We start from the raw sequence: 144,179 nt of genomic DNA on the forward strand, positions 1-144,179 counted from the left end.
TCATCATTTCACAGCTACTTATTATAACACAGCTAATTATTATAAATATGTCTCTGAGCAAAGCTCACTCACCTGGTATCTTAGTTAGGATTTTACTGCTGTGAAGAGACACCATGACCACAACAACTCTTATAAAGGAAAACATTAAATTGGGGCTGGCTTACAGTTCAGAGGCGGCGTGCAGGCATGGTGTTGGAGAAGGAGTTGAGAGTTTTACATCTTGATTAGCAGGCAGCAGAAGCAACTGTGTGTCACACTGGGCATAGCTTGAACATTTATGAGACCTCAAAGCCTGTCTCCACAGTGACACACTTCTGCCAACAAGACCACACCTCCTAACAGTGCCACTCCCTATGTGCCAAGCATTTAAACACATTAAGTCTATGGGAACCATACCTATTCAAACCACCACACCTGGACTGCCCAAATCAGAGGCATTATAAACACACACACACACACACACACACACACACACACACACACACACACACACACAATATCCCTGTAAACAACATGAGTTGATACCTATCTTCATTGAGTCAAGACTCTGGGTTGAGGAGATGGCTTGCTATACAAGCCTGACAACCTAAGTCTAACCCCCAGATTGCACAAGGGGACAGAACCAATTCCCGAAAGTTGTCCTCTGACCTCTGCATATGCACACGTGTACATATACATCATTCATATAGACATATGCAATAAATATTAATTTTTTAATTTAGAAATTTTAAAATAGAAAATTTAAAAGAGGAATTATTGCAGAAGTCAAGCAGAGCTCCTAAACAGCAGGAGAGTTGCAGAGAAGATTAAGACTCCAGGATATAATGGGAAGGTTGGGGGCTTGTCTAGAGGCTTTTTATAGAACTTATTGCAAAAATTGAACAGATGCCTTCCACTGAGAGGCTGATTAATTCCCTGGGCATACTATATGCCAAACCAATGCAGGTCTGCATGGTACTGACATGTCCCCTTAGCCTAGCCAGGGAGATGACCATGTAGCTCACCCAGTAGCATGTCCATCTCTGGTTCGCCCCTTCACTGATAACCCTGGCTGTTGTCAGTGGCTGGCCTTGCAGGTGTTGCTGGTCCTCAACCTTGGCAAGTCTGCCAGCTGTTAATTAGACCAGAAGTCAACTTGGATTTACCCTTGTGTACACTGCTCTTACCATTACTACCAAGGAGGAGCTGCAGGTTTGTTTGTTTGTTTGTTTACTTTGTATGTAGCTCTACCTGCAGGACAGTCTAAGGTGGTCTCATTCCTGAAATGGGTAAAGGCTTTTTAGAAGCCATGCCTACCCACCATTGAGAGTACAAGAAAGGCAACATCTTCCCTATGTTTCTCAAGAGGGGCTTCACGGGAAACAGCTGGATGCTGCCAAGGGCTTGGTTTTTCTGACAGCCCCATCCTTTTCTCACCTACTTAGTCAGCCAGGCTCTCTCACATCCAACAGCAAGCACTCATGTACCCCCACAGCAATCCCAAACTCACCATTTCAGCCCTAAATTCCATAAGATGTTTTTACTGTAACACCATCGCACCCTGTATAGAGCAGATTGATTCAGACACTGTTCAACTGTCTATGTTGATGTTGAACGGTTCACTTTACTTTCGTCCAGTAAGCATTAGTCTTTCAGGATATTCTCCATATTAGTCCCCTGAACTGCACTCTGTCACATCTTACATATTTGCATTCACTGACTGCTAAGTGTCCTCACTTCACCTACATCAGCAAGAGTACTATTCAACTGATAACTGAGTATGTTCCCTTGTTTGATTCCTGTGATGCTGACTTGTGAATTCCACACTAAGATCAAATAAGTCACACAGATACCAATGCCTCAAAGTTTTAGTCAATCTCTCAGAATAGTGAGCTAAGAAGGAGAAATGATTAGACTACATCCAGCTTGTGATCCCACATAATTTGCAATTATAAAATCCCAATTTCATACAGACAACAGTACCCTTATTTAGGATACAAACAACAGAACCCCAGTTTAAGAGCTCACCCCTGCAGCAGAGCAGCAGGAGAGCTGTGGTCAACTGCGGGTGGCCAGATTCTTAAACTATCCTGTTGTCATTTTTTATTCTTTTTTTGGGGGCCCCACCCAGCTCCCAAATAAATCACACACAGAGGTTTATCATTACTTATGAATGCCCAGCCTTAGCTTGGCTTAGTTTCCAGCCAGTTTTCCTTAACTTATCCCGTTTACCTTTTGCCTCTGGGCTTTTCCTGTTCTCTTATTCTTACTCGGTGGCTTGCTATGTAGATGGGTGGCTCCTAGATCTCTCTCCTCCCAGATTTCTCCTTCTATATATTATCTCTGCCTGCCAGCCCCACCTATCCGTTTCCCTGCCTTGCTATTGGCCGTTCAGCTTTTTATTAGACCATCAGGTGTTTTAGACAGGCAAAGTAACACAGCTTCACAGAGTTAAACAAACGTAATATGCCAGGTGGTGGTGGCGCACACCTTTAATCCCAGCACTCGGGAGGCAGAGCCAGACAGATCTCTATGAGTTCGAGGCCAGCCTGGTCTACAGAGCAAGATCCAGGACAGACACCAAAACTACACATAGAAACTCTGTCTCGAAAAAACAAAATGCAACATAAACAAAAGTAACACACTTTAAAATAACAGTCTACAACATTATTCCACACAGTAAATGCAGAGTTGTAAGGAATGAGTACTTCTACCTCATTTCTGGTTCCAACCAGAGCATCATGTAGAAACCACACCAGAGCTGTTGGTCTATGTCCTGGTGCTGAGAACTGCTGGATTTTAGAATCACAAGTCAATTACAGTCTCAAAAGCTAGGTCTGTTATAATGTTCTTTTAACAAGGTAGTGGCCTTTTCTGTAATTAGAAAAAATAAAGTATTTGAATCTTAATTTTAGAGCTACTTGTAAGTTTAAGAAATTTCCTTTTAATGCAAAGTTATTTTCTTATATTAAAAAAATAAAAAAGACCCCAAATGATACATTTTTTTGTGTGAATTTTGGGTTTTAATTTACTACTTTCAATGTATCTCTCTCAAATATCACTGCGCAAATAACACTGGCTGCTCATGTGAGAAATTGATGCTGCCAGGTCTTTTATGTGTTCCCAGTCAGAGTTCTAGACATCAGAAACATCTGCACCATCTCATCTGTATGTGTGTTCCTACCCCCACTTCAGGTCAGGCTACTACTACTCATGCTCTAACTGGGCCAGTGTGTCTTTTCCAAAACGCCCATCCACAGATATCACTTAAACATAGCATTTTAACCATATAAGCAAACTTAAGAAAATATTTCATATTTAAATTATAATCTGCACCTTATATTACTTCTTCAAATGTGTCATCAAGCTTAGATCAAATAATGAAGAGAAATATAATAAATATATTTTAGTTTTATTTTCATTATAAATTAAGGCATAAGAAAAACTGATACCACACACTATATATACATGAAACTGAGCACAGAAAGATGCAAACAATTCATATAGTATAAGCTTTAATGTATAAATTAGATGTCACTTTATCCAGTTAGTCACACCAGTCTAAATTTAACATCATATATCAAAATACTAAAAAGCTAATTAACAACAAAAAATAAAACCCATTGCAATATAGGTATAGTGTGGGAAAAATACATATTTGTGGCTTTACACAATCTAAATTAATCCATTCTATACAATAGTTTTCCAAAATATAAATGGTACTTTACATGCAATAGAACAAACCCGCCGGATGGCCTCCTATAATATGCAGAAAATACCCTTTAAACGAGACAGGTTCACAGCAAAGGTGGAATGTAGAAAAAGATTTTGCCTTAATACAGTTTTGGATAAGATTAAAGAAACTTTAAAAAAAAGTTTCTACTTCCAATTAGCATTTTTTAAAAAGAAGTCTACTATGATTCTAATTATATATTCTAATTATAACACAAACAGAGAAAAACAAAGCAGGGAAAAGAAATATAAAGTAGAAAACCCGATCCTTTATGAATTTTAAACAGAGCTCTGACTGCGGGTTGCACTGAGGCTCCTTTTCTGTTGACAGTTCCCTAACAGACTCCTGGCACTCCGGCCTGCGCACCAGTGTCGGGTGAGTTCTCCAGACGTCATCATGCCATCGTATAACCATAGCTGCCACAATGCAGTGCCACGAGGAGTCTGTCCTTGAGGATTTCTTTACTTGGGTATTCAGGTAACTTGAGCATATTGATGCTTAAAAAAAAAAAAAAAAAGAGCCCCATTAAACAGAGAATCTCTGACATTTCTTGTTGTTTTATCTAGCAGTAAAAACACTGCTCATAATTAACATAAAACCACTCTCTCAAATTTGCATTGAAATTGGAAAGCCCTGAAGTGGTATTTAAAAAGGAAGGAGAAACTGCTGCAGAGCAGCTCCTCCCAGAATGCAAATGCACTGCATGGAAACCCATTTCCACTTACAACAAGTACCAGGGCGGTCTCCATGAAAGTGCTGATGCAACTGATACGGCATTTTAACTTCAGCCATATTCAATTAAGTTTCAGGTAGTCTGTGCCTCCCTCCCGAACTTTCCCTACTAGAAGAGGAGCAAAACTACGAAACCACTGATTCATTTGCAGGCCCAAAATCCCGAGGAGAGATGATGGGTGAAATCTTCCTCTCATTCTAGGATTACAGCAGGCCACGTGTGGCAGGCAGCCAGGTTCCCGTGGTCCTGCCACCATTGGGAGTCACTGAGACCCTAGACCTTGTTTCTACCAGGAACCACAGCCAACACACGTGGCACAGACACAGGTAAGTGAGGACCTTAGAAGATGGAGACCATTACAGAAAGCCACTAGTCAAAGTGCAGGGAACTGACTGGGCGATGTTCAGCCCCAAGTGATGCATCTACTGCACAACTCCTACGCCTAGGACTCAGGGAACATCAAGGAAGAGGGCGTACAAAGACTAAGAGACAGAGGAACCAGGAGATCTGCTGTACGACTGTGACACAGAGCTATGACAAGGAAGCAGCCTGTTACGAATCTCAACAACATGGCTGCCTAAACAAGACCAGAACAATTCCACCAACAGCTGGCATCCCAAGTAGACGGAGGACATCTCACAGGGCCCTGCCCCTAGATGAAGAGCTACAAGCAAATAACAATTGCTGAGAGGGGGAATTAGTCTTCCCCAGGGAAGCGCTCCCTGGGTGGTTTTCCAATACCAATAGTCAACCCCAGAAACATACATAAAATCAATACTGAGCAGACCCAGTAGGTTGTAGTCTTATATTTATTCATTTCTATGTGTACACAACAACATTAAAGAGGCTCCATGAATTTGGGAGGGAAGGGGGAGTATATGAGAGGAATAGGAGGAAGAGGAAGGGGGAAATTATGCATTTTATATTTGAATGAAGTAAAAAAAAAATACCTTCTCAAGGATAATGGCATAACAAAGCAACGGGCTGTAACTACTGAAGGCTTTGGTCATTTCTTTTTTTCTATTATAGTAAAATATACATAAATTTAACATTTCAACTATCAAAAAGAAAATACAACAATTACCTTTATCATTTAAAATTAATAACAACATTTCATAATTTATTTAAATAAGTTAGCTTAACTTACCATGTGCTGGACGTTGGTAAAAGATTTGGAGTATATGGAACAGCAGCAATGGTGAAGTTCTGCAAACCACTTCCACCCATAATATTGGCAAAACCACCATGCGGGACCCTGGAACTAAGAGTGTGTGTCATCAGCTGTGATCATGAAGAAAATCTTAGTCTGACAGACGCATGCTAAGTTCTGTGTTAGGGTAAGAATAACAGTCAACTCAAAACAACGACCGAATGACATGTTTTAGTCTGAAAACTCCCACCTCATTCTTAGCTGCCGCTTTACGGTCAGTTAGTAAGCATGCAAGAAGAAACCTCTCTATTCTTCCATCAGCTAAACTATACTTTTAACTGGCTACACGCTGTGTTTACGGTAATGTGCTAGCTAGTTTTGGGTCAATTTGACACAGCGAGAGTCATTTTGGAAGGACTCTCAATTGAGAATATGTCCCCACCACACTGTCCTGTAGACAAGGCTGTGACGCGTTTTCTTGATTAGTGATTAATGTGGGAGGGCCCGCTCACTGTGGGCAGTGCCACCCCTTGGCTGGCGGTACAGGGTGCTCTAAGGCGGCAGGCTAAGCAAGCAGGGCTCCTCTATGGCCTCTGCATCAGCTCCTGCCTCCAGGTTCCTGCACTGACTTCTTCACTGACAGACTCAAATGTGGACGTGTAAGCAAAATAAACCCTTTCCTCTCCAAGTTGGTTAAGGTCATGGTGATTTATCTCAACAATAGAAACCCTAAGAAAAAAGGTTTAGTTTTGTGTGCCTCCCTATTCAACTACGACTCTCAAGCACATCCTATTTTACATCCGCATCAGTGGGATTTATATCCTTGAGATTAACAAAACTGCCTGTCAACTCATAGCTGCTAAATGTTTCTGAATAAATGGATTGTTGTTGTTTGAATGTGCAATGTCCTCTATAAACTCATGTGGTTGAACACTTGGTCCCCAGCTGGCATTACTATTTGGGAGTGTTGTGGACCTTTAGGACAGTGGTTCTCAACCTGTGAGTCACAGGGTTCACCTAAGACCTTCCGAAAACAGAGATATTTACACTACGATTCCTAACAGGAGCAAAATTACAGTTATGAAGTAGCAGTGAAATCATTTTATGGTGGGGGTCACCACAACATGAGGAACTGTATTAAGTCACAGCATTAGGAAGGTTGAGAACCACCGCTTTAGGAGGTAGAGGCTTGCTGGGGAAAGTCTGTCGGTGAGGGTCAGTCTTGATGTTTTATAACCTGGCCCTGCTTCCTGCTCCTGTCCCAGTCCTCCTCCGTTTGCTGCTATGCACATCCCCCCCACCATGAGGGACGGTCTCCCTCCTGGAACTGTGGGAGAAAATAAACCCTTTCTCCTTACATGTTGTCATCCAGTGATTTCCTTCTTTGTGAAAAATACCCAGGCACAAAGCATTTGGCATTCATCTTTCCAGATACGGAGAAGAGCGAACATACAATGTGTGTCGTTCGTGTGTGTGCTCACCCTGTGCATGCATGTGTAGATACACAGATGTGACTTCAGGCATCTCCTCTATTCTTTCCACCTTATTTTCTGAGACAGTCTCCCACTGAACCTGAAGCTCACCACTTCCGCTGCACTGGTTGCCTCTGCCCACTGCTGCCAGGCTTATGTGCACACGCCACCACATCCAGCTTTTACATGGGTTCTGAGGATCCAAACTCAGGTACTCACACTTGTATAGGAAGCAGTTTACCACAAACCATCTTCCTTGCCCTCAAATATTATTTTTTAACTGTTGTGTAAAAAATTTAAGACCACAGAAGGCCAAAATTTAAGGCATAATACACCAACTAAAGTTTTTAATCCTGGGTACACAGCTATACAAAGTATAATTACAACTTTTCAAGTTCTATGCATTTTAAAATAAATTATTTCAAATTACTCTATGTATGTGTCGTGTTTAAACAAATTAATCTTGGAGCTGGGGGTGTAGCCAATGGAAATGTACTTGCTCAGAAGACACAAGACCGAGTGAGAGCTATAGCATGACAAAAAATAATGGAAAAAATGACTCAATTACAATGGCAGCTGCTACAGTACCTCTAGAGGAAATTAGAATAGGATACACATTTAACGTATAAATATTAAATGTGTACTTTTCCACATCTTTTAATTGTTATCATACAAAGTCACTGGGCTTCATTACAGCATTTTCATACACATCTCATTATATTTTGTTCTTACTCACCCTCCTCATAGTCCTTTTCCCCAATACCCCCTCCTCCTTGCTGGTCCCCTTCATTTCCCCAACAGCCCTGCCTCCCACTTCCATGTTACATGTAAATTTTACTGCCTTCTCTTGCTTTCCTTCTCCTCTCCTTGCAGACCTCTTCTCCTCCCATAGTACTCTTTAATTTCATGGCCAACATACATACATGTTTATACATAATTTAAATCTAGATTCTGCATATGACAGAAGTCATGTGATAATTTCTTTTTGTCACTGATTCATTTTCTTTCTTTGTAGCTGAATAAAATTTCATTTTACACACACAAAATTTTTTAAAATTATTTTTAATAGACATCTAGGGTGAGCCAAATGTGACCATACTTAAAAGGTTTTCTGATACACAAATCACAGCATACAGGTGGCTGTGCATGCTACTTGAGTCCTTGCTGTTCAGGAGCATAAGACATAAGGCAAAAGAAACTTAAGCTCAAGATCAGCCTGGTCCTCATAGCACCAATATAATTCAGCACAATTTGAAAAAATGTTGATTGGAAACACAGTTTGATTTTAAATTTATCATGGAAGTATAGTCATAAGAATGTTATGACAGACATATAGATAAATAAATAAAACAACCCAGAAATATGCCCCTTCAAACATCGTCTAGTCATTTTTGACAAGAATGCCAAGAACATGCAATAGGCATGCAGGAGACCCTTGTTTAAGCCTCAGTACTGAACATAACCAGGCATAGTGGCTGAAATCCCAGTTCTCTGGATGTGAAGACAAGAATCAGGAAGTTCAAGGTCATCCTTACCTACACAGTGAATTCAAAGGCAGCCTGGTTTCCAAGAGAACCTGTCTCAATGCCCACTCTCATTCTCAAAAAAAAAAAAAAAAAAAAAAATTCAATGGGGAAAGCCTCATTCAACAAGATGTGTTGGAACAGCTAGATTATTTGCTATAATAATTTTAATTGAAGTTGGACTATTACTCATACCTCATAGAAAGATTAGCTAAAGACAGATCAAAGACTTAAACATCCTTATAATTAGAACTATAAAAACATGAGAAGAAAATACAGAGGAACATCTGCTGAGAATAAGAACAGGTAAGGACTGATACCCAGAATCCCTAAAGAATGCCTAACAACAAAACCCAGGCTGCTTAACATTATCAAGGGGCTGGACTAGGTCCTCCAGAGATATATGGCTAGTTCAGCACATGAAAGAAGTTCAGCATCATTAATCTTCAGGGAAATGGGAATCCAAGCTACAAAAGAACATCAGTTCATGCTCAGTAAGATGATCGTTTACATTTTAAACAAAGTACTAGTAAAAATGTGGAGACCTCTCAGGTGACATCACTTCAATCCCTGTAAGAAACAGTTTGACAATTCCTCAAAATTATAAACAGAACCAGAGCTGGGGATGGAGCTCGCTTGGTAAGGTGCTTGTTAAAAGCATGAGTAAAGCTCTGAGCTAGATCTTAGAACCACATAAAACTAGGCATGCAGTGCATGCCTACATTCCCAGCACTCAGGAAGTAGAGACAGGAAGATCAAGTAGAGACTTCAAGATCACTACCCTCGGATACACCGTCTCAGAAAGGGAGGCAAGGCTACAATATGATTCAGCAGTTCCATTTTTAAGCTTATATTCAAAAGAACTATAGACAAAGACTCAAAGAAATATTTCTATATCCATGTTCACAGACACAATTTTTACCAAGGCTAAAATGTAGAGGCAATACTGGCATCCACAGATAAATGCAGTGTTTAATAGGTAAAGTTTCAGTTGAAGACCCACCCCCCACAAAAAAAATTTAAAAATGGGGTACAATCATGAAATTTGCAGGCAAATGGATGGAACTAGAAAATGCCATCCTGAGTGAGGTAATGCAGACTCAGAAAGATAAACACAGTATGTACTCACGTAAGTGGATACTAGATGTGAAGCAAAGGATAACCAGACTACAATCCACAGCTCCAGAGAAGCTAGGAAACAAGGAGAACCCTAAGAGGGACACGTGGATCACCTTGGGAAGGGGAAATAGAGGAGATCTCCATGAGTGTACTGGGGACAAGAGGGGTAATAGAGGGTAAGGGATGGGGATGAGAATATAAGGGAACAGGATGGTTGAGCTGGAACAGAGATGGAGTAGGAGAGCAATGAAAGAGATATTTTGACAAAGGGAGACATTATGGGGTAAGTGAGAAACCTGGTGATAGGGAAATTCCCAGGAATCCACAAGGATGACCCCAGCTTAGACTACTAGCAATAGTGGAGAGGGTGCCTGAACTGGCCTACCCCAGTATTCAGATTGGTGAATACCTAACTGTCATCATAGAGCCTTCATCCAGTAACTGATGGAAGCGGATGCAGAGCATCACAGCCAAGTACTAGGCTGAGCTCTGGGAGTTCAGTCGAAGAGAGGAAAGAGGGATTATATGAGCAAGGGAGGTCAAGATCACGATGAGGAAATCTACAGAGACAACTGAACCAAGCTCATAGGAACTCACGAACTTTAGGCGGACAGTTGTGGAACCTGCATGGTCCTGCCTCAACTGAATGTAACAGGCTCTGCTGACTCCCCATGGGAGGCCTTACCCTTCTGGAGGAGGGGTGAGAGCTGGGGAGAGGGAGGCTGAGGGAAAGTGGAAGGAGGGATGAGAGGAGGATCTGTGGTTGGTATGTAAAATGAATAAAAAAAATTCTTAAAAAAATAAAAATAAAAGTGGGGTATAGATGTAAACAGAATTTTCAAAAGAAGAAACACAAATTGCTGAGTTACACTGAAAGAAATATTCAAAACTCTTAGTCATCAGGGAAATGCAAATCAAAACTACTTTTAGATTTCATGTTAGAATGGCCAAGATGAATAAAACAAATGGCAGGTCATACTGTTAAGGATGTGGGTAAGGGGAGCTCTCATCTGCTGTCTGTGGTAGTGCACACTTGTACACCCTCTATGGTGATCAGTGTGGTGGTTCCTCAGGAAGCTGGAAACAAATCTACCTCCAGATCTAACTTGACCATTCTCAGGCATATGTCCAAAGGACTCTGCATCCTATTACACAGACACCTGCACAACCATGTTCACTGTTGCTCTATTCATAACAGCCAGAACCTGGAAAACAACCTGGGTGTTCATCAAAGGATGAACGAATAAAGAAAATGTGGTACATTTATACAATGGACTATTGCTCAACTGTTAAAAAAATGAAATTTGCAGATAAACAGATGTGTATCAGGCTTTCTTTTGGGCCACCAACCAGTTCCCAAATCATGACACAGACTTACTAGTTATGAATGCTCAGTCTTATCTTATGACTGTCCCACTAGCTCTTATAGCTTAAATTAACCTGATTTTTTTCATTTATGTTTTGCCTCAGGGCTTTTTACCTTTTTTTCATTCTATATGTCCTACTCCATGCCTGGCTGGCCCTGGGCATCTCTCTCATTCTCCCCTTCTCTTGTTCTCTCTTGAGCCTAGATTCCTCCTCCTATTTATTCTCTCTGTCTGCCAGCCCTGACTATCCCTGTACTGCTTAGCTATTGGCTGTTCAGTTTTTTATTAGACCAATCAGCTGCCTTAGGCAGGCAAGGTAAAACAGCAGCACACCTTTACGTAATTAAATAAATGCGGCATAAACAAATGTAACAAACCTTTACACAGTTAAAGTAATATCCCACAATATGGATGGGGCTAGAAAATACCATCCTGAGTGATGTAATAGACCCAAAAAGACAAATAAGGTATGTATTTGCTTATATGTTGATGTTAGCTGTTGAGTCTTCCTCAATAAGCAGGCTCCAATCCATATAACCACAGAAGTTAGATGTAGAGCAGTGGTTCTCAACCTTTGGGTTGCGACCCCTTTGGAGTCCAAATGACCCTTTTGCAGGGGTCACCTAAGACCATCAGAAAATACAGATATTTACATTATGGTTCATAACAGTAGCAAATTTAGTTATAAAGTAGCAATGAAAACAATGTTATGGTGGGGAGGGGTCACCACAACATGAAGAACTGCATTAAATGGTCACAGCATGAAGAAGGTTAAGAATCACTGGTATAGAGTAAGGGACTGTGGAGGCGTGAATCTCCCTAGTAATGGGAAAAAGAATAGACAGCTATGGATGGATGGGGTAGGAGATCAAATGGAATGATCAAATGGGGAGGGGGAAGAAGGGAGGATACGAGGAGAGAAAAGTAAAACTAAGGGCTATTTGAAGGGTCATATGGAAATGTAATACAGTGGAACTTAAAGTATACTCATATGTGAAAGAAATCTAAATGGGATTACCAAATAACACGGAGACTAAGCCCCTACTAGACAGCTCTCACCACCAAATGAAATCTCCATTTCCACATCTAATCAGGCTGTTGGCCAAAGGGTCCCATGGGAACACTCAAACAACCCAGGCTATTGCCAAGGCATACTGGCTGCTCTCCAGAAACTGACGGTAAGGGGACACCAACCCAACAGCTTGACCACGGACAAGCTGAGCCGGTGCCTACCTAAAGCCTTCATCCCTACTGACTAGTATTTATGGTATTGAAAGGGACTCTGCACACTACCAGAGGAGAAGGGTAGACACTAACCATGCTACAACCTCTGGATCTGTAACCTGCCTGCACAATACACTGGGGCAATGGCGGCACAAACGTTGTGAGTACCGAGTCACTGACTGGACTTAAGGTCCAGTCCCTAGGATAGAACCCATGGCCAACACTGCTCAGGGCACCAATAACCTCAAACCAAGAGGTCATGCACCTAGAAGAAACCCAACCACTACAGTTCTGCCAAAGGAACATAGTAGTTCAATGACTCCTAACAACATTCTGCTAGATTCATAGATCAGTGTCTTACTCAGCCACCATCAGATAAGCTTCCATCTGCAGTAGATGGGAACAAATACAGAGACCCATAATGGGACAATGTGCAGAGAGTGAGAGACCTTGGAACATTCAGTCCTAACCATCAACTCCCTCCGTTTAGGGTTTAGGGAACTGCAGAAGAGGAGGCACAAAGACTGTAAGAGTCAGTGAGAATGAAGAACACCAAGGAAACAAGGTCTTCTAGACATAACATTCTAGACACATAGGAACTCAGAGACTGATGTCACATGCACAAGGCCTGCACAGGTCTATGCCAGATGGGGTCCCAGTGCTGCAGGAGTAAGTAGACACAATCCCCATCCCAAACCCAGAAGCTATTTTCAATTGACAACCACATGCAAAGGGAAAATTAGTTTTCTCTAATGGAGTCTCACTGGGTATACAAACCACACTGAAGGGTATATCCCATGGCCAATTCAATAATATTTTATACATTCTTTGTCTTATATTATCAGGTCTTTTTAACCTGTAAGGTTATATATCATGGTTTCCAGTTCTGTTTCTATGGATTGTCTGTGTGTGGGATTGTCTGTTTCTTGTGCTTTTCTATGGATCTTTTCCCCGTTTGTTCTGTCCTGCTTCAGGTCTGGTGTTCTTTTTTCCTTTAGAAGCCTCTGTTTTCTAACAGAGGAACTAAAGCGTGTGGATTTGGAGAGGGGAAAGACCTGGGAAGAGTTTGGGGAGGGAGACCATAATCAGAATACATTGTCTGAAAAAATCTATTTTCAACTTAAAAAAAGATAAAGTAAACAGGGGGCTCTACGATGTGGCTCCGTGGTAAAGCACTTGGCCTAGCATACTTGAGGCCCTGGGTTCAATCCCCAGTCATATAGGGAGCAAAGATCTGGAACTTGTTAATAAATCACAAATGCATGAGCATTCTTCCTTTGGATAATAGAATAGACAGATATATCTTTTACAATTAAAAACACAATATTAATTAGTCTATGTGTTATCACTTTTATCTATAAAATTAACAGAGTGACCAGGAATAAAATGTTAAACTGTTCTAATTATTTATAAAGGCAAAATTCAAGAGTATCATCACTTTACTAAGACAGGACGAGAAAAGAAGTGCTGTCACTGACCCTTACACAAATGGTACCATAGTATTTCAGTGTCTGGATAAACAGTCTACTACTGTTCTTCACACAACCGAATTTAAAAGACAAATTAAACAAACAAACAAATAAACAGGCTGAGGATGAGCTCGGTGCAAGCTTGCCTGCCTAACACACAGGAGTGAGTCCTGAACTCAGTCCTTGGCATAAATGAATAAGTGAATACCAGAAGGTCTCCCACTATTAACATCGAAGTTGAATTAGTCTTTAAGCTTTATGGCACAAAGCACCCCTAAAGCCCTACTATTCTGTATACTGTGAACAAAAGTCCACACAAGTGACAGCTCATGCTGGAGAGGACGTGGAGCAAGGGGAACACTCCTCCACTGCTGGTGGGAGTACAAACTTGTACAGCCACTTTGGAAGTCAATATGGCAGTTTCTCAGAAAATTGGGAATCAATCTACCTCAAGACCCAAATGATACTACTCTTAGGCATATACCCAAAGGATGCTCAATCATACCACAAGGACACTTACTCAACTATGTTCATAGAAGCATTATTTATAATAGCCAGAACCTGGAAAAACCTAGATGTCCCTCAACCAATAAATGAATAAAGAGAATGTGGTACATTTACACAATGGAATACTACTCAGCAGTAAAAAACAATGACATCATGAAATTTGCAGGCAAATAGATGGAATTAGAAAAAAATCATCTTGAGTGAGGTAACCCAGATCTAGAAAGACAAAAATAGTATATAGTCACTTATAAGTGGATATTAGCTATAAGGCAAAGGATAACCAGGCTATAATCCACAGCCCCAGAGAGGCTAGATAACAAGGAGGGCCCAAAGAGGGATGCATGGATTTCCCTGGGAAGGGGAAATGGAAGAGATCTCCTGAGTAAACTGGGGGTGGTGGGGGAGTCGGGGGCCAGGGAGGAGGGGGGGTATAGGAACATGAGGTTGGGTGGGTTGGGGACTGTTGTAGAATATTATTTTAAGGTGTGTTACTTTTGTTTATGTTGCATTTGTTTAACTTTGTGAAGCTATGTTACTGTGCCTGTCTAAAAAACCTGATGGTCTAATAAAGAACTGAATAGCCAATAGTAAGGCAGGATAAAGGATGGGTGGGCAGGTAGGCAGAGAACAGATAGAAAGAGAAATCTGGGAGGAAAGAAGAAGTAGCCAGAGAAGGAGGAAGACTCCAGGGGCCAGACACCCAGCTACACAGCCAGCCACAGAGTAAGAGTAAGATTTACAGAAGTAAGAGAATGGGCAAAGCCCAGGGGCAAAAGGGATAATTTAAGTTAAGGAAAGCTGGCAAGAAACAAGTCAAGCTAAGGCCAGGCATTTATAATTAAGAATAAGTCTCCATGTGTGACTTATTTGGGAGCTGGGTAGTGGGCCCCCTAAAAAGAGCAAAAACAACCAACAGGGGGCAGGACAGAGGAAGAGAGTAATGAAAGAGATGAGCCATCAGGGGTTAGGAAGAAACCTGAAAAAAAAATTAAATTTAAAAAAAAAAGGGGGGGGATGTAAAAATTAAACAGCTAACAAAAAATGTCGATGGGGGTGGGGAGGTGGCTTAGTTGATAAGAGTGCTTGCTGCCTGCCTAAGCATGAGGACCAATGTGCAAATTCCTGGCATTCACATAAAAGCAGGGAACAGTGGCACATCTGTAATGCTGGTGCTGTGGAAGTGGAGACAGGCTGATCCCCTGAGCTCACTACCAATCAGTGCCCTCCAGGCTCACTGGGAAAGCATGGCAAGAAAATAAGATGAAGAACAATAAAAGAAGGAAGCTGCTGTTGGCTTCTGATCTCCACACATGAATGCTGATGTGAATGTGTGCCTGTACAAAGAAGTGCACACAGAACACACACATATATACACAACACACATATATATACACACATTTAAAAATATAATCTTGAGAATAAAGGATTTATATAAAGTACTGATAATTTGCTAACAGTAATTTAAGGTTTTCAGTTTATAAAATTAAATTCTTTAAGACCCTGTATGTTAAAGTCAAAAGAAAAATGATAAATTCACAAAAACATATGCACAACTAATGTCAATATATTAAAAAGAAGCTTAATGCTAATTTTTTAATGACTGGAGTAATGGGCAAAAATAAGACAGGAATTGAAATTATACAAAAAAGTATACAATAAAAAAGTTCAAATGAACACATATTGTGTTGATTTAAAAACAAAAAAGTTTGAGCTGGGCAGTGGTGGGCACACCTTTAATCCCAGTACTTGGGAGACAAGAGGCAGGTGGATCTCTGTGAGTTTGAGACCAGCCTGGCCTATAGAGTGAGTTCCAGGGTAGCAACAGCTACACAGTGGAAGCCTGTCTCAAATAAAAGAAGGGAGGGATGAAGGGAGGGGGGAGGGAGGGAGGAAGTTCAATCTCCTGCCTAGCCAAGGGGAAAAGGGGGAACTGAGTTTTCATTCCCCAACAACATCAACGTCACACCTTTCTGAAAGGTAAATGAACTATTACAGAGACTGAGGTATAAAAATGAATATCCTCTTGTTTTCTGTAGTGTTGTGCTGAGGACTTTCTATGTGCTCACTGGACATTCCTATCATTCAGCTACATTCCCAGTCCAACATAATCTTACACCAATCTTCCCATATTAATGTCACACATATTAGAATTTCTTAATTTTTATAGCATTATATGAAACAGGAAGCTTTACTAATAAAGTTTAAGACCTAAGAACACACAAGCTATTGAAACTGAATAAATCTATATAAGGAACACTGAAAATTTCAAAAAGTTATAAAACAAGAAACATGGTTTAAAAAATTAAAATTTACATATATAGAATGGTAACATAAAAATTAACTGGTTATCTTTAGGGATTGAGATTAGAGGTGATTAGGTTGTTTATTTTGTCTGTTTTTTTGGTTTATCTATATAAATTATCTAGCCTTAAAAAATATAATGCTTAAAAATCTCTGAATATTTAATACTCAAAGGCAAAAAAAATTAACAAGGCTTTCTTTCATATCTTTAGTCTATAATCTGTCAACTGTCATGTCTTACTAATTTAATAAAACCTGATTACAGAATGATTTCAACTAGTTTTCATTTATATGGCTTAAAGATGGAGCATGGGACAAATGGATCAGTGTGGCCGCCTCTGGATGGTGAGATTACCTGATGGGAACTTCATTTTCTTTCATGTTCTCCATTTTCCAATTGTCTAAAATGGTTGTATAATACTTTTAAAACAAGAAAATAACGGTCTTTTAAAAACTACATATATACTATATAGATTCACACTTGTGCTGGTTGTTTTTTATCAATTTGAGCAGAAGTTAGGTCATCTGTGAAGAGGGAACTTCAATTAAGAAAATGTCTCCATCAAATTGGCCTGTAGGCAAGTCTGTGGGCTATTTCCTTGATTAATGATGGATGTTGGAGAGCACAGCCCACTTTGAGGGTAGGAAGGTAGATCTGGGCTGTATAGAAAGCAGGCTGAGAGAGCCATGTGGAGCAAGGGCAGCCCCCTCAAGGCCTCTGCATCTGCTCCTGCCTCTGGGTTCATGCCCTCTTTGAGTTCCTGTCCTGACTTCCTTCAATGATGGACTACAATGTAGACATTTCAGCCAAATAAACCCTTTCCTCCCCATCTTGCTTTCTGGTCATGGTATTTTGTCACACAACAGAAATCCAAACTAAGACAGTGTGAATCAGAGAGACTGTGTGTGTTCATGTGTGACTGCACAAACTGAGTGCCTTTACTGTTAAATTAACCAAGAACATAAAATATATTAAAAATTAAAGTTTCTGAAATATATTAGAGATTTAGTACTACTATAAATGATTTCTACTTTCAATATGTAAATAATCACTTGTTTGATACCTAAAATATGGACAGAGGTGTAAGAAACAAATTCAGAGTATTGGTTCTTCATTTTGGTTGTTTTTCTGTGATTACTGTCTTGGTCATTAGAAATGCAATACAATAACTCTCTCAATGTTATCATAAAAGCACTTCTTACCTGCCAGTAACAAACTGCAAAAGAAGAACTCGCTCTTCTTGAGTGATGTCTTCCACAACTTCCCAGAACCACTACCAAGAATAACCACAATTTAGTTATTTCAGGGCAAATGTAGACTTATTAGAAACAGAAATGCAATATTCATAAAGCACATTTCATTCTCTGAAACTCATTTATCAAAGATGACTTCACATAAGACTTTCATATGCAATATCCCCCAAAGAAGAATTTATGCAAAATCTTTATTTTGTTAATGGATATGTATTCCCATCCAACAGAACTAAGAGCTTACAAAATTAAACGGCAAACCTAACTTCATTCTAAGCTCCAGAGGGGTGTTACCTGAATGACTGGATCTTCTCTTTCATAGCCACTTGTGTATTCTGTATTTTTTATCCAATCATTCACATCAATTTCTGGCATGCCAGAAAGCAGTAGCTCCTTGGGGGAAGAAGAGAAATATTTCATTAATCTTCTTTGGGGAAAAAAAGTCATTCCATTTAAACAGTAAATTTGCCTTAATTAGAAACTAATCCCATATAAACCCGGTTCATTTCTGTGACCATTTCTACATGTCATCAATAATAAGTACTACATAAGGAAGAACCCTCCATGGTGATATTTTAAATGTGACATGAGGGGATGGATCCACTTGATACAATATAAAACATAAAAAGGGTGGTAGCTTGGATATTTAGAGTAAACATACACAACAAAATTTCTATGTGCAACGATTCTGTAAGTATTGCCTCTGGTTCACTTTATTTTTATATTCTTTACAAATATGTTAAATTCCACTAGATCATATTCTCAACATGAAAGTGACAACAAAAGCCTGAATAGTAAACAAATAGAAAGTTCATCAACAAACAATCATTTTTTCTTCTTTAATAAAAAAAGGATTTAGCCTCATGTGAATTCTATTTGGAGTAATTCGTATCTTCTGAAGTCAATTTTCTCCAACGTAGTAAAAAAAAAAAAAATGACTATTTTCTAAGTGGCTTTGTTTGCAGTGCTAGGCATGGATCCTGGGGGCCTTGTATACACTAGGCAAGCACACAACCACAAAGAAACATCCTCAGTCCTCCTAAGTATCTTCAAACACACAAATCTACACCATACAACTGAAGTTAATCAAGAAAGCCCAAATACTCATCAAGTGTTCCATGGGGAAGGGAACCAAGAGAGCACCTATGTATGTGAACCAGCCCACGTTCCACAGTTGGAAACCTCAGTGAGGTGAGGGAAAGAATTCAAAGTCATGACTTGTAAGAACTAGAGCAGTCTATGCTCTATAAACTAACAATGTCTGAGAACCTTGAGGAGTTTTGAAATCTATTCAATAGGTCAGTAAGAGTCTCTTTGATGCTTTCCATGTGAAACTGGATTTTCTTCATCTACTTCAACCAAATAACGAAGTGCAACTGATAGTAATGGAAGCAGACATGAGAACCTATGGTTTATTTAGCCAGGCATCACAAATTTACAAAACCAGGGTCACTTTTCTCACTATTTTTGTTCTTTCTTGGAATAGTTTTCATTTCTTAATTTCTAAATAAATATGTTATTTGTGTTAATATAATTAATAAAGCACTTCTCACTTCTAATTTAATTTCAAATGCAGCAATTAGCCACTGGTATAATAGCCCACATAAACAAAGGCCCTTGTATAAGAGCTCATCCCAAGACCACATGATTTAGAACTGTCGGTGAGTATCCACCGTCCTCCTTGCCAGTTGCATGAGTGCTTCTTTTGGGCACTCCTAATACACTCTCTAGGCTCCTCTCTGCAGACTGGCTCTCTTCCTTACTAACTTCAGGGAAGAGTCTGACCACTGAAAAGCAGGTAGGCCCACAGGTTAGGAGATCTCTGTTCCCTTCTTGCTTCAGCACTATAGTTTTGTAGTAACCCTGTCTCTCAGACTGTAACTAGTACCACAGAGCCTCTCCTTGGCAATTCACTCTCACACAGGGCCCTTCACTACAATTCTTCTACCTGTCTCTTTCAACAGCAGCCACAAAGGCTTCCTACTATTGCCAGGTCTTCTTTATTCCTTATAAGCACTGCTATAATAGTCCCTTTGTTAAGGGACTCCTTTACTTGAACCCCCTGAGAAAACTCTGCTCCCTGGTAGGCTGACACAGATCTGCAAAAGAGCATGGAAATGAATTTTACATGTTTCTTAGAATTCATGAGTTTAATCATCTTCCCTTTCAGACTAAAGATAAGCTTTTAATATCATTATTCTTTTATAATAATTATGAATAAAATTCCAAAATTATTATGAATAAAATTATGAAATAATTATTACAACTGCACTCTTAAAAAAATTCGAACTCTTTTATGAATATCACATTTGTTGTAATTTAAGGAGAGAAATTTTTTTTTTTTTTTTTTTTTTTTTTGTGAGACAGAGTCTCACTGTGTAGACCAGACTGGCCTGGAACTCACAGAAATCCACTGGCCTCTTGTCTCCATGCAAGAATTAAACGTAGCATGGGTTTTTTGTTTTGTTCTGTTTTTGTTTTACACTCTTAATAGACATTGCTTGATTATTTTATTGTCAGAACACAGTCTAAGAAGAGAGCTATATATGGAGATTTCTGAATGCTTGTGAGAAAACTCCAAGAAACCAAGACAAGAGTCTTGTGACGTCAGTTTCTTCAAAACCACAGATGTTCTTGGCATGTATTTTCATGGTCCTCCCAGGTGTATCGAAAAGGAGTGAATTTACTTCAGCTTATCTGTTCCAACTGCCTACTGGTACTTGTTTATATGCCTTTATGGAAAAGTTTTTGCTGCATGTCGCTTATCTACCACATGCAACTTACCTGCCACGTGTGATTTGTGACTGCACACTTTACTCATGTACACTTAAGCCTCAGACTATAAATCGTCTGATGCTGCGAATCAAACTGGCTATTGCACCAGAGTTATCCACCTCATATGGGGGCTCCATTCTCCCAGCTCCCACCACCTCTAGAGCGGTGACATTTAATGATTTATTTTTTAATTCCTAAGAACTAAGTTTAAAAGTTAAGATGACAAATAACAAAAGAGAAATTCACAATAAAGTTCATATAGCAAAAGTACTGTAAGTTCCAATTAATCTCTCTCTCTCTTTTTTTTTTTTTTTAACAAGATTGTTTTGAGGGTTTTTTTTGGGGGGGGAGGCAGGGAGTAAGACCAGGTCTTACTGTGTAGCCCTAGCTGGCCTTGAACTCACAGAGATCTGCTTGTCTCTGCCCCCTTGAATGCTAGGATTAAAAGACATGCACCACCACACCTAGGCAATAATTTATTTTTAATACAATAAAAAAAATTGAACGTTTTAAGATACAACAAAGTGGACTACATCTGTAATCCTAGCTCTTTGGAGGTAGAGGCAGGATGATTTAGAAGTTCAAAGTCATCCTCAGCTAAATAGCAACTTTGACACCAGCTTGGGCTACATGAAACCCTGTCTCTAAACACAAATAAAAACTACAAATGTATGTGAATATTCACAGATACACATACAAAACAACTGTTAGAACAAGATGTAATCTACACATTATAAAGGCTACACTAATGGAACATGAGTCATAGAAATTAGATTGCCTAAAATTCCTCTGACTCCGAGTTTTGATATTCAGGTATGATAGAGGCAGCACAATATGGCAGGATGGCCGTGCCAACATCTGGCATGAGGCTTCTAAGTGGAACTCTGTTACATATGTCCTAGGGATAACCTGTTATTACTTTCGATCTGACATTCATCTCTACTTGGACTCTCTACCCACAGGGACTGATAGGATATTGGAGCTACTATGTGCTTTCTCCTCACTAAAACTCTAGAATCAAATCTGAATCCTTAAGTAAGTACACAAAATTATAAAAGTTTCCTTTCTTGGTGTAGCATGACCCTGTTCTATGATGAGAACTCCATGTACACAGAACATATGCACATACTCTCATCAAGAGAAACTACAATAGTTACAGCACAACTAGTTGAAACAGTCTTGAACTGTAAAGACCCCATCAATGTTCAAGAGTATGAACGACAAAAGGAAGCTGACTTAATAAAGTACTGTTCAGTGAATTATAATTATGTACAACAATACATATGAGTTTCACCAAAAAAGGCTGAGGTATTTTTTGTTTGTTTTCCACTTATTTTCAAAACAGGTAAACCTGCCAAACGCAACAGAGCAGGAAACATTCAGGAACACTTGGCCAAAGGCACAAGAAAGTAAGCTGGGGAAAAGTGGGGTGTGGGGGAGACAGTAGAAAAGCAAGGGACATTCTAAACAGCTAAGGAAAAAGAGCCCCACTCAGGGCAACAGCAGAAAGGGAAAAAGGAAAACTCTCCCCTGGGGCTGGGTATGTAGCACTGCTATCAACAGAGCAGAAGCACACCAGAAACATTAGAATCACATGACATCATAGAGCAAGTGGACTACAGAACATGTGTCCAACACTGACTGAGGCATACACAGTCTTCTCAGCAGTCCACTCAACTTTCTCTAAGGTAGATGATGTTAGGACACAAAGCAAGTCTCAACAAATACACACAAAACTAAATTAACTTCTTGCATTCTATCTGACCACAACAGAATAAAGCTGCAAGGGAAACTATACAAACTCAGGGAGATTAAACAACGCACTACTAAATAATGAATGAATCATTAAAGAAAAAAACTTCCTAGAATTGAAAGAAAAAGAACACACAGCACACCAAAACCTGCAAGATAAATTAAAGCAGTCCTAAGGGAGAAGTTGACAGCTATAAATACCTACATTTACGACAGAAATTTGGAGAGATAGCTGAGCAGGTAAAGGCACCTGTCACCACACCTCATGACCTGATTAGAACCCAGAAGCCCACATGGCCAAAGGAGAGAACCGACTACTTCAAGTTGTCCTTTGGTCCCTACATGCAATCACATGCATGCCACAGCAAGCAGAAAGACAGACGGCCCCACAATTTTTAAAGTTAAAAATAATAAAAAATAACAGGTCTCAAATCATGGTAGAAATTACTGAAATAGAAACCTTAAAAATACAAAAACCAATGAAACAAAGAGTTGATTCTTTGAAAATATAAACAAATAAAGAAACCTATGGCAAAACTAAGAGAAGATTCAAGCTCACAGAATCAGAGATGAAAGTGAAGGCATCAACAGTTACCAATACAATCCAGAAAACCATAGACATTCCCTGAAACCGTATTACACTGAACTGGATACTCCAGGAGAAATATCTAGACTTGTAGAACTTACCGAAATTAAAACAAAATGAGATAAAAAATTTAATAGATCTATAGCAAGCAACAAGAGGGAAGAAACATTAAAAATCATCCAAGTCAAAAAGTGTCCAGGCCTACATGGATTCTCTGCAGAATTCTCCCATGCTTTAAAGAGCTAACACAATCCTTGTCCAGTTATTCCACTGTAAGGCCCCTACTCTCAGCCAAATCTGTCTCTGGGTCTTTCCTCCCTGGTCTGCTGAGATGTGAACAAGCGTCCTTAATGCCCTTGCTCCCACAGCGAGAGGCAGGCCTGCTCTATGCCTTCGCCACCATAATGAACTATATCAATCAGTTCCCACCTTCCTCCCTCAGGCTCGTTCCTCTCAGACACCTGTCACAGTAGTAGAGCAGTAACTACCACAGCAGCTGTGCTCTCTTTAAAATACTGTGTCTTGTTAAGGTTTTAGACTACTCAACAAGTTTGACAGTAATTTATTAACAACAACAAAAAGGAAGCAGACAAAAATCAGACTCAGATAATATAAAAGTATAAATTCTATTAGGTCACAGTAAAAGGCAGGCAAATTGAAGAACAAAACAAAACATCCATTGGGGACTCAAATGAAGAAAGTAGACCACTCAAAGGATGGAAATAAAGAATTATAAAATTATATATATGATAATGGTGTAAATACACACACACACACACACACACACACACATTAAAATAACGAAGTAGAGAAGATACACAAATACAAGAAAAGCCCCTTTTAACTCTTTAAATACGGGGCTAGGAATAGCCACCTTTACCTCCATGTAACCAAGCTACAGTTTCAGAAACAACATGGAATACATAGCTTCTGGAATGACAGGCCTTCCACATCTTCCATATCAAAGACATCAAAAACTTCTTTCATTTTTCTCTTTATCCTACCTCACGACATTTCACATTAAGAACTGTTAATATTGTTAATAAATTCTAAACAATAATGCTTCATTAAATAAATTCCACTCAGTACTCCAAAATTACTCCTGCTTTTATTTTCTATGGTTCTGGGGATGAAGCCCCTTCCTTGTATATGTTAGGCAAGTATCCTACCAGTAGATTACATCCTTAAGCCTCAAGGGGTTTCTGAATTGCATTAAATGGGAGTTGTACTCTACTGTAACAAGAAAGAACGTGTTCTTCCTTACCAATTCATACTCATCAAACAGTTGTATGAGGGACGGTGGGATGAACATATGAAAACCCTGTAAAAAAGCATTGATCTGAGGCTGAATGGCTCTTGTCATTCGGAGCTCAGTAACAAGCTGGACATACTCCGCCTATAAAAAAGAAAGTTTTGTGATGATTACATTTTAAATTTCATACAGCTAAGCCAGTAGTGATACAGCTGTTTCTCATGTAAGAGACAAGGGTTTAGAACTAACTTGGCACCAGTACTCACCCCTCAGCAAACCAGTAAACACATCTGCTGAGCCATCAGGCCCAAATCTTTGCAACTATCCCCATGACTCCTTGCACACCAAGCATAAGCACTCTCGATCTGGCTCTGCTGCAGGAACTCCACTCTAGCACACCAACAGATTATTGTACATGTCATCCCTGTTCCCATCTGCACCTCTGAACTGCTGCTCCTCCACACCACAGCCACAGTGGACTGAAGATACATAAATTACATACATTAAAGTCATAGTGCTCTTTTCCTTACTGACTTTCTGGGAGTTGAAAACAAAATCCAAATATACTTTCTAGTCTTTAAGGCCATAAATAATCTTGACTCTACCTTGCTGCTAACAACATCCCATTCCACTCCTGTTTCCTTGGCCTTATGGCTATTCCCCAAGTGAAGCCTGCTTAGGTCTCCTTTGAGGCTTGAGGATGTAATCTACTGGTAGAACATCTGTTTAACATATACAAGGAGGGGGTTTCATCCCCAGAACCACAGAAAATAAAAGCAGAAGTAATTTTGGAGTACTGAGTGGGAGTACTTCCAGTTCTTTGGAACAAAATACCTCATTAGAATGTAGTATCTCTGAAGGCAAAGGCTTTCTTTATGAACATATATTCCAAGATGCAAAAACAGGAGCTGCTACCTTACTGCTACCTTATTGAATAATAATACGTTATAAAACAAATGTATATATCTATCAAATACACTTTGTGCATACTTTGAATCTGACTAATTTTTACCATAGTCAATTCAATTCTGAGTTAAAACAGCTTACTTAAAACTGGGCACAGTGGTCCATGCCTTTAATCCCAGCAATTCAGAGGCAGAGGCAGGTAGATCTCTGAGTTCAAAGCCAGCCTGGTCTACAGAATCAGTTCCAGGGCAGCCAGGGACACAAAGAGAAACGCTGTCTCGAGAAAAAAAAAAAAAAAAAAAAACAAAAAACAAAAAACAAACGAAAAAAGCTTACTTTATCTACTGTTTAAAAATTTTTACTTTCTTTCTCTTTTGAAACAGATCTCATTATGTAGCCTAGGACTGCTTTAAACTTAGAAACCTTCTGCTTCAATTTCCTAAACATTAGAATTATAATGCATTTTATCTTAAACCATATTTTCCTCATAGGAAGCTGAATCACTTAAAATTCAGCAAGTAATAAAAAATGTATTTGGCACAGAATTATCACATGTGTACATAAACTCTATCAGATGTTAGATCACTTACGTCTTTTTTTAAAATGCTTCCAAGAGTTAAAAACTATGGTGCAAATACTATACATACTCCTCACCCGCAGGAATGAAGAAAGCCTGCTGTGGTGATGACACGGCCAGATCATCTGGGAAGAGACCTCACTGAGAATGTCTCCATCCAATAGCCAAGTTTGTGGGGCATTTTCTTGATTAACCACTGATGTGTGAGAGCCCAGCCTACTGTGAGTGGAGCCACTCCTGGGCAGGCTGAGCAAGCCAGTAAGCAGCACTCCTCTGTGATCTCTGCTCAGACTTTCCTCCACGCCAGCCTGTGATCCCCAAACTGCAGAGGGAAGCAAACTGGGATGCCTGCTTCCCTTTCCTTCTACTGTTCTGGCACTGATCTCACACTGTTCAAGGCACTGAGCCAGTATGTTATATACAGCTGCAAACCAGGATTTCTCCCTAACTCTGAGGCTACACAACTGTCACAGTCGATGCCTCATGAGTCCCCCACACCTCATCTGGCACAAGGAAAGCAGCCACTTCTATTTTCAACCCTCCACCTTCTCTGAATCCTACTTGCCCACCACTCAAAAGTATTTTCCTACAACAGGGACTTATCAGTTATTACCAATTACATTCAGGCACTTATTTGAGAGATCGACATGTGTACCAGACAATCAAACAGTAATATATACTAAATTTCCAGGATTTGACCTCAGGAAGTGTGTGTATACACACACCTACACAACAGCAGAACTGCCCATTTGTTACTAGCATCCATCACCTTCTAGTTCTATGTCTACTCTCACTAAAACTATATTTATAGTAATATGTTTAAGATATAGGAACCCTGCAGAAGAGGAGGGGATGGAGGACACCAGGAGAACAAGGTCCTCTAAATCAACCGAGCAAGGCTCATATGAGCTCACAGAGAACAAAGCAGCAAGCCCAGGGCCTACACCAGTTCACCAGGCCCTCTGCATATATAATATGGCTATGACTCCTGACTGTGAGGACAAGTGGGTCTCTGACTCTTGTGCCTGCTCTTGGGGCTCTTTTCCTTCTGTTGGATTGCCTTGTCCAATTTCAATGTGATTTTTTTTATCTTATTATATTTTATTATGTTCTGTTATCTCTTAGAAACCCGTTCTTTTCTAAGGAGAGACAGAAAGGGAGTGGATCTGGAAGGGAGGGAAAGTGGAGAGGAACCAGGAAGAGGAAAGGGAGAGGAAACTGTAATCAGGATATATTGTATGAACAAAGAATCTATTTTTAATAAAAGGGGGAAATATGCTTAAAGTGCTATATAAGATCCTACTTTCCCTAAACAAAAATTGCTTTCTTGTTAAGGTTTTGATTTTATGAAGTATTATTGATAACTACTGTCTGAGATCATATCCAATGACAAAGCATTCAGGTCTGAGAAGTGGTAGCTTGGTGGGTGAATGCTCGCTGGACAATAGGACCTGACCCCAGCACACGGGTCCACAACCCCTAGCACTGGGGACTCAGACAGAACCATCACTAGGGCCAACTCCTGGTTCAGTTAGAGACCCTGTCTCAGGGGACTAGGGCAACCATTCACATATACTCCACACATATGCATGTACATACGAAATATCCATACACTTATACACAAAAATCTTCATGTGAAGCCTGAACATATTCTCACTACTCAACTGAACTCTACCTACAGCAGCTGCATTCCACATCTAATGGAATAGTACATATTCCTACTATCTCCACACACTTTGTTTTTAAATTAATTCTTGCAATTATACTACTCTCTCCTCACATTTCCTTCTATTCCTTCTAATATGATTTCCTACATTTACTTCAGTATCCAGACCATGATTACCAGTTGATTTGTGAATATCAGCTCCTTCGTATCCCAATTTTCACACTAAAGTCAAATGAATTTTGGTGTCAATTCAAATAATAATAAAAATTCTAGCATTACAAACTCTTATGACTTGACCGATAGAAACTGTATTGATCAATAAACCCCAAATTGTTTCTAAAGTGTTTCCTTATATCTTCATAAGGAGAACACCTTCAAACAAGGTAACAAAAATCAACATTTCTTGACAACGATTACTTCAAACACCCACAACTACTCACACTAACACCCCAGCTGGAACTCAGGAGCCTCCTATCTTTGCCTTGTGAATGCTAGTATCAATTTTAAGACAAATGAACTAATTTAAGATGTGTTACATTTTAAAGATTTTACATCTTAGCTAGGTATGACATCATACACTTGTAATGCTAGCTAGCACTGTAGAGAAGCTGAGGCAGGAGGACTACACAACTTGAGACCAACCTGGTCCCCACACAGAGTTCCAGGCTAGCCTGTAATACATCAGAAGATCCTATATGAATGAGAATGGCCCCTACAGGTTCATATATTTGAATGTTTGGTCTGCAATTGGTGAAACTAGGAAGGATTAGGAGGTGTGGCCTTGTTGAAGGAAGTGTGTCACTGGAGATAACTCTTGAGGTTTCAAAAGCCGAAGCTACTCTCAGTTCACACACACACACACACACACACACACACTCACTATTTCCTCCCCCATCCAACTGCGGATCAGGCTGCAGGATCTTACTTATTACTCCAGTACAATGCCTACCCGCCTGATGCCAGGATCTAGCAATGATGATCATGGACTCTAGCGCTTTTAAATTGAAAGCAAGCCACCAATTAAATGCTTTCTTTTATAAATTGCCTTGGCCATGGTATCTCTTCACAGCATCAGAAAAGAAACTAAGACACTATCTCAAAAGAGAGAGAGAATTATTAACATACTAATGCTTAACAGCTACTACCAATCCTAATCATTACAAAATTCTGTAATCAACTAAGTAACTAGTTAAATAAAGTTTTGAGATCCTTATTACCATAGTATTCCAACCTTAGATGAGACCACAATAAACGGCTCCCCTCAAAATGAACATATTATCATTTATTTATAATTATTTATCTATCACTTTCCTTTGCTCTAGCTTTCAACAAAAGACATATACAAAATAACTAATAAAATAAATATTTTTAAAAGCTAAACAAAACTTATGTTAAGGGTGGAAGGGGCTGCTAGGAGATGCACATAAACACAGAGCTGAAGAGCACAGAGCAGCATGGAAGGATCTTTCCATTTTATCATACTACATGTATCTGAAAGGAGAGGTGGATCTACTCACCAGACACAGGATTCACATTGAAGAATCATGTTTAAAATGTTTACAGTTTTTTGTTGAAATGTAATCACTTACTTAACAAAGATTTTATGATTTCAATACTCTTATCTGAGTGTAGACCTTCAGTGTGAACTGAAACAGTAAATGTAACGCAGGGTGGCCAATCCGACAATGAAAAGGGGGCTCAGAGGGCGAAGGCACTTGTAGTGCAAGCCTGACCACCTGAGCTCAATCCCTGGAACCCACACAAAAGTGGAAGGAGAGAGCTAACTCCACAGCTGTCCTCTGACCTCCACACATGCAACATGGCAGGAATGTGCACATTCCTACAAGCACATCACATGCACAAAAATAGTAATAATAAATGTCATTGTTTCATTCACTACGCTCATACAGATTTAAACATATAGGCAGATTACTATTTTCTTTTTTTTTTTTTTTTTACTATTTCAATTTACAGTTTTTTTCATTTTGTTTTGTTTTTTGTTTTTGTTTTTAGAGACAGGGTTTCTCTGTGTAAGCTTTGTGCCTGTCCTGGATCTCACTCTGTAGACCAGGCTGGCCTCGAACTCACAGAGATCCGCCTGTCTCTGCCTCCCGAGTGCTGGGATTAAAGGCATATGCCACAGTTTAACAGGACTTGACTCATTATATTTAAAAAAATCACGTTCTTCTTCAATATCAATTACTGTTGCACACAGGATGAAGGCCAGTGGACTTGAACTTATGAGGTCTAGGCTTTGGCACCACATTGCCATTCATTCTTCCTTTTTTTTTTTTTTTCAAGAAAACCAAATCTTCAATATATGGAAAAATCAGCGTCACCTGGAGCCAGATCACTAGACCAGATGGAAGGTCAGCCAGTATATGATGAGGAACTGAAAGACAGCTACTCCCAGGGTCATGTCGACCTGGAGACACTGCTGAGGGGCTGGGGCCCCCATGATGTCAAGAGCCCAAGGCTGCAGTCCACATAGAATGCACAAAAAGGTACATAAGCACTTGTTCAGGCCAAGGCCACACAGTAGCTATCACTGCCAAAGAGCACCCTTACCAGCACACTGAGGATCATCTCCACATGTAACCACTACAAGCCAAGACATGAAAGGTATTCAGTTCACTGCACACAGTGGCCAAGGAGAGGTCCAAAGTAGGACCAGCATCTCTATTAACACCCACACCAATGCTGTGCTTGCACAAAGGCCCAATACCTCTGGGAAGAACGATTGTGGGATAATTTTGATCACACTGTGACACTCCAAGACTGTTAAATAAGTTAAAGTTTACCTTGAATCAAGGGGGCAGAGTCAGTGACTAGCTGACCTGAATTAGCCATAGAGAAGCCAGCAATTTGGAAGAGAAGATGCACAGAAAGGGAAGGGAGGAGGCCAGAGTTGGAGCTTTTGGTTCTGGAATGAGGGAGGAGATGCATCTCTTGTGTCTCCAGCCAAAAATTAAAGTCAGCTAGTTGCTACTCAACCTCTCTGAGCTAGTAAGTTTTCACCCCGGCCTTTGACTCCTGAGTCTTATTGATAAATAGAACCACAGAAACTTAATTTAAACCTACATATTGTGGCCATGGCAGAGCCGGGGCCATAGAACCAAAAGCCCTGCCAGGCCATGGCCTGAGTGACCAGTGGGGTGCTGCTGACTGCGGACCCCACCTGAAGATAATAATTAAAATATCAAGAGATTCATGTACAGCTATAAAGCTGACAGAAAAACATCAGAGAACTTTTTCTGAATGCCCAGTGTCATCCTAGCCAGCAGCACATATGTGAAGAAGGTCATTATGGGGACATAGAGGTCAGGAACATTGAGGTCTTTCTGTGGGGGCAGAAGCACATCATGACTGTATTGCATTTTTCCAGTTCTGATATATGTAGGGGAAGACCAATAACCTCAGCTTCTTGGTATGTCCACAGCAAAAAAATATTTGAGTTTGTTCCCAGACACAAAGTGGAGCAACTCTTGGTACACTAAGTCCTTTCCTCGGGATGCTATGGAGCTGCCATAGCCAAATTGGCCATTGGGTCTCCAAACAGGTGGTGACACTGAAGGCTATATCAGCTCCTGTGGCTGGGTATTCTCCTGGTAGGCTGGAATGGCCACCACTTGTGTCATTGAAGGGTGGAGGAGGATCTGGAGCTACTGCAGTCCTGTGCTTGGAACCATGGGCTCCAAATCCTGAGTGATAAATCATGGCTACGACATTCACTCTACCCAAAGGCTAGCTGCACTGAGTCATAGGTACCAACGCTATTGAAAAAGCTTCTCTTGCCCAGCACTGACTGAAGTTCCCAACAGCCCAACACATTCTAGGGCTGGCTGATCAGGGCTGCCATGTTCGTGGCTTTGGGCTTCTATGTCCTTGTGTATAAAGTCACATGAAGACTAAAAATATCTCTAAGTATGAGTGAATAAAACCTCAGCTCCCAATTATATTTCCAATAACTGAACTTGACCTTTCTGTGTAAATATAAAATATAAAGTCTAAAGTTTTCAATTCACAACTATGTAAAACTAAGAATATATTTTATAAACTATTACCCAAAACAACTAATTTTTTTCACTTAACAAAAATGTTAAAATTCTCTATCATTATCCCAATTCAATAGACTAGAATATTAAAGTCAATGAGTTTTAAAATGTGACCACGATTGATAAATAAAAAGCTCAATGCAAGGAATGGAATATTTCCCCTCAAGCTGTAGTCAAACACACCTGTGAAACCTGTTTTCAGTACAGGTTATTACAACTGCTCTTGATTTGATATACACTGCAAACACTGACCATAGGGCATGGAGAAATCAACTTGGTACTGACCAGGACGCTTCATCCTTGCTGGTTAGCTTTCACAGAACTAGAAGGTGCTAAGAAGAAGGTGCTCCTGGGGGGTAAGAGTCATCAATCGTCTTTCTCAGCTCTGAACCCTGTGAGCTATAACAATGACCAACATGACAAGGTCTGCTAACGGGGATAATACTAGCATAGATGTCATGGGGGTAACCAACCACTTTCTGATTGCAGTTAAGGCCCACTCCACAGTACAGCCTGGTACTGTAAGTCTGGCAAAGAACCCAGGGTTGGGGAGCTCAGAGGCCCCATGAATGAACCTACTATTATTATTTTGCTAAATGGACACAGGATCAAACTTCCCTCTAATTTTGTATCACTCTCTACTCATAGATTAGTGCAGTTCTTACACCTCATCAGGTAAGTTTCTTGGGTCAGTGGCTGGTGGTTAACACAGAAATTCACAACTGGTCAACATGCAGAGAATAGTGTAAGTGGAGTGCTCAGCCAAAACTAGGACATCTATATCATAACCCTTCCCCAAGGCTCTGGTATCACTAGGAGACAAAGACTGTAAGAGACAGAGCTCAGGAATGATCAAACAGAACCTGTTCTTTTGAACATGACAGGACCACTACACTCATGAATTCATAGGAGTGGTGTCTAGTACAGATGGGAAGGAGTTTGTGAGCCACGACCCTAACCGAGGAGCTACTGCAAGTTGATGGCTTCTGGGGTGGCGTGGGGGTGTGAACAATCAGTTTTCTTTAAGGGTACAACTCCTGACGGGTGGACCAAACACCACTAGATGGCCCCACATGCTGAAGTAAAGGAGGAAATAAATGGCAAAAATTGATCTTCATGGACTATTTAAAGAAAAAAAAAAGACAAAATTGATGGAGGTAAAGAAGGTGGGAGTGGATCTTGGAGCAGTAGCAGTGGAAGATATGATCAAAATACACTGCATAAAATTCTTAAAGAATAAACATACTTTTTAAAAATATGCCTATGTCTTTGGGCCTTTTAAAAATATTCCACATTTCACTAAATCTACAAATTTACAAAATTTCAGTAGCTATTCTACTGCTGGTTTTGTGTGTCAACTTGACACAAGCTAGAGTCACCATAGAGGAAGAAGCCTCAGTTGAGGAAATACCTCCATGAGATCCAGCTGTAAGGCATTTTCTCTATTAGTGATCAATGGGGAGAGTCCAGCCCATGATGGGTGGTGCCTTCCCTCGGCTGGTGGTCCTGGGTTCTATGAGAAAGCAGGCTGAGAAAGCCAGGCAAAGCAAGCCAGGAAACAGCATTCCTCCATAGCCTCTGCATCAGCTCATTCCTGCCCTGTTTGAGTCCCTGTCCTGACTTCCTGCAGTGATGAACAGCAATGTGGAAGTATAAGCCAAATAACCTTTTCCCTCCCAACTTGCTTTTTGGTTATGGTGTTTCATGCAGCAATAGGAACCCTAACTACGACAGATATATACAGCAATATAAAATCGTATTGTATTAAATGTCATCGATTTTTAAGTCAAATTGAAAACAAATATCATGTATAGATGGCATATAATAATAAAAACAATTGTTATACATGTGTATACTGCAGATATAAAATCAAGAGGTAGGATTTATTGGAACATGAAAGCACACACAAGGTTTAAACACTGAGATTTCTTTTCTGTGTCAAAACACTTAAATCTGGTTCAGAAAAGACAGTTCAGTGCATAAAGTGTCTGCTACATAAGCTTAGGAACCTGAGTTCGGATCCCTGGAACCCATGTGAAAGCCTAGAAAGGAGGTGTGGATCTGTAAGCCCAAACTTAAGGGGGATAGCCAAAGGCGACTCGCAGGGGACCACTGGTCAGACAGTATAGCAAAATGGCAAGCTTCAGTTTCCCTGAGAGACACTGCCTCAGAAAACAGGGCCGAACAAACACAAACAGTGTGCAGTCACTACTCAGACACACAGAGAGGACACAGTGGGTAGGCCTCCCCTCATGTTCAGTCACCTACTCAGACACACAGAGAGGACACAGTGGGTAGGTGTCCACTCAGCCACCCCCTGCTCCTTGAAGACCTTCCCTGAGTTGCTACAGACCTGTCCTCAGGTGTCGCTGCAAGTATGTGAGGAAGTCAGTGTACACCCACAGAGCTTAACGTCCACTTCACACACTAACGCTCCACACATTTTCTCACTTACCAATGGACTCTAGAAAGCATTATATAGACATACGTCACACAGTAACTGATGTGCATGTAAGCCTCTTCTCAGATCACACCCACTTGTGGGGAGAACTCCTTTACATGCACCTGCTCCCATGCAAGTGTCCCCAAAGTATAAGTTTCTAAAACAACTGCCACACCAAAGTACACAGTTACACTGAGTGTCAATAAATACCGTTTAAATGCTCCCACCAATAAATAAAGGTAAAAAGCAACTATTAGTAAAAACAACCTGCTGTCAACACCTGGCCTCCACATACATCTGCACTGGAGACATGCCTGCTCACATGTATACACCACATACATACATTCAAATACAAAATGCTTTAATATCTAACTTTAAAATATACAATAGTGATTATTGCACAATGATCACCATTTAGTTTATATTTCCAATCAGATTTTTTTTAAAGTGCAGATGCCTAACTTCCACAATCAACTACATAGTGTTCTAGACTGCCTTGCTAACCATCTCATTACAGTACTAGACCGAAACAGTCTTCTAACTTGAGTCTTCAATGTGGTAGTTTGGTTAACTTAAACACTTTCATCTACTAGCAATGACAAGGTTTTTCTAGCAAATACTGGAGTGATTTAGAGAAACTGGCGATCAGGGCCATTTTAAGAGTGGCTGAGGTGAAAATCTGAATACTCACTTTGTTATTTTGTGTCACAAGAATACTTCCACCCCCGGGCTTCAAAGGCACCTCTTCCATTGCTCCAAACACATCAGTCTCAACAGAGAAAGTCAGCTCTAGACCCAGGTCACTAATATCATTATCTAAAATCCATTGCAAATTTTTGGCATATTCTGGATCAATAGATGCTACATCTTGGTAATTTACAGGAATACCTAAAAATTTGCAAAAACAGCAGTTACAATACAAGCTTCTGACTTTCCTTTACCTATTTAGTGGTAAAATGCTGCCCTCTACAGATACTCTGAAAAAGAGCAAAATATAATCAAATTTGCGGTATGTTTTAAATGGATGCTAATTTCTAAACTTAGAAATCCATTAAATGAAGCTGCTGCTCCCTCTACATCTCTACAACACAGTCTTTCTTTGAAACAGCTATTTAGGAAACTGTTCTAAGCTTCAGAAATGACAATTACTTTAGGTACACTCGCATAAAAATGGATGCTTTATGTAAACACATACACACTAAAATGCAAGTGGAAAATGTCTAAATGTACTCCTTCTTAAAAGAAGGACATTTTTCTCTCCCTCTAGCCCCCAGATGCCTTAGGAACACATATGGTCTCTAATCATAACAGCAGTTATTTCAATAAAAAATGGCATGCTTATCAGTTCTCTCTAAAAGCTATAAGCAATGTAAATGTCTACAGAAGTATAGTAAACCCATACCAAGAATGTGCTTGTAGAATGATCGTGTGAAGTAAATATTGACCAACTGCCTGTGATTCAAAGCTAATCCCAAGATCTGTCCAGCAAACCGGAAATAGTTCAAGTGATCAGGATTGACATAGGAGTTGCTATTGGGCTGAAAAGTTGTTCCTATTGAAATAAATACAAAGTAGTAAGATCCGTATGCACAATAGAGAACAGTCCAAAGCAGGTAAATTTATTCACAGGTAACTCAAAGGCCATGGTTAATTATGCAGTTCTTTGTGGAATATATAAACAAACTAGAATTGGAGTATAAAAGATAACCATCAATTCATATTTCTCAGGATAATCTGTGTATAGAGAGAAAGTTATAAAATACTTGTGACTTACACCAAAGAGATCCTGGTAAAATAAAATAAAAGATCATACACATATACACACAGTCTTCTAGGTACTGTGGCAATAGCTATTCAGCTATAACCTCAGGCAGATACTGCTTCATTCATCTATACATGCCCAGTACTCACTAGATTTTGCATGTTAAGATACACAATACTATGGAAAGAACCATTCTTTAGTAATAGACCTAATCACTGAATGTGATGCCTATTAATGTCAACTAATGATCAGAAAATCTGCTACACCTAAAACTCATCCAATTCTTTCAAAAGGCAAATAATCAAGTTTAAACAACTACTAAAGAAGTGAAAGTAAAAACAACAAGGGTATGATTACTGATCAAAACTACATAACAGTGTGATTCATTTCTATGAACTATATGGAATAGACAAATTTAGAACAGTCACAAATTAGTGTTACTTGAGGCTAGAGGGAGCTGACTCAGAGGTACAACGTCTCCCCGTGGGCTGATGGGAAAGTTCTGGAACCAGAAGCAGTATCAACTGCATAGTACAGCAAACGTATTTAATGTCAGCACATGGTCTACTTTCAAACGGCTTCCACAGTGAAATGGGAAAATCTAAAGCTACACCTTGACTTTATCTCTCCTTCAATACTTTTTCTGGCCATTAACGTGGATTACAAATTCACTCCTTCATCTGGTAAAATATACACTGAGTTCAAGCTTTGCAGTACTATTCCAGACAACAAGACTAAAACAAAGACTAACTGAAAAACCTAATGAAACAGCAGCAAAGAAAAGTGGGCAGGTATTAGAAAATGAAATACTTCGACAACAATTCACTTGGTGCTTCAGAGATCTTTGATTTGCCAGTGCAACACTGAACTAAACTGCTGTGACCGTTTATACAGGTGTGAAGTAAAAATTTGGACACTTGTTGTTGAATGACTTAAGAGGCACGTGAAGCATGTCGTTCACTCTGAACTGCCTCTCACAATAACTTCCTATCTCAAGGCAAGATGTGACATCATAGCCACAAAGACTTCAAAGATAAATATAACCATAATTCCAAAAAAGTGCTGAAAATAATTCTATTTTTTACCTTTTTAAGGAATAATGCTTTGGATTATAGATGTACCAGCAAAGATTTTGGAGACTCTATTTTCTTCTCCTAGCTCTGCATATTCCTTCACTAACAAGTTTCTGAAAAAACTAGGTTCTTATTAAGGATAAAAGAAAAATTTTTTTAAAAGTATATAGACAAAAATCTTAAGAAAAGGAACTTTTACTTGATCACTTAAAACAATAAAAGTTTGTTAAACATTAAGTTTAAATATACCTGTGACCCTGCCAGCTTCTGAGTTTCAGTATTAAAAACTGTTTAACTGGGCTAGAGAGATGCTCAGTGGTAAGAAGCACTTACTGCTCTTCCAGAGGACCAGAGTTCAGTCCTCAGCACTCACATCTGGTAGCTCACAACTGCCTGTAACTCCAGCTCCATGGAAATCTGATACCTCTGGCCTCCATGATCATCTGCATTTACATGAACATACCCACACACATACACATAATTAAAAATAATTTTTAAAAATCTAAAAATTTTTAAGCTGGGCTGTGGTGATGCACACCTTTTATCCCAGCACTCAGGAGGCAGAGGCAGGTGGATCTCTGTGAGTTCGAGGCCAGCCTGGTCTACAAAGAGAGTTCCAGGACAGCCAGGGCTACGCAGAGAAACCCTGCCTTGAAAAACAAAAAATCTAAAAAAAAATTAAAAACTGGTAATTTTTTCAAACAAACAGGTTTATTGAAATATGTTTCAAGAAATAGTGAACATTTTTTTCAAAACAGAAATCCTATTGCATAAGAAAGCATTTCAAAAATATAGGTAAGAACATCTAATATTACTTCACACTCTCCTTGTGCCAGGGACTGAGCTGTGTTTTCATGTACCATCGAACTAAATTCTTATTCTACAACACAGATTATCATCAAGATTAAGGGAGGAGTCTGAGGTTCAGAATGGTTAAGTTCCTGGCCCAACATTCATGGGAAGAAAAGTGAGAGCACCAGGAATCACACCACTATCACTGCAAAGGCCAAACTCTTAACCACTAAACTACATGTGTCTCTATCTCAATTTAATAAGAAAATAAGTTTTTTACAATACTATAAACATTAGGTCTACCTAAACATTCCCTACATCAAGAATTCTTAAATCCCAAATGTAATTCCTTCATGACAACCACACCTAACAACGGGGACTATTTCACCTGGATTTTAAGTTACTAATACCATGGTCCCCAAGAGAAGACTTACATGAATTACAAAATGAACAAACCAATGACTTAGTCTGTATGACTGCACGTACTCTCTGTTCTCACTCGCATCATTTAGAAAGGACATCTAATGAAAGACGAGTGCAACTCAACTGCCTCAGTAAGAAACTGCAAAGAACAGAGACCCACAGTGTGCTGACTCTAGCTTTAAAGACTAGGCCTACGTAATTAAACTTGTTGTTTTGTTAAACTTGTCATGAAAACTACAAACACCAAATTCACCTCTCAGCAAACAATGAGAGGCTACAGAGCTGAAATAATCTCCATCACTCCAGGTGTGGCAGGGGCACTGTTCAACAGAGACATGCCTATAGACTTCTGCCCCACACAGCCCATTCTGGGGCCTCGCTTGACGCTCTCCATTAAGCAAGCACTTGCTGCTACTTTGGGTGCTGCAGTCTGAAGTTATAAATAGTTAAGATATTCTTTTCTTTCAAAAGTGCAAATACTGGGGAGAGAATATTTTTAGGAAAAATAAGAAACCATACATAATATTTGAAAACTGAAATCCCATCTTCACTTTATCAAGTTAGATGTCAAATATATCTCTCAAAATGAGTTGGTAATCATCAGTATGTAGTTTACAGTATCAAATTATATCTTTATATAGGTTGCAAGAACCATTTCTACGAATAGTGGTTCATCTTATTATATAGTTACATACATGTTTTATATTTTTAGTTGTGAGCCTAGCCTTTAATGGCTGAGCCATCTCTCCAGCCCAAGTGCATGTTTTTAGTTGCCTGATTTTGGTTTCTTAAAAGGACTAAAAATGAGGCCATTATGAATAAATTAATTAAGATGGAACATCACAAATACTAGACTCTGACTTTACAACTTGGAAATGAAAATAGGGTTAGCAAATCTTTATTTTCAAAAAGACTTCTTTAAAGTCTACTACCATTTTATAAAAGAAAATGTTAACTAAAAGTAATAATATAGTAACAGACAACCCTCAAATTGAATAAATTTTAAAGTTCTAGAGAGAAGTTTTCAGGGCCCGGAGACAAGCATTTGGAAACTGTTTAGAAGAAAGCTATGTGAGGACAAACTCTAGACTTCAGTTTCCTCTCCGATGACACGGAAACATCCACCTAGACAACAGGGCTATTAGAGGAATCAAGACAAAATTCTCCAATATAGTTTGATGAGAACGGCAGTAACAGGAAGGTGTAGACTATACAACTTACCATCTGCTGACTGGGTAAACAGTGCATAATCAGGATTGACTATCTCATTGGACAGAATATCAAACCACTCACGCACAACACCTTGACCCTGAATTCAAGAAAATAAAATTTAGCAACAACAGAAATATACTGCACTTAGACATTTTCTCTTAAATAATAACGAAATTTAAATGATATCAGGTAATACTAAACTCTGAAAGTGTTACGATAGCTTATGTACCCACCATGCCTTCCTCTCCATGAAATCGGACAGCAATCCCCTGCTTTAGTTTTGCACAATTGGCTTTTGATACAATTTCACAGCTACTCCTAAAAATAGAATCTGAATATGTAGCACTGGTTAATTTTAACATATTAAAACTTGCAATAACAACTACTTTATGGCTTATCCATCTAACTGATTCTTTGTTAAACATACCTCTGTGAACCAGGAGAATATCATTTTCATTCACCGGCCTGTGTACCATGTCTGAATCTGGCTGTCCTGAGTGCAAATGTTCATAGAACCATTCACAACGATCTTTAAATGGCTACCCCAAAAAATGACAGTAAAAATATGTTATCAGTATTTAAACCACATAATTACCACATCAGAAAAAAGATGCAGCCATTCGTGTTCTAACTTTTCAATAAGCATTCACAAAGAAGTGATCTTAAATAGCTTACTTAATGTATTTTTAATTCCTGTTTTCAACTGATAAATTATATCAAAGAACTTAATATCAGATATGTAACATACACTAAATTTCTTTTAAGTCAAATAATGCTTATATGAATGCATTTTCACACCCAGGAAAATTATACTGACTGTTCCATTTAATTTTTCAAATATGAAACTTTTGAGCTTGAGAAATAGCTCAGTAGATAAGAACATACAGTTTTTGTAGAGGACCTGAGTTCGATTCTCAGAATCCCCACCAGATGGCTCACAAATGCCTGTCATTCCAGCCCATGTCCTCCATGTCCTCTCTTGGCTTCCATGGACACCTGCACTCACATGCATACAACATACAAACACACATATAACATATACACATAACTAAAATATTGGCTTCCATGGATACCTGCACTCACATGCACACAATCACACACACACACACACACACACACACACACAACATATACACATAACTAAAATATTGGCTTCCACAGAACCTGCACTCACATGCACACAACACACACACACACACACACACACACACACACACACAACATATACATAACTAAAATATTGGCTTCCATGGACACCTGCACTCACATACACAGAACAACACACAGATACACATATATAACATATACACATAATTAAAATATTTTTTAAAACAAATCTTTTATGCCTAGTTCATTCTTACTTCTTTTCTTAGGAATTTAGGCAATAGATACAATTTTATTATCTTACAGCCTTTCCTTCCTTTACCTTAAAAACAGAAAATTAAGAACTCTTGAAAATTTTACTATATTTACTCATCTGCCAAGGAAAGCAAACTCAAATAATCTCTAAGTTTTATGATTAATCAGAAATTAATATTTAAGATCTAGTATATGCAAATACTACAGGTTATCTTAGTATATAAGAGTAGTAGAAAATTTAATTACAGATGAAAACTGCTTGATAAAGTTAAAAAGTTGAGGTAATACAGACTATAAATATGTACACGATACCAGGTTCTCTACAGTGACAAGCGAAGTCACTAAAGACTGAGAAATTATGCAAAGGATGAGGACATGGGCTTTGCAGGATCAGTTTGAACTACGACTTAATGTTGGGTAGAACTTGCTCAGGACACAGGAAAACAGGCACATCAGTTTAAGGAGACACAGAGAAAGCACGTAGGGAAACCAGGTCCCTGCGGAAGATGCAGCCAAGGTGCTGGCATAACTGGAGCTGTACCCTAACCTCCTGAAGGAGGAGTACTGTGAAGGTGAACTGAGCACATCGTTAACAGGAGTGAGACCTATGTAAAAGATACAGGGGCTGAGACAGTCAACTATAGGAGGTACTTCAGTGTGGAGCCCCATTTCATTCTGCCTATAAACACATCCCCCTTTAAAACTGCTCGATGGCCTAATTTTTCATCTGCACATAGTAAGCACACACACCCCTCTCCAAACAGTGTACCAAGAAACCTCAGAACTACCTCAAAATCCCCTTCTGTATTGGGCTATATGCACTCCAGTATAGACTTCTATTCAAGTGCACTCCTAATGTATCCAGTACAAAGAATAGGACAAATCTGGCCTGAATTGGTTTTAGGTTCATGAGAAGTAATTGTTTCCTCGAGTAAAGTTTTTAGAAGAATCCCCTATTTACCATCTTATGCCTGTGTATAACTGGTCATACATATGATTAAAATCAGATACATTATGGGAAGAGATATATAAAACAGAAAAAAAATGGTTATATGTTCTGAACTACAAATCAAAACAGAGAACTGTCTATGCTCCCTTAGCGACCAAACTCCATAAAAGGAAGACACTAACAACAAATGAGACTCTTAATACTCTCAACTCATGAGGTCCACAGTCAATCTGGACAGTATACCCATCTATAATCTGTACTATCACTTCCCTCTAGTAAAGATAGCTTGCCACTTGTGCAAATTTGTACAAGTCCTTATTTTCAATTCTTGGGTAAAAGGCCAAGAACGTGGAGCTACCTGTTCCAGATTATCACTATTATAGTCACCTGGTCAGAGGAAGCATGGTAAATAAGGTAATCAAAACGAGCACAGTATAAAAGAAGATCATACCGGAAGCTGTGATGGGGCCCTGGCTGCAGCAGGAAAGAGGAATAAAAAAGTAAATGTGAAAGAAAATACTCCACTGGAGAAAGGTGAAAAGTGGAAGGATCTGGAGACAGAACTTACTGACAAACATACGCTGGGATGAACTTTTGCCCCCACAACTTCATGCTACACTCCTGGAATGCACTGGTGGAAAGACAGTGAGTAAGGTGCTCTACATCCTGAACTTAAAACTGGTGCAAGATATAATTATAAGGGGCTTGGAAATAAACACTTAACTGTGCTATAACTGACCAATCATGAACCAAGCTGCAATGGAGAGAGATGAGGTTCTCACTAAGAGAATACACACCAAGAGATCAAGACTGAGGATCTGCTTGGCAAGTGATTCACACAACCTGAGAAGTCAGAGGAGAGGTCCAGGCAGTGCAGGAGCACAAAGCCGATGGTGGTCACACCATCAATACCCAATGGAGGACATTTTCCATCAGGTTTCAAGACACCATGAAATCTCTTCACTTCAGTCATACTAAACACTGGGTTTCAAGCTAAACTAAAATGTTTTTGAGCTAAATATTTGAGTAACACACATTGATTTTATACACACACACACACACACACACATTACTATGTGAACATCTGTGTATATAACTACTATTAATAAAAGTGAAATGTGCCATATCCTTGAAGTTTTCTTTTTCCTATTTGTTTTCTGAGACAGACTCTCACTATGTAGTCAGGACTGGCCTCAATCCCAGCATTCATCCTCTACTGTCCCTTGCGTACGAGGATGACAGGCAGCTACATCCATACACTATGGTGGTATTTTATTTGTACTGAAATGTGATTTTAATTGTATGTTAATAAATAAAGTTGCCCAGGGGTCAGAGCTATTAGAGCCATAGTAAGAGCATGGCGGTGGTGGCGCACACCTTTAATCCCAGCACTTGGTAGACAAAGCTTAGTAGATCTCTGTATGTTCAAGGATACAGCCAGCATTGGAGACACTGCCAGCCACTGCCAGCTGCTGCCATGACAAGCAGCATGTGAAGATGCCGGTAAGCCACGAGCCACATGGCAAGATATAGATTTATAGAAATGGATTAATTTAAGATATAAGAACAGTTAGCAAGAAGCCTGCCACGGCCATACAGTTTGTAAGCAATATAAGTCTCTGTGTTTACTTGGTTGGGTCTGAGCGGCTGTGGGACTGGCGGGTGACAGAGATTTGTCCTGACTGTGGGCCAGGCAGGAAGACTCTAGCTACAATACGCAGCTCAATGGACTTGAGAACATGATGCTGACTATTCCAAAAACTATGCTAGAGGACACACTAAAGCATGACACTAAAGCAATGCTTTTACACGTGCGATCTGAATTTAGATAAACATCTCTCAAATCCTGTTTCTGGAACTCAGTTTGTGGTTGTCAGGAATCACTGAAACCCTCACAGCTTTCATTCCGTTGCCCAGTAAACAAAAGAAATAATACCCAACTAAACTAAATAATTCAAAAAGCACAATAACCGTAAGTTACTAGACGCTGGCTAAATACAGATGCTTACGTTACTGAGAAAGAGACACAGCCTCACTTTACAGGAGACAAAGGTGAAGCACTTAGAGGTTGAGTAACTTGTATAAATACATCCAAGAAAAGACATATGAGCACTATTTCCAGCTACAATTAGGACATGGTGAAAGAATGACTGCCAATTACTATTATAAATGAGACTAAACATATTTGCCTTTGTAAGATATTGCTTCTTTTACCTTTAAAGCGTTAACTATGAAGTAAAACTAGGGCTGGGCAGGGTGGCACATGCCTTTAATCTGAGCACTAGGAGGCAGAAGCGGCTGATCTCTTGAGTTCAAAGCCAGCCTGGTCTATATGGTAAGCTCCAAGCCAGCCAGGGTTATGTAATCAAAACCTGTCTCCAAAACTCTGAGAGTTTTCACTAAAGTTTCTGCTACAGTCACCACAGTATTATATACTTCCTATCTGCATGCACTGATCCTTACTGTGGCCAAAATGGATCATATAGTATTGAGCTTTGATTGATAGATTAAAGCGTCTTATATGTTTGCTAGGCGGCTAGGAGTCACTGGTGACTATACCTCAAAAAAAAAAAAAATAATAATAATGCTGCCAATGTTTTGGAAAATAATATATTAAATGAATACATTAGAATGAAGATTATGTTTTAATTAGTAATCATAAAATAATAAACACTCATAAGTGATTTTAATGTCTCTCTGCTTTTCCCTTTGTTTCCCTTCCTGAATGATTCAGTTAAAATGCATTTGCCTTAGATATCCACCCTTGTTGATGGAACTTTGTTGACTGATTAAAGCGAAGAGAATGTCCACATGCATTGTGCTGGCCCAGTGTGGAGTTTTCCTGTGGTTAGGAGGGCTCTGTATAGGAGAACAGGGGCTCAGCGAGTAACTCAGAGAAAAGAGGAAATCACTGGAGGCGGAGTGTGGCAGCTGTCCAGGTATTTGGCAGAGCCCACTGGCTGAGTAGGCGTTCTAGAGAGAAGGGACCATGCCAGGGACAGGAGATCGGCAGTCTGGGACATGAACTCTGCCACTCAATTCATCCTCTTTCACTCAATTTAAAATTTCACATATTTTTCAAGTTTTTCAGAGTCACTTAAAAATCTACTTCCTTTTTTGAAATGTCCCCTCACTACAACACTCAAAGAAATCTCCTCTCTTAAAAGAACCTAGTAATAAGATAATTACTAATCTATAGATACCTTTGTTATCTTCCCTGTTGAATTTAGTTACAATCCTCTTTGAGGGTCTGAAGAGATAGCTTAGTGATTAAGATCACTGGCTCCTCTTCCTCTAGAAGACCTCACCATGTATAATAACTCCAATTCCATAGACTCTTAACACCTCCTCTGGCCTCCAGGTACACTGTAGTCATGTGGTGTACACACATACATTCAGGCAAAAACACTCACTAATTATTTTTAAAAGTCCCCTTTGAGAACAAAAGAGTTTCTATCCAATGACCACCATATCATATACTGGAAATATACACCAGTCTTTAGACTTTATTAATCCTAGCAAGTGTGTGTAATGATCTCTAAGCTTTATAGATGACAAAAATCAAGGTTTCCACAGGATGGGAATGTAGCTCAAATGGCAGAGTGCTTAGCCTGTACAACAACCTGGTTTAATCCCAATATCACATAAATCAGGTGTGATAAAACATACCCATAATCTGATCATGTGGGAGGGGGAGGCAAAGGATCAGAACTTAAAGATCACCTTCAGCTCTACAGTGAGTGAGGCTAAGCAGAGCTACTTGAAAACCTGTCTCAAAAAGTTTTTAATTTAAAAAAAAAAAATCAACATTCAAGGATGTTAAGAAATGTGGCCAAAATCACATGACTAAAAGAGCAAACCAAGCTTCCCTCATGTGTTCACAAAACACAGACAAGTGGAGTAAATAGGCGTAACCCCAGTAGGACAGAGGCTGTCAAATCAAGTCCATTTGGAGACGTGTCCTGTTACATCACTATTTTTACAAAAGGGTTTAACGGTCCTTTAACATACTACTGATGTGTTTTATAAATCCCTAAAGGGCACAGATGTTATTTCCTAAGTGTATTTGGGAATAAAAGCCTTTCCTCAAAAACCTTCCAAAACTAATTAAACTAATTAAGAAATGTGGTAATGTATTCTGTTGTCTCTGTACATGTCTTTGAACATAGCAGGCACTCAACACACATTTCTGGAAGAAGAAAGCCCATTCCTTATACTAAACTAGCATGGAGCTCCATCTTTCAGGCAGTAAGTTTAAAGTAAAATTACTAAACAAAATTCAAAGTCTGAAAATTAATTTCAGAAAGCTGGAGAAATGGTTCAGAGGTTAAGAGGGAAGCTCACACATGGCAGTCTGTAACTTCATTTTAGACGACCTAACACTGGCCTCCATAGGACCAGGCATCACATGATACACAGATACACAGGCAGGCAAAATACCCATATGCACAAAATAATGAAATAACAATTTTTTTTAAAGTAACAGAATTTTAACTGGGCAGTGGTGGTATGTTCCTTTAATCCCAGCATTCGGGAGGCAGAGGCAAGTGGATTTCTGTGAGTTCAAGGCAGCCTGGTCTACAGAGTGAGCTCCAGGACAGCCAGGACTGTTACACAGAGAAACCCTGTCTAGGAAAAAAAAAAAAAAGAAGAAAAAAAAAAAAAAAAACACCAGAATTTTAAAATTAAAAAAGGTTACTTAATTTTTTAAAAAGAAAAATATTTTATTTCACTATATTAACAATAAGATGAATAAAGTCTATACCTGTGCTTTTATGATATGCATGAATCTTGACATTAACTCAGGACATTCAAGAAGAAAATGGAAATGATCAAATATAATTTTAGGATTTCTGAAAGAAAAAATAAAAGGAACAATGACAATTATCATTGAGTGAAATGCAAATTCAGACATACAGTGCTGAAGTTGAAGGAAAGAGCATCTTTGTCTCTACCTGCTATCATTTTGTTAGTGACCACATTTTGAGTAGTAACAAAATTAATTTTTTCTGTTTAAATGAGTAAGTATAAACAGACAGTCTAAGAACCCCAGAAAACCTCACCTATTCACAAAGCACTTTAACACTTCATCATGCTTGCAGACAAATTCAATGAAACGAGGAGAAGTCATTCTGGATGGGGAAGAGAAAAGCAATCAGAATACACAGACAAAGTTGTCGATATAATATCAAATCCAATAAATGCATATTAAGTGGGACTGGATCCTAGACAAAAGGAGGAACTTAGATACACATCTCCCTTATCAGCTGAGGTTCCCTAGTATATGCCATGAAACAACACATGTAAGCTGTTATTAACAAATGATATCAACAAGTGACTTCTAGAAACTGTAAAATTTTCTGCAGCTCTTCATGAAGTAGCATTCACAAATTTACATAAAAATAAATGTATATACTTTCACAAAATTTAAATATTTTTACTACGTTTGTATTAGTGCAGTAAGTATCCTGAAACAAAATGAGAATAAAGTCTAAAAAAACCCAACAAATTATATTTGTTTTTATTGAAATTACAAAATTATTGAAGCTTTTCTTCATCTATCACAGAAAAGTAACATTAAGTCAAAGTTTTCTTACCCTGGAGGCATCTGACAGGAACAGCACATGTAAAAGGCTTGAATGACAGCACTCAGCCGGTTGGCTGTCATAGCAACAACATCCTGACCATCTGCACTGGCTTCCTGACTCCCTGCAAGCGCATCTGGCCTGGACTCCCCTGCGCCCGTGGACAGGTTTCCACAGCTCCCGGGTGCTGAAGGTTCAAATGGTGAGATGGAAGTGGCACCTGGATCCTGGCCTTTTTGTTTCAGTAAGATAGACGTGATATCCGTTGAGTCCTTCTTGTTTTTCATTAATTCTGTGGCTATTAAAACTAACCATTCATCTAATGAGTGCCAAAGCAATTCCAAAGGCTAAAAAGAAAAGAAACAGGCTTTTTAAACATCATTCTTCAAGTACATGATTTTTTTAAAGAAAAAAGACAAAAACTAAAACCTCACATCCAGATGGAGAGTATAAGAAATTTATTATAGACACTTTTTTCTTTCTAAGTCTGAGACTTGAGAATCTTAAAAGTAATAAAAGTACACATATGTTAAATAAATAAATTTATTCATTTACAGAAAAACTTGTATTATTCCTTATGAAAAGGAAAATAAAATCTAACAAAAATTTATAAGCAATCATTCATTTTCAAATACATATTTTTAAACTGCTTATTGCTTTCATAATCCCCTAACTTATTATCAAGATGTTGACAATTTTCAAGCAGAAGTATTATTTTAATTTAAAAACCTGAAAATTCCAAAAGAACTTAATGAACTGTCCACAGTGCTTCTTGAAAAGTATTCCTACTTTTTTTTATAACTTATAATATGAAGTTATGAAGTGGGACATAATGCAGATGTGTATATATTAAAATATATTTACACATACAAATTCACCTCTAGTAATTAGTAATTTTAGAATTATCTTATCATTTTAGTGTGGGTGTTTTGCCTACATCCCTATCTGTGTACCATGTGCGTGCAGTGCCCAATGAAGCCAGAAGAAGTTGTCAGATCCCCTGGGACTAGAGTCACAGATGGCTGGGAGCTACCATGTGGGTGCTGAGAATTGAACTTCAATCTTCTAGAAGAGCGGCAAGTTCTCTTAACTGCTGAGTCATCGCTCTAGCCCAGTAACCAGAAATGTTTAAGGTGAGAAATATCATGACTGAACTATCAAACTAGAGACTTAGCAGGACAGGAACACGGCTCAGCAAATTAAGGCACTTGCCACCAAGCCTGACAACATGCATTCATTCAATCTCTAGGACACACATGAAGGAGAGACTTGACTCTGAAGGTTGCCTTCTGACCTCTACAAACATACCTTGGCGCGCGCGCGCGCGCGCGCACACACACACACTCATAAACACACATGGCTACATGCACACATGTGTGAATGCACAATAAAAATGCAATAAAATTTTAAAATGTGTGCTCAACACACACACACACACACACACACACACACACACACACACACACACACACACGCAAAGACAGACTAGAATGTTGTAGGTTGCTCTCCCCCCCAGTGCCAGGAATTAAACCCAGAACATCCATCACGCTAAGTATGTACACTTTACTCCTCTGCACCTCTACCTAGTCCTTAGCAAACTATTGTTGGTGTTTTTCTAAATTCTGAAAGAGTCTAGGAGAACTTCACACTACATATGTAGCTAAGACAACCCTGAAGAGCTCCGGATCCTCCTGCATCCACTTCTCAAGTGCTGGGATTACAGGCAAACAGGAGCTGGAGATAAACTGAATCTTACTTCTAAATACTGAACATTCCTGCTGAGAAGAGTGAAATGTCTTCTTTGAGGTAATCATACACTACATTTTATTGTTTAAATCATTTCATCACAGACCAGATATCAGAGATGAAATACAAAAGACCTAAAACAATTAGTTTATAAAGTGCACAAAAATATACATGCCCAGCTACTGAGACCAGTACAGGTTAAATCACCCTTCACAGTATACACTATTTTAAATACTCCTATTAAGAATCAGCTGTAGCCAGGTGGTGGTGACGCACGCCTGAATTTAATCCCAGCACTAGGGAGGCAGAGGCAGGTAGATCTCTGTGAGTTAGAGGCCAGCCTGGGCTACAGAGCGAGATCCAGGACAGCCAGGGCTACACAGAGAAACCCTGTCTCAAAAAACCAGAAAGAAAAAGAATTAGCTGTGTTTCTCCAAGTGAACATTTAATCTTACTTTTGAATACTGAATAATCAGATACTACAAACTGGACTAAGCATTTAAGGAAGACCTGCCCTTAAAATAACTCACCTAAAAAATAACAAGTCATCTTGATTTCAGGAACCATCACAGAAAGAGACTAAACATCCATATTTGCAACCTCAGAAAACGTTTAAATAGCCTGCTCTGCCAGGAAAACCTTCACCCTATCTATTAGTAACAATGTAACAATACCTTCACCGCATCATCTCTTTCGCTTTTCTTCAGCTTTCTGAAATCTGAGAATTTTACTTCCTGAATTTGCAAAGAATTAACTCATCCCTATTTTTTCTTTTAAACATTAAACAAAAAATTAAAATTAAAATTAATCACAACTACACTAAACAAAAGCCTAATTCACTGACTCAATAAATACTATGCTCAAGGTACAAAGAAAACCAGAGTATCCTCTTTTAAATGAAATTAATTTTACCTTCAATGAAGTTGAAATGAGCACCCTCTCACCTGGAAGGTTGGTTCTCAAAGCTTTAGAATCCCTGCTGCTTGAGAAAGAAGAAGCTGGCACAAACACGAGGCCATCACTGAAAATATCTCAGGGTCCTAACACAACCCAGGAGTTTTTCTTCATGACAAAACATTAAACCACCTATACAGTCTTTTTAATCCCCTTATGTCAGCAAACTGTTTAATTTTCCTTCAGACGTGAACTTCCAAGTGGAAGAACAGGGGTCCCGTCAAACTGCTCCAATAGAAGAAAAAGGTAACTGGCCTCTAAATCAAAATGATCATGACAAAAATACTGAAAAGCTAGAGACTGAAATAAAGTATTACAGCAAAGAATTTTTTTAATGGAAGAAAAAAGAAAAAAATCATTTGGCACTTTTCTATTTTTGTTATTTTTCCCCTTTTGGATCATCTTTCTTTAGTCTCACACACAATAAAGCCAAATTCCAACCCAGATGGGACTTTTTTACCTAGGGAATTACCTACCTCTTCGAGTATTTAATAAGTCAGTGGTTAGTCACAAAAGTGAACATTGTGAAATAATGAATCTCTAACTATAATTAATAACTACAGGCAAAAAAAAGATTAAAATGAAAATTAGAAATAAAGTATTGGGGCTGAGAGAGAGTAGCTCTGTGGCAACTTGTCTAGCGGGTGCAAGGGCTCTGGGCTTGATTCTAAACATGAAAAGTTAAATAAACTACTGCATGCCTAACTATGGTGTTTGCAATATTTATTTATGGATAACAAAATATACTGGCTACAAAGAATATATACCAACTGCTACTGGAAAAGATGAGCTGGGGCTGGTGAAATGGCTCAGCAGGTAGAGCACTGGCAGATGTTCAAGAAGATTCAAGTTCAGGTCCCAACACCCTCATGGTGACTCACAAACATCTGCAACTCCAGTTCCAGGGGATCTGACACCCTCTTCTGGACTCTGTGTGTACCAGGCATGTGTGTGGTACACAGCCATACATGTAGACACAACATCCATAAACATAAAATAATTTTTAAAAGAAGAAAATAAATCAATGATAGTAGGTTTTGTCTAGTATCAAAATAACTGCTCACTTCATAAACTGAGAAATCACAATCACAAAATTACACACAGCAATAATGATATGACATACTCATGTGATTCACAAACCACCTTCAGTTTTACACTAAGAATATTACACACATTATATATGACACATACATAACCCCAAGCTTACTGGGAAACTTTTTTTTTTAATCTCAAGATACTCTGAAGTGAAACTGAAATCTGACAAGAGGGATAACTGAAGTTCATGAATATCACAGCACTTTCAGATCCTGTTCTCAACCAGATAATGTCAAATTCCACAACCAAAAAAAGAGCTTTAAACTAAATTTCTCAACTTTTTCTTGGCTTCTGAGAGTTTTTTTTCCAAGTTACAATTCTATGAAACTATGAAAAGTCAGAGCTACTATTCACAGGAAGAAAAGGAAACATCAACACATGAGAAACCTCTCTTCCCTATACTCACTGGTCCAACAACAAAAACAAGATTCTCCCTCAAATATTCCAAAGTTGCTAGACACTAGAAAAAAAAAATCTCTTAACATTCAAAGAATGGCGAAGTGTTAAGATGAACTTAAAGGACTTCTAAAATAAATCAGAAAACTACTAATGGCCTATAAACACACTCAATCCTAATGGAAGGGCATTGGTTAATCCTAACAATAAAGTGACATGATAGAACATACAGTTAATGAGATGACAAGTCAGAAGCAGCTGCTACCTTAGACAGCATGTAGTAAAGTTAAAACATGTTTCCAGTCTAATATTACAGCAATTCAGCAAACAGTCCGAGTTTACAACTTGATAACCCACAGCAAACTTCATATGAACGGATAGTAACATACAGTTTCTACTTTATATCTTTATACACAAGAAGTTAGATGATTTCCCCATCAGTCAAAGATGCCAAAGTTTATTCATAACGCTGTAAAAAGACTAACAGAAACTTTAACAGTTAATACTTAATTTCTATCTGTGGTGGTTTGAAGGAAAAGGCCCCCTAGGGACTGGCACTATTAGGAGGTGTGGCCTTGTTGGAGGAAATGTCACTGTGGGGTGAGCTTTGAGTCTCTTTTGCTCAAGCTTCTCACAGTGTGACTTTGTTGACTTCCTGTTGCCTGTAAGATGTAGGACTCTCAACTGTTTTCCAGCACCACTTCTGCCTGCACGCCACCACGCTCCCCATCATGAAGATAATGGACTAAACCTCTGAAACTATAAGCGAGCCACCCCAATTAAATGTTTTACTTTGTAAGAGTTGCTGTGGTCACAGAGTCTCTTTCCAACAATAAAAACCCTAAGACACCATAGCATTTTATTTTTTAAATACTTGCAAACCAAACCCAAGAAACATCAAAAAGATAATCCACCATGATCAAGCGGGCTACATCCAGAGATGCAGGGATGATTCAAGATATGAAAAACTGTTAATGTAATCTACCATACAAACAAACTGAAAGAAAAAACCCCACATAATCATCTCATTAGATGCAGAAAAGGTCTTTTGACAAAATCCAGCACACCTTCATCATACAAAAAAACCTAGAGAGATTAGGGATACAAGCAATATGCCTTAACATAGTAAAAGCAATGTACAGCAAGCCCATAGCCAACACCAGCTTAAGTGGAGAGAAACTCAAAGCAGTTGCACTAAAATCAGGAACAAGACAAGGTTGTCCAATATCTGTTCAATATAGTACTTGAAGTCTTAGCTAGAGCAATAAGACAACTGAAGGAGATCCAAATAGGCAAATAAGGAGTCAAGTATCTTTATTTGCAGATGATATGATCATACACAGAAGCAATCCTAAAAATTCCACCAGGAAACTCCTACAGCTGATAAACACTTTCAGCAAAGTAGCTGAAAACAAAATTAACTCACAAAGCTCAGTAACCCTCCTATATACAAATGACCAAACTCATGTGAACTCAGAGACTGAGGCAGCAAGCACAGGGCCCGCGCGTGGGTCTGCACCAGCTACTTTGTATATATATTATGGCTTTCAGTTTAGTGTTTTTAAGGGTTTCCTGGGTGTGCAAATGAGTGGATCTCTGTTTCTTGTGCCTTCTCTTGGGCTCATTTTCTTCTGTTTCTTTGTTTTGTCCTATTCCAATGTGTTAGTTTTTGTTTTATCCTATTGTATTTTATTTTATTATTGTTCCATAGAAGCCTGTTTGTTTTCTAATGAGAGACAGAAAGGGGGTGGATTCAGATGGGAAGGGAAGTTGGGAGGAGCTAAGAGTAGACTGAGCAGAAACCGAAATCAGATATATTATATGAGAAAAAAAATCTATTTTCAGTAAAAGAAAAAAAAAAACTTAAGCTAAGAAAAGAAACAAATTAAAAAAGTGATATAGATTCAGTGCCTTGTTCAACCCTCATTAGAGAAGCTTCTTCTTGAAGTAGATGAGAATTAATATGAAGACTCACAACTAGACAACGCAGAGTGAGAGACTCTGGAGCACTCAGTCTTAACGGGATGTCACTGAACTCCTCCCCTGAAGGTTCAGAGATCTGTCCAAAAGAGGAGGAAGAAATACTTGGAGCCAATGCTAATGGGTGACTCCAAGGAAACAGTGTCTTCAGACACAACAGGACTGATGCACATTTGAACTCAGAGACTGCAGCAGTACACATAAGCCTTTTCGTAGGTAAAGAGAGGGGGAAGTGGACATGGGATTCCATCCCTAACCAAGAAGCTATGTGCAATTGGTACTCGGTGTGAAAGGGAAAATCCATTTTCTATAATAGAGTGTCACTAGGTATATCAACCACACTCCAGGAAAGCCTATGACCAGGAAGAGCTGGCCAACACAAAATTAACTGTTTTGTTTTTGTTTGGGGGGCTATTTGTTTTGTTCTATAATGTTTTGTGTTATTGATTTTCATTCGATTGAGAAAGAGAGAGGGGAGGAAGAGAGGGAGAAGAAAGATAATGAACATAAAGTTGGGTGGGCAGGGAGGTGGGGGATTTGGGAGGAGTTGGGAGGCAACATGAGCAAAACATTGTATGAAAAATTCTTAATTAAAAAATTAATCAGAATATAGCTCAGTGATAGAGTGCTTGCCTAAAATATATGAAGTTCTGAGTTCATTTCCCACTACAGAAAAAAAAAAAAAAAACAATAAATAAATTAAATGGAAAGAAAACCCATAAATACATGACAAAAACACAATGTCTGGATTTCAATAAACAAAGAAAAAACCATGTCACCTAGCATATGTGAGGTCTTATATTTAAAACACTGAAAAGACACAAGGTGGGAAACAGTATCTTTGACATACTTTTTACAGTTACTGATTATTTAGAAAACTAACATTAAACCAAGTGTTATGTGCTTACACAGAGCCATTAGCAAGACAGACTCAAATTTCAAGAATAATGAAAAAAATCAATACTGAGAACAATGACCATTGCCTATACCTAATATGATTTTCTACTTATCATTACAGATGAGGAGAAAGTGAAACCAGGGGTAGAATTGGTCCTAACAATGCAGGATATATTAAGAACAACTTCCTATGATAAGATGTGAAGCAACTCACTTAAAACAGCACTGAGGAAAGAGCAGATCATTACTTTGTTAGAAAAACAGTAAACTGTCCATCCTAACTAAAGGAAGCATACACAGAAAGTCATTTGAATGAAAAAATGCTTGATTCCCTTCTTCCAGAAGGTGGCACAAGAGAAGGGGAAAGGAGTGAAAAGAAACAGTATAGCTGGAAATTATCTTTTCTGTTGATTTCAAAGAGGGAGGGAGGGTAAAACACACAGATAAAGACACGTGGACATGCCTCCTAAAGGCTGTCACACTACTCTACACTTAGACACTCCTCTACGGCTGTCACACTCCTCTACGGCTGTCACACTACTCTACACTTAGACACTCCTCTACGGCTGTCACACTCCTCTACGGCTGTCACACTACTCTACACATAGACACTCCTCTAAGGCTGTCACACTCCTCTACGGCTGTCACACTACTCTACACTTAGACACTCCTCTAAGGCTGTCACACTCCTCTACGGCTGTCACACTACTCTACACTTAGACACTCCTCTACGGCTGTCACACTACTCTATACATAGACACTCCTCTAAGGCTGTCACACTCCTCTACGGCTGTCACACTACTCTACACTTAGACACTCCTCTACGGCTGTCACACTACTCTACACATAGACACTCCTCTACGGCTGTCACACTCCTCTACGGCTGTCACACTACTCTACACTTAGACACTCCTCTACAGTGTCACACTACTCTACACATAGACACTCCTCTAAGGCTGTCACACTACTCTACACTTAGACACTCCTCTAAGGCTGTCACACCTACTCTACACTTAGACACTCCTCCTGAAGGCTGTCACACCGACTCTTCACACTAAGAGTGTAGGGCTGGACTGCAAGATGGCTCAGCAGATAAAGGCCTGCTCTATGAGCTCAATGCCCGTAACTCACAGAAAGGCAGAAAGGAGAGAGTTGCTGCCTTTTGACCTCCACAAGGCTGCATTTAAATACACACACCATTCAACAACAATAATACACAAATAATTTTTAAATAAAGTATTAAAATGCCTGCAAACCACTTATCTGTTAGGTATATCAAAAGTTTCATGTGAAACAGATCAGAATTATTTAGCATATAACACTAATTCAGACTCAAGATTTAGAGACAGTAAATCTTTTCAAGTAAATGATACTACATAAAAAACTTTTTTATTTCTTCTTGGAGTAATAACCTAAAGATTGTTGCAAGAATGATGTCTTCATGAACCTCAAAAGTAAATTTTATAACACAGAAACCTCTTAAGAAAGATTACCCTTAAAAATCATAGAAATAAAAGGCATGACGTGTGACCCACAGGAGAACACTGCTGTACACAAGATGTGCTTTTTGTTGTCACTACTTGCTTTTTTGCTGCTGAGGATCAAAGCTATGGTCTTATTAAATATATAAAAAAATTAATAGCAATACAAGCTGTTAGTTCATAAACTTAAAATTTGACATGTGTAACAATGACATGTATGCTTGTATAAGAAAAGGAAATCTAGGAGGCTGGAGAGATGGCTCAGCAGTTAAGGCACTGGCTAATCTTCCAGGGGTCCTGAGTTCAATTCCCAGCAACCACATGGTGGCTCACAATAAACTACAGTGGATTCTGATGCCCTTTTCTGGCATAAAAGCATACATGCAGATAGAGCACTCATACACTAAACAAACAAACAAATAGATAAACATATAAATAAATACATAAATCTTTTTTAAAACAAACAAACAAAAAAATCAGGACAGGCAGCCGAAATAATGCAATGTATTTTTTAAAAATCTCAAATACGGGTTAAGAGCATTGACTATTCTTCCAGAGGACCCAGTTTCAGTTCCCAGCACCCACATGACAGCTCACAACTGTCTGTAACTCCAATTTCAGGAGATCCAACACCCTCACACAGACATACATGCAGGCAAAACACCAATGTACATAGATAAATAAATAAATTATTTTAAAAAAAAAAATCCCAAATACTCTTCATGAAAGCAATCCCAGGAATTGTTAACAGAACTATTAAGAAAAAGTATTGGGCTGGAGAGATGGCTCAGACATTAAGAGCACTGGCTGCTCTTCCAGAGGTCCTGAGTTCAATTCCGAGCAACCTCATGGTGGCTCACAACTGTCTGTAATAGAATCTGATGCCCTCTTCTGGACTGCGGGAATACATGCAGGCAGAACACTGCATACATAATAAATAAATAAATCTTAAAAGAAAAAAGTAGCCTTTCTTCTAAAATACATAACACAAACACAGTATATACATAATAAAATTGAACAAAACCAGATTAGTTTATCTTCTAGTAATACATTTTTAAAATGATGGCTTATATTATGCATTAAAATGCATCATTTGAACTAGACCTGGTAGCTAAAACTTGTAATCCCAGCTACTTCGGAGGGGCAGGATGATGGCAAGTTCAAGCTCTGCTTAGGCTACAGAACAAGGAATAGCTAGGATTAACTCAGTAGCTTGCATAGCATGTAGATGGACCTACCTTCAACATTTTACTGTGTAAAATAAATACGCAAAACCTGAGATTCAGTACAATCACTTTATACTAAATATCTCTATCCTTAAAAACACTAATCAGATCAATTTATGTGTAAGAATTGATAAAAACTTACCAATTAAATCCTGTTCATTAGACTGAGATGAAAGGGAAAATATGTGCCCAAGTTAGGAAGCAAACTTACATCCTGTCCGTAAGGTTCTGATTAAGAAATGCATGCTGTGTTAACAGTCATCTCTTTTACATCTACCTTCCTAACAACTACTTTTCTGACCTTGAACACCTGGCTTCTTGGAGTTTTATTCCCATTGTAGCCCATATCGATTCCATTACTGGGAGATGAGGGGCCGATTCGAAAGACATGGCAAAAGATCCTCACAATCCTTAAAAGACTCTTCATTTGAGCATCATAATTGCTAGATAAACTGAAAATGGAAAGGTTAAAACATGAACAGATTAGGTGGAGCCAAACAAATTCACCTTCAAATATTTATTTTAAAGCATATTTAGCCCACTAACCATCTAATTCATGAATTAACTGTGGTAAGATAATTTCCACAGAATGGTTTGTTGAAGAGAAAATCTATTATTAATATATGTTAATATATACTAATAGATATATATTATTTAATTTGTTAGCACCCAGAATATAACCAATGATCAATGCACAAACTATGAAGAAAATTACCCCTATAGCACAGATGGTATCTTTGGATATAAACTTTAAAGCAATTTGTTCACTTCTAAAAGTATACTTATAAATTAAAAACAGTTGTTTAGAACTCTGAAAATATCCCAGAGAAGCAATAGTATAAACACTATATTCTAGGTCAACACACAATACAACCATCCTAACTTAAAGGTTGAAGCCCCATCATTCTATCCATAACCCTGTAGTCCCTCAGAATAACAGTAATGAAGCATTCACAGGAGACGTTCACAAATTAGATGTATGCTATTACCAGTCATCTGCATCAGGATCATTACCTATATAATGGATTGTCCTATAACTACATAAACATTGTAAATATTCTCCACTTTGAAAATCAAAGACCATTTCATCTAATATTAAATCATACTGAGTATCACAGTAAGTTTTTGTGTTCAGAAAGTCAATTTATTTTGAAATTTCTAACATCAGTCATCTTCTATAATTACTGTGCAAAAAAAAAAAAGCTGCATAAACTTTTGAGCAGAAGAGAATGCTTTTGTGCAAATTTACTCATCAAGTTTACTGTGTCTTCGGCATGTACATTTAGCCCAGTTAATTCTAACACTGACTTTTAAAAAAAATGGGATAAAATTTCAACTTAAACTATAAATTCAGTATAAGGAGACAGAGCATCTGTTTAATTCATAATTATCTAACAGTTGGCCCGGTAAACAGCAGGCACTTAAAACTATGTAACAGATGTACTGGTGGACAGTGAAGTTTGTTGCTGAGATCACAGTTGGTAAACAGTATGTCTGAACTTATACCCGAATCTGGCTGTCTACAAAGCTCAGAGACCATGTTTTTGGTTTTTTGGGGGCTTTTTTGTTTTTTTGCCGTTAAAAAAAAAACTTATGATTTTAATAGTCACAAATTCTAACTCACTATAATAAAGGAGCTGAATAGAAATAACTATATATGTTTTTATTCAGAATTTCATAGATTCATATAATGTGCTTTGATCAAATATAGCCCCCATTTATTCCCCTCCTCTTCTATCATACTATGTTTTTTTTTTTAATAATTTATTTAGCTTTATTTTATGTGCATTGGTGTTTTGCCTGCATGTATGTCTACGTGAGAGTGTCAGATCTTGGAGTTACAGACAGCTATAAGCTGCCATGTAGGTGCTGGGAATTGAACCCATGTCCTCTAGAAGAGCAGTCAGTGCTCTTAACCACTGAGCCATCTCTCCAGACCCTCATACTATGTTTTGATTAGCCTGTCTAAATCTTAGGTTTCATCAAATACATGAATTACTAGAAATAACTAAAATAAGTGAAAGGATATATAATGGAAATCTCAGCTCCAATGAGTCTTACAGATGAAAAATCTCAAAGTGCTTCCAACAGAGTATTGAAAGCAAATTAGGAAGAAAAACAAACAAGACGGTGATATTGGTTATATCAATTAGCAGAAGGCCTTTCAAGTAAAGAGTACAGGAGCACAGAAAGTAGCTAGAAATAAGTAGCTCCCAAATGTATTCCCACACCTGGGCATAAAACATGAAACAAGTTCAAAGCCAGCCTGGGCTACACAGCAAGACCTTATCTAGAAAAAGAAGGCAGGGGCTGGGGCAGAAAGACTTTCATCTTAGGTACACAAAAAGTACCCCGGAAGAATGAAACATGACTAACAGTAAACCTGACAATGTAGCTTTCTAGTCATATCTTTTAGAGACTCTATGATGATAGAGAGAGAAAGGTTCAGCAGCAACTATGGATGTGAAAGGTTGTCACAAACTGTCACTGTTGAAATGATTAGTGAGAGTGAAATACAAAGAAGTATACATCCAAATTAGAAGAGGTCAAATCCATAAGCTAAGAAACAGTAACAAACTACGTACTTGGTAACAGCTGCCTATTCTCCTAACTATAATGCTAATCACATGCAAAGTCGTATAGCATATATATGAGCTACATGTCAAAGTCAAGAGATACAAAGCTTAACTCCTTAGATGTAGCAATGAGTTATTAAAAACAAGAATAAAGATCTGAACTAGGGAGAGGGAAAGTACAGGGGAAAAACCTTTATAACGAATCATGAAGGAACACTAGAAGGTTAAACAGAGGGATGTACCCAATTTTATAAGTCAGAGATTCAGATTCCTCAACTATTTTCTCACGTAGCCCAGGCTGGCCACAAACCATATAGCTGAGGATTACCCTGAACTACTCTGGTCCTCCTACTTCCAGCTCCCAACTGCCTAGACTGAAAGGAAGTACGGCCACACCCAAGATATGGATTAAATTCCATACACATATGCCAAGATTCAAGTTAACATGCTCTAGGGTTCTGTAAAAAGTCTCTCGACTAAGAGCTAATGAGCCAGGCCTTTTTAAACAAAACAATGAGTGGTCAGTGTGTACTTTTAATGAGATGTCCCCATAGTCTGGGTGTTTGAATGCTTGGTCTGAAGTTGGAGGCATTTGGGTACACTTAGGAGGTGTGGTCTTGTTGGAGGAAGTATGTTACTGCACTGGAGGGGCCTCGGAGAGTCTAAGAGTGTGCACCATTTAGAGTCAAGACGAGCCCTCAGCTTCTGCTCCAGCTGCCTCACCTACTACTGGCTGCCACGCTTCTTTCCATGATGGACTCTTATCCCTCTGGAACCTTAAACCAAATAAACCCTTCTCTAAGCTGCCAAAGACAACCACTATGTATTGGTTTACGGCAACGCTTACCTAAGCAATTTATGACCATTTGTTGTAGCCACTTCAGCAAGGCTTGTCAGGATCTTTAGGTACTGGCTTTCACTCTGCTGAGACAAATGCTCCAGAACTTGACGTAACTGGTTTGATAGAAATCAAAAACAAAGTGATTACACAGTAAGAAATCCATTCAATTCTATCAAAACATACACATATATTAATTTAATAAATGCCTTAAAGCCAGCTAACTAAAATCAAGAACTTCATAGTTATTTTGCTTTACATAAACTTAAGAGCCAATACAAAAAAATCTTTCTGTAGAGTCAGGTGAGCACTTAGTGTGTGAGAGTTTTAGGCTGGGCGGTAGTGGCGCGCACCTTTAATCCCAGCACTCGGGAGGCAGAGCCAGGCAGATCTCTGTGAGTTCGAGGCCAGCCTGGGCTACAGAGTGAGTTCCAGGAAAGGCGCAAAGCTACACAGAGAAACCCTGTCTTGAAAAACCAAAAAAAAAAAAAAAGATAGATACACATGGAAAATCAAGTATATATGTAGAAATTTAATTCTAAACTTCTAATGTTTATGAAGGTTTCCAACTCTGCAATTTTTCCAAGACTATTAAAAATACTGAGCTCGGGGCTACGGAAATGTAGCTCAGCAGGACAATACTGGTCCTGGGTTCACTCCCTAGGACCACAAAAACAATGGAAAAAGAGCTCAATGAACCAGTGGTTACAGTCACTACATAATGTTTTTCCTCTACCCATGAGGAAGAGCTATCTTAAGGAGAAACCAAAGAGCCAGACAGATGTTCAGAGGGCCAAATATCAGACAAGATACATTTATTATATACAGTTACACCTCAATATTCCTGGTAACCAATTCCAATTTGTCCCTAAGTACCCAAAACCTATAGACGCTCAAGTATTTATATATGAAGGCATAGCAAGTGCATATACTCAATGCATATTCTCTTCTAAACTTAAAATCATCTTCACATAATTTATTATGCCTAATAAAATGTAAGTACTATATAAACAGTTGTTATATCGTATTCTTTAGCGAATAATGACAAAAAGTCTGTCCATATTTAACAGTATTTTTGATCAACAACTGGTTGGTTTGGGCTGCAGAATCCCCATGTACTGAGGACTTACTATAATTCATAGCTACATAATGTACAACAAACTCAAGTTACTAAAACAATCATGACAACAAAATTATTGTTATTCATTTACAACCTATTAGCAAGCTTATGCTACCATGTTTTCCCGAAGGTCTTCATTCTGTGTCATTTGAACAATAGTCTGGAAAAGCCTAGGGTGATGCTGAATTAATACTTCACAAGTCTCTCCATATCCACCCTAAAAACAAGATTTACAGCTATTTAGGTTAAAAAAGAAAGAGATTTTTAAATATCACAGTTCTAACAGGCTAAACATCTTTGCACTCTAATTTATGGAAAACATGATTTTATTATTTATAATTTCTATCATAAACAGGCTCAGAATAATATATTAAAAGCATACCTGTACACATAAATCTAGAGGGGTTACTCCATTTTTATCTGGTAAATACTTGGCTCCTCGTAATAGAAGAATCTGTGCCGTATCTCTCTGACCATGACTGTATAGGAATAGAACCAAATTAAAAATCTAATCTTGTAATTTTTCTCTATAAATTAGATCACTAGTATCCTCTAGGGGCACATCACTTCACAGCAATAAAGACTACAGAGACTTCTCAGAAATGGAAACAAATTAAAAACAAGCTCATTGTATTTCAACCAAATGGTACTATATAAAAAATAATTTATAATCAATTTAAATTAAACTCTCATAGTGTCCTGCTATGAATCTAGTGCCACAAAGAACAATTACAATAGGTTTTATCATTCTGCTGATAATTATGACAATAGTAACTACCTTCCTTGATACATGCACCAACTGGCCAGAACTAACTTAAGGATAATATCTAGGGGGCTGGAGAGATGGCTCAGCAGTTAGACTGCTCTTCCAGAGGACCTGGGTTCAACTCCCAGGACCTCCATGGAGGCTCACAACTGAGTGCAACTCCAGTTCCGAGTTCCAAGGGATACAATACCCTCTTTGTCCTCTGCAAGCACACGAGTGGTGTAGAGACATACATTCAGGCAAAATATCCACATACATAAAATAAATAATTTTTAAAATAATATTATCCAAATTATACCAGAAAAAAAAAACAGTAGATTAGTTCTCTGAAAACAACAGTAATTAGCATTATTATTAATGTTCAACAAGAAGAGTCTCACTCTGTAGCCCAGGCTAGCCCCAAACACAGGACAATTCTGTCTCAGTCTCACAGCTGTGACATAAAAGGCCTCAAGCAGAAGGCTCAGAAGTCTTCATGGGGTATCAGTGTTATTAAGCTGGTGGTGTTAGCCAAAATATTACACAGCTATTATAATAGTGGCTAATTCATACTGTCCTATGCTAGGCTGCTCCTTATCATGCCCCAAAATAAATCCAAAAACTATCCCAGCACTCGGGAGGCAGAGCCAGGCGGATCTCTGTGAGTTCGAGGCCAGCCTGGGCTACCAAGTGAGTTCCAGGAAAGGCGCAAAGCTACACAGAGAAACCCTGTCTCGAAAAACCAAAAAAAAAAAAATCCAAAAACTAACTGAGGTCAGCTTAATCTATGACAGAAGACAGGACACCTCTGTAGATTAATGTGAGTTTTATAAAAAACTCTCCAATTTCAATAACTTTTACAATTGCTTAATGCCCATGTGTTTGATCTTTCCAATTAACTTGTCAACTTTTAAGTGTTTTTAATTAAGTTTATTTTATATGTATATTTTCCTTGTGTCCTAGAGGTCAAGAGGAAGTCAGATCCCTTGGAACTGGAGCCACAGATGGCTGTCAGTCCCCATGTGAGTGTTGGGAAATGAACACTGGTCCTCTGCAGGAACAAGTGCTCGTGACTGTGGTATCATCTCTCCAGGCCCTACACCACCAATAGCTAAGTAGCAGACTTGTTCAACACCACCAAGAATGGTAGTTGGCTTATAACATGTACACATCACATTCTATAAATTATACTATAAGCTTGAACTTAGTATTTCATACACTTGATAAATAAGCATTAAAGAATGAATGACAGGGAAAATAGGTAGGTAGAAACCTAACACAACTTCCTAGAATACAGCAGGTGACGAATATTATCTCAGTCCTGTCTCCAGGGATGTAACTGCTACAGTTCTATAACAGCTGTCAAACAAGCAGGAGACCATCAGTCTAAAAGCTGTCCAAGCTAACAGAAACGAGCAAGGAAGATCCCTTTTCCAGAAGGTGCCCTACCTCTAACCTAACAGAGAGAAGTGTTGCCCAAAGGCCATGAACACTGAACAGAAACACCCTGCTGGGTTTGCCACTCTGTCCTAATATATTGCCATACCCCTTTTGGTCCAATAACATTTCTGCACAATTGTCCACGTTTCAATCGTGGAGAACTTCTGATTAGCTGAGAGCCTTGCAGGAAGGGTGACGAAGAAGCCACCCGACGGCCCAGAGGACAGTGCATCTCAACTCTACAAGAAAAGAAGAGTCTACACTTCAGACCTTCTAGACCTTGCCCTACAGGTCTGTGTCTGGTGCCTACTTGTAACCCTTGAAATATCCTTCATAATCTAATAAAAGCAAGTATTTCCCTGAGTCCTATGAGCCACTCTAGCAAACTTCTGAAATCCACGGACAGAGAGAGTCCTAGGAAGCTGGGCCTGCAGCCAGTTCAGAAATTGCAGTGGATCAGTCTTGTGCCAAGTACCTAAGGTGCACAGCATTCTACTGGGACTGAGCCCAGAACTTGTAGGATCAGTTACTGTCGCCCAGTAGATGGTGTAAGAACTGACTTAGAAGATGTTCAACTGATGGCCACTGCATAATCAAGTGTTGGCTCCTGGTGGTCTGTGTGGTGAGTGGGACAAACTGAGTGTTTTACCCGTATGTTCACAGATCAATCATCAAATCATGCTCAAATAAGCCCGACGCTTTGCTGCAGCCACTCAGGTCATCATCCAAATTTAGCCTAAGTGCTCACTGTTCAGACACGGCTAGCACAGAGCTCTCTGAATCACTTCTGGCTTGAGTACTATCCAGTTTATCAAGTGCTTGCTCTCTGTGCACATCAACTGTGCTTAACCTAATCTGTCTAAAGTTTCTTTTGAAAGGTTCACCCAGTGTTTCAAGAGTATACGCAATTGTTCAAGACCAACAATTAAACAGTAGATACATCGATTGGTTTGTTTCTTAAAGCCTCATATTAGCATGATGGCTGGAGAGACAGCTTGGTGGCTAGGAGTGTATCTGAGCTCAGTTCCTGCAATGTCAGGTGATTCACAAATGCCTGTAACTGCAGCACCAGGGGGATCCAATGCCTATAGCACTTGTGGGCACTAGCACTCGGGTGACATACCCATACACACAGACACACACACACACACACAAAGTAAAAGTAAAATAAATCTTGGGGCTGGAGAGATGGCTCAGCAGTTAAGAGCATTTGCTACTCTTGGAGAAGATCAGGGTTCAGGTCCCAACATCCATGTGATGTAACAGTCATCTGTTACTCTAGTTCCAGAGAATCTAATGCCCTCTTCTGACCGATGTGAGTACCAGGCACTCACACAGTACAAATACAAGCAGGCAAAACACACAAAAAAAATTTAAATCTTTTTGTAAAGAAAATTATAAAAAATGAATTTAAAAAAAGAATATTTAGCATGAAGAAAACAAAATGCCACTACAACATTTTAAGAAAGCTGGATTTCTAAATTCTACCTGAAGATCAGGCTTACGATGATGGGACACTTCATTTCAAAAACGTATTAAAAACAAGAAGCAATTGTTTATAAAACACAAAATGTGAAGAGCACAATTAGTGCTCCAAGTGCGACATATGTAAAACTATGTATGTAAAATATGTAAAAATATGTACAACTATCCTATGACTGAGTCACAGCGCTGTAAAGAGTTACAGAAAGAATATTTTGATTTTTGAGACAGGGTCTCACTATGTAGCCTTAGACAGCCTGGAACTTGCTTTGTAGACCAGGATAGCCTTGAAATCAGAGATCTACTTACCTCTGCCTCCTGATTGTCAAATAAAGAGCAGCACTATCACGCCTGGCTAAGTTTTTTTTTTAATTGTCAACTACTTTTAATAGCCATCTTTATAACTATGTCCACCCAGCTTTATAATTATATCCACTAAGTTACACAGAAACACACGGATGATATGTAATGCCTTGTAGCTAAGATATAAATGGAATACAATTCTCCTCACTGGGAAACACTGTGGTGTATTTTTGGGTTACACCCAAGTAGGCTGATGTTTTGAACACTTGACTATATTTCAGCATTATTTAGGGGCACGAGAAATTTTTAATTAAAATAACTAGGGAAGTTTACTGAATAGGCAATTATTCTTTATAAAAATTAAGGCTAGTTTATACATATATATTTTTATTAATTCTCTGATAATTTCATATTTAGCCTCCTCCTAAATCCTTCCAGACTTCCTCCCTGCAATTTCATGTCCTTTTCTTTTAAACTGTCAATAACCCACTGAGTTCAACATGTGCCACCGGGCTGTCTGGTGCAGCAGAGTCACCAACTTTCCAGGGGCCACACCATCCAACAAAACTAGCTTTCTCCCTAGACTCATTTTTATATTGATTGAGATAATACTCTTTACAAGGACATGATAGTGTAGTTTATGACAACAGAATGGTTTCTCAAAATCCTTCAGCTTTCTAACTTTGGGCACTTTCAGCCTTAATGTCCTAAAACTTCCACCAGAGTGTATAATAATGGGAATTAGAGTAGTAACTTTTTTAATTGCTTATGAACAGAAACTATATTTTACTATTCCCTAAGTTTGTGGATTTAAATTTAAAGGTTATTTTACATACTATTTTGATTCTGAGTTCACTTACTGAAAAGAATTGTTTGACAGGAATTACACTCTATGCTCTGAAGCTTAGACCTGTGTAACTCTACAAGGACCTCTAAAACTCCTTCAACATCTTACTAACTTACATACATACATACATACATCTTCCAATTTACCTCACTTTTCCTAGTTATCTGTAAATAGAGAAAATAACTGAGACTCTGGACACCACAGTACAACTGAAAGCACACCTTCAGGGCTGCAGAGAAGGCTCAGTGAGTTAACCATGTGCGTTGAGCAAGGGCGGCAGAGAAGGCTCAGTGAGTTAACCGTGTGCATTGAGCAAGCCTGAGGAGCTGATCTCAAATCCCCAGCACCTGTGTAAACAGTCAGGTGTGCACACCTAGAACCCTAGCACCGTTTGAGAAGCAGAGACAGGGGGATCACTTGGGCTTATTAAACACTTAACATTCTCCTCTGACCTCCATATGCATGCAGCAGCTCTCTCTCTCTCGCTCTCTCTCTCTCTCTCTCTCTCTCACACACACACACACACACCCACACACACGTACACACTCAGGTGCCACCATACACAAATAAAGACAGTTTAGAAAAAAAAGAAGTGTCTTCAAATGAACAGTGCCCCATATATCATTCTACAGTGACAAATTTCTTTTTCCTTTCACTTCTTATCTTTTTCTAAAAGATCCAATGCTTGCCAAATGAAAACTTAATAGCCTGCTTGGTGGTTCATGCCCATTATGCCAAGCATTTGGCTGAGGTGGAAGAACTGTTATGAGTTCCAGACCACATTTGGCCATGTGTAGTGAGTCCCAAACCATCCTGGACAACAACACCCTGTCTTTAAAGTAAAAATTAAGAATAGCTAAGCATGGCAAAGGTTCCTGAGTTCAATTCCCAGTACCACATACATACATGCACATACTTGAGTTTTAAAAAATCTTTGATATACAGTTCAAAGAATAACTACTTTTAAAACAATCTTTTAGCAATATTCTTGTATTCAGACTAGCTATAGAAATATTTCAGTTCTACATAATAATATAATATTGTATTAACTATTTTAAATCATTGTTTTGGCTGTAACTAGAGGGATTCTCTCACAAGCACACAGTAAACATCTAAGTACTGTACAAACACTAGACAGAAAGTGGTAAAAAGAAACACTCTTTTTTGTTTTCTCTGAAGTTGAGATAGACTAAAAACAGTAAATAAGTAGGTAAAAGTTACAAAATGCTATGAAGGGAATACTGTGACACTATAACAGAAAATCTGATTAGAGATCTATTTAAATTGGTCAGAATTTTGCTTCTAAAAGGCAGGTTAAAGTCAAGTGTCCTGGTTAGTTTGCCAACTTGACACAAGCTAGAGTTACTGGGGACGAGAACTTCAATTAGGAAAAATGCCTCCATCAAATATGCTGTAGGCAAGTCTGTAGGGCATCTTCTTAAATTAATGACTGACATGAGAGACTGAACTCTGCAGTTCACTGTAGGCAGTGACACCCAGGGTGGTGGTCACAGATGATGGAATAAGAAAGCAAGCTGAGTAAGCCAGGAAGAGCAAGCCAGGAAGCAGTGGTCCTCCAGAGTCTCTGCTTCAGTTCCTGCCTCCAGCTTCCTGCCTTAAATTCCTGCTTTGGGTTTCCTTGTGGTACTGTGAGACACAGCATACCTAAGCCAAACAAACCCTTTCTTTCCCAAGTTGTTTTTGGTCAGTGTGTTACCACAGCAACAAAAAGCACACCAAGACACCAAGTTTGGCAACACATGTCTCTAACTGGATCACAAGGTTGAGACCAGCCTGGATCACACTCCTAACTCAAGCAAAAAGGGGGGTGTGGGGGGATATCAAGTAACAGCTAAAGCGTGAAGGTGTCGGCCACACAAAATACCCAGCAAAGCACAACTGTGTAAAACACAACTGTGTAAAACACAAGTGTGTAAAACACAGTGGGCATGTGCACTCGGAGAACTCAGAGAGAACAGCGTGGCTCAGGCCCAGGAGTGCTGCTGACTGAGTCTCACAGGCCAAGAGAAAAGAGGTTTCATCTGAAGTGCAACGAAGAGCACTGGCAGGTTCTGACCTGGCAGAACTCATTCTTTTTTACTCCCCCAAAAGGTCGCTTTGCCGAGGAAGACATTTACTAAAGGGAAGCAAAAGTGGAGTCGGGGGACTAGGCCGACTCCTCAGTACTCTAAAGTGGTTTTAAACAGACTCTGGAGATGCAGAACATGTTCTCAAGGCCGACTTTAAAGAACTTACTATTAAGAACAGGCTCCAAGTTCAGAGTCAGAGAGGTACTAAGAAATAATGATCTGATTTCTGCACTGAGTAAGTAGGAGGACAAAGGGCACAAGAGAGATATGAAGAGAAAAATAAGATGTTGTATTCTGGACATGTTAAAATCTGAGATTTTATTATAATGCAATTGGCCTGTGAACAATGAAATCGAAGGCTTCAAAGGAATGTCTAATCTAAAAATAAACACCCAAGATAGAACATGGGAAAATTTTAAAGTAAATGGGCTGAAGAAATGACTCAGCAGTTAAAAACACTGGCTGCTCTTCCAGAAGAACCAGGTTCAATTCCCAGCACCCACAATGGTGTCTCACAACAGTCTGAAACTCCAGTTCCAGGGTATCTGGCACCCTCTTCTGGCCTCCAAGGGCACTGCATGCACATGATATACAGACATACTTACAGGCAAAACGCCCATACACATAAAAACAATAAATATTCAAAAATTTTAATATAAAAGGTAAAATATTATTCCAGAAACTCAAGCTAATATTTTTCATAAATTCATGTAATCATGGAATTGGTTATCAGCCAATCAATCAAATCATTTAATAAGAGACTACTGAACTCAGATATGTACTAGAACACTAAAAATCAAAAAGTTGTTGTATGCAAAAGCCCCTTGAATATAACATCTTCACTAAGTTTTACAATTCACATAATTTAAATTAAAAAGATCATATATATATAGGTCATATTTGCATACTTAGGAGAGAGAGAGAGAGAGGGAGGGAGAGAGGGAGGGAGAGAGAGAGAGAAACAACAAGGAAAAAGAGGCCATTAATTTTGACAGAGGACAAGTAGGAATGCAAGGGAGGGGATGGAGTGAGGTGAAGGGTAGAAATGATATGGTTGTAATTTTAAAAAATAATATATATTACATATATAAAAGAATCACTACAGTGCTTTGTACTCTGCCTCAAATAAAGGGTTTAAGAGGGTTGGAGAGAAAGCTCGGTAGTTAAAAGTATGTACTGCTCTTGCAAAGGAGTTCAGTTTCCAAAAGAGGGGGTCAGTGACAATCACCTCTAACTCGAGCTCTAGAGCATCTGATGCTGTGGGATGTTCTGTATGGCAAATGTGTTGCTGATTAGTCAATAAATAAAACACTGATTGGCCATTGGCTAGGCAGGAAGTGTAGGCGGGACAAGGAGGAGAATACAGCTGGGAAGTGGAAGGCTGAGTCAGAGAGACACTGCCAGCCGCCAGGATGAGAAACAGCATGTGAAGATGCCGGTAAGCCACGAGCCACGTGGCAAGGTATAGATTTATAGAAATGGATTAATTTAAGCTGTAAGAACAGTTAGCAAGAAGCCTGCCATGACCATACAGTTTGTAACCAATATAAGTCTCTGTGTTTACTTGGTTGGGTCTGAGGGGCTGTGGGACTGGCAGGTGATAGAGATTTGTCCTGACTGTGGGCCAGGCAGGAAAACTCTAGCTACAAATGGCGTCCAACGTGGTGGCAAGGGTTTCCACCTAAAAACTGAGAAAAAAGATTCTAAAACGGAGCTAAAAACAGTTCCTAATTGTCTCTCTCAAGTGAGCGGCAGCTTCGGGTTTGAGCTACTGGTGGGTTTCTGGCGTGTGCGCTCAACCTGCAGAATGGCGGAAATGAGGCCTCTGCAAGTAGCACATTAAGCTGCATGGTGGATTTAGCCTTTGCTAGTACAAAAAAAAAAAAAAAAAAAAAAAAGAGGTTTCTGGGCTACACGCTGCTTGGATAAAAGCATAGACCCACGATAGCTCCCAGAGATGGAGATAAACTTACCACCACCGCCATGTTGGGAAACTGAGGTGGGCGGAGCCAGCAATAGATTCACAATAAGATTCAGATGTAATAGTTTACAATGTGTGTAAAAGATACGTAGGCTTGAAAGAGACAAAAAGAAGGTGATATATACAGTTATATAAACAAATACATAGTTTTAAAAAATAAAGTCTTTAAACAGACAGTAAAATTAATATAAAAAAATCCACGTAAAGATGAATATTACACAGAGAATCTGAATTGTGTTGTGTTTGGGATTTTTAACTGCAGAAAAACATTTGATTGTAAAAGCTGTTGAGTTATGCCAATATGTATACTTTAAAGATACCTTGACTTCAAAATTTGGATATAAGGATATGTTGCTTTGGAAAAGAGTCTCTTTTGTTCCCACAGAAAGCCAGAGGCTATGGATTTGTTCAAGATTAAGATACATCAGGTTTGACCAGCCAAGACCACCTGAAAGGTCTCCGATGACACCATGGCCCAGATGATCCAACATCCAGAATGGTTTGAAGGCAACTGGCTCAGACGATACACCCTCATAGACTATTCCATAATCCTAAAATTTTCTTTGTGTCCCCATAAGATACAGCGCCCCCCTCCAGCAGGAAGTAGTAAGAGAAGCTACGCCCAAATTCCCAAATTATATGTAATTTTACTTTGTTAAGGCTAAAACATTCCTTTTTGAAAAAAAAAAAGGGGGGGGGAGTGCTGTGGGATGTTCTGTATGGCAAATGTGTTGCTGATTAGTCAATAAATAAAACACTGATTGGCCATTGGCTAGGCAGGAAGTGTAGGCGGGACAAGGAGGAGAATAAAGCTGGGAAGTGGAAGGCTGAGTCAGAGAGACACTGCCAGCCACCAGGATGAGAAACAGCATGTGAAGATGCCGGTAAGCCACGAGCCACGTGGCAAGGTATAGATTTATAGAAATGGATTAATTTAAGCTGTAAGAACAGTTAGCAAGAAGCCTGCCATGACTGTAATCTCACTGTCTAACATCTATCTCTCTATCAATATAGAAAAGTTGTGGTCCCAATTCAATTATAAGCCAAGCTGGCTTTGGAGATGGAATTGGCTCACTCCTTCTCTAAACCCAAGCACATTGCTAAAAGAAAAGTTTGAGAGATTCTTCAGTACCATATCAGAAGAGCCCTCTGGTGTGGGACAGAAGGAAACCAATAAAAAGGGACCCTTGTCTTCTAGATTCTAATTCTCTCCATGCTTACTCTTGATTTCTCAGAATCCTTTCTTACATGCTATGTCCTCTTTAAATCCAAATCTTCCATTTTGATAACAAATAAGTTTTTCTAATAGCAATCTCAGAAGTCTCCAGAAGGAAGATGGGGCCCCAACAACAACTCTACCCAATCCAGAATGATGCCATGGTAATCATCATCATACTACACTTCTTACCAGAATTTCAGACAATCTTACCCATTACTCTAAGACTTGCTGCAGAACCTACAGTTAGTCTAACTGAAATTTAACTATCTGCGCTTTCTCACAGTACCCAACAGAGATAACATCACCCCCTAAACAGCAGGAAGCAATTCTAAGAAAACGACGCCCCTTCTCCCTTAGGTTTCATAATTCTCAGGGTTATGGATGATGGTTATAGGGTTGGGGGTGGAAGGAAATATTAAACTCAGTACTCCCAAAAAAAAAAAAAAAAAAAAAGGAAAAGAAGAAATGGAATGCATACGTATAAGACATTATGGTAGATTATTGTGTATACTAGTAAACAAATTTAGTAAAATAGCAGCCTTAAATAATTTGCACTGTAATTTGCACTGTTATGGATTCTTATATGTTGATACAAATGTAAACTATTTTTATATTCCTGTTTAAGATAATTTATATATTGATACAAATACAGAACTATACTTGGTATAATGTACATATATTTCTATTCTTATTTGAAATGTTTGTATATTGATACAAATGTAAATTTATATCTGTCATACTTTATGTATGTTCTACTTCTGTTTAGGATATTCGGTATATTGATATATATTTAAGATTATTGTCATATTGCATATCCCACTACATACTCCTACCTCTGTTATAAATATTGATATATATTTAAGATTATTGTCATATTGTATATCACACTATACACTCCTACCTCTGTTATAACATCTTGTGTATTGTCACAACTTTGAAGTCATCGTTCTTTACCATACACTTGCTTATAGACTGTCTACCTTGTTTACGTGAAGCCTTAGTCCTTAGGTTATTTCAGTAGATAAGACTTGTAGATTTATAGTCACCTATGCTTGTCATCTCTATAGTTACGTTAGTCAGGTTATACAGATTTACAGATACATAGGTCAGATGGACAGGTAATCTTCAAACACTTCACAGACCTAGAGAATATGGCATTTAAATAACTTAGAATTCTGTTGATGCGAGACACAATTGCTCCTGGCTGCACCAATTTGATCCCGAGAGAATGTTGGGCTTCTAGACATTTCCATTTGGAAGTTTGTCTTCTTGGCACAAAATGGCCTACTGGGCAAAGAACTGCCCTTGCCTCGACAGCTGACAGTACAAATGCAATGCTATCCTTTCTGGACAAGCGGAACACAAGGAAAGCGACCACTGTACTCTGCCAAGACAGGGTAAGATGGTCTTTCAGAATTCCTGCTTCTGAAAATGGTCTGTCAGATACTTTAGGCCTGTAGCCAATTTGAATGCACCAACAATGCTGAGAAACATTAGGTGATTGTCCAGGCTGCCAGCTGTCTCGGTCTACTCTCGCAAGATTCCCGAAAGTTGCTTGCATCCATCTACCATTTCTCAGGTACCATTATATTCCTTCTCAGGTCTTTGATGGGATTGAAGACTAGCAGTTATAGTTACAACTTAGTAGATAGAACATATTAAGTATTAGATTCAGGTTCTTTAGGGTAGGACACCTTTTGGAATGATCTTTGTAACATGCCATTTATCTATGCTCTATACTTCTCTGGATTTTAATATGTGTTTCTTGCTTGATATTGTTTGCATTGGTTGTAGTTCCATCTTATCTAGGTCATTATCCCTCATTATTCCTGGACAATATTTGATAACCATTCCTTTGTATATAGTCTTGTATTAGGTTAGAACTTTCTTATTTAGACAAAAAAGGGGAGATGTAGTGGGTAGCCATTCCAGCTTTGTTCTGGAAGTTCCAACCCCCATTGAGACTTCGGCAACTGTCACGCCTACAAGGCGGGGCCAAGGGAGGCGCCTGGGGACCCGAGATCCGGATCGGCGAACGCTCTCTTGGTTCCAGGACGCTGGATGGTGGAGGTAGACAGAGGAGAGCTCCAGAGAACACCGCTGGACTGTGTGATACACCTTCCCCAGACCCCGCGACCTACCTATCCCTTAATTTGTAAGTTACGCCATTAAATAAATCTCCTTTTAACTACGTGGAGTGGCCTAAATAATTTCACCAATACATGACCATACAGTTTGTAACCAATATAAGTCTCTGTGTTTACTTGGTTGGGTCTGAGGGGCTGTGGGCCTGGCAGGTGATAGAGATTTGTCCTGACTGTGGGCCAGGCAGGAAAACTCTAACTACAATCTGATACCCTCTTCTGGCCTCCACAGGCACCTATAATTATGGGTCCATACCCTCAATGGCAACACACATAATTAAAATTGCTAAAATTAAAATTAATAGATGATCTGTATCAGTCTGATCAAGGTAATATCAGAGACACCAATGAAAAACAAGAAAAAAGCACATCTTTCTGTTAAAAATAAACTAGTAAACTAGTAAAATGATATTTAAAAAAGGCACGTAAGAGTGTTTGCTCTCTTGCAAAGGATGCAGGCTTAATTCACAGGATCCATATGCAGCTAATAACCATCTGTGATTCCAGTTCCAGATCAGACATCCTCTCTGGGCTCCACAGACACCAGGCATTCACGTCATGTACATGCAGGCAAAACACCTCTTCTGCTCTTCCAGAAGAACCAGGTTCAATTCCCAGCACCCACAATGGTGTCTCACAACAGTCTGAAACTCCAGTTCCAGGGTATCTTTAAATTTTTAAATGATACAAAAGAATAGGACAAGAAATTACTAGAATGTCTATAAAAATCTAAATGAATGAATATTACAACTGACATCTATACCTATGGATTCCATATTGACAGACTGAAAATACAGTCAGGCATACAACAGTTGTTCCCATCCTGAATATGTACATACTTTATCTCTGTATTCAGTATGTACATACTTTATCTCTTATCATTACTCAAACAACAGTGTACACTACCTGCACAGCATTTATAGTAGATGTAAGCAACACAAAGATGATTAAGCTATACAGGAAGATTACATATAAATACTTTGAAATTTTATATCAGGGACTTTATATTACATTTGTCTACCCATCAGGGGAAGAAGGTTGTTCTAGAACCAATCCCCAAGGACACCAAGGGACAACCATAGGACTATAGATTTCTGCACTGTTCCTAACTGCAAACTACCTCTATGTGACACATTACAAACACATACAGGCATGTATGTTCTGTGTTGTTTTGATTTGATTTGTTTTGTGTTGTTGATGTTGTGATTCACTATCCTGGTGCTGGAGATCAAAGAATGGCCTTGCCCATGCTAGGCAAGTCCTCTACAAATCCTTACAAGAGTTAGAAAACGAACAAATCAAGAAAAATAACCAAGACAGGAGTGAAAAAACAGAATACACAACACATACCAAGTCATATCCAACAGTTTATCCTAAGGTAACAGACCTAGGTACTTACAATGAAACTCACTGGGTTACTGCTCTGTCTTAAACTTGAAGTAGTCAAGTAAATAAAAACAGTTCCACTGATAAGATAAAAGCATTGGCAATTAAATAAAATGCTGTGCATAATGGCTCACTTATAATTCCAGCATTATAGAGGCTAGGGGAAGAGGACCTAAAGTCTGAGGCCAGCCTTGAGGTACACTGCTGAGTTCTAAATAACCTGGCTACACAGTAAGATCTTATCTCAGAACATCAATAATGACATTAATAGAAAATACTTTCTCTCCTGCAATTAAGTAACAGAATATTTATCATGCTAAATGAAAGCAAAGCACTCCCAGGAAAACAAGAAAGCTTGAGAAAACATACACAAATATTTACAAGCAAAAATATAGTTGAAACGTACAATTCTTTAAGGGAAGCATGTCTGGAAATACAAAGTCTCGTACCTGCAGGCAAAGTACAATGGAGTGGCTCCTGACACATTCGGCCTGTTAATATCAGCACCGCTGTCTAGCAAGCACTGCACTGTCTGGGGGAAAAAGGTTAAACGTAAAGCCACAGAAGTCAAAAAGACACAATTATTAGAATTTTAATCCACATAAGGAGAATTTGAAGCTTTAAAAAGGAAATGAGTGTGCAGACTCATGATGTATGGTGGTGAACAAGTCCAACTCTATAAAAAGCTGACACCCAGGGACCCCAGGATCTATGTGGAACTGTGAATGTGATACAAAGTGTGCTCTCCTGGCAGAGCCCTCAATCATAGGTCAGTCAACAGTCATATGACTACTCAGACTCGAAATGTGGCTAGAGAAACCAAGGAACTGAATTTTTATTTGAAATTATAATTATTTAAGGTTGCATAAGTATGTAAGGCTATCAAATTGGACACTTAGATATCTAAATTTTAAAACTAAAACTTTTTAATGTCTTGGGGAAAAAACAAACGGACACAGAGCTATAATTCTCCTACAGCCGGAGTGTAACAGTGGTACAACATGTTCATCAACACGAGCCCGTGCTGCCTCCAGTTCTCTGAAACTCCTCTCCTGCAGTCATCTGACTCCTAGCAAGAGAGAGTGAGTCCACAGAAGATCATGAAAAGACACATCTGAGATTCAGGACAGAACAAAGCCCACCTGAAAAACCTCAAAAATAATGTTCTCTAGTTTTATTCCTAATGGTCCTCATCTGAGTTTCTCCTGGAAAAAAAAAAATGAAGAAAGTATATAAAGATATTAAAAAGAAAACAGCTTTGGAATTAAATTTTTTAGTATTACTTCTGGACTGACCACACATATTGGTGCTGTAAACTCTGGTCCAATTTCAATAACAAAATCACAACGCACGTCACACAAGAGAAAGAGGAAAGAGCACAAAAGCACACTGAGCAAGTCAGAAAGTTCTCCACTGTGAGCACTGGGCAATGCCAGGAGATATTTTCATTTTCATGACTAGGGAAGAGAGGATGCTATTGGTTAGCTAGTGAACAAAGATGAGAAATACAAGAAAACATTCCATCATGTGCAATACAACACTCACAAAAAAAAAAAAGAGTTAAAAATATGGACAGTGTCACTACATACCTTGGTGTACAGCTAAAGCCAGAAAGGAATAAATTCATCTCACATAAAATGTTCCCAGACAATGCCACTTAGTATCGTCTTACCATTAAATATGAATGAACAGGTAATATTTAAAATACAACTAAAGCAAACCTTTAACCTGGAGATAAAATCAAATCAAAACAAAACTCGAAAATATACAGAAAATAAAGAGAGCCACAAAAAAAAAAAAAAAGAAAGAAAGAAAGAAAGAAATTAGAAAAGTAACTGGGCTCAACTCTCAACAGGCTAGGAGGAATATCCCAAATATGAGGCCGGCCTGGGCTACAAAGCAAGCTGGAGGCCGGCCTGAACTATACAGCAAAACTCTGTCTCAAAAAGACAGGATGGCTGGACGGAGAGAGGCAAACAGGAGGGAGAATGACAGAAGAAACACTTGAAAGGGGAGAAAGGGTATTTTAACCACAGAACACGGGAAGGAACCTGGGGAGAAAAATATTTAGAAAATAAGAAAATTTACAATTTTATAGAAGAAATAACAATCCAACTAACATTTAGAAAGATGATGTTTGGGATCTCAACAAGAAAGGAAAAGGAAATAAACAGAAACTAAGATGAGACAAGCAGTGAATCGATACAGAGTGCAAGGGCACGGCACCACCATCAACTGTGCAGCACACACAGCCAGATCTAAGAACTCACCAAGGACCCAGTCTCAACAAATCTGAAGACCTTCAACAAAGCAATGTCAATGTGAGATTTCTAGGAGGAAGTACGTAAGATCTCAGAGATAACCTGAAATCAGACTAATACTAAACTTCATAAATAGAACACTGGAATCTAAACCATTTTTTAAAGCCTTCGAGGTTTTTAAATTATTTCAAAGGTACAAATCTGTAGTCATACACGCTATTATTCAAATATCTGGTCAAAATGTACTTATCTATAATATTCTTTCATGCCTAAAATACTTCTTTCTCAAAAGAAGTACAAATTAGGGGAACCTTTGCTCTCCCCAAAAAAGGAATTAATACAAAAAATAGATGATATAGAAACCAAAAGAAAAGAAACTGAACATAAAGGCATTAAAAAATGTTCTAGATGAGGGAAAAACCAGAACTGGCAGGTTATCTAACAAACTACTCTTTGTAGACAACAGCACTGTGACACTGCGGGGAGAAAGAAGGGGAAAGTGCTGATCCACACAAAGAACACTGAGAAACGGGGGCTCCCAGGGTTCAGCAGGCAGAGTGTGTGCTGCACAAGCCGGAGCTCAGTGCCCAGGACCTGCATGGGACTGGAGATAAAGGACTTCACAAACTGCTCTTTGGACTTCTGCACATGCATGATGGTATACCTACAACACCACACACACACACACACACACACACACACACTACTAACTAAGAGTGTTCACTACTCAATCCAATGAGATGCCTTTATCAAACCCTCCCTTTAGGGTCCTGGAAAAGAGGTGAAATGAATTGTAAGAGCCAGAGGGGATGGAAAACACCAAGGAAACAGTGTCTTACAGACACAACAGACTGATGTGCATATGAACTCAGAATGACAGCCTTACAGGGGCCTGCACAGTCAACCCAGAAGGGGTCCCAGCACTGAGAGGGGAAGTGAACACAAGCTCCTGTCCTAGAAGCTATCTCCCACTGACAACCACTTGCCAAGGAAAATGTAGTTTTCTCTAAAGTCTCACTGGGTATATTAATCACTTAAGGATAGGCCCTATGCCCAACAGTAGATGGCCAACACAGAATGAACTCATATGTATTTTTATAGACTTTTAATCTCACATTGCTTTTTGGGGGCATTTTTTGCCTTACTGACCTTTTGCTTATATATTATGGCTTCCAATTTTGTGTTTTTATGGATTTTGCTTGTGTGTACATATGCATGTCTGTATTTCTTGCATTTGTTGTTATTTTTTGTTTTATTTTCTAAAAAGAAAGAAAAAGAAAGGGTATGGAGCAGAGTGGGTGGGGAGGTGGGAAGCATCTGGGAGGAGCTAGGAGAGGAGAAACTATGATCAGAATATATTGTATAAAAAATTTTCCAATAAAGTATATATATTTTTAAAGCGTTTGCAACTTGACTCATCAGCAAAAAAAAAAATAAAAATTTACTTAACTATATATAAATTAACATTGCCTAAAGAAACTCTGTAAATCCATAAAGGAAAAATTAATATGCAACTGTCAAAAACTGAAAGACAGTCACAGCAACTTACTATTTGGAGACATGCACCAAAGATAAGCTTAAAACTTGAATTTCACCACCTCGGATGACCTTGGTTTAAAAGAAAGGGGGTTCAACCGACTATCACATTTTCTTTAAAAGATTTTGGTAAAAGACTTAAACATAGTCATATTAGTGCCTGCGTTTACTTATATCTCAACATGAATTCTAAAATTTAAACAGTGTAGCTCACTTGGAGCTTTTTTAAAAAACAAGAAAATATAAATTAAGGGAAAATGAGAATGTCTAGAGGTAAGAATGGCTCAAGGTAGGAATACATTTGGGTGTGTGCTTAGCATATACAAGGCCCTGGGCTCAGTCCCCAGCAGCAAACACAGAAGATTACACTACGGCATCCCCTATACGACTGTTTAGACTGTTTACGTTTAGACAAGCAGGACGAGGGGACGGCTCAGTGGGTGAAGGTGCTTGCTGTGAGATCAGGAGTTCACATCCTCAGCACTCACATACGAGCAGGCATGGTCACTTCTGTAGCCCAATGAGGAAGTAAGTGGGTGTCCGGAGCTCACTGGTCAGCCAGCCTCACTGAACTGTGAGCTTCGAGCTCAATGAAAGACACTCTGCCTCACAAACTGAGGTGCAAAGCAGAAAGAGATGACTTCGCCCGACACCCTCCTCTGGCCTCCACGTGAGTGTGCATGGGCACATGTAAGACGCACATTTAGATCCCTGATTTTCAAGAAAATGCTTATGTGGGCATTTTGATGAAAGCTTCACCTTTCAGATTTCTACCCCGACAGCTGCATCTGATCTCAAAGCAGGAGTGAGATAGAAAGTAGCTAGTATCCACTGTATTACAGAAATTATAGACAACGAACTTAACCTCCCAGAAGATTCAGGGGTGATGAAAGCAAGTACCTTGAAAATACATATTCAGGGCCTAGAGACATGGCTTAGAGGTTAAGAGCACTAGCTGCTTTCCCAGAGGACCCGGGTTCCACTCCCAACACCAACATGGTAGCTATAACATCTCCAAATCCAGTCCTGGGGAGCTGACACCCTCTTAGTGCTCCAGGTATGCATGTAATGCATAGGCATGCAAGTAATGCACAGGCATATATGCAGGTAAAATGCCCATAGGGAAAGAAAGGTTCATGTGAACCTCAAACCTAACAACATAAAGGCTAAGACAGTAAAATATACTATTTATTTATATACATTATAGTTAAAACTACATAATGGTATAATAATATAAATAACTTTAACATATACTCAGACACTGCTAATAAGCACCTATCAATTCACTTAATATCTCCATTTCTGTAAGATAGTCTCAATTCCAAAAAGGTAATTTATACTCTATCACACAATAAAAGAGGTTAAAACTGAAGCCCATCATCAAAATAACTATCCTATTTTTCAGGAAGTAAAAATTGTAACTTTTTTATGAATTCATATTACTCCATAGTTTCATCCTCATAAACTACATTAATTATAGAATTGCTATTTGCCTTTAAATGTCAACTTGCCATAACTTAGACTTACCTGGGAAGAGTCCGAATTGACTGTTTTTATCAGGTTGGTCTGTGGAAATGTCTGTCATGGGCTGACTGTCTTAAATACTAATTAGTGCAGGAAGACTCTCCCTGAATATTCAAGGTACCATTTAATGGGCTGGGCCCTCAACAGTTAAAGAGTGAAGAAGTCTGGCTGAGTAACAAGCAATCTGCATGGCGCACTTCTCTCTGCTCTTGATTGTGAAGACGGAGCGAGCACATGTCTCTAGCTCCTGTTGCTATGACATCCCTCCAGTCACGAGTATAACCTGGACTCGTAAGCTGAATGAACCACTTGCTCCCGTCGGCTGCTTTTGTCAGTTTCATCTCAGTAACATGTTAAAAAAGAACGTGCCGATGCACTAATCCTTACCACTGTCTATTAAGCAGCCAACTAACTGCTGAATAGTTGCTTATTTGGTTTTTAAATAATGCCATTTTTAAAACCATATACTTTTTACAGTACTTCTGAATTTTCATTTATATTATAGAGCTTATAGGTTAAAATTAATTTATCCATAGACTAACATATTCCTTTACCATTTATTTTCAATAAAGTGGTTAGAATAACTTCAAGGAAATCATAGAAAAAAAGCAAGACTTACAAGAGGAATTGCCAATGTTCCTGTCATATCCTCGTATATCCTACAGACGTTAAAAATCCATTCCTTTCTTATGTACTTGTCATATCCTTATATGTCTTAAAAGACACTGACATTGATTAAGGTAGTGGCAACTGCTTATTCTAGCATTTTCTTTTCTATCAGGTACTTTTCTTCCTGTTTTAACAAAATTATCCCAATTAATATCCTCAGTATGGACTGGAGAGATGGCTCAGTGGTTAAGAACATTTGCTGCTTTTCCAAAGGACTTAAATTCACTTCCCAGCACCCACACCAGGCAGCTATGCAACTATTAAAGAGGTAAGTTTTAAGGATTCACTTGTAGGTAAATGTTGCCTACAGAAAAATACGGGGAAACTACTTGTTCTAACAGGAAGGAAAAAAGTATAGATAAAAATCTGAATGCAAAAAATTTCTTTTCTAATTCTTATGGCATTAAAGTGATTGAAAGGTCATCAACCACTAATCTTTTTAATTGTTTGCTGATTTCTTTTTATGAAAGCTTTAAAACCTGTAGAAAAATGACAGTTAAAACTCAATCAACTATTAATTACATACCATAATAGGAAAAGCAGCAATAAAGTCACAGGTAATCTTAATCACAGGATTTCTTCTGGAGGCAAGTAAAGATAATTCAAGGGTAAAAGGGACCCAAGAAGTTCTCATTGCAACAAAGACACATCACAGCTCTCCCATCGCCTTCCAGCTCTGCCAGGTCCTGTTGAGCCCTGATGGGGAGGAGCCTTCCTGAAGCCCTTGTCATGCCTTAATTAAACAAGTCATTCCCAGATGATCCAAAGTGACAATAAACAGTGTCAAAAAAGCAAAAGGCCTAACTACAAGAGCAAACTCTTTTCTTGCTAACAAAGTATTCTCATGATCTAGAAGTGAAATATCAAGAGAAATAAAACCTACATAAAATTACACTGAGGTATTTGCTGCCCAGCCTTACAAACATTTCAAGACTGTAAACAATCTTCAAAATACTAAAAGTTTCCAACCATGTAAACATGCTAGTGTGTACATAACAGACAAAACTCAGGTAGAGGAACACATTCTTTAAGTATTTACTCAATTAATCAACACATCAAAGGCCTTGAAGCAATGCTACTTAAAAATTTTCAGTCATACCAATAGGGCACAACATAAATGACAAAAAATAAACTTCTGATTCAATTTTGTGAACCCGTAAGTATTTTGAAAACTGATTAGCCCATGGGAAAAAAACATATTATCTAGCTAAACTCAGGCTGTTGACACCAGCTGGAGGCACACCATGATAGAAAATGAAACTGCCTGCTCCTTGACTCAAGGACAGGGTAGACAGTGTTTGAATGCCTATGCTGTGCATTGTTCTACTTCTGCCTTTCAGTTTGTATATAAGCTGGCTGTGAAATAAACTCGGGACTGTCTGGCATTGACTGGCCGTTCTCTCGACTTTGTTCTGTCTTCTTCATTGTCTCTTCATCCTCACACCTCTACCCAGCTACCCAGCTGACTCGTCAGCTGGTTCTGACAAGTGGTGCCCGGCTGTAGGTGCTAGGTATAGAGGATTCCGTGACGGACACCACAGGAGTTTAGAGCGCTTCAGAAAAAGTGGAAGCTGCGGTAAGCCAAACTCAGGATTAAAAGTGATAAGTATAAAGAAAAGTAGACACACAGTAATAACTTGAGAATAAGTGTAAATGTAAGCATGGGCCAAGAAAATAGTAAACAGCTGTTTGTACATTTACTTAAAAGTATTTTAAGACTAGAAGTACCAAAGTAGGACATCACCAACTGTGTAAATTTTTAGAATTTGTAGAGAAAATTTGTCCTTGGTTTCCTGAGCAGGGTACCTTGGATGCAGATATTTGAGGGCATACTGGAGTTAAAATACAGCAGTATTATAATAAGCATGGTCCAGAAAAAATTTTAGAAGATAAGTTAGGGATAGCTTAGACCTGTGTCCTGAAGGACAGAAAGTGTTTCCTGAATCAAATAAAACTGAAACTAAACCTTCTGCTCTGCCAGAGGGACTATTTATGCAGATGCTTTTACAAAGTTATTTGATGATGATGACCAGTTAGATCCTGGCAATGAGGCAGAATTAGAGGAAGAGGCTAACTACTATAATGAAGATTCTCCCCTACCTCAAGATTCTCCCCCACCTCCACTCCTGACTATGGGTGGATCCACTGCAAACCATTAGCCCAGTGTCTCACTTTCAGATCTGTTCACCACAGGACAGTAAATGTAAATGTGAGCGCTCTTTGTCTTGGTCTGCATTCTGACTGTTACTGTGTTACTGTTCTGTTCCATGTGTTTAAGGAGAATGGGTCCCCCTGACTGAACTGAGACAAGCTGGTAGCTCCTGGCCAAGTGAGGTTTGTGTACTGCGGGAGAAGCTATATGTTAGACGAGGCACAATAACCGCAAGTGAGGCCATCATCTCAGTGCTGATGTACTGGTACTTGGTTACCTGTGTTATTGTTACTTGTTTCTGTCTACTAACCTCCCTCATTTTCCTGGAAGAGAAGAAGACAGAGGCATGGCAAGGGCCGCCTCCCTCCGTAGCTCATATCAGGCCCACAGTATGGGTGGGGTGGCAGGGACACTGCCTACAGTTGACAAGCTGTGTGAATGCCAAACAGAGAATCTGGGGTTAGTTGTTAATTATTACAGTAGGAAGAGTTAACTTTTTTTCAGGAATACTGGTAGCCAAGGACGCACTCTGTGTCCACTGTCCCGCTCCCTTCCTTCCTAAGCCAAATTCTTCTTTACTGTGATAATGTCATGGTCTATTCTGCTAGCCAGCAGCTTCCCACCGTAACCCTTCTCTGTAGTGATACTGCTTGAAAAAGTGTTGAATTACCAGCCTAAATACTTGGAAAAGCTTTGACTTTAGAATAAAAGTCAAAAACACATTATGTTTGGGAAAAATTATGCTTTTGCAAAACTTTTGCAGAAAAAGAAGAATTACGTGAATTTTGGTCATTTGAGTTCAATGGGTTACAAATATTTGTCATCATTTAAGAGAACTGGTTACAAATTATTATTGGTTAAGATGAGGGAAACTGCTGCTAATCTCAAATGTCTGACATTGATATAGGCTTTTATATATTAATGCAAATATAAGTTTTTGTTATATGTGCATAAGTATATGTTTTTATTCTTGTTTCAAATGTTATACCTATGCAGTGTTCTAAACTGTTGGGAAGAAACCACTGATGGAAATTTGCATGTTTGCTGAAAAGCAAGAGAAGGCAAGACTGGAATACTGGAAGAAAAGGGGAAAAGGGGATGTGTCTATGTCTGGCTGATGCAGAAGAGCAAACACAGTGAAAGGCCGACGAGAAGGTACATAGGAAGTTATAGAAGGCCAGAGGGGATGTGAACTACACTGAATTTAAAAGGAAACTGTAAGCTATAGTGGGGATTTAACCATATTGGATTAATTCTGGTTGGTTTTCTTCATTTTAAAAATAGCTGATGATTCTGCCTTTTCACTATTTAGGACATGTATACCATAAGGAATTAAAGCTTCAAAAATTAGAAATAAGAAAAGATGGGTTAAAGACTTTGAATGATTTTCCAAAGTTGTTAGGGGAAATTCAATGGTTACAACCTTATTTAAAATGATTACTGTTGATTTGGAACCCTGGAATGGCATTCTGAAATATATATAAAATAAAATATATATTAGTGATACTAATTCGCCCAGACAGTTAACTGAGAAAGGAAGACAGGTTCTTTTACAAGTTGAAAATAATATTCAGTATCAGCAAGTACATTATATTGATTATGATCAACCTTGGCAAGCATATACCTTGCCCACGGAACATACTTCTACAGAAGAATTATGGCAAAACAGCCCTCTTTTATGGTCACATCTTCCTGTTTCACCAGTTAGGGTATTAAATCCATGTTATAAAGCTGTAGCATGTATGGTGGTATTTTATTTGTACTGAAATGTGATTTTATTTGTATGTTAATAAATAAAGTTGCCTGGAGGTCAGAGCTAATAGCAAGCCATAGCAGAGCTGGGCGTTTGTGGCATATGCCTTTAATCCCAGCACTTGGTAGGCAGAGCTAGGTAGATCTCCGTGTGTTCAAGGATACAGCCAGCATTGGAGACACACGTCTTTAATCTCAATACCAACCATAGAAGACCTGGAGGTCTATACAGACAGGCAGTGACAAGGCAGTTATGTAGTTGGTTTTACAACCAATGAGAAGGCAGAACAGAAAGTCTATATAAAGACAAACAGACAGGAAGTAGGTCTCTTTTGGAGAGCTATCTTGGCTGAAGAGGCTAGCTGCAGCAGGCGTGTAAGGCTCTTAGCTCTGATCTCTTGGCTTTCGTCTTTGCATTGGCTCTGTGTTTCTTATTTAATAAGACGGTTGGTCACATCTACAAGCATGTCTTATGCAAAAAAGCCAAGTGGAATCTAGAAGGTATTTTGGCAGAGAAGCTGGGATTATTAGTGTGCCATTTACCCAACAACAAATTGATTGGCTATTCCAAAATAATTATTCTTGGGCAATTGTTTTTGCTCAATTTTTAGAACAAATTGATAATAATTTTCCTGCTGATTGATTGCTACCGTTTGCTCAAATGCATTCTTTTATTTTCCCTAAGGCAGTAATGCAAACTCCAGTGAAAGATGCTGCTTTGTTTTTACTAATGGTTCATCTAATGAGAGAGCAGCTTATGTGACTAATGGAAAAGGATATGTGGTTCAGACTACTCCTTATTCAGCTCAAGTAGTTGAGTTGTGAGCTGCTGCTATGGTCTTTCAAATTCTTAAAGATAGTTCATTTATTTTATATATAGATAGTCATTATATTTATAGAGCTCAAGTTATAGAAACTTTTTTATATTGAAACTACCAATGAGTAAATAAGAATGTTATTTCAACAATTTAGGATGCCATTCATTTAAGAAAATTGCCATATTTTGTGGGACGTATTAGAGCACATTCAAATCTTCTTGGTCCACTGGATGAAGGTAATGCTTTAGCTGATAAATTTACTCAATTGATCGCTTTATCTCAAGTTGAGATTGCTCAGCAATATCAAAATAGTAAAAGCTTGAGAAAACAATTTAGTTTAACATGAGAAACTGCTTGTCAAATTGTTAAGAAATGTGTTGTGTGCCCACAGTACTTGCCTGTACCTCATTTTGAGTAAATCCTCGAAGTCCTAATCGTTTATGACAAGTGGATGTTACTCATATTACAATTTGGAATATTAAAATATCAGGATTTTTAATGGTTACTGCTCAAACTGGTAAGGCTACCAAGCATGTAATTGCTCATTGCCTGAAATGTTTCTCCTATATGGGGATATCAAAAGTTATTAAAACAGATAATGGATCTGGATATATTAGCAATGCTTTTTATTAACTTTGTTCTCAATGGCAAATTAAGCATAAAATGGGTATTCCTTACAATCTTCAAGGACAAGGTACCATTCAGTGAGCCCACGACAGTCTCAAAATGCATCTTCAAAAATTAAAAAGGAAGCCGGGCGGTGGTGGCGCACGCCTTTAATCCCAGCACTCGGGAGGCAGAGCCAGGCGGATCTCTGTGAGTTCGAGGCCAGCCTGGGCTACCAAGTGAGTTCCAGGAAAGGCGCAAAGCTACACAGAGAAACCCTGTCTCGAAAAACCAAAAAAAAAAAAAAAAAATTAAAAAGGAGGCAATTGTACCCTCAGTCACCACATAATGCATTAAATCATGCCTTATTTGTTTTAAATTTTTTAAATGTGGATGCTGCTGGAAAATCTGCAGCTGATAGCTTCTGGCATACAGGCACTTATGCTGACTTGGCTTAAGTCAAATGTAAAGACTCTTGTACTGGTTTATGGAAAGGCCTTGACCCTGTTTTGATACGGGGATGAGGGCATGTTTGTGTTTTTTTGCAGGAAGAAAATGAAGCTCGTTAGCTGCCTGGGCATTTGGTATAGTGTGTGGAACAGAGGAATGTTGGTCCTAATGTTGCTGATGGCCATCCAGAGGTGCCAGAGTGAGACCTATTGGGCCTATGTTCCTGATGCACCTATGATATATCCTACGATTTGGGAAGGAAATGAGATTGTGTTTGCAGTCGATGATATCCAGCTCTTAGATTGACCTGCCACTCAAGAATTCCTGATTGCTCACAATTTTTCTTTACTGAATATGGTAAAGAAATTTCTATATTTTGCAAAAAAATATTACTTTGAAGAGATGTCTCAAAGTGTTTCCAAAACAAATAATGGGACATGATAAACAGTGTACATATTATACAAAGTTATTGCTTCCTCAAGGTAAATGGGTAAATGATATTTCACCCCCTCAACGATTTCCTCCATGCACAAAAGAACTGCAAATGTCTAACAAAACACTTATGTTATGGAGGCGATGTACTGGCATTGTCCCTTTAAAGTACAATATCACAGGGACACAACTGTATATTCTTGACTGGTCTGGAAATCAAGATGATTATAATGACTCTTATCCTGTGTCTACAGCTGAATCGTGAGACCAAGGACTGTCAGCTGAGATTTGGTATCCCAGTATAGGATTTCCATAAACTTATGTTTGGAAACTTGCCACTGACATGGTAACAGTGGTAGGACAATCCAGTTGCTTGAAACTTGCTTGCCCTGTGAATGGCACCATCCCCACTTGTGTTAAATTGTTATGTTCTTTTAGTTGGAGGGGTAAATATTTCTATGAATGGTTCCATGTTTAATGTATCATGTCATAATTGTATTTTGACTAATTGTATTTCTCAAGTAGATAATCATATACATGTAATAATGCTGAAACAACCTCCTTTTGTAATATTGCCAGTATATATGAGTGATCCATGATTTGATGATAAAGGGTTGCAAGTGACTGAAAAAAATCAAAAAAGATTTAAGCAGACAGAAGTGTGTTGCTGGACTAGTTAGAGTAGGAATTCCAGCTCTTGTTACTATGCTTGCTAGTACTACTGTTGCTTCAGTGGCCAAGTCTCAATCCATTCAGACAGCAGGGTTTGTTAATCAATTATCTATTAATGTTTCTATGACATTAGAGACACAAGAAGATGTAGATGTGAAAATGGAACATAAATTGAATGCTTTGTATGGTGTGGTACAATTGGGAGATGAGCTCCAAAGCTTGAAAACTAGAGCACATTTGAACTATCATGCTAATTATGAATGGATTTGTGTTACATCTTCTGGGTATAATGAAACTGCTGTTAGATGGGAAAGAGTTAAGGCACATCTTTAGAAAGGAATCTGGCATGATTCTAATGAATCCTTAGATTTGGCTAAATTACATCAAGAGATTGTAGAAATGAAAAAGGCTAAATGGGATTTTGATGCAGCTAAAACAGCTGAAGATATTTTAGAACAATTCAAAAAGGTTATTCCATCATGGTCATCATTTACTTCGCTCTTAAATAGTACTATAGTTATTGAAGCATGTGTTTTGGTAGGCACAATCTGTTTACCTATGGTTTTCAAGTTGATTATGAGCTCGTTGTGGAGATTGGGCTCAGAACTTCATGGAGTAAAACTCTACACATTCCCCTAACTTCTGATACTAGATGCTGGTAGTCAAAAACAGGTAAGTTTTCTTTGCCTTTCAACCTAAGATAGGACATGAATGATAGAATTCATATTCTCAAGACGGGTAAGACTGGAGTGTAGTAATGAACAACCTAAGACAGGCACAGTCATCTGAGAAACTCAGAGGAGTCTTAAAAAATAAAAAAGAGGGAATTGTGGGAGCCCACAAGTGACTCAGTTTCCATCTGGAGTACATTCTGACTCATAAATCCAGAGAATTCAAGCTTGGTTGCTCCAGTCTCCTTGAGGGCAGTGAGGAGGGCAGTCCTAATTAGCCCATGGGAAAAAACATATTATCTAGCTAAACTCAGGCTGTTGACACCAGCTGGAGACACACCATGACAGAAAATGAAACTGCCTGCTCCTTGACTCAAGGACAGGGTAGACAGTGTTTGAACGCCTATGCTGTGCATTGTTCTACTTCTGCCTTTCAGTTTGTATATAAGCTGGCTGTGAAATAAACTCAAGACTGTCTGGCATTCTCTCGACTTTGTTCTGTCTTCTTCATTGTCTCTTCATCCTCACACCTCTACCCAGCTACCCAGCTGACTCATTGGCTGGCTCCAACAGTCTTGCCCATACATTTTCAAGTTAACTTAACAAAAATAACTTTTAAAACTATACTGAACAGAAGTCATTTTTGTATGTCAAAATTACAGCAGCAAGTAAGTAAGCTCTTAAAAAGGAGTTTCAGGGACAGAGAGATGGCTCGGTGGATAAAGTACTGGGCATAGAGCCTGACAAACTGAGTCAATTCCTAGAACCCATGTAAGGTGGAAGGAGAACTAACTCCATGTGTGTTCTCTGATCTCGACACACATACCTCATGCACAGACACGTAAACACAAACACTGTTTTTAAAAACAAGTTAGAATGTTTCTGAATGGGTGATGCATGCATGTATCCCAGAAGTCAGGAGGTAGAGACAAGGATCTCTGTGAATTCGAGGCCAGTGTGGTCCACATACTGATTTCTAGGTCAGTGAGGCAGAGAGAGAGAGACCCTGTCTAAAAAAAGAAAAACCTATTCAGCCAGTAGTTCCTGATTAGGCAAAACATAGGTCCCTTCTCCTTATAGAATGAGAAGATGCTCAGAGGAACATAGGGAGAAGAAAAAAAAAAAGATTTTCATATAGTAAGGTATCCTTAAGACACAACACATTTTTAACAGATTTTATAACCGTCCAAGTAGAACACTAACTGTAGAACACTAACATGCAATCTCAAGTCACTTAATTGAAGGTGTTAATGAGACCACCTCTACCCAATATAATGACAGACTACAAGTCACAAAAATCCAAGATAGCTCTACTTTATCAGTCAACTCTCAGAATAACAATGATCAAACTGTAAAGGAATAGGTACTGCCTGAGAAGCTTCATGTATCAGGTCATACAAATTTAGGGACTAAAATTTATTCTTTTAAAAGTAGAACTTATTTTGAAACAAATTGTGGTTTGGTGCTTAATTCTCTATATAATCTAACACGTACATTGAAACTGACAGTTCATGAGTTTTCTAAATTCAAAATTTTCCAATCAATCATTCATTGCAATTCAACACATTTATAAATCTTAAAGAATAACAAAAAAAGTTTAGCAAAAAGTAAGTTCAGTTTTTGAACAAAAAATCTGAGTGAATTGAGTGTTTTTGTGTGAACAAGGGTCTTACTATCCTTTCTAGCAATGAAATTAATGAACAACAAATAAAACAACACAATGAGCCTAGCTTCTTGTAAAGGTAAAAGATTCAGATAGTCCTCTCTGTGCTGTTACATGACCACATCATGGATATTAATGGTGGCAGTAGCAATACATATCATTGCTCTAAGTGTCCTCCAAAGTGTTCACAACACTGTCCTTAATTACATCACTACCAGATAGAGATACCATGAAGAGAATTAGTATAGCAAAGAAAAGTTGACCAAGAAAATATAATGATCCAGCTGAAAAGCAAATATTGAAATATTTAAATTAATTTTCAAAATAATGAAACGGATATTATGTACCTATTAGTGCAATATAAGTGTGTAAAGAAAATCATTTAAAAGTCAAATGATTAAGGAGCTATGCTCATTTCTTTCATCTGATCATTTTAAATAGGAAAAGAATTTACTTAAAATCACTGTGCTTTATGCTGTAAAGACAAAAAGTAAAATGTACTGCTTTCAAGCATTTTTTTTCTACTAAGAGGATGAAGAAACTTTTATAGCTACCCCTAGTGAAAAAGCTACATCTATAGGCAACCATGATAAAGTATGCCCAGTTTCTGTTTTTGCCCCTAGGAGCTAAGGACCAAACCGAAGGCTTTGTGGCTGCTCACTGAACTAACTCCCCAACCCTAGGCCTAAATTCGTAATCATTAAAAAAAAAAAAAAAAAAAAAAAAGAATCTGTTTTCCAAGTCTTTTACCTTTTAGAAAAGTAGTATACAGCTGAAAAAGCATTTCTTGTAAAAAAAAAAAAAAAAAAAAAGGCAAGACTATATATTTATTTGTAAATTCCACAAAGCTTTTTGAGTTCGTAGGCATTTGTTCAAAACGTTTTCATGAACTCCTGAGATTTACTCTAAAATATAATTAAAGGGCAAATTTCAGTGGATTTTTATTATTATTATTGTTTTGTTTTCTTCAATTTGAAATAGCTGGTATGACTTTTTTCAAAGATATTTTAAATACAGTTTCTTTCCTCTTTAAAGTTTTATATTTTGTTCTATAAATACATAAACATTAGGCAGGTGTGGTTGGCACACACCTTTAATTCAGCACTGGAGAGGCAGAGGGGGCAGATCACTGTGAGTTTGAGGACAGCCTTGTCTACAAAGCATGTTCCAGGACAGTCAGGTCTGTTACAGAGAGAAACCCCATCTTGAAAAGCCAAAGAGAAAAAGGCTATTTTAACTCACTACCCAAGAAAGTCCTTAAGATGTTAACAGAGCATTTTTAGACTCAATGAACTCAGGTTCACTATGAATCCTCTGAGTAGTCAATCATTCAATGACTATGAGGAATTCTCCATTATTTTACAATGCCTGCTTTAGGATGTAAACCACATGGAATGCTACTATACCTCCCAACTGTCAATAACTTTAGAAGGCAATTCTAAATTTATAATACAACCTCCAAGTATTTTTTAAACCAAGATTTTCTTACTAACCCTTATTTCTACACTAGCTTCAAACAGCTGAAGTTAGGTTCTGTGGGATTTGTAGGTCTTAGCAAGGGATGTTCTGTTCATCTGGTATGGCAGAATGTTGACATTAAAGGAGGTTCTTTTCCTATCCCTTGAGGGCTATCAGTGACTCATTTTCTAATATCCAGAAATTCCTATGAAACCTAGCCCACTGGGACTGGGCACAGCTCGGGCAGTGAGCATTACATGCACAAGTCCCTGGGTTTGGACTCTGGTACCATCAAGGGGAGGGAAAAAAGCTGAGTCACTCAAATCAAGACACTTCATTTTTTTTCACATATAATACTTTCAAATCCAATAATACTGATGAGAGAATGAAAAAAAAATGATGAACTAGTGAGAAGAAATGTTACTTGAAAATGCTTGGATATTTTTCAGATGATAAAACAAAAAATCTACAGATGAACAATGGTATTCAGAAGATATTCCAAGAAAGAGAAAAAAAGCTCTTACATCTCTCTCTTCCCCAGACCCTTATTAAACACAAATTCACCTTGTCCTCACCATCTCACCTATGAAAAACAGACAGCTGGTGACATAGCTGGCAATCCTAGCTCCTGGGAAGCACGGACAGGCAAATCAACCGGACTCAAAGGTCAGGCAGCCTAAGCTACTCAATAAACTCCCGGAAAATGAAAGACCCTAACTCAAGTGAAAGAAAGGGGAATGGTACCTGAGGAATAACACTCAAGGTTGTGCATGCTCATGCACACATACACAGAAATAGAAACCTAAATCCCAATATTGTCTCCCAACAAAAGAGATTAAGACAGAGAGTTGACCCAAAATAAATCAATAAATGGTGAACTGAGCATAGTGATTATGCCTGTATCCCACCACTCAGGAGACAGACACAGAAGATTACCCTAAGTCCAAGAATAGCCTGATCTACATAGGGAGCTTCCTGCCAGCCAGGGTTACACAGTGAGTCTGTCTCAAAAAATAAAATGAAATAAATAAAAGTATGCACCTATACGAAGATGTACAAATAAACTTTTTTTAGTTACTGGTAACAACTTTTGTTTTCAGTTCATCTTGTTATTGTTATGGCTAACTAGCAAGTAAAGAAATTACATTCATCTTTGAGGTTAAATGTGAAAGAAAAAAATCTAGCATCAGCAGAACAGGAAATACAGTAAAATAGAAAATCTAAAACCTTAAGCTATCCATCTTTATACAAAACAGCAGTTTCCTAATGAAAACTACATTACCAATGTCTAGACACCAACAACAGGAGGTGACACCACAGAACAAATGCAGGATTACAGAAGTCTGCAGGAAGTTACTTCCATCAGGAGAGAACACAAACTATGATAACATAACTGTAAATCTTACAAAGCAGTATCAATATTCACCTTACTCACTGACTCCATCATTAACACTTAATAATAAAAAATGGAAAAGGTACTTGTTAAAGTTGAGATTAAACATAATTGCTTAAAATACACGTAAAGACATACTTTTGTTACATAAAGATGTATTAAAAGACAGTCATTTATTAAAAATAGATCAGAACTAAAATCAAAATGGTAACTATTTTGAGCAAAGGCAAAAGCACTGTTTTCATGCCTCTGCCCAGACAGAATGTTAGTCAGAAGGCCATACAAAATAGAAAACAGAAAACAGTATTTTGCTATAACGCTGCATGTTCCGATATGCAAAATGAAAAACTTCTCGTGAATTCAAAAGTTTTTAAAACAAATACATGCCCTTCCTCTAACATCTTCTTGGAGGACTTTACCGTTTTGTGCCCATTCTGGCAGGCGACATGCAGTGCTGTCTGCCCCATCGCGTCCTCAACATCCACGTCACTGACATGCTGCACGAGGTCATGGAGTAGCTCTGTCCTCCCGTTCACAGCCAGCCAGTGTATCTGCGAAGCCATTTCGTTATTAGCATTTGTTTGGTGGTGTTTCCTTAAAAGTATACATAAACAATACTATTTCTCTGCTGAGCGAAATATTCAAAAAAGATACTGTAATAGCATTTTCCTGCTTTTAAATGAGAAAAATTAATGCAAGAAAACATTGGCTATACCACCATGTATTACAAAAATCAAGAATCGAAGGACTCAAAACAGTAAGAATCCTCAGCTTAGATCACCAAATACTCTGCTTCTTGGAAGACACTGGCCTCTAAACACAGCTGCTGTTAGAAAAAACAGGTTAGTACTCTTTCTTTTCCAGAAGAAAATGGACATTCAAATAAAACACACTTCCTGTAGTTATAAACAGCAAATATATCCTACACTAATAAAATATGTAAGAGTAATTTTTAAAAAGAACTATAAAATACCTGAAGCACTGAGAGACAATGTTAACTTTCCAATTAGGAAGAATGGAGGATGCTGCAGATCAGACGTATAACTGCAGCACTGGTAGGAAGGGGCAGGAAGATCAGGAATTTAAAACCAGCCTTAGCCACACAGTAAATCAGGGTTAACCTAAATCACAAGGCACCCGGTGTCAGGAACATGCCTTTAATCACAGCACTGGGAAAGCAGAGACAGATGGATCTCTGAGTTCCAGGCCAGCATGGTCTACACAGTGATTTCCAGGACAGCCAGGGCTACACAGAGAAACCCTGTCTCACAAAAGGAAAGAAAGAAACCCTGTCTCAAAAAGGACTGTTCTAGTTTGCTTTTCTGTTGCTGTAATAAAACACTGATCTAAACCAATGTGCAATACAAAGGGTTTATTTGGCTTACAGTTCCACATCACAGTCCATCACTGGAGGAAGTCAGGACAGAAACCCAAGCAGAAAAACGTGGAGGCAGGAACTCAAGCACAGACCATGGAGGACCACTGCTTACTAGCTTGCTTCCCCAGGCTTGCTCATCTACCTTTTCTATACAGCCCAGGTCTACCTACCACAGTGGGTTGGGTCCTCCACATCAATCATTAAGAAAATGCTAGACCCCGTCTGCACAAAAAGAAATACAGGCAACTGAGTAAAGCTGGAGGCAGCATAGGTAGTCTTCTCTAGGGAAGAGTACACAGGTAGTCCAATGCCAAACGGTGAGCCCTAAAAACATGCATACAAGTGACATTCTAAGGACTGAGTAGGTGCGTGCGTGCGTGCGTGTGTGCATGCGTGTACACACACACACACAGAGGCAGGCTATTTCTAATGCTATCTGTGCTTCTTAAGTTTTGTCAACTTGACACAAATCAGAATCGCCTGGCAAGATATAACCTCAGTTAAGGATTTGCCTCCATCACACTGAACTGCAGGCACTGTTTCCTTTTTTTTTTTTTTCTAAGATTAAAATTCAAAATGTGTGCCATCCACATAGGGGCCACTCCAGAGAGATCCAATGTCTCTGGTCTCAGTTGACACTATACTCATATACACACATAATTTTTTTAATCCTTTTTAAAAAGAATGATGCCTCCTCTGACATGCTCACAGTCCAACCTGATGGAGGAAAATCCTTTACTGAGGGTCCTTCTCGCCATGTGACTCTGATTTGTGTCAAGATGACAAAGACTGAGCCACACAGAAACTAACATTATGGCTCATATTAATCTCCTGCTTGGCATATACAGGCTCCAGGTTCAATAATCAGAACTAAAAATTGGGATGTGGAGCAGACAATTTCAGACTAGGTATTATACGTAGTTTTCACTTGGTTTTTTTTTTCCCCCATTACAAATACTTTAAAGTGCAGACTGATTACATATCTATCAGCTTTAACACAACCCCACTAAAATAACAGTAAAAGAGCAGTTTTTAAGGAACCTGTCCATCAAGACAAGGGACAAACAGAAGTTTTTGGAATCTGGAAAGCATGTATTACGTTTTATCTTGCCAGATAATATTTACTGTTGTGTCAGAACAAAAAACAGAATCCTAAGCAAGCAAGAGCAAAGCTAAGAAGGCATGTGAGGGGGCTAGAGAGGGGGCTCAGTAATTAAGATCACACAATGCTTCTGCAGAGTACCTAGGTTCAGTTCTGAGCACCCACACAGTAGCTCACAAGCATCTGAAAACCAAGTTCTAATGGATCTAATGCCCTTTTCTGGCCTCCAGAACGGACCAGAAATACACACAGATAAAACATTCATACATATAAAATGAAAACAAATAAATCTTTAAAGTTTTTTTTAAAGAAGGCATGTGACTTAGACGACAGAACCCCTAAAAGGCTCCAGAATTGGTAGTAGGTAGTATAGGCCTCTTGAAATAGAAGATGGAACTAAACATACATCAGTTGAAAATATGTTTAATAAAACTTCAGACTCTCAGATCTCTACCACTTACCAACTTGACAAGGACAGGAAAAGTCCCTCATTAATCTCACAGACTAATAAAAAAGAGAGTTAAAATCTAAGAAATCTATTGTAGATGTAACTGTCTTATTAAATGAGAAACAGAGCCAAATGCAGAGTTAAAAGCCCAAGAGGTCAGAGCAGTAGCTAAGAGCTGATACTAAAAACCACCTTCTGACCCTTCACTGCCGCTGTCGTCCTTCCCCTCAGAATATTCCCCCTGTATATCTGTCTTTTTATTGACTTTCTGTTCTGCCTTCTCATTGGTTGTACCCCAACCACATGACCTCCTCTCACTGCCTGTCTATACAGACCTCCAGGTCTTCTATGGTTGGTATTGAGATTAAAGGTGTGTGTCTCCATGCTGGCTGTGTCCTTGAGCACACAGAGATCTGCCTGTCATGTGATCGGGATTAAAGGTATGCGCCACCACCGCCCAGCTCTTACTATGGCTTGCTATTAGCTCTGACCCCCAGGTAACTTTATTTATTAACATACAAATAAAATCACATTTCAGTACAAATAAAGTATCACCATAATCTATAAATTATAGACTAAGTACATGGAGCCAAGAACACACGACACACTTTAAAAGGGAGATTAAATACAAGTTACAGCCTAAATACTGACTGAGACTCCGGGACCGGCTTCCCTGCCAGCACCCAGTGTGCGAACACCTTCCTGATAGTTTCTCTGAGGAAAGTGACCAGCTCAGGGTTAACAGCCTAAGGAAAGCAGCACCAAGGGAAGGTCCTACTGCAAACCCCAACCCATCCCCGGTACTGAAGCCACTGAAACAAACAGGTATGCAGACAAGGCTTTCAAACTGCTTTCCCATGCATCTAATTTGAAAGACAACATATAAAATAGCACAAATAAAACCTAAAGGGGAAGGGAAAAATGGAATTATGAACGTCAAAAAAACTTACTTTAATACTCTCAGAGAGAAAACATACTGACTGTACCCTTAAAAACAAGAATGGTATTACTAATTTTTTAAAAGTGTACAAAATAAAACTTTCAGAAATCAATATTGTGGCAGGGGCATGCAACCTCAAAAGGCGATTGAAAGGGATATGTTAAAGAAGTCTCCCACAAAGCTTGCAGAAAGAAATGGAGAAACAATAGAAACAGTAGTACTGGACTGAAATTGACCCTCTGAGAGATTTGCTATCCAAAAAGTGAGAGTTAGAGACAGGGATGAGGAAATCATCAAAGTCCCCAAACCTACACAAAAAGACAAGTGTGGTGGTACACATTTGTAATCCCAGCACTCCTATGGGAGGCAGAGACAGCAAATCAGAAGCTCACAAGCAAGCTGCCTTGGCAAACGCTGTAAAGCAGCAGAAACAAGAAAGATGCTGCCTCAAAAGGTAGAGGGCAAGAACCAATTCCCAAAGTGTCCTCTAACCTCTACATGTATGCCATGGTATGTGTGTGCCTATACTCACACATATACAACATACATACATGTGTGTACACCAAAATATCATAAATTTAATGTTGTAATCTTGCAGAAATCTAAATTAAAAACAGTAGCACTTAGAACCGCCCTGAAGAAAATGAAAAACTTTATTATGTGCTTAACAGGGCACACACAAAGTCCCTGTGCTTAGCAATATAAAATACGAATGGCCGGGCGGTGGTGGCGCACGCCTTTAATCCCAGCACTTGGGAGGCAGAGCCAGGCGGATCTCTGTGAGTTCGAGGCCAGCCTGGTCTCCAAAGCGAGTTCCAGGAAAGGCGCAAAGCTACACAGAAAAACCCTGTCTCGAAAAACCAAAAAAAAAAAAAAAAAAATACGAATGAAAGAAAGCAAAGGCCTAGACAAGTAAGTACAATAGTTTAATGTAATTAAATGTAATTAATGGTACAATGTAATTCCAATCATATCCTGGCAAGTGCTTCTGTAGGTACAAACCAGAATAAGTAATGTAATCTTCACACACACACACAAGATGGGAAGAATTACTCTTCTAGTATTAAGCCTTACTACATACATACAATAACAGTAATAATAACATACCTAGTACAGGCAGAGAAGCATATGCATACATATAATAATAGTAATAGTAATAATAAGCCTACAATAATAAGAATCAAGTCTGTACAATATGGTATGGGCAGAAAAATGTATACATACATACAATAATAATAATAACAACATATCTACAATAATAAGAATCAAGGCCATGTGGTACTGGCAGAGAAACATATGCATACATACAATAATAATAATAATAACAATAACAACAACAATATACCTATAATAATAAGAACCAAGGTTGTGTGGCACAGGAAGAGAAGCATATGCATACATCAACACAACTAATACATAGCTTAGAGAGGACTACACAAATATACCCAGCTGAATTTTTGAGGAAGACACAAAACCAATTTCATGAAGGAATAAATACATAAAGTTTGTTTGTGATACAGGGTTTCTCTGTGTAGAGATAAGACTCAACTCTGCCTCTAGAGTGCAATTAAAAGTGGAATTAAAGGCATGACCCACCACACCCGGCTATAAATACACAGATAAATTATAGATAAGACTATAACCTTTCAACAAACAGTACTAGTGGAACAGAACACTCACAGGCAAAAACAGTAAGCCTCAACCTAAGCTTCGCATTTCATAACAACATTATGAAATTATTGAAAGAAAACTTTCAATATTTAGGGCTAGATAAAGAGTTCCTAAAATTGTTATCAAAAGCATGATGTATAAATTGAAAAACTTGTCAAAATTAAAATCTGCTGGCTGCTCTTCCGGAGACTCTGAGTTCAAGTCCCAGTAACCACATGGTGGCTCATAACCATCTACGAGACCTATGGCCCTCTTCTGGTGTGCAGACATGCATGCAGACAGAACACTGTATACATAATAAATAAATAAGTCTTTTAGGGAAAAAAAGAAAAAAGAAAGCTTACTCCCCAAGTTACCCTGTTAAACCAGCGTGACATTACACACCTGTCATCTCAGTACCTGGGAGGCTGAGGCAGGAATTAAGTTTTAGGGCAGTCTACTATATGATGAGACTGTCTAAAAAAAAAAAAAAAAAACCCTCTGTTAAGTATTTGGAAGAACAAACTAAAGATTTGGAGAAAATACTTGCAAACCACATATCTAATAAGGCACTACTCTTAGGGATGGAGAGATGGCTCAGTGGTTAAGAGCACTGGCTGCTCTTCCAGAGGTTCCAGGTTCAATTCCCAGCACCCACATGACCACTCACAACTGTCTCTAACTCAAGTTCCAGGGAATCCAATGCCCTCTTCTAACCTCAGTGGACCGTGCATGCGCGTGGTACACAAACAAACATGAGAAACAGGCAAGCAAAATACCCATACACACAAAATAATAAAATAAATGTCGTTTTTAAAATAAATAAAGCACTTCACATAAGAGACACGTACATGAGAAATAGGCCTGTGAAAAGACACTCAACACTGGCAGTGGCACAACCTCCACAGCCAACAGTTAGGTACTGTGCCTTCAAAGAAGCACGAAACCCAGCATCTGCATTCCTAAGCATTTATCCTAAGGAAGTACAACCTACACATTACCACATGTTTATATCAGCTTTATTGATAACAGCCCAAACCCAAAGGACTCAGATGTCTTTTAATAGGTGAGAAGGTTGCAGGGCAGCCTAAGCACCATGCAATTCTATCTAGCATTATAAAGGAACAAACTCTTGACATACACAACAGCCAGATGAATTTCCAGGGAATAAACACAAACTGAGCCAAGCCTGAAAGCCTCAATACAGCAGGATCTGTTTAATTAACATCCTTGAAATGGCAGATGTTTAGAAACAGAAGGTGATCAATGGTTGCCAATGGCTGATCGTGGTGAGTGAAGGAGATGGAGAGAGAGGTGGGGAAAGAGCAACACAACTATTTTTGTGGACTACAAATCTTCAAATCCATGAACACACAGGTAAGAATACCACACAGAACTTATTCGTTCATACAAACACAACGCAAATGAAACTGGAGAAATCTCAATAAGATGGACTGTATCAGTATCCTGGTTACAGCACCATACTATATAGTTTTATAAAATGTTCAGGAAAACTGGTAAAAATGTGCAAAGGCTTTCTACATATTACCTACTACCGATCTAACAGTCTACAATTACCTCAATATTTTAAAGGCAATTATCAACCACAGAACAAAATGCTATGCAAGGAAAAAAAGTAACTACAGCAAATTCTTAGCATAGATATGAACCATATTCAGTCAAAACTAGATTTTGAAAAGTGAACTAAAATTACAATGACTATATTGGAAGGCCATGAAAAGTGTGCTTATACATGAATAAGTAAGTGGAAAGACAGGGAAAAAAAAGAATAAATTCATCTCTAAATGTTAAGTGGTGATGTCTAAAACCAAAAAGATTACTACCATGCATTGTTCAAATACAGAGACACATAACTTCTAAATCTACTAAAATAGCTGAAAGAATTTCCTAAGGAGACAGGAAACTTAAGAGACCTTATGAGAGGCCTTGCAAAATCATTTTAGGTATATGCATCGCTATTTTTTTAAATAAAAGACTTAAAAATGTTTCTATTCTATCTTCCTTAAAGTTCAAGAATGAAGAAAAGTTGGCAGATATAAAATTATGCCATTAAAATGATAGAAGTAGACATTTTAAGCTTGCCTCAATTGACTGTCCTAGAAAAAGATCTATGTCAGCTCTAGGGTTTTATAACTCTATGGTATATAACCGCATCTTTAAGCATTCTGTATTCTGAATGCAACCTTACCTTATGAGAAGATGCTATTATACTGCTAATACATACAAATCTGAATTTTCATAGGAATTCCACATCTGTTCATGATTGAACCCACTCTAAACTAAGCCACTAACATAACACTTCAAATCTCAGGGAAGCTTTCTCTTATGCCACAATTTAAAAAAAAAAAAAATGTAATAAAAGCCAGGCATGTTAGGACACACTTGAAATCCCAGCATACAGGACCTGAGGCACACCTGCTATGTCTTCAAAACAGCTGCTCCATGATCACATTATTTTATCTCTACTTCAAAAACAAATACTACTCAAATAAATTATAATTATTTGATTAAAATTTTGTGACTTTTTAACAATCCTTTCAGGAGTATCCAATATCATTTCCCAGGATATAAATCAAAAGTATTCTAACTTATTTTTGCATGAAAAATGATAACAGCACAATAGATTTTAAAAACTACTGGTTTAAAAACAATAAAACAACCTGAAAGGATACGGATGCTGAGTTCAGGATATATATAGTGAACTCTCATTCCCTTTATTACCTAAAAACATATGGAAAATAGCTCTTGTATAATGAACTGGTAATCATTTTTTTTCCTGCTTTCTTTTTCACTTCTTGAGACAGGGTTTCTCTACGTAATCCTGGCTATCCTGGAACTCTTTCTCTGTGTAATCCTGGCTATCTTGGAACTCTTTCTCTGTGTAATCCTGGCTATCCTGGAACTCTTTCTCTGTGTAATCCTGGCTATCTTGGAACTCTTTCCCTATGTAATCCTGGCTATCCTGGAACTTACTATGTAGAAAGACTGGCCTCAAACTAGAACTCACGGAGCTCTAACTGCCTCTGTCTCTGCCTCCCAAGTGCTGGGATTAAAGGTGTGTGCTGCCACCAGCCCAGCTGGTTGAACAGAAAAACTCCCTTGAAAGTCACTGACAGAAAGTACAGAAATACAGCTTCAAAATTAATGGAAGTTATAAATTTAGAGACGAGATGAACATGGTGAATATTACTTTTCTTAATGAACTCATTATAAACCTCACAAGCACTTTACAGAAGTAACCCACAGAAACACTTGTACTATAATTTGCATTAACAGCACATCACCATTATTTGCTAGAGTATTTTTTTAAATCTCAGATAAAATTGATAGCACATACTGCTGTAAGGCCTTCATTATTACAAATGTTGACATCCGCACTGTACTCCAGTAATTTACTCATGCATTTCTTCTGTCTGAAAAGAAAAAAAGACAGATATCTAAGACGAGAAATGTATAAATGACAACTATTTCACTGAAATACTATATACTATATTCAACCAATATTAGATTACAACTACCAATATTAAATAATATCTCTATCCACAATTTCAAACTATGGCTCCAATATGTAAATGAATACTATTTTGAAATAAAATAGAAAACTGTCTCTATGACCCAAATGACAGATTAAAGAAACAATACAATCCGTTTTTCATTTCATTTGGGACAAAGTTATCATCCAAACTTCTAAGGAATTGCTAGTCTTGACTAAATAAATCAAATTATTAGAAATTTCTAGCTCTGACTAACTAGATGGAGTAACATCTTCATTTGAAATATAAGAAGATATATAATGGACAAAGCAAAATACCACACTGTTGTATCCCTACTTTCTTGACTGTAAAATGTTTAAAATACTAAGACAAATTATAAACACAAAACCAGGCTGGGGGTATAACATGGTGGTAAAGCATTTGCTTAGCATGTTTGAGTCCCTGGGTTTGATCCCCAGTAAGATTAAAAACATAATCAGAGTATTGGTAAAATGGAAATATATGTACCCCTCTCTACCCACATTTTTTAAAAATGTTATGAGGTAAAATATATCTAATATAAAATTTATCATCTTAACCATTTTTGTTTGATGTACTGATTGATTCTTTGATACAGGGTCTCAATACACAGCCCTGGCTGGATGGCCAGGAATTCACTATGTTGACCAGGCCAGCCTCAAACTCAGAGATCTGCCTGCCTCTTCCTCCCAACATGCCAGCTCATCTTAACCATTTTTAAGTGTACAGATCTATATGGTATTTTAATTATTGTAGCATCTTCTAAGGTTGATAAATACTTGGCTACTTCCACATCTTACCATTATACATAATGTTGACATACATATAACAACAAAAATTTTTTGGACTTGGTTTTGATTCTTTGAGTAGATCTGGCCATGAAAAGGCTAGAGCACACAGCAATTCTACATTTACATCTCTGAGGCACTATCACAGCAGCTCCGCCATTTTACATCACTGACATGGGTTCCAATTTCTCCACAGCCTAGCCAATGTCTTGTTTTACGGTTGTGTTCTTTGATAGTCATCATTTTATAATGGAGCTGGTACAATGCTTTGCTTTATGGTGTATTTTTTTATAGTCATCATTTTATAGTGGAGCTGGTAGCTCATTAGTTCACCATTTCCTAACTACTGATGCTAAGCATCTTCTCATGTGCTCAATGATCTTTGTGTGTCCTTGAATAGATGTCTATTCAAATAAGTCTTCTGTGTTTCTGAACTACCTACCCACTTCATCTTGCTCATAAAACTCCTGGGTAACTTGATCCATTCCTAGTTACTATCTAATATTTATCTTAAATTCACCTTCATTAATAATACCTGCTCAAGATTCCCATGAACTAGAAGGAACCGCATACTTCTAAGATTCATTTTCTACTAGTATCCCTCACATGGCAATCCACTTATGAGACAGACAGACAGATAACTGATATATATTCAGTAGTGAATTGATCACAAATCGAAGACCAAATTCCTCCGTCCTGTCCTCCCCTCTCCCCACTGCTTCCCCCATCTCCCAGTGCCTCAACCTACACACTGGCCTAATGCCCCCAAATCTTCCCTGGTTTCTTCTTATACTCTGTCTCGCCAGATTCCTGCCTTCCCACCCATTTCATTTCTCAGTCAGTGCCAGATATTAGAAAAAAAATTAAAAGGCTGAGAAGTATCCCCAAACTCTCCTAAAGGAATTGGTGAAAATGGCTTTTAAAGTTTTTAATGCTCGAGAATGACAGCCGAGTCAACCCGACAGACAAGGCTGCAACAGAATACGCTCCAAGCCAAGCCTTAGCAGCTGCTCTGAGGCCACCAGGGTCCCACAGGGGGACAAGGGAAGTTGGCCACGAGGCTCCATCCCACCAGAGCTCAGCCCAAGTCAACTCCGCCAAAAACTTACTTCAAATAAAGCAAGCAGAGCCACTGGTCACAATATTGTCCTGACTCCCAGCTGCCCAGAATGGGCACTGGAAATCGGAATGCCCCCATGCAGGCTCATCCTCCATGCCATGCCATGAAGGTCCAGCCTCACCAACACTGACAACTGAGAACTCCTAAGCCTGGCGGAGAACTGACATGGCCCAGACCCGCTGACTCCCATTGCCCTCTCGGAGTCTAGGGTGACGCTGCAGGTAATGGGTAAGTCCACTGACTTTCTTTTGGACACAGGAGCTACCTATTCTGTTTTGACATCTCACTCAGGTCCTACAGTTCCCTCACCAATTTCTGTCACAGGGGTGGACAGGATCCCTTCCTTCCCACTTAAGACCCTGACACTTCCCTGCATTCCTGCAGGGCGATTCTTCTCACACTCTTCTTCTGGTCATATCTGCTTGTCCTGCACCTCTGCTTGGTCACAATGTTCTCAGCCTTTTGGGGGCCACACTCACCTTTGCCCCCACACTCTCCTGGCGATTTTACAGGTCCATTCACAGGGGCCCTCCAAATATGTCAGCCTCGGCACCAGCTTCAAGGACACCAACCAGGCAAGGATTGGCAGGTGGACTTCACTCATATGCCCACACATAAAAAACTCCATTACCTCCTAACTAAGGTTGACACCTTTACAGGATGGATAGAAACTTTCCCTGTCTCCAGGGAAACAGCATACATGGTGGCCCAAATATTCCTGGAACACATTATTCCTAGATTTGGCCTGCCTCAGACCATACAAATGGACAATGGGCCAGCCTTCACTTCCAGAGTCACGGAGCTTGTGTTGGATGCTCTTAACATCTGGAAGCTCTACATCCCCTGTCGCCCACAGTCCTTGGGAAAGGTTGAGAAGGTCAATGGACTCATCAAACAACAGCTCACCAAGTTCTCCATTGAATTCAGGTTATCCTGGCCCTCCAAGATGTCCCACTAAAGGGCCTATCTGCTCTTCTGCTCTGTACATTCATCTTTACAGTACAACTAGGGTATTATGTTAATGATATGTTAATGTTCTATTTTTTTCCTATAAACTTGCCTTCTTTGCTTCCTCAAGAAACAGATGCCTGAGGTCTCCAGGATGACAATTAACCAGATGCTCCTCCCCTCACACCTCCTGATGAATATAAGCCCACCAACTCCCAACTCCCCACTTCCCACTTCCCCACATCATCCCATGCCCACAGGAAGTAGCCAGACTTGAACCAGTGCCCCTATACCCAAAGAGTCTGGATGTTTAGAAAGAGTCTGGTGGAAGATCCACTTCAACTCCCCTCCCCAATCTCATTCCCTAAACCAGCCCCTTCAAAGCCCTTGAAACACAGCTCCTCCCCCAGAGAGGCTCAAGACCACTCACATAGGGTATGTAAGCAGAATCCCCAAAAAGAGACATGTGGGTCTTCCGGTCTCGGTCTCCTCTCTGTGGGCTGGGGAATTGCCTGGGAGCACTTTATCCATTAAACCTGGCTTTCCAATTAGGTCTGATTGGGTTTGCTGCATCGGCAGAGGCCTTCAGGAGGCTTATCAGTTAAGATATTAATGTATTGAACATCCCAAGTATTCTTGGTAGACATAAGAAAGGCATCCAAATCCGAGAACAGGTCGTCTGCTCCTTTTCATCTTGCTGATTGCTAAGTGAATTATGTATTATCTGCCCTACTTCTGAACCTTCAAAATGTTAACTTTTTTCAACTACTGTTGACATGAATGATCAAAAGTACTTTGTATGTTCTACTTAAAAGTCCTTTACTTCAGAAGAACTGTACCTAAACAGTCTTTCCAGACGACCAAGACCATTCTGTCTTTCGAGTCTGACACTTATTCCTTGATCCTCACACACTGTATGTATAAGAGAACTTTTTCATCCCTCCCATGCACCAAGCTATCCTTTCCTTTGTAGCTGTTCAAAAACACTGTGAGATATGTAGTAACCATTCAAGAAAGAGCTCTGCCATTATCCTAACAATATAGTTAACGTATCTAAAAGGTAATGAATAATTTATGACTTTGGATGTGACATACTGCAACATATCTAATATATAAATTAATTTATATATTAATTTATATATTAATTGGTACTTCCTTACCTATCAAATTGGCTCACTCATGATGTGAGACACATCAAATAGACTTTAGACCAAATGCTATACCTTTCCCCTACCCGACCTAGATATAACTATGGTTTATGTCGTCTTGGGTCAATATATATGTATATATATATATTTTTTATATGAAAAAAATTGGCCTTAAGTTATGAGATGGACAATTTTTATCTCCATAGCCATTCATATATGTAGCTACTTCAATTATATAGAATTCCTCTTCAGAACAGAAAATAAAAATATCTGTAAGATTAATTAAAAGATACACAACAGGAAGTATAATGACAGAGAAAATTTACAATGTTTGAAAAAGACTTATAAATCTAAATTCATCAAGGCCTAGATCAAAAACTGTTTTCATTTTAAATTTTATTCCATCATTTTGGTATCATTCCTTAATCCAACAGAATTTTAAAAAGCAAACAAATACCAATGTGTTCTAGTTTGCTTTCTATTGCTGTGTTAACATGCTGACCAATTTTGGGACAAAAGGGTTTACTTGGATTCCATGTCTCAATCACAATCACAATCAATCACTGAGGGAAGCCTAAGCAGGAACTCAAGGACTGAAACAGAGACTATGGAGGAATGCTGCTCATACAACCCACAGTGGGCCGGATCCTCCCACGGCAATCATTAATCAAGAAAACACTTCACAGACTTGCTACAGGCCAATCTCTTTGAAGCATTTTCTCAACTGAAGTTCCTCTTTCCAAATGACTCAGGCTGTGTCAAGTTGACAAAGAACTAACCAGCACAAGGGATAAAGGCCACGAGATGTAACGCTATTGAAATATGTGGCAGAAAGAGACAAGAAAACAACACAGTAGGGCTTAAAAAAAGCACAAAATGGCAATGATATTAATCAATAATGACCAGAATATTACCAGGAGGAGGTAAACAATGTACCCAATATGCCACCTTTAAGTTTTCACACTTTAGAAATACTAGTATTGTGTTAGTTTTGTTGTTTCCTTTAAACACTTAGGAAACTTTTTCACAGCTGTGATGATTAATTTCAGTTGTCGCAGGTCTGGCTGGAGTCACCTGGGAAGTCTCCAGGACGCTTTTGGGGATTATCTTGATTCACTAATTGCTGAGGAAGCCCTGCACCACTCTGGGACTGACATCCTGCTTCCTGCCTGTGGATGTGACATGATCAGCTGCTTCAGCTGCCATCTGCCACCTTGACTTCCGCACCATGACAAACTAAAACCCCAAGCTGCGTGCAGAATAAACCCTTTCTCCCTGAAATTGCTCCTGTTAGAGCACTTTATTAGGGCAACAAGAAAAGCAACTGCCACAACAGTTAAATGAGAAACAGGGTGGGGCTAGAGCTATTGGACATTTAGCTCTTGTGCACATTCTCCAGCACTGTCAGTAAATAAGTAAATAAATAAAATGAAGAACAGCTTTGGTATCAAAAGCTACCCTTCCCTAGAAAGATTACTCTTATACGAGTCACTCTCCAACAACTGTAAACTGTGTAATATATTAATAATTTAATTCCACTAATAAAATTAACTAAATAGTTTTAGAAATGAGCCAAGGAAAGTGGAAAGATTAACAGGGAAAGAGACAAGAAAAACACAAACTAGATTGTCCTTATATCCAAGTAATAATAAATTTCCATTTCCAAAAAGGAAACTATCAGAGAAAATTTCAATAAATTATTAAATATGGTTATCATTTGCAAGTTTAATAATTTTAAAGAGAAAAAGTAAACAAATATCCTTAAAAGACTAAAACTAGTTATAATAATATATCATTTTTGTAATTTTCCTCAAGACAAATGTTGGGAAGAAAAAAAAAATCAAGAATGAGTTCCTTGAATATTTTAGTCAGGACTGACAGTGCATCATTAGAAAAATGAAATTTACCCATTTCTAGCAGCCAGATGAAGGGGCGTACAGCCTGAAATATCCTGATAGTTAGGATTTGCTCCTTTCTTTAACAGAAGAACCAGGCATTCCACGGATCCACAGCTAAAACATTATTAAAAGACAGTTCAGATACATTCAACAAACAGCCATTCTAGACAAAATTTAAAAACAAAATCTATCAAACACATTATTAAGTCCCAATTTATCTACCATTTAACTCATAACAAAAATTAATTATCCTCTGCCTTTAAGATGTTACATTCTACTATGAATGAAAGTTCAAATAAAGCAAAATAAACAATTAGTTTCTGAAAGAAACTATATAATATTCTTGACTTTCTGGGAGCTAGTTAATTGTGAACAATTAGTTTCAAGACTGCCACCTAAATCTTGAAAGGAAGACAGATATGGGTCAGTCGGTGCCAGGCTGTGGATAAACCAATACTCCCATCCTAGTAAGAAGAATAAAACTGCTAAGCCCACAGGCATTCACCATGCCCTTTTTATCCCTGACAGTGGTAAGACAAAGGGAATGGTGGTGAATGCACACTCTGCACACACCTAGACAATCCCTGTGCTTCACCTAAAACAAGCTATGATCACATGAACATAGCACATGAATTCCACATCACGGCTAACAATTTACCAAGCAAATACACAGCACACCGAGGGCTAAGCAAGGCAAAGCACCCTTGGCTGCCAGCTGCTGTTGGGAACAGATTCAAGGCTTACATCCTTGCTCTAGACCAGACTTTAATGACAAATACATCAGGCTTACTTTGCTGCAATGTGAAGCAAGCTTCTCTTCACACGTCCAAATGCATAATTGACATCAAATTTTGAATTTGACAGGAGTTCAGAAACAGACCTATACCCCCAAAAAAGATAAAAAGAGGAAATGATATGTGAATAATAAAAACATTTTTAAAACATATTAAATCAAGTTGAGAGCTCTTTACCAACATTTATTAATCCTAACAGTTCTCTGAAGAATGACAGTTAATACAACACTTCAAAAATCAACAAGAGAAAAGCATTATGGCATAAATTAAAAACGGGTGCATACTTACCTGTGCTGATCAGCCATAACCATTGGCATTAATGTGTAAACAGCAGTTTCATTATCTGAGTAAAAGAATAAACAGAAAAGAATTAAAAGTATCCCCTACTTCTGCAACAACGAAACCAACGATTACAGTTTCCTTGTAAAGTGTTTGCTGTAAACAGTGAAGAGATCCAGTAAGGCAAGAATAGTGTGACCAAAGATGCTGCAGGGTTCACACCACCACAGAATTTCTGCCTCTCTTGCTGCCTCTACCTTCTACACTGTCAAAGAAAAGCTTAGCTTGACCACAATCTAAAGACAAAATTGGATATCTACTATTTCCTGTAACTTTCATAAGTGACATTTTATTTCCAAAGAGGTACTTTTTTAAACACGTTTTATTGTTAATAAGTATAGTTCGGGAAATTTTAGCACCCCAAATTTAAACACTAGGATGTTAAAACATATATATGTGTTAATGTATGTGTGTATATGTATATATATATGTGTGTGTGTGTGTGTGTGTGTGTATATACATATATACACATATACATATGCTAAAATAATTTTAAAATCTTAAATGTATGCCAGGCATGGTGGCTCTACCCATCAACACAGAACTCCAGAGGGTGAGGCAGGAAGACTGCCTCAAGGAGGACTGTTAGAAGGTGAGCTCCAGGCCAGCCTGGGCGACAGAGTGAAACCTTTCCTCTCAAAAAACACAACAAAGCCAGAGGAGGGGAAAGGGAGATTTTCAGAGACAGTTGTAGGGAGGGTAAAAGAACAAAAGAGATATGAAAATAGGAAGAATACTGGGGAGGGACTGGCTTCAGCAGGGATAAAGGGCAGAGAGATGGGGAGAGGGGAGAGAAGAGGGAGGAGCAACCCAAGCCAAGTATGTGTAAAAATGAAAAAGACAGAGTAAAACCTGAAGAGAATGGAAAGGAGGCTCAGGACTAAAGAGCACCTGCAGCTCTTGGGAAAAGTAGAGTTCGGATCCTGCTACCCACATCTGCCTCTAACTCAAGCTCCAAGTGATCTGACCTCTCTTCTGACCCTCAAGGTCACTACAACACACTTATGCTCACAACCACACACTCTCACAGACGCACAAAAATAAATAAAATCTTTACTAAGGAAGAAACCTTAAATATATATTTACTGCAAGCCAGGCGGTGGTGGCACACACTTTAATCTCAGCACTTAGGAGGCACAGTAGGAAGATCTCTGTGAGTTCGAGGCCAGCCTGGTCTACAAAGTGAGTTCCAGGACAGCCAGGGCTACACAGAGAAACCCTGTCATAAAAAAATAAATAAATAAAAAATAAAAATAAATGTGTGTATACACACACACACACACACACACACACACATATATAATTGCCTTACATTCTTAAGACATATTCGTGTCTTTACAGATAGAAACGCAAATAATGTGACTCGGAAGTTAGAAATCAGCATCTGGGGGGCTGGGAAGAGGTCTCCATGGGTGAAAGCACCTGCTGCACAAGCCTGAGTTTCTGAGTTCTGAGCCCCAACACCCCATAAAATAATAGTGTGCCTGGAACCCTCAGCACTGTCCAGCCAGCCAGTGCAGCCTCCAGGTCCAAGAGGAGGCTATCTCACAGAAACAAGGTGGAACACAAGAGGAAGACAGCCAACATCCTCCTCTGGCCTCTGGGCACATGTCATACATGTATACATATACACTGCACATACACAAAGTCAGTATCTCAGGTGCCACATGACATTTATGTTATTTTTCAACCAGTGTTTTGACCTTATTTTTATACATTACCAATGGTATCATATTATTTTAGAGATTTTACTTAGCCTTTAAAATACTGAGGCTTACACCAAAGTATCTCCCAAAAATTACACTGGAAAAAGAATAAATTTATAATAAATAACCCAGCAACTTCCACTTTAATGGACTGATAGTATTAGAAATAACTGCTATGATCCAGAGAAGGGCATATTCCCCAAAACAGGCGACCTCAATCTCATAACAAGAAGGTATCTGACAAATCCAAGTAATGCCACAAATGCCTGACAGTTCTCCTTCAAATTATCAAAAGGAGCCCTAAAGGACGAAATGTGATGGAGTATCCTGAAGTACATGCTAAATAGAGAAGAACAGTGGGAAAGCTAAAATTCCAATGAAATCTAGAGTGTAGTTCACAGTAGTATTGTGAAAATATTAACCTCTTAGATTTGATAACTGTCCTATGGTAGTCCAAGATGTTGACAGGAAAACTGGGTTTTCTGTAAGCCTAAACCAGCCAAAAATGATTTTTGTTTATGATACATTTTTTTCTTATTGTGATAAAAAACACATAACATTAGCCATTTTCAAGTGTACAGGTCATTAGTGTTAACATTTCATACGGTTTGTACAGCAGATTTCAAACTTTTTCTAGAAGTTTCTAGAGACATTAAGTTTGTTTGTTTGTTTGCTGAAACAGGGTTTCTCTATATAGCTCTGGCTGTCCTGGAACTCTCTATGCAGAACAGGCTAGCCCAAAACTCACAGAGATCCATCTGCCTCTGCCTCCCAAGTGCTGGGACAAAAGGAATGCACCACCACACCTAGCCTGAGACATTAAATCTTAAGAGATGAACCAACCAAATATGATGAGCTGACTCTGAATACTGACTTCAACAAACCAACTTGAGCTGAGGTGTTGGCAATGGTAGACTGCATACACAGCATGAGACCCTAGACCATGGGTTTGATCCTCAGCACTAGCACACATATTTGAAAGAGAGAAAAATAAGCATGTACTGGCTATCTGAGAACAGTCAAAAATAAATAAAAAAGACTGCTTAATTGTATTGGTGCTGATAATGTTATTTTGGTTGTGTTTTAAAATATGTATTCAGAAATCCAGGACTGAGTCATACATAGGGAATATAGAAATGTATTACCATTTCATTATTTTACTATTTGTGAATGTGTACGTGAAAACCAACTGTTAGTCAACATTCGCAAGTTCAGTATGCAGATAAAATTCTTCCACTATAAAAATAAATAATTTAATAGCCAAAACACATTCTTTCTTTGGGGGGAGGTGGGTGAGACTGGGTCTCAACAGAGTGGCCTTGAACTCTCCGTAGCCACGGCTGGCCTCCTACCTCCACCAAAGGCATCCTTTAAATACCACATATAGGAGATCCTTTGTATCACAGCTGCCTTATAAAGCAGACCCTACAATCCCTGTTTTACCCCTAAAATCCAGCTGTGCAATGCTGGCATTTCAGTGACTGACTCCAGAGCCCCAGGAGAACATGTTCCATAACAGTGTCCTCACTACACAGTACGAAAGGTCCACAGTAAGATGCCATCGAGTTATTTTATCCGTTTCTTTAAAATGCAGCAAACTGTCCTCACCAAGTGCCAACCTGTCATCACCAGAAGCTGTCCTAAGTTTCTGCTGACATCACGGCATTCTTTCTGTATTATACACCCTGTGCTTCTACACCACGACAACTCCAGTCAAGTCACTTTGTAACAGTCACACAATACCTGTATTTGTGAACCTAAATGTTTTCATTATGACAATGCAAGCCTGGCGTGGTGGCACGTGCCTGTAATGTCAGCACTTGGGAAGTCAAGAGGATTACGTCTGAAGCTGACCTGGGAGTACCAGGTGGCCAAGGCTACACACTGACTCTGTCTGAAGAAAACAAAATAAATCAAAGTACATAACCTAAGTGAGCATTACTGAGCATCAAAAGGTTTGCATTAGTGATAATAAAGTTTTTATTTATATTAAAATTTAGGTGCAGGTCTTACATCACATCCAACCTTATAAAGATACAGATCCCAGCCAGGCATGATAGCTCACGCCTTAAATCCCATCTAGCACTAAGGAGGCAGAAGCAGACAGATCTCTGTTGAGTTTAATACAAATAAGTTTAATATAATTAATGGAAGCCTTTCGATGCTCACTAATATGTTGTGTACTGAGATCCCTTTTACAGTTCGTGCTTTGGTCACAAGTCACAACGGGACTCAACTTCATTTGACTGCTCCAGCAATGACCACAAAAGGGAAAGAAGTGTTGCTGTTTTAAAAGCTGGCATTTATCCTGACCATGATCCAAACATATATGCTAAAATGCATTCAAGTTCTATCTTACTAAACAAACTACCTTCGCTGTCCATCTAACAGTTTAAACTAGTTTTCTCACCGAGAAGCCATATCATTGACAATTTCTTCACCTTCCTCTCTTTTTCTCTCACAAAATTTTGTTATCCCTGTATGGGATGACACAAAAACATGCTCTCCATCACTTAGCAGAAATATGAGGGTACCACCTCTCAGCATCCAAGTCAGTAAATCAAGTATCTATATATTAATGCTATGCAACGAAGTTAATTTTAGGGTGGAAGCTGATTAGAAACATACGACTTTAACAACTTGTTCTAATTATAATTAGACGCTTATGGGCTGTTAAATTCTAATGCAAAAAAAAACTGATTATTTCTTAAATTTAGAAAGATCTTGAGCTTCTGTTCAGCTTTTTATTATCTCTGTGTGTGTGTTGCACGTACATGTGTGTTCCAAAGCACACCACTGACCCATCTTACCAGTCCCTGTTCAGTCTTAAAACGCACCACAACAATTTACATTTTTAGAATGGCCTAGGGCAGAGGGCACCACGAGAACACAGCCCACAGAATCAACTAAGCAGGGCCACACAGGGCCTTACAGAGACTGAAGTAACGGCATGAACCCTGGAAGGGTCTGAGCTGGGTCCTCTACGTATACTTTATGGCTGTGTAGCTTGCTGTTCTTGTGGGACCCCTAACAGTAGGTGGGGCTGACTCTGACTCTTTTGCCTGTGCTTGGGACCCTTTTCCTACTACTGGGTTGCTTCATCCAACCTTAAAATGAGGCTTATGCCCAGTCTTACTGTATCCATGTTCAGTGGATGTCCCTGGGAGGCCTGCTCTCCAGTTTTGGATTTTAGGTTTTTTGGGTTTCTTTTGTTGGTGGTGGTGGTTGTTTTTTTTTTTTTTTTTTTTTTTGGGAAACAGAGGAGAAATAGATCTGGGAGAGAGAGGCGGTGGGGAGAGGGGCTGGGAGGAGTGGAGGGCGGTGAAACTGCAGTCAGGATGTAATGTATGTGACAAGAATAAAAGTTTTTTCTGTGTTTTTTATTTTGTTTTTTAGACAGGGTTTCTCGGTGAAGAAGTCCTGGCTGTCCTGGAACTAACTCTGTAGACCAGGCTGGCCTCAAATTCACAGAGACCCACCCGCCTCTGCCTCTGCCTCCCGAGTGCTGGGATTAAAGGTGTGCACCACTACTGCTGGCTAAAAGTTTTTTAAAAAATTAAAAATAAAATAGAATGCCCTAACTCAAAAAAATCAGTAGCCTTCATTTCATGTATACAAACGCCAAATGGGCTGAAAAACAAATCAAGAAAACAACACCCTTCACAATAGTCACAAATAATATAAAATATCTTGGGGTAACTCTAATCAAGCAAGAAAAAGACCTGTATGATAAAAGCTTCAAGTTCTTGAAGAAAGAAATTGGAAAAGACATAAGAAGATGGAAAGATCTCCCATGCTCATGGATCAGCAGGATTAACATGGTAAAAATGGCAATCTTACCAAAAGCAATCTACAGATTCAAAACAATCTCCCTCAAAATCCCAATACAATTATTTACAGACCTAGAAAGAACAATACTCAACTTCACATGGGAAAACAAAAAGCCCAGAATAGTTAAAACAATCCTCTACAATAAAAGAACTTCTGGAGGTATCACCAACCCTGATTGCAAGCTGTATTACAGAGCTATAGTAATAAAAACCAAATGATATTGGCATAAAGACTGGTTGGTCAATGGAATCGAATCGGAAACCCAGACATAAATCCACCCACCTATGAACACCTGATTTTTGACAAAGGAGCCAAAATTATACAATGAAAAAAGAAAGCATTTTCAACCAATGGTGCTTGTCTAACTGCATGTCAGCATATAAGAACACAATTAGATCCATACTTATCACCCTACACAAAACCCAAGTCCAAGTGGATCAAAAACCAAACAAAAATCCTGATACAATGAACCTGATAGAAGAGAAGTGGGGAATAGCCTTGAACTCATTGGCACAGGAGACAATTTCCTGAAGAGACCACCAATAGCACAGGCACTAAGATCAACTATCAATAAATGGGACTTCATAAAACTGAGAAGCTCTGTAAGGAAAAGGACACCATCAATAGGAAAAAGCAGCAGCCTACAGAATGGAAAAAGATTTTGACCAACCCCACATCTAACAAAGGGCCAATATCCAAAATATATAAAGAACTAAAGAAACTAGACATGAAAAAACTAAATAATCCAATTAAAAAGTGGGATACAGATCTAAAAAGAATTCTCAACAGAGGAATCTCAAATGACAGAGGAGCACTTGAAGAAATGTTCAGCATCCTTAGCCACCAGGGAACTGCAAATCAAAACAACTCTGAGATCCCATCTTACACATGTCAGAATGGCTAAGATGAAAAACACAAGTGACAGCTCATGCTGGAAAGGATGTGGAGCAAGGGGAACACTCCTCCACTGCTGGCGGGAGTACAAACTTGTACAGCCACCTTGGAAATCAGTATGGCAGTTTCTTAGAAAATTGGGAATCGATCTACCTCAAGACCCAGCTATACCAATCTTGAGCATATACCCAAAGGATGCTCAATCATACCACAAGGACACTTGCTCAACTGTGTTCATAGCAGCTTTATTTGTAATAGCAAGAACCTGGAAACAACCTAGATGTTCCTCAACCAAACAATGGATAAAGAAATGTGATACATTTACACAATGGAGTATTACTCAGCTGTTAAAAACAATGACATCATGAAATTTGCAGAGGAATGGATAGAACTAAAAAAAAATCATCCAGAGTAAGGTAATCCAGACCCAGAAGGACAAACATGGTATGTACTCACACATAAGTGGATATTAGCTGTAAAGTAAAGGATAACCATGCTACAATCCACAGACCCAAAGAAGCTAAGTAATAAGGAGGGCACAAATGGGGGAGCATGAATCTCCCTGGGAAGGGACAAAGGAATCGATATGGAGGGTGGAAGGGGGTGGGAAGGGGGATAAGAACAGCAGGGATCAGGTAGAGGGAGAGAGTACTGGGAGAGACAACTGTAATTGGTGGGGCTGGAATTGATGGGGCATCTCGGGGACGAGCTAGAAAGCTAGTGCAATGGAAACTCCCAGGAATCTACAAGGGTGACCCTAGCTAAGATTCCTAGAAATGAAGGATACAGAGCCTGAACTGGCCATCTTCTGTGACCAGGCAAGACTACTAGTGGAGGGACTGGGACACCAACCCAGCCACATAACCTTTGACCTACAATTTATTCTACCTACAAGATGTGTTGGGGTGGGTAACGGTGGTGCAGAAATCAGGGGAGTGGCCAATCAATGACTGGTCCAGCCTGAGACCCATGCCACAAGAGACAAGAGGGACCCCATGCCTGTCACTGCTTAGAGGGCCATGCCCCAGAGACTGGATAGCCCAGAGTCCTAGGATAGAACCAAATAGGTCTGGCAAAAAAAATAAAAAATAAAAATAAATTTTAAAAAATCAATGAAATGATTCCTAATGATATCCTGCTATACTCAGACTGGTGCCTAGCCCACTGTCATCAGGGGGGCTTCATCCAGCACCTGAAGGAAACAGATGCAGATGTGGAGACCCCCAGCTAAACACTAGGCAGAACTCAGGGTTCCTAGAAGCTCACAGAGACTGAACTGACAACCAGAGAGCCTGCATGGGACTGACCTAGGCCCTCTACATATATGTAGCAGGTTTGTTTGTCTTGTGGGACTCCTCTAACAGTCGGAGCAGGGGCTGTCTCTGACTCATTTGAGGGCTTTTGGGAGTCTTTTCCTCATGATGGAATGCCCAGTCCAGCATTAATAAGAGGAAAGGTGCCTAGTCTTACTGGAACTTGATATGCCATGTTTGGTTGATATCCATGGGAGGCCTGCCCTTTTCTGAAGAGAAACGTAGGAGGAGGAGAGGAGGGAGGGGAAATTGCAGTTGGGATGTAAAAATAATAATAATAATAATAATAATAATAAATATTTTCTCAATTAAGAAAAAACAAAAACAAACAAACAGAAAGCCATGATCTACCTGAAAGAGCCAAACTAAGAGAATGAAAATTTGTAATCAAAAAGAAGATGTAAGCAATATGCCATTCCGACCTAGCAACAAGGGGAAGCACTTTATTTTTAATTGTAATATTCAAGCTTCCAAGCACAGACTGCTGAATAGAACTTCCCAAAGAATAGGTTTAGAAATGGATAATTATGTCTTTAAAATGTTGATTATATAATTAAATACTGCTCATCTTCTAGGAACAAACCCTAAGGAAGCAGAAAAGTAAGTCTTAAATACAAAGCTACTCTTCATATAGTCAGTTAAAAAAAATTAGATGCAAGTTTTGTTTCATACATCCTACCAAGTCCTGCGAAATCATTAAACATATTCATGGGTACACATCTGTGATGTTTTCTAAATGCAAAACAAAATACTGTATGTAAAGTAAAGAAAATGCTAACATTGTTTACTACTGGGAGCGGATAACAGACTTTTCATTACTTTTATTATCAAAATTTTCTACAATGAAAATATACTAACTTTTAAAACCAGGAAATATTATCAAAGCCATATTTATGCAAGATAGCAATACAAAAATAGCAATGTCAATAAACAGTACACACAGCCTTCATCAGCTTTCATCAATAGGGTGACATCAGAAAATTAGTGAGCGCAGTCCTCAGTGAAAAGACTCACAGGCGGACATAGAGGAAAAAGGGAAGCTGAAGTTTACTTAATAAAACTGGAATTATTCTAAATCAATTGTTTCATTCTAGCACAGTTAACAAATACAAATTTATTTCTGAGAAATAGCTGCTACAAACTTTCTCTACTCAGAATCACAGAGAATAAAACTTTTTTTCAAAAGAATTATCCCCAAATTCTCCAGCTCCACATTTCTTTCATCACTCTCCGTAGGTAATTGAAACCAAGTTTTGGGGGAAATGGAATGAAACAAACTACACAGGGAACGGAAGGCGAATGCCTGGAATTCCAATACTGGGAAGGCTAAGGCAGGAAGCTCCCTAAGTTAGAGCCAGCCTGGGCTACAAATATCTCCCACTGCCACGAAAACGTCCGACCTCACAAGGCAGCAAACACTTTGGCTCCCCCAACCCCCATATGCGTCCCTGGGAGTTTTCCAAAGCAAAAGTCCGGAACAGTTTTTAATCCTCTGTGTGAATTCACCCCAGTTCTCACCCAGCCCACTCAACACAAGTCTTCATGACTACCGAAGGAATGCCGGCTACACAGACCAACAGCGCTTCAGAAACACCTGTCTGGAGCCTGACAGCCTTTGTCCATTGCCAAAACACAGCGACGCCCCATATTTAAAATAAATAAATAATAAATAAAAACTAGCCCGCCTGCCCCGTCGGCAGCTCAGGCAAACGCTGCGAGTCCGCAGCCGCGCCCGTCCGGGGCGCGCCACCGCACCCTGCCCCGGCGCGGGGCCACTTCCGCTCGGACTCCCCTCCAGCGAGCAGCCGGCCCCGGCCCACGGCCCCGCGGACCCCCGCCGCCCGCCCGCCCGCCGCCCGCCCCCCGACGGCGGAGCGCGCGTCCCCGGGGCGCCTCACCCTCCGGCAGCTCCACGGTGCGCGCGCGGCGCAGCGAGCGCGTCAGACGGTTGAGCTGCTCCATCGCTCTCTCCATCCTCGGCGCGGCCTCTGCGAAGCCCCCGCCGCGCCCGCGGCCTCCGCGGAGCCCCGCGCCCTACATCCCGACCCTGGCCGGGCCCGCGGGCGAAGGAGCGAGCTCGCCGCGGCGGGAGCTCCGGAGCGCTAGGGCGCTACGCCGAGTCAGCCCGCGGCACCGACGGCAGCCAGCCAGGCAGCCAGACCGCAGCCAGACCGCGCCGGGGTGGGCACCGGCCGCCGCCTCCGCTCGCTGGCTTGCTCGCTCGCGCCTTTCCTGCCGCGGCCCCGCTTCCCTCCTGGGCTCGCGAGGCCTTCTGGGAACTGTAGTTCCGGGCTGGCTGGCCCCACACCCTGGCGGAGCCCCGCCTCTATGGCCTCTGAGCCGCCCTGGTGTGTGGAAAGACTACTAGGCTTTCTCATGCCCTCTCGTTCTTCCCTGCGAAGTTGTACAAGAGCATTTTCCCTCAGTCCTAACACACCCCAGTAAAGCACATCAAAGAATTGTAGTTGTTCCTAAATCCATCACCACCATGCTAGAATTGATGCACTTGTTCAGGTAAATGAGTGCCTTAAATATCATGGTTACATACGTAAAATTTGAAGAGTAATAAAATTCAAATTCGAAAGCAAACTGTGGGTTTTTCCTTTATTGTAACTTAACAGTACCTTATTTGTTTCGCTTGCTGAGTACGTTTCTGAGAACAGAGACATGGCTCTATCGTATGCTTTGTTGTATATCCCTGTACTTAGCACTGGACATAACGTCCAACCCAAACTTTGGGGAAGATAGGAATGGCTAAAGAAAAAAAGGTTTATGTGGTAAAATGCAATCTCAGTTCCTATGACAGGCCCCAATGGGAACTGCAAAGACTTTGACTTCGTGAGTATAACAAGTCATAGAAAAACAGAAATGTCCAAGCTGGGCATGGTAACAGGTAATCCCAGCATGCGGGAAGCAGAGGCAGATGGATCCTAAGTTTGAGGTTAGTCTGGACCACACGATATTTTGAGATGGAGGCAGTATGTGTTTTGAGCACATCACATGTAGCCCAGGCTAGCCTTAATGATATGTAGCTGACACTGCTACATTCCTGCCTCCACCTGCCAGGCGTTAGGATCCGAGGAACTCACCACCGGCCTGGAAGACACAAAGCCTCAATTTAAAAAAAAAAAAATTAATAAAGTTTAAGCTAGGGCTGGAAAGATGGCTTTGCAGTTAAAAGCACAGGCTGCTTTTCCAGAGAACCAGATTTCCTTCCCACGTGGCAGTACACAGTCCTCTGTAAATCCAGTTCCAGGGGGATCCGATGCTCCCTTCTGGCCTCCCCGGGCGCTGCATGCACATGGTGTAGAGACAGACATGCAGGCAAATGCATAAAAACGATGGGTCAGTGGTCGAGAGCATGTACTGCTCTTCCAGCGTATGGTTTCCAGCACCCGCACCTAGCATCTCAAAAGCTCATGTAAGTCCAGCACCAGGGAATCTGACATACTTGAGTGCCCATGCCCACACACAGAACGCATAATTCAAAATAAAACATCTTTTTAAAAACAGTTTAAGGGGCTAAAGAGATGGCTCAGCGGTTGAGAGCACCAGTGCTGTTACGGAAGACCCAGGTTTCTTCTCTGATGCCCACAGAGTGACTCAACTGTCCTCAGTCTAGTTCCAGGGAATCACATGATCTGGCCTCTGCAGGTGTTGCAAGCATATTGAACTTACAAGAGGCAAAACACTCACACATATAATAAAAATAATAAATCAAAAAATTCAAAAGGGCAAAAGTTTGAGCATCTGAAACTTGAGTCAGTGCAATCTGTGGTGAATATGAGAAGGGCTAACACTGCTGGACCTGAAAGGTCAAGGAAGGAAGCCTTTCTCCTGTCCATCACCAGTCCACCACCAGTGCTGAGGGGCTGGAGTGAGATGCAGAGGAACCCATTTGCTCACCTTTCTCTCCCAGACACCAAGCTTCCCCTGCGATGAACTCACCTGCGTAAGAGCGAACCTTACCTGCCCACCTCATATACACAAAGGAATTATTTCTCTGACTTTTGCTAAGCTCAAGTGCAGGACGTGAAGACAAAGAAGGTGGCCCACGGGTGTTCCTTCCCAGGGCGGTTCTAAATCAGTCACTCACGTGTGCTACAGGCTCCAGGCGGACCTCCACCATCTTCACTTAACCAGTTGGTTCAGATGAGACAAAAACCTGTCCGGCAAGACGTTTGGAAAAGCCAAAGCCTCAAAGGAAGGACAAAGGCAGTGAGCCAACCAGGGCAGTGTCAGACTTTGCAACCTGACCCCAAGTGAAAACGCTCTTGCTCTGTTTGTCCTTCTTAAATCACCTAAAGTGCCAGCTTCCTGTGGTGGGGTCAGAGACCTAGCACGCTGATCTCAGTCCTCATCACACACACACATACACACACACACACACACACACACACACACACACACGAAGGAAAGAAGGCTCAGTGGTTAAGAGCCCTTGCAGAAGATGTGGATTCAGTTCCCAGCATCCATATGATGGCTCACAATCATCCATAATTCCAATTCCAGGGGACCCAGCACACTTTTCTGTACTCCATGGGTACCAGACACACAGGCAGTGCACACACATATACGCAAGAAAAATATATAAAAATGAATTTATAAATAAATATAGAAAAGGAAAGCATGTTTTGGTGCTAGATGTGATAACATGGCCCCACATGAACACAGATGTAGTGGGTAGCCATTTCAACCCTGATCTGGAAGTTCCAATCCCCATTGAGGCTTCGGTAACTGTCAAGCCTACAAGGTGGGGCCAAGAGAGGACCCTAAAGATCCCGGACCCTGGATGCTGGAGGTAGACTGAGCAGAGTTCTCCAGAGAACACTGCTGGACTACACTATGTCTTTCCCAGACCCTGCGACCTACCTATCCCTTCATTTGTAAGTTACGCCACTAAATAAACCTCCCTTTTAACTACGTGGAGTGGCCTTAATAATTTCACCAATACACAGAAGTTCCAGGACAGTCTGGACAAGACAGTGAAAGCCAGTCTCAAAAACAAGGGGTAAGTGGAAAGGATTTCACTGTTACATGAAATTTAGTCCGTTGGCACTAATAACCAAGATAACAACAGTTCCCTGGGCTCCACATAGATCACCTCCAAAGTCTCTGAGCATCAAGCCTAGAATGTGTGAGCAGGGGTAGATCCCAAGCCAACTTCACTGTAAGCAATGTTCCCCAAGTTGGTCGCTGTTTATTATAGGACTGAGACATACAGGAAGAACCTTACAGAATTATAGATTAGTAGTTCCAAATTCTACAACATAGAAAAGTCTCCCAAATAGCACTGTTTGGGGCATATGAACAGTGTTACAATAGAGTGATAGAAATGGTCTATAATCTGCACAGTTCAAAGCGGTAAACACTACCTAACAAAGCTACTACATACTACATACATACTGCACACATACTGCATACATGTGGCTGGTACACTGAATTTTAAATCCATAATTTAAAAAAATTAAGACAATGAAGAAAGAAATTGAAGAAGACATCAGAAGATGGAAAGATCTTCCATGCTCATGGATCAGTAAGATTAATGTGAAAATGGCCACCCTACCAAAATCAAGCTACAGAATCAATACAATTCCCTTCAAAGTTCCAACACAAGCTCATAGAAATTGAAAAAAATAATCTTTAACTTCACATAGAAACACAAAAAACATGAGGTAGCTAAAACAATCCTTAATCATAAAAGAACTGCTGGCAGTATTACCTCCAATTTCAAGTTGTATTACAGAGCTATAGGAATAAAAACAGCATGGTGTTGACATAAAAACAAACGTGTTGACCAATGGAATCAAACTGAAGATCCAGACAGAAGCCCACAAAGCTATGGACAACTGATTTTTTTTTATAAAGAGGCCAAAAATACACACAAGAAAAAAGGCAGCATCTTCAACAAATGGTGATAATCAAATTAAATGGCTGAATGTAAAAGAATGCAAACAGATTCATATTTATCACCCTGCACAAAAGCTCAACTCCAAGTGTATCAATGATCTCAACATAAGGCCCGACAGCCTGAATGTGATAGAAGAGAAAGGGGTGAATTGTCTTTAACTCATTGGCATAGGAAAAGACTTTCCAAACAGGACACTGATAACACAGACACTAAGAAAACAATAAACAGGGCCAGGAATGGTAGCACATGCCTTTAATCCTAACACTAAGGAGGCAGAGGCAGATAGATCTCTGTGAACTCCAGGCTAGCCAGGTCTACATAGTGAGTTTCAGGATAGCCAAGGTTATGTAGAGAGAGCCCGTCTTAAAAAACAAACAAACAAAAAGAACAAACAATTAATAAATAGAACCTCATGAAACTAAAAAACTGCTATATGACAAAGGACCGTGTCAGCTTCTGTATTACAAAGGACACCGTCATCTGGACAAAATGGAAGGCTACAGAATGGGAAAAGATTTTTACCAACTACACATCCAATTGAAGGCTAATATCATATACATACATATATATGTGTATATATATATATATATATATATATATATATATATATATATAAAGAATTGTAAAAACTGGACATCAAGAAAACAAATAACCCAATGGGGTACAGAACTAAACAAAGAGTTCTCAAAATATGAAACACAAATGGCTGAGAAACAAAGAAATGTTCAACATCCTTAGTTATCGGGGAAATGCAAATCAAAATTACTGGGAGATTTCATCTGACACCAGTCAGAATGGCCAAGATCAATAAAACAAATGACACTTCATGCTGGTGAGGATGTGTGGTAAGGAAAATACTCATCCATTGTTTGTGGGCATGCAAACTTGTACAGCCACTATTAGTAATCATAGTAATCAAAGTGGTAGTTTCTCAGGAAGCTAGGAGTAGATCCAGCTGGACCACTCTTGGGCATATACCCAAAGGACTCTATATCCCACTACAGAGGCACTCACTCATCCATGTTCATTGCTGCTCTATTCATAATAGCCAGAAATTTGAAACAATGTAGATGTCCTTTAATAAATAAATGCATAATGAAAACATGGTACATTAACACCATGGAATATTACTCATCTTAACAAAAATCAAATTGTGAAATTCACAAGTAAATGAATGGAGCTAGAAAAAAATCATCCTGATTGACATAACCTAGACCCCCAAAAATCAGTATCATTTATTTGTGTTCTCTTATATGTGGATGTTAGCTCTTAAGCCTTTGATTGGCATGCTATAATCCCGATAGCCACATAGGTTAGGTATAGAGTAAGGGACTAGTTGAGAGGATCTCCCAGGGAAGGAGAAATAAAACATATGGTTATAGAGAGTCAGAGTGTGGGTTACTGGAGCAAGAGGATTAAACAGGAAGCAGGAAAGAAAAGAAGGGCAAGGGAGGAATGGGGGAAGGACAACTAACCCTAAGGGCCATTTGGGGGGTCATATGGAAACCTACGACATTAGAAGCTTCTTATAAAATATACATACATGAAAAAAATCTAAATGAAGTCTCCAAACTACAGGGGAAACAATGCCCCAACTATAGTTGTCTATATCTTTTGCTGACAAACAAAACATCCAGTGCCAGGAATGGTTTACATTTGGTTAAGTTGTTAGCCAAAAAGATGCCACAAAAAAAACCCAAAAAAACAATAAACAGACAACTCAGGCTATTGTCAAGGCTATTAATTGTGCTCCACAAACAAATAGTAAGGCCTAATTTGGAGAAGTTGAGCTGGGGCCTACCTAGAGTCTTCATCCCTACTGAATAGTATTCATGGTATAGGAAAGTACTCCTCACACTAAGAGAGGAGAAAGGTACCTACCAACCCAGCCACAAACCCTGCGATTTACAATGTGGCTTGTTTGTATGATATACTGGTACAATGGTAGCACAAAAGTTGTGGGAGTTACCAACCACCATTTTATTGGCTAAGCTCCATTCCATGAGATGGAATCCATGCCTGACAGTGTTGTAGAATATTATTTTAAGGTGTGTTACTTTTGTTTATGTTGCATTTGCTTAACTCGGTGAAGCTGTGTTACTGTGCCTTGTAAAACACCTGATGGTCTAATAAAGAACTAAATGGCCAATGGCAAGGCAGGAGGAAGGATAGGCAGGGCTGGCAGGCAGAGAGAATATATAGAGGGAGAACCTGGGAGGAAAGAGAAGTAGCCAGAGAAGGAAGAGGACTCCAGGGGCCAGCCACCCAGCTACACAGCAAGCCACAGGGTAAGAAACAAAGAAAGGTATACAGGAATAGAAAAGGAAATGCAGAGGCAAAAGGTAGGTGGGATAATTTAAAGTTAAAGAAAAGCTGGCTAGAAACAAGTCCAGCTAAGGCCAGGCATTTATAATTAAGAATAAGCCTCCATGTGTTATTTATTTGGGAGCTGGGTAGTGAACCTCTCAAAAGTTGTGGGAGTTACCAACCACCATCTGATTGGATTTAAGGTCCACTCCATGAGATGGAACCCATGCCTGACACTGCTCAGGTGACCAAGAACCTGAGACTAGATAGACCATAGGCCTAGGGGAAACCCAACTACTGTTATTCTGCTAAAGGAACATAGCAATAAAATGACACCTAATAATGTTCTGCTGTACTCATAGATCAGTGCCTCGCTCACCCATCATCAGAGACACTTTCTCCTGCAGTAGATGGGAGCACAGAAACTCACAACTGGACAACGTGCAGAGAGTTTCCGTGTGAGTTCATATTTGAACTCACAGAGACTGGCAGCATTACACAGGGCCAGTACAGGTTCAAGCCAGATGGGTTCCCAGTGCTGAGTGGGGAAATGGACACAAGCTCCTATCCCTAACCTAGAAGCTATCGCCCATTAAGAACAACTAGCCAAGGAAAATTTATTTTTCTCTAATGGAGTCTCACTGGGGATATTAAACACATAGACCCCATGCCCAGCTGTAGATGGCCAACACAAAATGAACTCAATGGTATTTTATAGACTTTTTGTGTCGTGGGACTTCGGGCATTTTTTGTCTTTCTGGACTTTTGCTTGTACACTACAGTTTCCAGTTTTGTTTTTATGGTGTGTGTGTGTGTGTGTGTGTGTGTGTGTGTGTGTGTGTGTGTGTTTCTTGTGCTTTGTCTTTATTTTTTTACTTTTCTTTTTTTAGTTTAGTTTGAGTTTTCACTTGTCTGTTAGAGAGAGAGAGAAGAGAGAGGGTGTAGGTTTTGGTGGATGTGGAGGTGGAGACAATCTGGGAGGAGTTGTGGGAGGGGAATTCATGACCAGAATATACTATATGGAAAAAAAGTCTATTTTGTATATATATATATATATATATATATATATATATATATATATATATATATATTTAAATTGAGTAATTATATGGTTAGGTAGAGGAACAACATATCACACATATCTAATGGAAAATTTAAAAGGACACTATGTATTGTTGCAAGTTCGATTATGAAAACGAACAAAGCTTTTCACTTACAAAAATCAATGTTTGGGGAGCTACCAAGTAATCATACAATGGAAATTTCCTACCAGTGGACACTAGCTGAGATTAAACCTTATTCACTAAGGGAAATCCTCAGGATCTGCCCCCAAGGTGGTGGGCACCAGACTTTTTGCTAAAAGACTTTGGCTTATTAAAAAAAATCATATAGGGCTATAGAGATGGCTCAGCAGTTAAAAGCACCAACTGCTCTTCCAGAGGACCCAAGTTCAATTCCCAGCACCCACATAGCAGCTCACAACTATCTGTCACTCCAACACCCGCACACAGATATACATGCAGGCAAATACCAGTAAGATAAAAATAAGTAATAAAAAATTAATTTAAAAAATGGGAGAGAGAGAAAAAAAGAAATAGTCTGCTAAAAAAAAACAAATCTAGCCCAGGACTGGGAAGGGGAGTGGACACCGAAGTCCCACTGCTGACTAAGAGAGCTGTTTGCCACTGATGCCTGCTGGAAAGGGGAAAATCAATCGTTTTCTCCAATGGAGTGTCCCTGAGTATTGATGTACACACACTCCAGGGCAGGCTTCATGCTCTGAAGTACTAGACCAACACAAAGCAAGTTCCATGGTTTTTACATGGACTTTTTGTTTCATTTGTTTTGTTTGGATATTTGTATCTTACTGGTAAAGAACATGACATCGAGTGGATAGGGAGGTGGGGAGGATGTGAGAGGAATTGGGGGAGGGGAAAATATGATCAAATACATTGCATGAAAAAAATAATTTAAAAATCTAGGTTCTAGCTTAGAGCCACAGATCACACATATATAATCCCCATCCTCAGGATACAAAGGTGTAAATAAGATTGTGAGTTGGAGGTTAATCTGGGTCACATAGCAAGTTTCTAGCACAGCTACATAGAAAGTCCTTATTGCCAAACAAAACAAATCAAGGGGCTGGAGAGATGGCTCACTGGTTAAGAAAACTTACTGTTCTTCCAGAAAACCCAGATTTAGTTCCCAGCACCCACACAGTGGCTCACAAGTGTGCCTAAGCCTAGTTCTAAGGCATCTGGGGCCCTCTTCTGACCTCCAAGGGAACCTGCATACACATGTGCATATAAGTGCATGTAGGCAAAACACTCAAGCATATAAAATAAAACAAATTGGAAGAACTCTTTAACACTAAAAGGAAACCAAAACATTATATATTTAAAAGAAATAAACAACCAAAAAATCCACATTCAACTGTGGTTCAGAGGATTTTAACATTCTTTTTTCTATTTCTCGTTTCCTTTTCCCTACCACCCTAAAAATTGTTATATTAAAAGTACTCAAGCTTAAAGTTCTCCTAAAATAAGGAAGTAATCAATTCAACAAAGACCAAAAGAAACTGTAAAAATAAATTCCAAATTAAGATAGTATACAGTATATCCATATTTATTCAAAGTACATTGAGTAAACTCACTAAGACAGGGAGGTCTAGAAATAAGTACAATCAATAGAATGCATAGTTCAGGCAGAATGCTGGAACCCTGCCAGCACAGGACTCCAGAAGTGAAGTCAGAAATATCAGAAGTTCAGTCACTTTTGCTTGCAGAGCAAGTTCAGGCCAGCCTGGGTCAAATAAGACCCTACTTTAAAAAAAAATCAATCAAAAAAATAAAGAAGAGGTCTTAGATTACAAGTATGAAAGAAAAAAATGTAAATGGATGTCAGCATTTAGCTACCTATGAGCCTGTATCAGAAACTTTATGTCATCCTGACTAGTCCAAAAGTTTAATCATAAACATAAAAGGTAAGCTTTGTGTACTTTTTTTGAAGATTATTTTCATTTTTACTTTATCCTTTTATTAAAAATGCTTTTTAAAATTATTTATTTTATCTTATTGGTCTTTTGCCTGTATGTATGTCTGTGTGAGGGTGTTGGATCCTGGAGTTACAGACTTTAGCCACCACATGGGTGCTGGGAGTTGAACCTGGGTCCTCTGGAAGAGCAGTCAGCACTCTTAACCACAGAGCCATGTCTCCAGCCCCTGGAAATACTTTTCTTTCCCACACTTAATACATCCTGATTACGGTTTTCTGTCCTTCTACTCCTCTCGTTCCTCCCCATGTCCTCTCCCATCTGGATCCACTCTCTTTTGGTTTCTCATTTAAAAATACTCATCCAGTGACTGATGGAAGCAGATGCAGAGATCCACAGCCAAGCCCCAGGTGGAGCTCCAGGAGTCTAATCGACGACAGAGAGGAGGGATTATATGAGCAAGAGATATTGAGACCATGATTGGAAAAAGCACAGGGACAACTAGCCAAACTAGTGGAAACACATGAACTGTGAACCAATAGCTGAGGAGCCCCATGAAACTGGACCAGGGCCCTCTGGATAAGTGAGACAGTTGATTAGCTTGAACTGTTTAGGAGGCTTCCAGGCAATGGGACCAGGACCTGTCCTTGGTGCATGAGCTGGTTTTTTGGAACCCAGGGCCTACGCTGAGACACTTTGCTCAGCCTTGGTGTAGGGAGGAGGAGACTGGACCTGCCTCAACTGAATCAACCAGGCTGGGCTGAATCCCCAGGGGAGACCTCACCTTGGAGGAGGTGAGAATGGGGGGAAGATTGGGGAAGAAAGCTGAGGGGTAGGAGGAGGGAGGACAGGGGAATCTGTGGCTGATATGTAAAATTAAATTAATTATAAAATAAAAATATTTTTTTTTAGATTTTATTTATTATATATACAGTGCTCTGTCTGCATGTATGCCTGCAGGCCAGAAGAGGGCACCAGATCTCATTACAGATGGTTGTGAGCCACCATGTGGTTGCTGGGAATTGAACTCAGGACCTTTGGAAGAGCAGCCAGTGCTCTTAACCTCTGAGCCATCTCTCCAGCCCAATAAAAATAATTTTTAAAAAATCAACAGGCTTCTTTTTTAAGATTTATTTATGTGGTGTGTGTGTGTGTGTGTGTGTGTGTGTGTGTGTGTGCTCTGTCTGCATGCCGAAATTGGGCATCGGATCTCACCACAGATGATTGTGAGCCACCATGTGGTTTCTGGGAATTGAACTGAGGACTTATAGGAGAGCAGCCAGTGCTCTTAACCACTGACCCATCTGTCCAGCACACAAACAGAATTCTAAGGGAATATAATACAACATAGTAAAATACAATAAGATAAAACAAAAACTAACATGTTGGAATTGGACAAAACCAACAGATATAAGGAAAGGACCCCCTCCCAAAAAAGGCACAAAAGACAGTGACCCACTCATTGCCACACTCAGGAACCCCATAAGAACAAAAACCTGAAAGCTATAGTATATATGCAGAAGACCGGGTACAGACCTATGCAGGCCTTGTGCACACTGCTTCAGTCTCTCTGAGTTCACGTGAACTTTGTGATGGCTTTTTTTTTTTTTTTGCAGTTCTCTTGCCCCCCAAGGAAAAGTTACGACACATGACAGAGTCCACTAACTTGTTTTATCAAGACAAAGAGAAAGGGATAGATGTGATCAGGCCTGTGGAGGGACATGTGTGAGAAAGAGACTGGGGGAACATGGAGCCCACCTTATAAACACCAGGATGCTCCTGCACACACAGGCCCATGTGGCTATTCCATGCTTGAGCAGAGATCACTCGGCGACTACGTGACCGCATAACCATGGGGCATGGGTCACACAGGATGTATGACCCGGAAATGACTAGGCAGAGATGACTAAGTGTCCCGCTGGGCTTGTATGACCATGGGGGTATGGTTAGAATTCTTATCACTTTGCTCATGTTGATTTAGAGGGATTTGATCTCCTGGCATCCTCCATTCCCTCTCCTCTTACACTCTTTCTGCCTCCCCTTTTGTGGGGTTCCCAGAACTTTGATGGGAGGGATTTGATGGAGATATTCCTCTTAGGGCTGAGTGTTCAAAGGTCTCTCGCTCTACATAATATGTACTGTGGGTCTCTATTTGTTTTCATCGGCTTCAGAAGTAAGTTTTTCTGATGGTGGCTGAGCAAGGCATTGATCTATGAGTATAGCAGAATATCATTAGGAGTCACTTATTGCTACATTTTCTGTTTTTTGTTTTGTTTTGTTTTGTTTTTAGAGAGGTAGAGTTTGGTTTTACCCTAGGACCCTGGGTCATCTAGTCTCTGGTTCTTGGTCCCCCAAGCAAAGTCAGGTATGGGTTCCATCTCATGAAGTGAGTCTTAAGTCCAATCACATATCATGTTACTCCCATAAGCTTTGTGCCCCCATTGCCCTAACATATCTTCCAGGCAAGACACCATTGTAGATCAAAGGGCTTATGGCTGTCTTGGTGTTTACGTTTTTCCTTTGGTACTATGCAGAGCACCTTCCTGTACCAAAGACTCTAGAATGTAGAGGTGAAGGTTCTATGTAGGCACCAGCTTGAGGTCTCCATGATCAATGAAATGTATAGGTGTTATCTTCAGCAATTTAAGTTTTTCTCAGCCATTTGAGTTTCCTCTTTTGAGGATTCTCTTTTTACATATGTACCCCATTCGTAATTAGATTATTTGTTTGCTTGATATCCAGTTTTATGAGTTCTTTATATACTTTGGATATTAGCCTTCTCCCAAATATGTTGTTGTTGTTGTTGTTGTTTACTCTTTTGGGGACCCTGCAACACAGCTTCCAAATAAATCACACACAGAGGCTTAGTCTTGACTATGAATGCCCGGCCTTAGCTTGGCATAGTTTCTAACCAGATTTTCTTAACTTTAATTAACCCATCTACTTTTTGCCTCTGGGGCTTTTCCCATTCTCTTACTTCTGTAAATCTTAATTTTACTCTGTGGCTTCCTGGTTGTGTGTGTAGTTGGGTAGCTGGCCCCTGATGTCCTTTCCTTCTCTGGCTCCTCTTCTCTCCTCTCAGAGTTCTCCCTCTATATATACTCTCTGCCTATCAGACCTGCCTATCCTTTCTCCTGCCTCACTATTGACAGTTCATTTCTTTATTTATCATCAGATGTTTTAGATGGCACAGTAACAGAGCTCTACAGAATTAAACAAATGCAACATGAACAAAGGTAACACACCTTAAAATAATATTCTACTACATGTTGGTGGTACAATTTTTTTCTCATTCTATAGGCTGCCTCTCCATCTGAGAGGTGGTGTCCTTTGCTGTGCAGAAGTTTTCAGTTTCATGAGGCCACATTTATTGGTTATAGATCTTTTTACCTGTGCTAATTGTTTTTTCAAAAACTGTTTTCTTGTGACAATGAGTTCAAGGCTATTCCCCACTTCATCTTCTATTAGGTTCAGTATATCTGGTTTTATGTTGAGATCGTTTATCTATTTGGACTTGAGTTTTATTCACAGTGATAAGTATGAGTCTATTTGGACTCTTCTACATGCAGACATCCAGATTGACCAGCAATATTGTTGAAGGTGCCCTCCTTTTTCCAGTGTGTATTTCTGGCTTCTTTATAAATAAAATCAGATGTACATATGTGTGTGGATTTATGTCTAGGTCTTCAATGCAATTCCATTAATCAATGTGTCTGTTTTTGTGCTATAGAATTCTGTTTTTATTGCTATAGCTAGGTAATACAACTTGAAATGGGGAATGGTGAGACCTCCAGCAGTTCTTTTATTGTTCAGGATTGTTTTAGCTATCCTAGGTTTTTTGTTTCTCTACATGAAGTAGAGAATTGTACTTTCAAGGTCTGTAAAGAATTGTGTTGAAATTTTGATGAGGATTGCATTGAATTTGTAGATTACTTTTGGTAGGATGGCCATTTTTACTATGTTAATCCTACTGATACATGAGCATGGGAGATCTTTCCATCTTCTGATATCCTCTTCAATTTTTTTCTTCAAAGACTTGAACTTAGCTGGGCAGTGGTGGTGCACGCCTTTAATCCCAGCACTCAGGACACAGAGGCAGGTGGATCTCTTACTCGGCTACAAAGTTCCAGGAAAGGTGCAAAGCTATACAAAGAAACCCTGTCTCAAAAAAAAAAAAAAGAAAAGAAAAACTTTTTATCATACAAGTCTTTCACTTGCTTGGTTAGAGTTACCTCAAGATATTTTGTACTATTTGAGACTATTGTGAAAGGTGTTGTTTCCTTGATTTCTTTCTTATTCTGTTTGTCATTTGTATATAGGAGCCTCACTGATTTTTTTTTAGTTAATCTTGTATCTAGCCACTTTGCTAAAAATACTTATCATCAGCTCTAGGAGTTCCCTGGTGGAATTTTTAGAGTCACTTATGTATACCCTCATATCATCTGCAAAGAAAGATATTTTGACTTCTTCCTTTCTAATTTGCATCCCTTGATCTTCAGTTGTCTTATTGCTCTAGCTAAAATTTCAAATACTGTATTGAAGAGATACAGAGGCAGTGGACAACCTTGTCTTGTTCCTGATTTTAGTGGAGTTGCTTTGAGTTTCTCTCCATTTAAGTTAATGTTAACTATATGCTTGCTATAAATTGCCTTTATTATTTGGGTATGTCCCTTGTATCTCTGATCTCCCCAAGACTTTAATCATGAAAGAGTGTTAGATAAATTCAAAGGCTTTTTCAGCATTTTCATTTGAGATGAGTGGTTTATTTTTCTTTCAGTTTGTTTATATGGTGGATTATATGTTGAACCATCCTTGCATGCCTAGGATGAATCCTACTTGATCATGTGGATAATCTCTTTATGAGTTCTTGAATTGGATTTGCAGATATTTTATTGAGTATGTTTGCATCTATGTTCATAAGATAAATTGGTTTGTAATTCTTTTTCTTTATTGGGTCTTTATGTGGTTTGTGTGTCAGGTTATCTGTTTTGACCTCATAAAATGATTTGGGGCAATGTTCTTTCTATTTCTATTTTGTGGAATAATTTGAGGGGTATTAGCGTGAACTCTTCTTTGAAAGTCTGGTAGAATTTTTCACTAAAACTGTCTGGACCTGGGCTTTGGGGAGTGATTTTCATCAACTGCTTCTATTTCACTAGGAGTTATAAGTATATTCAAATTGTTTATCTGCTCTGGATTTAACTTTGGTAAGTGGTACATAGGGAGAGATGTGTCCATGTATTTTAGATTTTCCAATTTGGTGGAGTACAGGTTTTAAAAGTATGTCCTTATGGTTCTCTGGATTTCCTTTTCATCTATTGTTATGTCCCCCTTTTTGTTTCTGATTTTATTAATTTGGATTTTCTCTTTCTGTCTCTTAGTTACTTTGGATAAAGGTTTGTCTATCTTGTTGATTTTCACAAAGAACCAACTCTTTGCTTCATTGATTCTTTGTATTTTTTCTTCTGTTTCTGTTTTATTGCTTTTATCCCTGAATTTGATTATTTCTTGCTGTCTACTCCTTTTGGATGTGAGTTCTTTTTGTTCTGAACCTGACAGAAGAGAGAGTGGGGAATAGCCTTGAACTCATTGGCACAAGAGTCAACTTCCTGAAAAGAACACCCATAGCACAGGCACTAAGATCAACACTTAATAAAACGAATTTCATGAAACTGAAAAGCAAAGAACACCATCAATAGGACAAAGCAGAAGAATGGAAAAAGATTTTCACTAGCTCCACTTCTAATAGCAGTCTAATATCCAAAATATATAAAGAACTCAAGAAACTCGACATCAAAAAAACAAGTAATCCAATTAAAAAATGGGGTACAGAGCTAAACAGAGAATTCTCAATAGAGGAATCTCAAATGGCCAAGAAACACTTAAAAATGTTTAACATCTTTAGCCATCATAGAAGTGCAAATCAAACCTACTCTGAGATTCCATCTTACACCTGTCAGAATGGCTAAGACGCTAGTGAGGATGTGAAGCAAGGGGAACACTCCTCGATTGCTGGTGGGAGTGCAAACTAGTATAGGCACTTTGGAAATCAATATGGCAGTTCCTGAGAAAATTGGCAATCAATCTACCTCAATATCCAGCTATACCACTTTTGAGCATATACTCAAAGGATGTTCCACCATACAACAAGGACACTTGCTCAACCATGTACATTGCTGCTCTGTTCATAATAGCCAGAACCTGGAAACAACCTAGATATCCCTCAACAGAAGAATGGATAAAGAAAATGTGGTACATTTACATGATGTAGTATTACTCAGATGTTAAAAAAAAAAATGACTGCCGGGCAGTGGTGACACATGCCTTTAATCCCAGCACTTGAGAGGCAGAGGCAGGTGGATCTCTGTGAGTTTGAGACCATCCTGGTGTACAAATTGAATTCCAGGGCAGCCAGGGCTATACAGAGAAACCTATCTTCAAAAAAAAAAGTGACATCATGAAATTTGAAGGCAAATGGATGGAACCAGAAAAAAAAAATCATCCTGAGTGAGGTATCACAGACCCAGAAGGACAAACATGACATGTATTCACTTATAGTGGATATTAGCCATAAAATAAATGATAATCAAGCTACAATCCATAGGCCCAGAGAGGTTAGGTAAAGAGAAGGGTTTTAGGGAGGACCCATATATAGGTGAATTTCTTTCTTTTTTTTTTTAAGGTTTATTTATATTTTCATGTATACAGTGTTCTGCCTGCATGTATGCCTGCAGGCCAGAAGAGGGCACCAGATCTCATTACAGATGGTTGTGAGCCACCATGTGGTTGCTGGGGATTGAACTCATGACCTCTGGAAGAACAGCCAGTGCTCTTAAACACTGAGCCATCTCTCCAGCCCTAGATGAATTTCTAAATGGTCTTATTAAATAATAAAAAAAACAGCCAAATATAGAGGTGAAAGACTTAAAAGAGATCAGGGAAACAGGGAAAGCCACCAGCCAACCTTACCTAACCAACTCTGCAACTTTCAAATGTGAGCTACTTCCTGTCTACCCATGTCTATATGCCTTGCTGTTCTGCCATCTGATTTGCTTTCTCCATTCAGCTACATCACTTCCTCTTCCTTCCTAGCTCTGTCATTTTCTGTCTGTACAGACCTCCAAACCTCCATGGTTAACTAGCGTTGGAATTAAGGCATGTGCCACCACACCTGGCTCTATTTTTAGTGTGGCCTTGAACACACAGAGATCCTGCCTGCCAATCGATAGGATTAGAGGTGTGTGCTAACATTGCATGACTTCTTTGTTTACTTATAATGTTCCTATTCCTCTGATCTCTAGGCAAGCTTTATTTATTAAAGCACTAATAAAAATCACCACATTTCCCCCTTTTGTCTAAAAAAAAAATAAAAAAGTTATAACTAATATAAGAAAAACTATATACATGAGTACAATAACTATATACAATATATACAAGCAATAAATACATCAACAGTGTCTAGTCCATTTGCAATTGACAAATTCAGAGAAAATATTCCATTATTTTGGTGAGTCCAAATTGTACCTAATTCACTTTCTATCCTATCTCATGTTACCAACAGACAACTATCTTATGATGTCTTTCAAACTTACACACTTAACACTTCTTAGTGAGTTTCTCTTCTGAATTTGTTAACAAGGAAAACTGTAAGTACAACTATCTAATCTTCAACTCCCTCAGAAACCCAAGAAGGAAATAATATTACCTAGTAAAGCAGAAAGTGTAAGCAAGTGACTTCCAAAAAAAATGTGAGTTGATAGAAACAGCCAGCTGCCTGGACAGTGACCGTCCAAGGTTTCTCTGCAACGTAGGGGCATCATCTTCAGCCTACAGGCTTAGCATATGTGACTAATTTGTGAAGTAGGATGTATACAAGGTCTATAGCTCAACTTCACATTCAGTGCAAGTATTCCATTTACCAGATAAACCTGAATTGCACCAGCGTCATGTCATGTTTCAGGATTTTAAATTCTATAAATTGCTGGTGTTTATGGAATTTGGCTTCCCATTCTAATCAGCTTGTGGGTTGCTTCATCTCCTTTATTAAATGTCAGTCTACCATTAGAGGCCAGGCACGGTCAGCCTAGTCACTCCTCCAAGAATAACTGTTCCAGCTACTGTTCCACTGCACACCAGAAGCCACTGGTCCTGCCTGTTCAGCTGCCATCGAAGGAAAGGGCACTGTACCTTTTCCAGATTGTGAAGCCACTTCAGCGAAGGTGCCATATTGTCCTTGCCTCAGAGGACGTCTGTTGCCAAAGCTGCAACTACACTTGTCTTGGCAAATATTAGTAGTCCTCTGGTGTCAGGCTTGTCCATTTTGGACAGCATACTGTCAGCAGTCAATTCGAGGACAATTTCTTGCCCAGTGGCTAACTTTTGCCACAATGGAAGTTAACTCCATATGCGTTTTCTTCAATGCCCATATCTTCTCTGAAGTAGATTGATGCTGCCAGGAGCAGATATGTCTCATAGTCATTTAAAAAAAGAAAAAAAATTTATGTTATTAAAAAATTTTAAATGCTATATTCTGTAGATCTCTGAAGGGTTTGAAGATGACCTGTCTATCTAAAATATATCTCTGTTTGACCTTGAAAACATACCTAATATGACTATAAGTTCAATTGTAATATCTAACTACTAACTTTCATTTCTTTTATATCCTAATAGTTGGTAATAACATTCAAAGATTAGCAAATTGCATTACATTGTTAAGTGAACTGTATAGGTACAATATCCTGAACAAGATTTGAAATATACATATAGTATTTTCTAACAAAATCAGTCTCAAATTTCTATCAATATATATAATTTGCATACAACATACAAAAATCCAATCCAATATAAAATATTTAAAACTAGTATTTGCCTTTCAAAAGTAGATTCAATAATCTAACCTTTATTCTACCATTTCTATACCTTTTTAGAGTATATTCAATAATCTACCTCTTATCTATATATTCTTTTTTCAAACAAGAATGTTAAATCTAATCTCCTTTGTTTAGTTTTTTTTCCTGACCATTAACAATAACAACTTGTAACCAACCATCCTAAACAATGACAATTATTCCAAACCCCAAACCCATTGAAAGACCATAAATGACCCTCCCCACCTCTTGGGAATGGGGGCATCATGTTCTTAAAATTGCTTCCTGCTGTTTGTGGTCAAAGGCATCTTTAGGGGATCCTGAAAAGAAAAATTTTGGGTTAACTGTCAAGTCCTGGGAGAGGTAGCTGTATCATTTGTTGTCCAATGTCTGCATAATGCAAAAGTGCAGGGCTTATCTCAACTTGTCGCTTGAATAGTCTGTGAGGCTGGATCATCTCAGCTCGCCATCTCGAAATTATTCTGAGTAGTTTGTAGTCCAAAGCTGATCTTTGCATGATGTTTGTCAGCTTAGTGGTATGTAGCATGAATCTTAAAAGTTCTTATTAATAAAATCAAACCTGAGCCAGGTATTGGGGTGAACACTGGAAGATCAGAGAGACAGAACAGGCCACAGCCACCTCACCTGGCCAACTTCTCAGCTGATCTTGTTTCCTCAGACTGGAAGCCTTTGTGTCCTCATATCCGAATGGCTCTCAGCTGAACTGTGCTGCTCAAAACCTAAAAGCTTAACCAGCCAAACACTTAACCAGCCAAATGCTTAACCAGGCCAAGTGCTTAACCAGGCCAAATGCTTAACCAGTTAAGTTCTAGTTCCTGGTCCTCACGCCTTATATATCTTTCTGCCTTCTACCATCACTCCCTGGGATTAAAGGTGTGTGTCACCATGCTTGGCTGTTTCCAATGTGGCCTTGAACTCACAGAGATCCCAGATGGATTTCTGCCTCTGGAATGCTAGGATTAAAGGCGTGAGTGCCAACATTTTCTAGCCTAAGTATCTAGTGGCTTTTCTGTTCTCTGACCCCAGATAAGTTTATTAGGGTACACAATATTTTGGGGAACACAATACCACCACAGTGGTATTCTTACTGTTCAAGTGGAATCGTCATTGTGGGGTCTCATCATCTTTCTGTTGACTTCAAATTCACTGTTAGGCCAGGTCATGATTCCCTGCAGAAAACTGATAGAGACTCCAACACAAAAACATGTATAGGCAGATAAACGAACCCTTTCTTCTAGAATTAATTAGTACTCAATATGACCATTAATATCATAACAAAAGTTTTAAAAATATATCTTAATCTTATAAATTTTGTTATAAAATTCATATCTTAAGAAAAGTTTTAAAGAATCAAAATAGAACCAAAGAATTGAAATTAGTAGCAATAGAATAGTCTCTTAATTTTGATTTTCTTCTGTCCCATATCAGATAGCTCTTCTGACACAATACAGAGATTTGGCATTTTCCTTTTAACAACATGCTTGGGTTTAGAGAAGGAGAGAGGCATTTGCTGACTCCAAAGCCAACTTTAATTTTTAATTGAACTGGGACTACAAAAAGACCATTTGTGTTAAGTGTTCACAGAGAAGAGCAGAAACAAACATTTAGGAAGACTTAGGAAATTTTATATGTGATATACCAATAGGCCAATTTACTCTTTTTCTTGGGACACTATTTTTAGATAATTTGTCCTTTTTCTTCAGATGTCTCATTTGTCCAGTGTTCTTCAGGTTCCTTAGCCTTCATTCTCCTGAAATACAAAAACAAAAACCCTTCCCCAAGCCTAACTTTGGGGAGGTTCCCTTTTGTCACATTATATCTGATTAAATGAAAAGCATTTGTTAGTGGTATAAATTAATTTAAATTGGATGATCATGCTGGTTGATGAACTATCACCTCTTCTAATTAAGAAGTCTCTCTTGTTCAAATCAAACCTTTATCAATTTTGATGGTACCCACAGCTTATTTTCTCCTGTAGAAACAAAAGCGAAACCTCGTCCCCAACGTAACACATATCCTGGTTTCCATTCTGAGGTCAGCACTTCTTTAAAGTATACAGGCTGATTTAATTCTGTAGTTTTTTCTGTTATCCAGTGTCTCTCTGCAGCTGTTGTTTCATTCTCATTAGCATTGAGAAAATTCAAAGTTAACAGAGCATTATGTAATCTATTTCTGGGAGGTTTTGTTACCCCTTTCTGTTTATTTAGCATATCCTTTATAGTTCAATTTGATCTTTCTATAACTGCTTGGCCTGTAGGATTATGTGGTATACCTGTAATATGCATTATATTGAAATAAGCAACAAACTGTTTCATTTTACCAGAGACACATGCTGGAGCATTGTCAGTTCTAATTTGTGCAGGTACACCCTTGATGGCCATAACTTCTAACAAATGCATGATTACAGAATCAGATTTCTTTTTAATAACAAATACAGGAGAATTCCAAGGGCTGGTTTATTCTTTGATATGCTAAGCATTTAACTGCTCTTCTACCAGCTCTTCTAAAGACTGGAGTTTCTCTGTTGTTAAAGACCATTGCTGAACCCATACAGGCTTGTTTGTTAACCATTTTAAAGGTAGAGCTGTTGGTGATTTTGAAAGATCAACAGTTGTTGTGCCTTGTTCTTGTACAATCTAGATGGCTGATGACTGTTCTTTATAATAATACCTCCTAATATTTCTCTCAAAAACACGTGTTAGTTTGTGGTTTGTTTCTGAGGTTGGAGGAATGTTAATCTGGGTATTCCATTATTGTAATAGATCACAACCCCATAAATTCATAGCTATATTAGCCACAAATGGCTTTAATTTTCCTGTCTGTCCTCCTGGCCCTATACATTTGAGCAATCTTGCACTCTGTTTCACTTGAGATAATGTTCCAATTCCTAACAGCTGAACATTTACCCCCTGAAGAGGCCAATTTGGATACCATAATTTTGGTGCAATTATTGTAACATCCGCATCTGTGTCTACCAAACCTTCCAAGAGAATGTCATCTATTTGTATTTTTAATTTTGGTCTTTGTTCATTTATGGAAGTTTGCCAAAAAATTTTCTTTACGGTTTCTCCTGAATTTCCTGTTCTCTCTGCTACAACCTTTATATCACCCTGAGCAGCCTGGTTTACTCCAATTTGGCTATTTAATTGCTCTGAGGAGGGTGTTCTACGATTTCAGGAAAGGTCTGAACTGAATTTGCTATGGGGGCCTGCATAAAGCCCCTCAGGGAGTTTCCTGATGGCAGACACACAGGATTACCTTGTCTGTCCCTTGCTGATCTACATTTGTTAGTCCAATGTTTACCCTTAACCACACCTTCTGCATAATCCAGAATGACAGGCATTTTGTTGCCATTGTTCCTTGAATAAACATTTTTCTATGAATGCCCTGTTTACACTCCCTTTTAAAAATACCTTGTTTACCACAATTAAAACATCTCACATTATTGTTTTTCCTGAAAGCTTTTGATACAACCTCTCCTATCCATATATCATCATGGTCATGAGACTCAGTATTAATTGTGTCCTTGACTCAATCCTAAAGGTGTGCTGATCTTGCCTTTAGCAGCCTGATTATTCTTTTGCATTCTGCATTTGCATTCTCAAAAGGCAAAGATTCAATTATTATCTGTCTAGCTTCTGAATTTGGCATGATTCTGTTTACTGCTGAAGACAGCCTTTGTAAGAAATCCATAAAGTATTCTCTGGGGCCTTGTATCACTTTTGTAAATGACTCAATTTTTTTTCCTGCTTCCTCAATTCTGTCCCACACATTCATGGCTGCCATGCAGCATAGAATTATAGTTTGGTTATCATATAAACATTGTCTTTGTGTATCAGCATAATCACCCTCTCCAAGAAGCTGATCCTGGGAAATTTCCACACCTCTAGTCCTACCTTGTTGTTCTATCATTTTAGCCTCCTCTTTAAACCATGTTCTCCACTGTAACTGTGGACTGGCCTCTAGGACAGCTGTAATTTAACTCTTTCCAGTCCTGAGGGATAATTCTATTACAAGTTGACCATGAGTTTAACATCTGCTTTACAAATGGAGTATTCATGCCATATGATACTTATAGATTCTTTAAATCTCCTTGAATCTAACATTTCTACTAGAGTCCCATTAGCTTGTATACACCCTTAAGCAGGTGGTTCCTGTAAGGTTACCAGATAGATGAAGTTTGGTTGTTTGAAAACAGTCTCTCTCTCTGTAACTGTATAATTCAATCCTGATATAATTTCAGCTTTAAATTCTCCTGTCTTGGTCTGAATTTCTCTATGATTCATTTTAACATATTTTTCTAAAGCTTTTATCTTGGCACTTAAATTTCTAAAGCTTTTATCTTGGCACTTAAATTGACCAACCTTTTTAATGCTAAAATAAAAATGATCAAGCAAATAATATTTATAATTGATGTTACATGCATCACATCAATGTTAATTATCTTCTCATTTAATTGTTCTGCTATCACACTGCCTAATGTGTTATCAAACAGAGACCAAATTTCCTCCATAGTAAAATTGTTTCCCATTTTTTAATGTGGGAAAAAATTCTCTTTTAACTAATTTTACCCTTTAAGATAACTTAATTGACTCACCAAGTCTGCTGAATGCATAGAACAGTAGAAGTCTGCGGGAATTTTAAAGCAGCTACCTAGTGTGGTGGCAGTCTGAGATGGGAATCCAGAGAGAGAAAGCCCACCACCCACCAGGAGAAAAAGAAATCCAAAAAGACTCTGGCCATGTATAGCTCCAGCAGCATGCAGTGCTGGTAGGGTGTAGCTCCAGCCATGTGCAACTCTGGCCACATGCAGCTCCAGCCAAGCTAGGGCCATGGATATCCTTGGATAGGGAAATAGAATTAATTTTTAGGTGGACTGGGGTGGATGAGCAGGAGAAATCAGGTCTGGGCATGGGGGAAGAGGTGGAATTAGAAATGACTGGAATTAGGGGACATTTGGGGGGCAGTGTGGAAACCTAAAGCATTGGAAATTTCTTAGAATCTGCGAGTGTGGCCCTAGTGAGGACTCCAAGCAATGGAAGATATGTAATCTTATCTGGCCATCTTCTGTTGCTAGGCAAGGCTTTCAGTGGTGGGAGTGGGTTGCATTCAGTTGAGCTGTTGGCCAAGGGATGTCCTGTGGAGATTCCTAAACAACTGAGGCTGATGCTAAGACAGAGGGTCACTGTTTGAGAACTTACAGTGAAGCCATATTGCCAACATTCACACAGCTCATTTAACATAGAGAGGTCTAGCTAGTGCATGAATGGAGCCTTCGCCCCTATGTTCTAGTCTCTTTGGTGCAAGAAAGTACTTTGCAGGCTATGGAAAGAGAAACCTAGACACCATCCCAGCCACAAAATCTTTGACCTACAATCTGTCATGCCTACAAAATGTACTGGGCCAATGGGGGCATGGAGCTTGTGGCAGTGGACCACCAATGTCTGGTTTAACTTGAGGCCCACACCATGAGAGGGAGCCCATGCCTGACATTTCCTGGGTGGCCCTAAGTCCTAAGGTAGAACCAAACAAGACTGGCCCAAAAAAGAGGGGGAAAAAAAGAAGAAAGAAAGAAAAGTAAAGCAGGGAAATAACAAGGCAACTCTGTGTAGTTTATCTGGTAGTTAAAAGGGGTTTATTTCTGGGTAACTTACAACTAGTAAAGGGGTCAGTTACAGGATCTTGGAGAGGTAAGGTGAGGTGAGGTGAGGTTCAGCGTGGTTCTCTGGAGAACTCTGACTTGGTCTGCAATCCAGCATCCAGGATCATGAAGAGCCAAGAGAGCCGGCAAGTACACATCTCAGGTCTTAAACACTCCCGTCTTGGCCACAGCCCAGGGGCAGTTCATAGGCCTGCATGGCAGTTACTAGCTTCATCGCTAGTGGCAGTGATTCAAGGTCCAATCTGGAACAGCTGCCCACTACATCTCCCCGTTTTGTCTAAATAATAAAGATCTAACCTAATACAAAACTATATACAATAGAATTACTATCAAATATTGTCCAGGAGTAATAAGGGATAATGACCTAGACAAGGTGGAACTACAACCAGCACAAACAGTATCAAACAGGAGACACATACTAAAATTCAGAGAAGTCTGGAGCATAGGTAAATGGCATGTTACAGAGATCATTCCAAAAGGTGTCCTATCCTGAAGAACCTGAACCTAATACTTTATATGTTCTAGCTAAGATACAAGAAGATTGTAACTATAACTGTAAGTCTTCAAACCCATCAAAGATCTGAGAAGCAATATAATAATACCTGAAAAACACAAGAAACTTTCAGGAGCCATTTTAAAGGTAAGGCTGTTAATACTCCTGATAGTTCAACAGCAGTTGTGCTCTGTTTATGTACAACCTGAACAGTTGGTTACTGGTTTTTATAACATGTTATGCTATTATTTCTAGAAACATGTATTGGTCTGTATTCCCTTTCTGAGTGTGTGGGAATTTTAATCTGGGTATTCCACTGTTGTAACAGATCTTGGCCCCAAAGAGTCACTGCTACATTTGCCACATATGGCTTCAAACTTCCTCTCTGTCCTTCTGGCCCTATGCATTCAACCCATCTCGAACTGTTTTAATTGAGACAGGGTTCCAATCCCTAGAAATTGGACAACTACCTCTTGAAGAGGACAATTCAGATGCCTTGATTTTGGTGTAATTATAATCACATCCACACTCATGTCTACCAGGCCCTCCAGAACAATGCCATTAATTCAAATTCTAAGCTTTGGTCTTTGTTCACTTATGGAAGTCTGCCAAAATATTCATTTTATTGTGGGTTTTTTTTTTTTGAACTTTTGATTCATCTATCAGGGCTATTCTATTATCCAGTGCAGTATCATTCTTTACATTAGACACTGGTTATTTAATTGTTCTGGAGAGGAATTTCCTCCACAGTGGCTGGAAATGTTTGGATTTGATTTGGGGGCCTGCAGAAGGCCCCTTGAAGCATTTCCCTCCAGTAAAGTGTTGCTATATATAATTGGTTCAGTGTCAGCCTTTGCCACATCTTCTACATAATCCAGAAGATTGGGTTTATTTCTAAAAGAAGTATTACTTCTAGGAGCACCCTGTGTACAGTTTTTACTTATATGACCTGGTGTACCACATTTAAAGCATTTGGTACCTCTGGGCCTTCTTCCACCTCTGGAAATTGCCTCTCCTATCCAAACCTCATTACTATAGTTAAGAGACTCAACAGTGTTAGTGTACTGAATCCATTCTTCCAAAGGAACTGATCTGACC

The 144,179-nt window shown here is 39.1% G+C and overlaps 1 protein-coding gene and 1 pseudogene across 4 annotated transcripts; both read right to left on the reverse strand.

Annotated features, from left to right (window-relative positions):
• Positions 1-3,374: 3,374 nt before the first annotated feature.
• Hace1 (HECT domain and ankyrin repeat containing E3 ubiquitin protein ligase 1) lies at positions 3,375-118,878 on the reverse strand. 4 transcript variants are annotated; one of them, XM_059272432.1, is made up of 24 exons: positions 118,727-118,878; positions 109,034-109,088; positions 108,742-108,831; positions 107,961-108,065; positions 101,875-101,950; positions 93,418-93,549; positions 75,391-75,473; positions 61,687-61,783; positions 61,420-61,521; positions 60,194-60,300; positions 57,072-57,222; positions 47,008-47,342; positions 46,474-46,542; positions 46,176-46,263; positions 39,530-39,641; positions 39,336-39,433; positions 39,112-39,199; positions 35,243-35,392; positions 34,532-34,728; positions 24,206-24,262; positions 18,123-18,221; positions 17,781-17,851; positions 5,593-5,706; positions 3,375-4,209 (listed from the first exon to the last, which is right to left on the reverse strand). In XM_059272432.1, exons 1-24 carry the CDS (start codon positions 118,800-118,802, stop codon positions 4,107-4,109), a joined length of 2,655 nt encoding a protein of 884 aa, XP_059128415.1. In that variant the 5' UTR covers positions 118,803-118,878; the 3' UTR covers positions 3,375-4,106. The 4 variants fall into 4 exon arrangements, with proteins under 4 accessions (XP_059128415.1, XP_059128414.1, XP_059128417.1 ...); XM_059272431.1 differs by having other exon boundaries at positions 24,206-24,337; positions 118,727-118,877; XM_059272434.1 differs by lacking the exon at positions 24,206-24,262.
• On the reverse strand, positions 29,675-31,059 carry LOC131918355 (protein YIF1A-like; annotated as a pseudogene).
• Positions 118,879-144,179: the final 25,301 nt, after the last annotated feature.

The sequence above is a fragment of the Peromyscus eremicus genome, chromosome 8b, assembly GCF_949786415.1.
Source record: "Peromyscus eremicus chromosome 8b, PerEre_H2_v1, whole genome shotgun sequence".
Taxonomy (NCBI): Eukaryota; Metazoa; Chordata; class Mammalia; order Rodentia; family Cricetidae; genus Peromyscus; species Peromyscus eremicus.

Bases quoted from the DNA above. Each gene is read 5' to 3' on its own strand.
- Hace1 (XM_059272431.1), bottom strand. From the start codon at position 118,802: ATGGAGAGAGCGATGGAGCAGCTCAACCGTCTGACGCGCTCGCTGCGC. The intron at 108,832-109,033 runs GTAAGTATGCAC...TTGGGGGTATAG, and splicing joins GTTATGGCTGATCAGCACAG to GTCTGTTTCTGAACTCCTGT. The intron at 75,474-93,417 runs GTAAAGTCCTCC...TTTTTCCCCCAG, and splicing joins GCCAGAATGGGCACAAAACG to ACAGTGCAGTGCTTGCTAGA.